Source organism: Dromiciops gliroides, chromosome 5, assembly GCF_019393635.1.
Source record: "Dromiciops gliroides isolate mDroGli1 chromosome 5, mDroGli1.pri, whole genome shotgun sequence".
Taxonomy (NCBI): domain Eukaryota; kingdom Metazoa; phylum Chordata; class Mammalia; order Microbiotheria; family Microbiotheriidae; genus Dromiciops; species Dromiciops gliroides.
In genome coordinates, this window is record NC_057865.1 from 123,781,200 (window position 1) to 123,925,378 (window position 144,179).

Sequence of the window (144,179 nt, forward strand, 5' to 3'; positions counted from 1 at the left end):
CCTGGGTGGGGGGAAGGGTGTCTAGGAGGCGGAGCGGGGGCGTGCTCCGTTTGCGAGCCCCCTGAACAAGCCCCTTTTCCCGGGGGCAAGGCCAAGGCCTGCCGGGAGGTTCGGGCACGGGGAGAGGTGAGTGGGTGCAGGAGGGAGATGGGATTCCCCGCCCCCCTCCACACCCCCCTGATCCTTTAGACCCCGAGAAGCTGCAACAATTGAGGCTGGACCCCAACCGGACACTGCTGCCCCTGCAGGCCAAGAGGTCGAACTCTCGAGGGAGGGGACCCCGACAGTACATGGTCACCTTCGCGCTCAGCGGGCGGGCAGCAGCACGCACCGGCCGCACTCCCACCTCGGGCGGAAGGGGAGGCGGGGCCCAGAGGCGAGGAGGCGGAGCCTGCGGAGCAGGACTGGGCGGGCCGACTGGGACGAGGGGCCGGGGGGGAGGAGGAGAAAGGTTGCTCTGACTCCAGCGGCCGCGAGTTTCCGGCGCGCACCCCCGCCTCCCGTGTCCTGTGGTCTCGCCCGCCCCCGCTGCCATGTTGGATTGTGCGGCCCCCACCGCAGCCGCCACCGCCGTTGCTGCTGCCGCGGAAGAGCCTGAGGAGTCAAGAGTTTGGCGTCGTTGCTAGTCGCAGAGGACGCGGACAGCGAAGCACCGGCAGTTGAGAACCTCTCTCCTCCACCAAGCCCGAAAGGAGGTCCTCCTCCTCTCCCCACCCCCGCCCGCGGCCGGCTCCTCCTCGTCCCCCCTCCGCCAGAAGCCTGCGAGATGCTGCGGCTCTGACTCTTTTCCTCCCCGCCCCTGTCACTGCGAGGGGAAGACCCACGCAGCCACCCGGCCGCCCCGCGGCGGAGGAGGAGGACGAGGAAGACACGGCCCCGGCTCCGGCTCCGGTCCCGGCCCCGCCGGTCCCCGCCACCATGAGCAACAGCCAGCCGCAGCAGCAGCAGCCGCCGCTTCCGAGGAGGGTCACCAACGTGGGCTCGCTGCTCCTCACTCCGCAAGAGAATGAGGCGCTCTTCAGTTTCCTCGGCAAGAAATGTGTGGTCAGTTTCCCGAAATGCGCCGCCCCCTCTGGAGAGAGTGGGAGAGGGGAGGGAAGGGAAGGGGTCGTCCCGGCAGCGCTGCCTCTGGCTGTTCCCCTCCGGGGCCCAGCCGGGGAGCCTGCAGGAGCGGGGGTCGAGGCAGTGTCACCTTTCCGGGCCGTGCCCCGCCAGCTCCGCTGTCCCCTCTCCTTTCACCTCTTCTGCTTCAAACTTTACTCTCAGGCCGCTGGGGGCGGGCGGGGGAGGGGTTCCTTCTCCCCGGGAGTCTCCCCATCCCCAGACACAGGGCTCCTCTTCTCCGGACTCTCACTTAACCCCATTGACCAGTCTAAAGCACCATCCAAAATGGGAAAGACTTGGGGAGAACGAAGCTTAGAAATGAATGAAGTGTGCCAGGAAGCACCCACCCCCACCCCCACCCCCACCCCCACCCCAGTCGTTCTCCCCCGCCTTCACCCGGCTTTGGGCTCTTTGGGAGAAATGCTTGGGTGCTTTGGGCTTGCAATGCAAGCAGTTCCCCGGGTCCTTCCGTTTCCAATCGAAAGGTCTGGTTAAAGCAGGAAATGCTGCGACTGCTCCGACAGGGATTGTTTCTCCTACATTTTCACCCGGGCCTGGTTCCTCCTTCCATCCCTCCCCTACCGGTGCTTGCCTTCCCCTGGAAGGCTGGGGGTGGGGGCGGGAATGGCTGGGGAGGCGGGGAATGGATGCTGTTTGCCTCTCCGCCATGCGCAGTGGAAACTCGCTCTTTTACTTCTCAGCTCCTGGGAAGCACAGAGGGGTGGGGGGAACGGGGAACGGCTGAGCCTTAAGTCTTGGGTTGTGGTGGTGCGGCGGCTAACTCCAACCCCAGATGGCCGGTTGGGAGCGAGGAGTTCTGCTGTGGGAAGGGGGAAATGTGTGTTGTTGACGGAAGCATTCGTTACATTGGCTGCTGGCAGTTCTGGGGGTGGGGAGGTTAGTGCACGGTGGTTGTGTAGGCCTTGTCAAGCTTGGGCTGCATCTCCCTGCGGGTGGCTTGGGGTAGGGCTGTGGTTGAGTTTGTTGGAGAGCTGGCTTAGTTCTTCCTCTCCCTGACGTGTTACCACCTGCAGAGTTTTATGTGACCCGGGACCAAGCAGTCACAGCATAAGGGAGAAAAATTTGACAGAGATGTAATCATGCAACTCCCTTCCTTGGTAATATAAAGTTATATTACACCAGGCTACACCTGTTTGTACAAGAAGTCAGGATTAGAAAATTTCAGGAATGTTATCAGATTGTTAACTTCCCAAGAGTCGACCCTTTGTATAGCGTGCAAGAGTTGCAGCTTATAGGTTGGATCCTTTGATTCAACTTCTTAATAATGTTTGGCCATGGTTTTGAGGCACAGCCTAGATTTTAACATGACATAATTTCAGTTTAGAGATTTTGACAGTGAGTTTCAACACAGGTAAAGAAAGAGTGGTTGGCCAAGACCATAGGGAGGAGGAGTTTATGAATTAAAATATTTAAGGGGGAGCAGCTAGATGACGCAGTAGATAAAGCACTGACCTTGGATTCAGGAGGACCTGAGTTCAAATCCAGCCTCAGACACTTGACACTAAACTAGCTGTGTGACCCTGGGCAAGTCACTTAACCCTCATTGCCCTGGGCAAAAAAAAGAAGGAAAAAAAATATTTAAGGGCCTTTTGTGATTTTTGCCTGTATCCTTATTTTCTGTTCTTGCAAGTGTGAAATGTTTATTTTTTAAAACTTTAGATTTTTGTCCCAGTGATTGTTAATTGGAAAAGTATTTATAAAATAGTCCCTTGAACATTAGAAATCAGAAGTAAAAATCTTAAGGGCAAGGAGTAAACATTTTTATAATGTGCCACGTGCTTTCTGTTTCCCTTTGCTTATTCATTTATATTTTGTTTTAGCTGTTTAGTCACTTCCATTAGTTTCCAAAAAAAAGAAATGACATTTAAAATGCAGAGTCACACCATTTCTGAGCAAGTGTCTTACAAGCAGTATCTCATCTGATTTCTTCAACAACCCAAAAGGCATGGTCCAACCTTTTCACTCCCTCCCTTCCTTCCTTACCACCTGTAGGACTGGGCAAATCACTTCGTGCCACCTGCCTCAGTTTCCTCAGCTGTAAAATGGAGATATAAATAACACCCATTTCCCAGGGTTGTTGTGAAGATCAAATGTGATATTTGTAAATATCTTGCCACCTATGTAAATGCTGTCTAGCCAGCTCTTCATAGTCTATGTTACCTTCTTACAAAACACTCTGTCTCCTGACTCTGTGAATTTTCCCCAAGCCTGGGCTTTCCTGGCTTCCTTCAACTGTCAGCTAAAATCACACTTTTTGCAAAAATATGCCAGGTGCTTTTTACAAAATGACCTTGCTGAGTAGGTGCTGTTATTATTATCCACCCCGTGTGGCCATTTGGGAAACTTCTCCCTTTATCCACCAACTGCCTCCCAGAGCTTCACTCTTATAAGGACCTCTATAAGTGTCCTAGAATAATACCACTGCTATGTGAAGATGTTTAGAATTTGAAAAAGATCATTCCCATCTATGTAGTGCATTACCTTATAGGTAAGATATGCTTTGAAATTTCATCACATTATTACACTTGTTATATTTTCTGAAGAGAAAGTACATTTCCATATCAGACGAATTTAGTTGAGACAGGAAGGGAAATAACATTTGTATACAAGTATACTAAGTGATTACTGTGAGATTGCCATTGCTGTTTACTGTTTGCTACCTCTTTCAATTTCAAAGAATGACTCCTTTGGAAGAACACTGAACAACTAACTAATACAGAAAGGCAGTGTGTTTCAGTGGTCGTAACTGTGGGCTGATAGATAAGCTGTTAAATTATTCTTTGTCCACCCTCTTTGTCTTGTCAGTTAGTATCAGACAAGACAAACATTTTGCTTTTCAGCTTTCCTTAATGACCCTATCTTATACCTGTCTGTTTTGGATAGAGTTCCTTTCAGTTCAAGAAGTATAAGGCATTATGATAGGTGCTGGAGATAAAGTGACAGAGGAAAGTCTTCACCTTCAAGGACCTCACATTCTGATATAGGTAGGGCGGAGGGTTATAAAGTGTGAATACAGATGAATAAAGTACAGAGTAACTCGAGAAGGTGGAAAACTATTGTGAAGAAGATAATCTTTGAGATTATGAGGATTCTGAGAGGTGATTCTAGCCACGGGGAAATGGCTTGTACATGTGACCAGTCAAAATATGGGATGATGAGTTCTCAGAACAACTAGCTAATAGTCTAGTTTATCAGGAACAGAGAGTCCTGGAAGGGGACAGTGATATGAGCTAAATTGATAGCCAGATTTTGGAGGTCTTTAAACATTAGATTAAGGAGCTTTTATTTTATTCTCATCTATGTCATAGTTATCATTGTCACCATTATTGAATTGAAAGGAAGACATCAGAGGCTTTGGAGCAGAGGAGTGAAGAACATAAGGGTGTTAGTAAGTGTTAAATTAAATGAAATATTTTTATTTTAGGGAAAATTTTATTTTAGACTTTTGCTGAATAATTACAGATGCTCTTTTTGTAGTCCGAATAATGACATTGCCCTAAGTGTAAGCAATATTAGCATTTAAGCATGTTGGAAATTCACTATAATATAAGGAACAGATAATGCTCCACATTGTTAAGGATGTTGCTGTATTGTCTGTGGTTGATTTGAGTTCAATGTATAAAGTTTTGTGGAGGAACTAAATCTTCATACCATATCTGAAATATGCTTTTAAGGATAATGATGTGTTTAGTGTTAATGGATTTTTTTCCTCCTAACAGTTGTTTTTACAATAAGTAAGCCTGTTTCTGATTAATTTTTATTAAACCACGGGTTAAATTTTCTTATAAGGAAAAAATCAAAATATGTTCTAAACTAAACTATCTGGACTTGTTTTAGAGTGAAAAATACTGCTTTCTCGTAGTTGAATTTAGTTTTAGTTTAGTTTTTTTTTAATTGGCTTTTTTCTGTTTGTTTTTACTGAACCTCTGTTGTTATTGATACAGGGAACTGCCAGTGAGAAAACTGTCTACTAATGTGATCGCCTACGGGATGATGTATAGCTTTAGAGTTGCCTGGGGATATTGAGTTACAATGTCTGTCCATGGTGATACAATCATGTTTCAGAGGTAGCACTTGAATCCAGATCTTCCTGACTCCTGATCCAGCTTTCTGTCCACTGCGTCTCTCTCTAAAAACAAATCAAAACAAACAAAAAACTTTATAGAAAAATAGTAAATGTAAATTTTCTCAGTGTAGGTGAATATATAAAACCAATTACTAAAGGAATAGGGCAAGCCTTGAATCGGAGCACTGCAGCTTCCTGTCTCATTTAAGAGGATGGAGTCCTATGTTTGCAAATGTTTGCCTCTGGTTTCTTTTTTTCAGTTGACTTAACTCATCTCTTGCAAGAAACCTTATTTAAGATTAATATGCACTGCTTCTATTCCTCAGCATTTGTGTATACTGGAAAGTCTACTTAAAAAAAACCTTATTTATTTTATGACTACTATGGAAATGTTTTACATAACTGCACATGTATAACCTATATCTGATTGCTTACTACCTCAGAGAGGATGGAGTGATAGAATTTGGAACTCAAAACTTTAAATAAAAATGTTTTAAAAATAAACTTATTTTTATCTAATTGTTTATTGAACCTACCCATTTAGACAGCAGAAAGCAGGTGTTCTCTGTGTTCCAGGATATCTTTAGCTTAATATTTAAAATCATAGAGTTTAGAGCTGGAAGAGACCTTAAAGATAATACAGTGTAAAATACTGTCTTTCTTAGATAAGACCCAGAGAGGTTAACTCACTTGCTCAAAATCACACAGGCTCTGACCAATTTCCTTTTCCACAACACCACAATATTAAGTGGTTAGTAAATGCTTGTTAATAGTGGGAATGAAAATTACTGCTCCTATTCCTGACTTTTTGTCTTTATCCTGTCTAGTCAATCCTTCTTACCTCTTTTAATCTTCTTTATACACAGATCTGATTATATCATTTCTGTGTTCAAAACCCCCTAAAGACTTCTAATGCCTTCCCACTAAAGTATATATGTTCCTTGATATCCCAAACCCCTCCAACCCAATCTGGTTTGCACCCATCTTCCCATTTACTTCACACTATTCTTCTAACTGAGCTACTGAACATGTCCAGAGCTTTCCAGCCTCTGTACAGAGGGGGAATGCATTTGACTAGGGCTCATAATTTAATGAGGGGACCTAACTAGTCTTCATCTTATTCCAATTCTCTGTCTCTCCTGCTAGGATAAAATGTAGTTACTTTTCCCCAAGTTCACCTTTGGTTTGATCAGAGCTGCCCCTTTCTTCAGAATCCCAAATTCCCATCTGGATGTCTTGTTATTGGCTCAAGACTCCATTCACCTGCCAAATGCTCCTTTAAAGTTTTTTGTATTGCCTCTTTGTGCTTCTATCCCACTTTCTGCTTTGGTGTTCTCCTAACACTTTTTTATCTCCCTATTGTATTTCATTTGATGTTATTCTATTTGTCTGTACTTCTTATCTCCCCTATAAATTCAACTCACAGACATTTCAGTATTTACCATGTACTATGTACTGTGTAGTCTTTTAGTATGCTAGAAGCTTGGGATACAAAGACAAAATGAAACAATCCTTGATTTCGAAGAGCTTATTGTGTTTAGTTGTATTCAGAGAAGTAGCAGAAACAGCTGGTAGGATCAGGAAAAGCTTTGGGGTGGAGGCAGCAACGGACTAAGCATAAAATATGATGGAGGGAAATTACAGTTAGTAAGGAGTGCATTCCAGGCATAGGGAGTCTGCTGAGTTTGCCATCGATTAGTCTGATTTAGCTGGAATGGAGAGTGCATGAAGGGGAACAGTATAAAATAATTGAAGAAAGGTAGTAGATTTGAATCAAAATACAGAATGTTTTAAATGCCAAGCTAAGGATTTTTTGCTTTTACTCTTGTTTGTCCTTTCTCAAAGAGGACCATGACATTGGGGAGGTGATGTCATGACTTGCAGTGAACTGGATTTAAGTGAGGGAGGGCTGTGCAAAGTTACCAGCTTCATTCTCTCCTCCAGAGCCATCTGGGTTCAGTAGCAAGATATATATCAGGACGACTGGAGATGGCCCCCCGTTTTACTCTACAGGCAGTAGGGAGCCACTGAATATGGTTTGACCAGGGGAGTGACATGGTCAGACCTGTTCCTTAGGGAAATTATTTCAGCAGCCATGTTGAAGGATATATTGAGAGAGGAGGAGAAACTGCTGAACAGTAGTAGTTCCTGGAAGGAGATAATGAGAGCCAGAATTCGTCTAATATTAGATGATAGATGAGAAGATAGTTCTGAGTGATGCAGGTTATTAGTAAATTACTGTATTTGAGACTAGGCTTTTCCAACCTATTTACTTTGTAGCCTCACCAGTGTCTAGCACAGTGAATTGTAAATTTAGGTGCTTAATAAATTATTGTGTGGAGAAAGGTTGTTAGAATTCGTCTCTGCTTGTTAAAATTGCTGAAACTTACACTGTTCAGATTCAGACTACAGTTGGACTTCACTCTTTATTTAAATAATAAATGTAATTTGATTGTTCTGATCTTGAAATAGTGAAGGTAACTGCAGTAGCTGCTGAAAGACTAGTACACAATAAAAGAAAGCCAGGCCCTTAGGGTTCTTCTGGTAGTCAATTAAGAATTTTTTGTTGCCCATGCAAACTTAACAAAAAGTCTTGAATTTTGTATTTAACATAATCTTGCATTCTTATTCTTGAAACTTTGGTAAATTAATCCTGTTATTTTTGATGAGTGGAATTAGTGCCTTAGGCTCTTGATAGGAAAGTACAGATTGCCTGTAGCCTGTTGATACTTGGAGAGGAAGGACTGTCATTTTTATTTTAGATAGCTGTAGTGCTCTTACTGACAGCAAGGAAAGTTCCTTGTTGTGGTGCTGTAGTACTCTTTGGCATATATGCTGGCGATTCATACAGTCATAGATAACCATACAGACACAATGAATCTAATAGCCCGATTATAAAGACGAGGAAACATGAGTTAAATAACTTGCCCAAATAGTGCGGGCAAGGTTTGAATCCAGGTCCTCTGACTCCACATGCAGGACCCGGAAACCACACTTTCTCCAAGTTGGACCTTAGCCCACCCATGCCAAATTATTTTTTCCTACCTCAAAAAAAAAAAAATTGACTAGCTCTAGGAAAGACTATAAAAGGCTTAACTAATACAAAGGGAGAATAATTAGCAAATAAGGGAGAATTATTAAGCAACTTGAGGTAGTAATATAGCATTGGACTGGATATCAGAAGATTCTAATCCTGACATTGTCACTAACTCAGTGCAAACCTTGGGTAAATCATTTAATTTCTCTTAACCTGTTTTCTCATCAGTAAAAGGAAGAAGTTATACTAGGTGGTCTTTTATTTCCCAGTTCTAATAGTCTATGTTTCAGTGTATGATTGTGATTATTAGAAAATTCATTTATTCAATAAGCATTTATTAAACTTTTTTTGTGTGTTAGATACTGTTAAAGTCCAGGGATACAAATAAAAATGAAACAATTCTTCCCCTCAAGGAACTTATTGGATAAAAACAATATATATGTAGAAAATTAAATACAAAATAATCTCATGGGGAGCACAGCAAGCAACCAAGAGGATGGGTTAGGATGGGCTTCCTGTAGAAGTTACCATTTGAGATGGACTTTGAGGGGAGCTAGGCTTTCTCTGAAGGGAGAGCAAGAAGAGAATGCATCCTAGGCATAGACCTAGAGAGTGAAGTGTGAATGTGTTGTAGAGGGGAAAGCAGGTGGGCCAGTTAAGGCTAGAACTGGCTGGATACTTATTGGGGTGATGGGGAGGGGGAGAGAAATGACTAAACCAATTTTGATATTGAATGTAATAGAGCACTGTTGTGCTGTAAGAAGTGATGTAGGGGGAAAGTTTCAGGGAAAGGGAATATTTTTATAAACTGATGTAAAGTAGAGCAGCAGCAGAATAATTTCTATAATAATAATAGCTAATATTTATATAGCTACGCACTGAGCCAAGTACTTTACAGTTACTATCTCATTTGATCGTAACAACCGTGAGAGATAGACGCTCTTCTAACCCTCTTTTCACAGATGAGGAAACAGAGGTTAAGTGACTTGCCTGTGGTCACACAGCTAGTAAATGTCAGAAGCTGGATTTGAACTCGTCTTCCTCACCGTAGGCCCAGCTCTTTACCTTGTACCACCCATCTGCCTCGCCACATTTTAACAACGGTGTAAAGAAAAACAGCTTTGAAAGACTTGAGAACTCCTATCAGTGCAGTGACCACTGAGGATGAAATATACTACCCTACCCCACCTTTGAGACAGTGGTGATAGATTCAGAAAGCAAAACAATTTTTTGGAACATAGCCAGTGTGGGAATTTGTTTTGCTTGACTTCTATGTTTGTTAAAAAGGACTTTTTTCTTTTTATTTGTTTTTTTCAGTGAGAGGAGAGTAAGAGGATCTGAGGAGATAGGAATAGAATAATAAAAAGAAAAAGGTCATTTAGGCATTATTTAAATATAGTGAAAAGAACAGAAGTCCAGAAAAAAACAATAAACAAGCCAAATGGCTGGAGAATATATAGAAAGAGATCCCAACACATAATCTTGGGGTAAACCCACTACAAGGGTTAGTTCAAAGATCAGGGTAAAAGAGATTGAGAAGAAGCCATTAGATGGAGAACTTAGTGGGAACAGTGATAGGAAAGTCAAGGAGGAGAGAGTGCCCGCGGCAGTGGTGTCAGAGGTCAAGAAGCTACAGAGAGGTAAATAAGGATAAGAACCGAGAAAAGACCATGCAATTTTGTAGTTATTTGATCATTGGTAATCTTAAGAGACAGCAGTTTCATTTGAATGATGAGATCTGAAGCCAAATTGCAAAGGGTTTAAGGTGAGAAAATGGAGGATTTTGGCTTTGAAAAGGAGAGATATTAAGCAATAGCTTGAAATAGTGGTGGGATCAAGTGGAGAGTTTTGAAGAATGAGAGTAGATCTGGACCTGTTTAAGCAACAGATAGGGAAGGAGCAGTGGGATAATGAAAAAATTGAAGTTAGGGGAAAAAAGATGAACTAAGGAGGCAAACTTCAAGAGGAAATGAGTTGGGACACAATGGGATGAAGAGCACAAGTAGAGAGGTTCAGGTTTACAAGGAGAAAGGCTATCTGTTTCTCAGAGTCTAAATCAGGAAGCAGGTGTTGAGGTGATTGGTAATACAGAGTTTAGAAAGGGGAGTTATCTCATGGATGGCCTCAGTTTTTACAGTGAAGTATTTGGTGAGGTTCCCTTACTTAGAGAACAGGGTATGGGGGTGACATAGGTGACATAATGAGAAGAAAAGAGAGATTGGAGAGGATACTTAGGGAGGTGGGATAATTAGATATTTATTTGCAAGAGCTATGATTGTTATCAGTTCATTTTATGAAATCTTGTTTTTATTTTAAATTGAGTTATTGTTTTGTTAGATGCTAGATATTGCATGGCTTTGCCGATTTTCCAGCTTTTAAAAAATAGATGCTTATTGATATCATTTGTTTTCATATTACCTGCAATTTTCCCCAACTCTCTCCCAAAGAGCCATCCTAAGAATTTTTTAAAGAGGAAAAAGATAAAATTGCAAAACCAGCCAACACATTGAAAAAAATCTTATGTTATATGTATTGTTTTACACCCATGAACACTACCTACCTCCGAGGAGTGGGAAAGATGCTTCTCATCTCTTTTTTTGGGCCAAACCTGTTCTTTATAATTTCATACCATTCAATGTCTATAATTTTATGGGTTTTTTTCCAATTTACATTGTTAATGGTTGTCGTATTGTTTTCCTGACTCTGTTTCATTCTGTATCAGTTCATATAAATCTTTACATGCTTCTCTGTTTGCATGATGCATTCATCATGTTTATTTCTTACTGAACAGTAGTAATATTCCATCATACTCATGTAACAGAATATGTTTAGCTGTTTCCAAATCAATGATTTTTGCTACCACAAGCAGGCACTATCATAAGACTTTTGGTATATGTGGAGTTTTTTTGTGAGTGGCCTGGGGGTATATGGCTAGCTTTAGAATCTCTGTTTCAAAAGGTACAGACATTTTTAGCCACTAATATTTGCATCATTTCAGACTGTTTCCCAGGGTGAGTGGTAGCTTTCACAGTTCCCCATTCACAGTGCATTAATGTCTTTGTTCTTCTCCAACTTTTCCAATATTGACCATTCTTTTCTTTGTCATCTTGGCCAGTTTGCTGGGTATGAGGAAGAACCTCGGGACTTTTTTGTACATTTCTAATTAATAGTGACGGGAGGCTTCTTTCATATGGTTGTTAGTGTTTTGCAATTTTTTTGAGAACTATTAGTTCTTACCCGTTGACCACATTTATTGAGGAATCCCCTTTGGCCTTATACATTTCTGTTATTTGTCAGTTTAGCTTGCATATAAAACTTATCAAAGATATTTGTTAGAAATATTTTTTGCTGCCATTTCCCTTCATATTCTAAATGAATTAATTTTATTTTTTCAATAGCTTTTCAGTTTTATGTAATCTAAATGATCCATTCCATCTTTTGCAGTTACCTTTTGGGAGGTTGAGTTAACCTACTACTTTTATGATATGACCTTTACTATTCAGGTCACATATCAATTTTAAATTAATTTACTATTTTCTGAAACCAAATAGGTTTCAAGAGACACAAAGAGACTTTTCTAGAAAATTGGTCAAACATTATCTGTGCCTACTGTGTACCAGCTATTATGCTAAGTGCTCCGATTACAAGGACTAAAATGAAACAATTCCTTGCCTAAAGGAGCTTACTTTAGGGAGTAAAGAAGGTTCAATATAATTTACATATATAAGTTTATAAGTGTATATACAAAATAAAGATAGTTTTGGTTGAGAGGATACTAGTAACTGGGGAGATCAGGAGAAGTTTGATATAGAGGGTAGTACTTGAGCTTAGTCTCTCCAAAGATGCATGTGATTCTTAGAAGTAGAAGTGAGGATGGAATGTATTCTAGGCATAAGGGACAGTAATGGCGAAGACATTGATGGGGCAGCTAGGTGGCGCAGTGGATAGAGCACCGGCCCTGGAGTCAGGAGTACCTGGGTTCAAATCTGGCCTCAGACACTTAACACTTACTAGCTGTGTGACCCTGGGCAAGTCACTTAACCCCAATTGCCTCACTAAAAAAAATTAAAAATTTAAAAAAAAAAGACATTGAAAGAGGAAACAGTGTCCTTTGAGGAACAGCAAGAAGGCCTGTTGGGAAGGACTGTGGGAATATTTTATAATTAGGTCAATAGGTAGGTTTTTCGTTCTTCAGTTTGTGGCGAGTGGTAGTGGGTGGTGGGGCCAAGGAAAGGCTATCCAAAAAAAAAGAAAGAAAGAAATTAGGGAAAGATAAGATCATTAAAGTATTTTTTTTAATGCATAAAGGAGACCAGCAGGAAGGCTAGAATCGTATATAAGTAGTACACATTTTAAATTTACATATTGATCTTTATATTTAAAAAGAAAAAAGCTTTACATAAAAGATTCATGGTTTCATATACAGTCCTCTTTTGTCCATTTTATTTGGTGTTTAAACTGAGAATTCTTTTTTGCTTTTGTTTATTATTATTATTATTATTTTGGTGAGGGAATTGGGGTTAAATGACCTGCCCAGGGTCACACAGCTAGTGTCAAGTGTCTGAGGCTGGATTTGAACTCAGGTCCTCCTGACTCCAGGGCCGGTGCTTTATCCACTGTGCCACCTGGCTGCCCCGAGAAGAATTATTTTTAAAAGGAAAATATACTGGGTCCTTTTATCTGCTAGTAACATGCAAGTTACCGTCAACCTTGTAAGATGGTGTTGTTGGGGATTTTAAGGAAAAAACATACATTTTTAAAAGTTACTATTTGGCTCTTAAATCTCAGTTTAATGATTGTGAATTATGTCAGATTTTCAGTCCTGGAGTGAATTGACTTGAAAGTCCACCACTTAGAAAAAAAGGTTTAATAAGGACAGCCAAGTTTCCCCATGTTGACTGCTTGAAATTACACTGTGGTTAAGTTCTGGCTGAAGAATACAAGCTCTGCTGTTGATACTGGATAACTCTAGCTGGGGGGTCCATCAGTTTTTCTAGTTACTTTGTCAGATTTTTATTTGTTAATATGATGATCATATAAAAGAAGGCATCATACCCACTATAAGGGGTTAATTGTATTCTGTTGTGTTTCAGTCCATCTCCTAATACTATACTTTGAGGAGGATATTAATAAAAGTTAGGGTATCGATCTTTTCCAGTTCTGTTCTAGTGAAAAAATACATTTTCTTTACAAATATAGCTGAGCTTCATTATAAATTATAATTCTCTCTAGGAATCATAGCTTTCTTTGCAGCAAGCAGTGTAGTTTCATGGAAATAACAAGGGCCTTGGAATCAAACTTGGATTCCAATCTTGGCCTTGCTGAACTTCTGGTTATGGGGCCTGGACAAGTCACTTTCCTTTTTTAAACCTCAGTGTTATTGGCTCAAAAAATGGGGGTAATAACACTGGCATTGCTGTAACCCTTATAGTCAAATGAGAAAATAGATGTTAAAGTACTTAACAAATATTAAAGAGGACATAATGTGAACTGTTATTAGCATTAATTCTCAGCTTATTAATACATTTTATTTAACTATGAAGATTCCCAGAGGGAAAACAGTATGCTATCTCTTTGCTCACTCTAATCATGGATCCTAGATATAGAAGTAATATTTTTTCAGATGTCAAGCTGAGCACTTACATTTTTTAAGTATTAAATGGTTTTATGAATCAGAAGTCTTTTAGTGCATAAAAGACATATATAGTTGTTCCTCTCCCAATCTGTCTTTTCTTTTGCAGCATCTTTGCTAGTATCTTTTTGTAGCATTAGGATCACAGGATAACAGATATTATACAATTGTAGCATTGGTATATAGAGTGAAACTGAGTAAGATACATGAATAGATTGGAGACGCAATATGACCCATGGAGACCAAAAATGAGAAATGAAAATCCCCTGTCTTGAAAGGATTTCAACTAAAGGCACATTGGTAACTTTACAACTCTTCAATGTATTGAACAAATCACAACTAGTTTAGTTTGGTTATATTTGAACATTGTAGTCTCCTTGAGTCTTTTTCTTTTTGTGTTTGTTTTAATGTTTTGTTATCCTGAACCTGACAGACACCAACCACATGTGTGAACATTTTCCATATACAAAGAACAGAAAAAGAGACTCATGTGAAACCAGGAATTTCATTACATGCTTCATCATTGGCTTTAAGATGTCATGATTGGGGGCGCTAGGTGGCACAGTGGATAGAGCACCGGCCCTGGAGTCAGGAGTACCTGAGTTCAAATCCCGGCCCTCAGACACTTAACACTTACTAGCTGTGTGACCCTAGGCAAGTCACTTAACCCCAATTGCCTCACCAAAAAAAAAAAAAAAAGATGTCATGATTGGTCATTTTGTTGATCCAGAATTCTTAAGTCTTTTCAAATTATTTTCTTTACAATATTGTAGTAATTATATAAAATTGTCCTTTTTCTAATTTTTTTACTTTTTGCCAGTTCTTACACATATTCCAGTTTTCTCTGAATCTGTAATTTTTGTGTTATTTCTTATGAAACAGTAATGTTCCATTATATTCATATACCATAATTTGGTTCATCCATTCCACCAATTGATGAAGACTCAATTTGTTTCCAGTTTTTTACTACAACAAAAAGTACTGCTAGCAAGATTTTTGTACACATGGACCCTTTCTCTTTTGGTCCCTTTGGAGTACAAACCTACTAGTGGTATTGCTGGGTCCAAAGGATATGCAGATTTAGTGACTTTCTTTTGTAACAAACTTGCAGACAAGCCTTCTAGGATTGTTATCAGTTGATAATTCCACAGATAGTGCATTATTTTACTTGTCTTCCCCTTCAGCAAAGCATAATAAAATCTCTATATGAATCTGTTCCAAGTTTTTCTTATGTACCACATCATGTTGAATTCTACTTTCTAATACATTCAGCTATCCTCTTCTATTCTTTCTGTGCTGTTCAATGTTATAATTGTTAATTAATTATGCATTTTCTTTTATCATACTCATACTTTTTCCTCTCTTTGCTCCTGAAATCCCTTTACAAGGAAAACAGTAGTAAAAGCAGAGTATTATTTTTAAGTGAAACATCTACATCCATTCCATTGCTTTTCCTCTATCCCTTTCCATACCCCATCACTGGCTTTCATACTTTCTTTCCCTTTTAATTCGGCCTTTACAATAAGTACAATCCTCTGAAGCTGAGTTTTAACCTGTGATTATTCTCTCCCTAACATTTCCTTCCCTTTTAAGCCCTTATCCCCACACCCCAACCCCTTTGCTTTTTCCTACCTAGGAGCAGATAAATGATATAGACCTGGAGTCAAAAAATACCTGAGTTCAAATCCAGCCTTACTTACTAATAACTATGTGACCCTGGGCAAATCACTTAACCTCTGTCTCCCTCAGTTTCCTCATCTGTAAAATGTGGATAATAATAGCATTCTACCTCCCAGGTTTGTTGTGAGAATCACATGAGAAAGAGTCCTTTGCATTCTGCTAGTTAGGTTTTAGTGATCTCTGTGTGCACCTTGGCTCCTGATCTCTACCAATCACTTTGGCTACAGACAAAAAGGCCTTGGTGTATGGCAGTAGAGGAAGCACACTGCCCCAAGCCCCTACCCCTATCAATATCTCAGGGTGTTCCCCACTTCTCCTTTGGAATTCAGAACATCCTTCCCATGGCTAGACAAAATGGTCCCTTGATCTTTTGCCAATGAAGCATTGCTTATTTTTAACTTGAGTAGTTTACTGTAGAAATCACTTTCCAAAAGGAGTCGAGAGTCTGAAAATAGGCAGAGTAGGTAGACAGGAAATAAGAAAGGTACAGAAGAACAATTTGAGATGTAGACTAGTATAGGAGGGGAGAGAAATTCAGCTGAATTGAAGGACACATATTTGGGGGTTAAATTTTTCTACATTTGGTCAAAAGCCAAACTTTTAAAGAAATTTTAGAAAAGTGGGAACATACATTTCAAATATGTTAAATATTATGAAATGTAATAAATGCCATATTAAAATGTTAAGCAGAAAATTGTTGTCATATTATTGCAGTGTTTCAGTGCATCAGTGATCTGCTCAATATTGGTATTCCCTTCAATAATACATTATGAACTCAGTCCATGACTCTTTGTCGTAAAATTCTCCACGGAATATCCACCCAGCATTATGGGGACCTTCTTATATGTCTCAGTATTGATTTTTTTTCCCTGTATTACTAGGTTGAACTCTTTAGAATGATTATGGTTTTCAGTCAGGATGCTTGCAGTCCAGGGCTTGATATATAGTCTGCATAAAGTCATCCATAAATAGAAACATTTGAAGGATCTCAGTATCTCAGGGCAGCTACGGTGGCACAGTGATAGAGTGGCCAGGCCTTTAGTCAGGAAGATTCATCTTCTTAGTTCAAATCCGGCCTCAGACACTTGACACTTACTAGCTTTGTGATCTTGGACAAATCACTCAATTCTTATTGCCTCAGTTTTTTCATCTGCAAAATAAGCTAGAGAAGGAAATGGCAAAGTGCTTCAGTATCTTTGCCAAGAAAATCCAAATGGGGTCACAAGAGTTGTATGTGACTGGAATGACTGAACAATAGCTTGAGTGAGATGATATTCTTACTCTACTCTCTAAATAATACCTGTATTTGTATGTTCAGTTCTGGTACTACTTTTTGGGAAATCTGGGAAGCAACTTCTGGAGGGGTAGCAAAATATAGAGGAAGGTGTCAGATATGAAGACTGGAAGGAATTAGGGCTTTTTCAAAGACATAACTGGGGGAGGGAACAGATATTATGATAACCTTCTATGATTTTCATCCTGTCAAGTAGAAGAAATGGTCTTATTGTGATTGTCCCTGGAGGGCAGAACTAGAAACATTGTTTGAAAGTTGCAGAGATAGAAATTTAGGCTTGAGGGGCGGCTAGGTGTCACAGTGGACAGAGCACTGGCCCTGGATTCAGGAGGTCCTGAGTTCAAATGCAGCCTCAGACACTTGACACTTACTAGCTGTGTGACCCTGGGCAAGTCACTTAACCTCAATTGCCCTCACCAAAATAAAAATAAATAAAAAGAAAATTAGGCTTTATATTGGGGGGGGGGGGCGGAGAGAGAAACCTTCCTAACAGTTAAAAATATCTAAAAGCAAATTTAATTGTTATGGGAAATAGTGGGTTCCCTATCATTGAGGTCTTCATTGAAGACTGAATGAATGATCACTTATTTGGAGTCTTGTAGAGGGATTTTTCAGTCAAGCATGGGTTCTTACTAGATAGTCTATGAAGTCCTTCGAATCTGAGATTCTGATTTGTAGGGAATCTGCCCTCCATTTGGACTTTGCACTGGTTGTCCTTCATATGACAATGTCAAACAATCTTGGTGAGTGTACCTGTTTTGATATTAAGGTACCTCATTTGATATTAAGAGGGTTAACAAAGTTATCTTTGTTTTTACATTTGTCAGATAATCTTGTATGACCTTAGTGTATGTATTGAAGATACTTTATTAAAACAAAGTCTTTAAAGCTTCATTTTACTCTACAAAGATCAAATGCTTTTTTTTTATGATTACCAAAGTAAGGTCTTGTATTCTCTGAACCCTCCAGTCAGTTGTGTGACTGCAAAGACCCAATGTGATATATCTTTCTCTCCTTTTTCCATTTTTATCGAGAATACCCTCAATACTCATGTAAATTAGTTACCTAAAGATGCTGTAGAGAAGAAAAAGTAGGGCCCTAGGTTGGGATATTCTTAGTCTCATTTTTTAAAAGAAAACAATAGAGGTCATTATTTTTCCCAGTCATTCAATATCTTCCCTTTTTTCTAGGTATCTTGGAAGGCTCTATTGGCCTTAAAACTATTACCTCCAGTACAGACATCTTTTGTATATATTTGGTCTATTATTCTGATTTCTTTAGTGCTGTTTGCATTTTCTCATGTAGCAGTTTTGGAACTCTTCTGTTAAGAGTCCAAATGCATGGCTCCATTGTCATTGTGGAGAATTTTGGCAAAAATATTATAAAAGCTCATTTACATAGATTTAAAATTTATAAAGCACTTTTTACATATCTTACTTCATGTGAGCCTCACTATAATCTTATGATGTAGACACTTTATTTTATCTCTATTTTACATGATGAAACTTAGGGTCAGAGAAATGATTTGCCTAGTTAGGCAGTATGTGTGTGAAGTAAAAATTCAAGTCCAAATCTTCCAGACTTCAAGCCTTGCTTGCATTCTTTCCACTATACACATGGGCTTCTGTAAAAAAGATTTACAGATCTTTTCTGTTTTTTGTCTATTTGTCATATTTCTTCTATGCCACTTTGAGTGCTTTCAAGGTTATCTGACTTAATTTGTCTCTCCCCAAATTTTATATAAACTGACTTTTCCTTCTAGCACTCAGGTTTATAATTTATAATAATAACTCATATTTACTTTACAATTTCCAGTCCTTTTTCCCGTAACAAAACTCTGAGGTATATTGTGTACATATTGTTCCTAACTTATATAGGAGAAACTTGAGACCAAAGACACTATACAAATTGTTATACATTTAGTGACGAAAATAAGAATCACTCCAGCTCTTTTAATTCCACATCTGTATTCTCAACACTATAACATGCTGCCTGATAAAGGCTTAATATTAGAGGAGGAAAAACACCTAGACAAGCTCAATAGAGCCTGGGTGCCCTGTTGCTATGGTGCGTAGACATTTTACTAGATAAGATTATGTGAAAAATGCTAGATGCATTTTGTTCTTTCTCCTGTGATGTGATAATGTTTCACTTTTAAAGTAGCTTACCATCTGGTACAGTAAACTTCTTTTTGCACTAGGTACGGTAAGCAATAGGGACCTATTAGAAAATTCCTAAATTTTGCACTGGCCTAGGACATGTTTGAATTGATCAAACTATGGATATGACACATTTTAGGAGGGAGGGAAGCTTAATTTATGCTTTTAACTTAGTTTTTAAAACAGCTTAAACATTTATTAAAGACACTATGTGTATAGGCCAACTCTGAGCACTGGGAATACAGAGACATAAGATCCAGTCTTTCAATGGGGAAACAGTATATATGTATCATACAGATACATAACAACGGTACATAATAAGATGAATAATATGATAGATGCCAAGTGAATAATATCAAGAAATGTTAGAAGAGCTCAGGAAAGAACTTATAGCAAGGGAAAGCTTCACATAGGACCTGAAACATGAAGGAAGAACTTAAGCAAGAGAGGAGAGGCATTATAGGCAAAATAATGGTATGACTAAAGGTTAGGAAGTAAGATTGTTCCAGGTGTATCTAGAGAAAAATGAATAGACAAGTTTGGCCAGAGTAGGGTGTTTATGGAAAGAGAACCTTGTTGAAGCATGAACTTTTATATTATAAGAAATAAGAAGGCCTTGTGTTGGTGCTTTCCTGTAATTACTGCTACTGTGGGCTGGTGTGTGGTGTGAGCTAATCAGGTGTTAACCCTTAGTCCCACGCCAGCTGTGGTGAGCCTCCTGGGAGTAGTGGTAAACTCGCCCAGGTCAGAAACAGAACAAGTCAAAGAACCTATATCAAAAAGAAGAAAAGGAAAGAAATAAAGAGCCAATGTATTAGGGCTGAGTGGCCAGAAATGAAAGGATGGACAAAAGAGACTTGACCTTATGCAGGAATAACCAGTAGTTCTTGTTGGATATAGGAAGAGAAGGAGTTGTCATGAATGGAACACTATTGACTTTTTAAGCCTGTATCTCAGTTCCTCCTTGAGAGAGAAAATTGGTAACAATAGATAGCATTGGGGCAGCTAGGTGGTGCACTGAAACTGAAGTCAGGAGGACCTGAGTTCAAATGTGTCCTCAGACACTCAGTAGTGATGTGATCCTGAGCAAGTCACTTTACCCTGTTTACCTCAGTTTCCTCATCTGTAAAATGAGCTGGAGAAGGAAGTGGTAAACTACTCCAATATCTTTGCCAAGAAAACCCCAAATGAGGTCATGAAGAGACATGACTGAAATGAACAACAACAACAACAGATAACATGAAAGACAAAAACATTTATTAGGTATTTACTATGTGCAAAACAAGACAGTACTCACTCTCACTGAACTCAAGTTCTAGGGAAGGAGACAGCATATGTAAGGTTACAACTCCAAATCATATAGAAAAGTCACCTGTTCCTTAAAGTACAGTGTCAGAGTAGATGGTAACGCTTCTTATTTAGTGTTATTTCCACTGATAAAATCATATAGGTTTCTGACGTTGAACCATTTGGTAATTGTGAAGGACTTTGGTGGCAAGAACTTTCTTTTTCTCGATGTAATACCTGCAGGATGTATTGCTAGGTTGACCTGCCTACCTTGAGGGAGAGCCAGAAGCAGCACATACCAGGTAAGTCAAACAAGCACCACATTGATCACCATCTCCCCTCAGACTCATATGGAGACAGCCCAAGATACAGAACCCAAGATCCTTGGGAATAGCAATAGTTCCATCCCAGTGCTTTCAGCCATCATCTTTGGAAGCAACCAGGTGCAGCCTGACAACAGCTGCTCCTGCAGGTGTTGATTGGATATTTTAGACAAATGACAGTGAGAAGTACATTCTAAATGTTTTCTGTATTCAAATCTCTATCTCCCTTTTTCCACTTCCATCCTTCTATTTAGACTGTACATCTTGCACAGTGTAACAGAAATGGTAAACACTTTTGGTAAGCATATGTTCTATACTCAACCACATACTTTTAGCAGAAGACTTTGTTTTGCATTCACTAAGACAGAAAAAAAATCCATCTCAATCTCCCACATCCATTTTCTTCATCCTAAATTATTTCTTGATATAATAAACACAGGAGTCCTGGGAATTCAGCTCCCTACCCTACCCCATCTCCCTTTACCACTGGTACAGCTAGGTTAGCTTTTCCAATATATGGGTGTGTGTTGTTTAAAATCTAAATTGTGGGTCCTAATCTGCTCCTGCCCCCCCCCCCCAGTCTTGGTGGGGGAAGCTGGCTAAAATCACTGCTAAATTCAGCAAGAGTTTAGGCTTTTAAAGATTTATTAAAGATTTATTAAAATATATATTATAAGTTAGTGAAGAGAGAGAGATTGAGAACAAATTCCTTATAGCATGGAAATTCTAGCTCAGATCTAATTTGGTATAGCCAGAGAGAAAGAAAGCAATTTCCTTTTCTAGCAGCCCACGTGGAATCTCTCACCACCAAGCCGGTGTCCAAATGACTAAGAGGGTCTCCCCCATCCTCCCCATTCTCCATCTGCTGCCAGGCTGGTTCCTCCTCACCAAAAAAAGACCTCTTCTGTGAGGGAGCATCCCCTTAGTTCCTCTCTCCCTCCCCCAAAGGGGAGGTCCTTCAAACTTATTGGTTGAGAGTAGTCTCTTGCTGATGTCAGCAATACACCAACATGTCACTCCGGGCCAGCTAGGTGTGGTCTCCATCCAATCATCCTTAAGTAGGTACTTAGTTTCTCATTCTCACCCAATTCACACAATACTAAATCAATCACGTGGGACCCCTGGGTATCTGCCAAATTCCATTATTTTATCACAGGTGGCACTGAATTAGCAGTTGGGGATAGCTAGTCCCTTCTCTACATGACCTTTCTCCAAGGGTTGAGATGTTGGTTATGAGACCTGGTCTGTTGCCAGATTTTGTTGTGTGTTTTTTAACAGTCTCCCTCATAATGTGTAAGACTCCTTTTCTTCACTCACATAACCACTACCTTGGTTCAGGCCCTCAGGCCCACACCAGCACTCACTGGAAATGTTACAGTAGCCTTCTCATCGTACTCCCTGGCTCATGTCTCTCCCTTCTTCAATCCATCTTCTAACTTATCTGCCAAATCAGTTTTCCTATAGATCAGACTATGTCACCTCTCCTACCCTGTTACCTCCAGGATCAAATATAAAATCCTCAGTTAGGCATTTAAAGTCCATGTCAGACTGACCCATTCCTATCTTTCCATCTTCTTATACTGCATCCTCATTCAAGGATTCTTTCCTATTATACTGGCCTACTTACTGTTCCTCTCACTTACTACTCCATCTTCCATGGCTATGCCTTTGTACTGGCTGTCTCCATATCTGCAATGTTTTTACTCTCTACTTCAGTCTCTTAGTTTGCTTGATTTCCTTCAAGATTCAGCTCATATCTCACCTTCTGTAGAAGGCTTTTCCTAACTTCCCTAGCTTCTGATGCATTTCTCATTTTAAGTAGTATATGTTGTTTGTGCCTAGTTACTTACATGTCTTCTGAATTAGAATGTGATCTCCTTGAAGGCAGAGGATGTTTTTTTTGTTTGTTTGTTTTGGTATCCTCAGTGTTTTGTATGGTAACTGGCATATCTGACTTATATTGAAAACTGTGATGGAGATGGAGTTTACATATTTTATATATATATACACATACATATACACATACAGAGAGAGAGAGAGAATGGATTTATAGTAGATCCACAATTATTCTCAGACTCATAGACAAGACTAGATGACCTCTAAGATCTTTCCAGAATTTTTATGAATGGAAAAACAGTTGACATGAGGCAGGGTTGGTGCTTGCCACAGTGAAAGGTGAGGGGACAAGAGAGTATATGATATTAATGAAAAAGTGTTAAAAGTGACTGACCATTTGTTTAGACTGGGTAAGGAATCAAATGATACTGGAATTAGATTGCGTGAGGGAGGAGGATGAGTGCTTGCAGATCATGATGGAGGGTAAAAATCAAGCTTAGTGTGATATATAAGTTGGAGAATTGATATAAGTTGTGATTGGAGGCAAGTCTAGCATTTGAGATCTTGAAGGTAGAGAGTTTTGAATGAAGAAAATGTTCTCAAATTAATGTCATGTCAGGTAGTGTAATGAAGTCATCAAGGATGATGATAGATGAATGGAGAGGAAAAATATAATCTAGAGGCTAAAATTATGAAAGAAGGTGGAAGCGATAAGGTTTCTAGGTTCATTGTTTGAGCCTTCAGGGGAGAATAGATTTGACCACAGACAAACTCTTCTGTTTGGCATATAAAGCCCTTCACAATCTGATACCAACTTATATTTCCAGACAGATCTTCATAAACTCTAAATTACAGCCATGTCAATTCCCTCTGCTTGAGATCCTATTTTCTGCTACTGTTCCTTTTCATTTCTTACAATTCCAGCTTCTTTCAAGGCACTCCAGTAATATATTGCGTGTGAGGCCTCTCTCTGTTTCTCTAAGTGTTAGTGATTTCCCTTAGATCTCTCTTTATATATATATATATATATATAAAACAATATTCGGTGTTGACTTGTTTTCACATGGTTTCTCTCCAGTAGAATGTAAGCTCCTTGGGGGGCTTATTTTTTGGTTTTGTCTTTCTATTCCCGTTGCTCAGCACAATGCTTGTTTAGTGAGTGGATTTGAAGGTATGAATAATGTGGCATTAAATGGATGATGTGGAGTTTAGATGATGAACCAGTAATAGTGCTGGAATAATTGTCTGGAAATAACACTGGATCAAGAATAGAATGATTCTTCTTCCTTTCCTATTCAAGTTGTCAGCAACAATTTATTAACAGCCAGTTATGTGTCAGGCACTATGATAAACACTAGGGATACAAAGTAAGACAAAAAAACTGTCCTCACTCACTAGTGAGATGAAGAAGTATGAAGAGGTACATGTTTTACTGGTCCTCTGTGAAGCAAGCCAAGTTCCAGTTAAGATAGAAGGAACAGCAGAAAAACCTGGATGCAAAATGAAATGATCAGAACCAGGAGAACATTCTCTACAGTAACAGCAATATTATATCATGATCAACTGTAAGTGACTTAGCTATTCCCAGCAATACAATGATCCAAGACAGTTGTGAAGGATTTATGATGAAAAATGCTCTCTCAGCTCTCCAATCTCCAGAAAAAGAAGTGATAAAGTCTGGATGCAGATCGAAGCATACTTTTTCTTTATTTTTCTATTTTTTTTCTTTTGGGTCTGTGTTTCCGTGTTTTCTTTCACAACATGACTAACATGGAATTATGTTTTGCATATCTGCACATGTATAACCGATATCAATTGCTTGCCTTCTCAATGAGAGGGTGAGGGGAGGAGGAAAGGAGAGAATTTGAAACATAAATTTTTAAAAAACTAATGTTAACAATTGTTTTTACATGTAATTGGGGAGAAAAATACTAAATTATTATTTTTTAAGAGTAAATGAAGAAAAGGTTGAGAGAAAAAGGGAACTTTGCCTCTAGTGGGACAGAATAAACCACATGTCATAAACTAGAAGGAGTTTAACAGAGGAGTAGACAGAAGAAATGAACAATTAGAGATGAGTTAGGTAGAAAGGAGAGGGAGTTGTTTGGGGGCGTAGTTATAAAGTATTTGTCAGTAAGGAAGCAGAATGATTTGGAGGTAGCTTAGAGGTACATCTTGTGGCAAATGAAAGAAGAAGGATGGGTAAGCAATTTATTGTTTAAAGGTTTTTAGGAGATAGATCTTCCTCAGTGTTGCATTTTTAAAAGACTAATGTGAGAAAGCTGTTGTATAGATTTTTCAATTTCTTACGCATATAGGATATCCTAAAAGTCTTAGTGCATTTTTATGTACTTTAAAGCTAAGCACTAATCACTTAAAAAGTAACTTAATTAAATTAATAAGATAAAGTTTAATTAAAACTTTAATCACTTAAGACTGCACTAAGACTTTTGGGACACCCTGTAGTTAAAAGGTTATAGTATTAATATTAAAACCTTAATAGCTTAGATCTGCACTAAGACTTTTGAGTAACCATGTTTATAAAATATTTTGCCACATAAAGTACTAAAATTAGGTACTTTCAGTACTTTCATCTCATTGATGTGGTTACTCTCTCCAGTGGTACAGGCTATAACCCATCTATACTTTCTCATCTTATGTGACTTTTTTCCATGACTTCTGGTAAATTTTTCAAAGGTCCACTCAACACAGTAGGGGCTTTCCACTAGATCTCTTGCTATTATTGCATGGGTTTCTGTGCTCCAATGCAGGCAATTCAGCAGTTATCTTCAACTCACCCGAATTTCTAATTGTATCTTTCCAAAGCAAGACTTTTTAACTTTGGTTCTGTGAACTGACTTTTTTAATGCTTTTGTAAGTACATTTCAGTATAATTGGTCTTATTTTTTAAAGTTCTATATATTTTATGCACCTAAAAACATTATTTTGGGGAGTCCATAGTCCTCAACAAATGACCAGAGTGGTTCATGACACAACAAACATTGAGAACCCTGGTCTAAAGCAATTTTACATGCTGCTTCTATGAATAGTTTTTTCTTGGTGATATATGTTGCAGCCTACTCATCTAAACCACACGCCTCTGTTTCATTTTGGATGACCCACAGCTTTTCCTCCTTTGGAACGGATATTCCATAAGAGCCTTTTTTTTCAGGGAGAAGCTTAGAATAATTAAAAAGCAATCCAGTTCACTTGCTTTTTCCTGTCTTGTTTTGGGCCGAGTTCATTGTTCTTTCACAGTGTCTGTTGAGATACCTGTTTTGGATTAAGTCCAACTGGTTTTTCTTTCCAAACTACATATCATAATCTGGATAGTTCAAATTCTTTTCAACTTGGTTTTCATGTTGAATAGTTAGGTTGGATTCTTTTGAATTGCTATGGTTTTCATTTGATAGGTAAAGCCGTGTTCCAGGGTCTGATGAAATTATCACAGTTGCAGTTGTCAATGGGAAAACTTCATCAGCAGGAAATCATACTTCCATTTGGACTTCTTTCATGACAGTTAAAATACTTGGTGAATTTGTTTCGTTTTGTTTTTTTAGTGTGAGATTTAAAATTGGATATTAGATCATAAATCTCCCCTCTTTAACCTTTCCCTTAATTTATCTCCCAGACTAGTAAATGGAAGAAGCTTCTGGTTTTCTAGTTAGAGCTTTTATTGTATGGTAGTCACAAGGTGATGTTGATTAGAAGGATAGGAAAGTAGAAATACAACAAATCGTCTTAAGTCTAAGCTTAGTCTATATTTCATATAAAACTCACCAAAAGCCGAAGGCCACCTTTGGGGAGAGAGAGAGAGAGACTGTGTCAAGCGCGTGCTGCTGCTAACCGCGAGCCGGGCCCAGTCGAACTCTCATCAGCATCAGCCTGTGCATCGCAGTCAGAAGACAGCAGAACAGAAAAAAAGTCCCAACTTCCGTTCTCTCCCTTGCCTATTAAGCTTGCACCCCGGAAGTCGAGTGCATAGCAGGCAGTCTGACGTGCACAGCAGGCAGACTGGCGTGTGTAGCTCATGCCGTTGGTCTCCTCCCCGAAAGGGTGGTCCTTAAAAAAACTGGCGTCTTTCAGTTATCCTAACCGACTTTTAAAAACTTTCATTTTTTTTTTTTACCACATTAGCCTGTGCTTCATAGTAATAATTACAATATTATTGAACACATTTTATCTTAAGAGAATTTGGTAATTTTGATGCATGTGAAGATGTTTTGTTAGGGGAGAGAACAGTATAAGAATAATGGGATTTTGTTTTCTCTATAACTTTCAAAGACTTGTATGACTGAAAACTTGTAGTCTTTTATGAATATAGTTTGTGAAAGGCTATCTGTACTCTTCTCAACCTTCATCAAATATGTCCTTGCCGGTGTGTATAGATTATTATAAAGACTTTGTAGAGATTGGAAAAGTTGAATATGAATCTGTTGTTAATGATATTTCCTCAATTGCCTTTTTATTGGGAATAATAAAGTATGAGCTCTTTCTGATTTTGAATGTCTTGGGAATTGATTCTTGAAACCCTCAAAATTATATTGCCTCCTGCACCAGCTACCTTTATGTATACTTGGTCTAGGTCACCTATTCTTTCTTGTGTATGCACATTCATTCATTCATTCATTCATTCATGTATTTGCCATTTCCACTTCCTCATAAAATACAATGGGAGCTAGGATGTTAGAATTTAAATATGATAACTCTGCTTTCCTTGATGGAGAAAAGATTTTTGTTCTGGAACTCTTCCTAGGTTTTTTTCCATTTTTCATCTCCTTTGTCTACCATCTTGTTTTATCCTTCAGGTGATTTTGCTTAGTTGGGAGCTTCCCAAGCTTTTAAAAAATATTTTTTCCCTTCCACTACTCTTTTATGAGGAGACTTTCCTCATTATCTTCTACCATCTTTTGTAAGATTTTACATATGAATTTCTTTTCTGAACTAGTGTTGTCTTTGGCTAGCCTTTCTGCTTAGAAAGTTGATGAAGTATTTGCTCACTAAAGCAGTTCTAGATTCTGATCTCATTGTGGTATTTGATTTATCTCAGTTAAACTTTCTTAGCAAATGATAGTTGTATTGTCTATTCTTTTATGCTTTCTGTTTTTCTGGAGTTGGTGCTGTTTGGACTAGATGCCATCTAGTCCAGCCTTTTTACAGATGAGGAAACAGGAAAACTAATCAAGATGTCTACAAGTATAACACTGTATGTAATATTCACACTGATAATTCACAAATTCTTCAAAGGAAGGATGGGGGATGTGCATTCTTTTCTTTACGGCCAAGTTTATAATTCACAGCATTTTGTTTTATTTTGTTGTTTCCATTTACATTGTTTTGCATATTTGACAGCTAGGTGGTACAATAGATAGTGAAGGTTTGGAATGAAGGAGGCCTGAGTTCAGATTTGGCCTGAGATTTAACTAGTTGTGTGACCTGGGAAAGTCACTTAATGCCTATTTGCCTCAGTGTCCTTATCTGTAATATGAGGATGATAATAGCACATGGCTCCCAGGGTTGTTTTGAGGATCAAATGAGATACCTCTAAAGTACTTAGAATAGAGCTTGCACATATTAAGTGCTATATAAATGTTAGCTATTATCATCATCGTTATATTTTTCTACTTCTACTTGCTTCACTTTGTATTAGTTAATATAATTATTTTCATACTTCTTTTTATCATATTCATTGTTTCTTTAAAAAAAATAAGACTTTATTGCTATCTTTTGTTTTTACATATCTACACTTTTCAGTCTTTTGCCAAGATCTTACTGAAAGCTTTTTTAGCAAGGTAGAATCTGACAGAGTTTACACCTCGCTGGCAGAGCCTTTGACAAATCTATGGCATGAGGAGGTTGATTGGAGTAGGGCTTTATGGAGTTTAGTAGTAGTAATAACTCATTATAATAATATTAGTAGTAATTGTAGTGACAACTGCCATTGTTATAGCACTTGAAAGTTTACAAATTGTTTTTGCATATGAAAGTATCTTAAGTCTTAGAACTACCCTCTAGGTAGAGACTGCAGGTATCCCATTTTACAGATGAGAAAAAGGAGGCTCAGTATTTAAGTGATTTGCCCATGATCACACAGAAGCAGGATTGGTACCTGGATCTTTCCTGATTGAGCTGTCACTGTAGCTTCTAGCAATCGAGTGGAGGGGCTAGAAACCAAGGATCAGGGACAGTGTGGTTCTGTAGCAAATATTCAAAGGTGCTACGACAGAGCACTTAACTTGTATGTAAAATACATAGAATTTCAGCATAATACATGTTAATTCCTTGTTTAAGACTTAAAAGTCTTCACACTTTGATATAACTTAAATTTATCTACCAGAGAGTAAGTAGTGATGTTTTTTCAAACAGTATCTTCCCAGGTGAACCACATATGTGTGCAGCATACTGTAGTGAAATGGATAGGAAAAGAATTCATGATTAAATAGGGACAGAGGAATAAAAGATCATTAAATTTGCAATAAGAGTTCCTAAGTTCCAAAGCTGGCTAATATTTTTACTGCTTGTGTCACTTGGGCAGTTCCCTTCCCTGGGCCTCAATGTCCCTATCTCTAGACTTAAAAGAATTGAATTAGGTAGATGATCTCTGATGTCCCTTGAAACTTTAAAGCTTTATGATTGTTCAGGACTGCTTCAGTAACATTTTGTAGAGGGAGAAAAAGGGAGTAGAAAGATGATAGGCAGGAAGGAGGAAAACCTGGGTCTAGTGCCAGCTGTTTCACTACCTGGTTTGTGACTTTCAGGCAAGTCACTTCACTTTTGGACCTTTGCTTCCTTATGCAGAAAAGGATTTAGTGCTGGGGAGGAATCTTGGAGACTATAGGGCCAGAGATTTAGAGGAGAAGGGGACCAAGGTTTACAGTCTAATATCACTCCTCACACACACACGCACACGCACACGCACACAGCACACGCACACACCCACCCCATCCCCGGCCTTTTTACTGAGGAGAAGAATTTGAGACACAGAAAGGTGAAGGATCTTGTCGAAGTCACACTGCAGGTCAGGAGCGGAGCCAAGGTTTGAACCCTGGTCCTTTGGCTCTGCTCTTAGAACTGCCAAGACCATTTGCGTTTCCCCAGGGCTTCCAGGGTCTGGTTACCAGTCTACCCTATGATTTTCTTTGGGAACCTTCTAATCTGCTGCCTCTGGACCCAAAGATCCCTAAGCTGCATGTTTTCTGGCTTGTCTCTGTACCTGCTAGGAGTCTCCTGACCTGAGTCAAGAAAGCTGTCCTATCACAAGTACTCTATCATTTTGCCACCCAACTTCCTAATTGCATTAACTTTGTATGGAAACATTTAAATTTTTATGTAATAAGAAGTGGTTATCTTTTAAATCACCTCTGTCCTTTTGTTAGTTAATCATTTACTCCCCAACCATAGCTATAAAAGGTACCCGTTATGTCTTTTTAAAATTTTTTTTATTTTTAGTGAGGCAATTGGGGTTAAGTGACTTGCCCAAGGTCACACAGGTAGTAAGTGTTAAGTGTCTGAGGCTGGATTTGAACTCAGGTACTCCCTGATTCCAGGGCCGGTGCTCTATCCACTGCGCCACCTAGCTGCCCCCGTTGTGTCTTTTTTAAATGATATGACCTTTAATATTGCATTCTGACCTTCAGTGCTGTATGGCATAAGATGATGGTAGGTTTATGCTTAGATTTTTAAGTTTTCCAAAAGTCCTTTTCATTTCTTCCAGCAATTTTGTCATAAGTACCAAACTTTTTTTTTTGATTACTGCTCTTTATAGTAGATGAATTTGGAAGTACTCTTCCTTCCTTTTTGCACCCTTTTCATTATATCCCTGGAGATTTTAGGCTTTTTTAATCTTGTAAATGAATTGTGTTATTTCACCTACCTCTATAAAGTGTTTGATTGAAATAGCCCTAAATCTGCCAATTAGTTTACTTGTGGCCTAGCCATGAGCACACCCTCTAGTTATATTAAGTTCTTTATTTCTTTTTTTTTTTTTTTTGCAGGGCAATGGGGTTAAGTGACTTGCCCAGGGTCACACAGCTAGTAAGTGTCAAGTGTCTGAGGCTGGATTTGAACCTCAGGTCCTCCTGAATCCAGGGCCAGTGCTATAGCCACTGCGCCACCTAGCTGCCCCCAGTTCTTTATTTCTTTAAGCTATCTTTTTGGGGATTGAGTGTGCTGAAGTATAGTGATTCCCAGAAATTTATTCATTTTGTAGTTATTTGGAATGGAATTTCTCTTTCTCCCTTTCTTCCTGGATTTTGTTGTTGCGATCTAGAAATGCTGCTGACATTTATGCCTTCTACTGTTCCCTGAAGCTATTAAGTGTCTCAATTTCTTAGCTAATTCTGTACCATGCTGTCAGCAAATAGGGATCGTTTTTTGTCTTTTGTCCTATCTCTTGAGTGTCTTTAATTTTTCCTTTGTCTTATTGCTATTTCTAGAAACCCAATGAAAAATTTATTATTACTGGGATTCAAAAATAATGCAATCTTTTGATGCTCTGCATCTGACCTTAGGGTCAGGAAGACCTGAATTCAAGTCCAGCCTTAGACACTTATAACTTGGCTGTTGGCCAAGTTATTAAACCTCTTGTTTGCCTTGGTTTTCCTCACCTGTAAAAGAGGATAATATAGCAACAACCTTTCCAGGGTTGTCAGAGGATCAAATGAGCTATGTATAAAGGGCCTGGCATATAGTCCAAGTGCCTATGTAAATTTTAGCCTCTCATTAATCCTCATCATTACAACAGTTCTCAGAGGTTGGTGGTTGATTTACCTGAAGACTAAATCATATTCTGATTATTTCTTTATATTTCTTCTGTTGCTCAGAGGCATTTTATTCATTTCTTAAAAGACAACAACTTCAGGAGATATGTCAGAAAAACCCAGAAAAAGTTGTAAGATTCATTTTTTTTTTTTTGGTGGGGCAGTGGAGGTTAAGTGAACCTTGCCCAGGGTCCGCACAGCTAGTAAGTGTGCAAGTTGGCTTAGCCGCGGATTTGAACTCAGGTCCTCCTGAATCCAGGGCTGGTGCTTTATCCACTGCGCCACCTAGCCGCCTGAAGATTCTTGTTCTATGGAATACTTTCAGAGAAGGTTGGTCGAAGGCAGATGTCTTATTAATAATGGCATCAATCCAATTTATTTAATCTGTCATGCCAAATGTAAATAAATCTCCTAGCTAGTTTCTGTTAGTATTGTTACTTTTGATAATTATACTAATTCTTGAACTATATGGTCCTTCTGTTATCCCTCACCCTTGCTTCATGAATTGCCTAATTCCTAGTCATATAAATTGTTAATCATGTTTTTTATTGTGTAAGTTGTCGATATATATTAGAGCTTACTTTCTAATTCTTGTATTTCTCAATTCAGTTCAATTGTTACCATTTATAAAGTAACTGCTATGTGCAAGGTAGTGTGCTGGACACGTGGTCTTTTAAAAGATTTTTAAAAATTGGTGGTATGTTTTCTCATTTAAGAAAAGGTGATTTTTTTCCCAAAGGTTTATTATATCTTCATTGTAATTGTATTATTGTGTGCCACCTTTAGATTTTTCCCCCCCAGATACATCTTTAAATTTATAACAAAGGTCAAAAGGAAATATGAGGAAATAAACAAATTCACTTCACTATCCTTAGGATCTGTCATATAAAATGAGGTTTTGAATTGTTGAGTTTTTAATAAAGCATATGTGTAAGGTATATCGATTTTATTAACTGTAAGATTTTCTCAGGAACCTTATGTAGTCCTTAACTTATACAAGTACTCAAAAAATATAGGATTATTTTAGGCATGAGCTATAACAATTACCATTTCATTTTGTAGTTTTAAAAAGGCCTCATTGCTTCAGAATGCCTTTAGAAAATGAAGGCTTAAAATCCTGTAACCAATGAGTTGTGAAGTGTAGTTGTAACATGAGCAACTTTTGTAACCTGATATGGTAGCTATGTAAAACACTCATCTTTTCTCTTCCTGTCCTGTTTCTAGAATTCAAGCAGTATTGATGCTTTCAGACCTTAAGTGTTCAGTTGAAATTATCATTTTGAATAGAAAATAATGCATTTTCTCTATATATTAAACCTTCTTAAACATTTAGAAGTAGGGCCTATGTGAAAATAATAGAGGATAAGTGAATATAGTTCTATGTGGAAAGACCTAGAACCATTGGGATTTAGATGTATTGGACTTAATTTAGTTCCTTTTTCTTGTAGTTGTTCAAACTTACTCTTATTTATCCAGAAGTCTAGCAACTGCTTTCATCCTTTTTTTTTTTTTTTTTGTGAGATCAGCCATTCTGGTCTGAGCACAAGGACCCTTAGCATACTGTTTTCTGTAATTCTCTTGGTACAATGTAGACACAGAATTTATATTTTATACATATTTACTGAAAAAACCAGTTTAATGTATCTTTACTACAGAGCTATATATTGTACACAGCATAACACAAAGAAGATAGCCACATTACCTATTTTTTTAGGCTGAAATTGGAAACCACAAGATTGTTTATTTAACATTGTCTCCTGAGTGTTCCTGCTTCCATACACATTTGAAATTTTCTTCAAGAAGTTCTGTTATAAAGAAGATTTTAAATGAATGGTAACACTCAAGTTCTTTTGTTTCTACTGCAGAAAAAAGTTTTATGTGGCTTATGGCATTTAGAATATTAAGAATATGTAAATACTATTGAAATTCCTTACCATGTATTTCTACTCCATTGCCCCATATCTTTTCATTCTACCTTGCCCTCAATCATGTGTTTATTCTTTCTTTCCTTCCTTTTAATTTCTCCTTCACTCATCCTTCTCAGATTTTGGTGTCTGTTTTATATACTGTGCACTTACCCTGCCCTTCATCTTAAACCTTCTCTCCACTTTCCTTATCACCACCTATCTCCTTATTGAATTAATATGTTCTTATGCCATGTTCCTTATGTGTTTATGGAAATTATACGTGTGTATGTGTATATGTGTAGGTTCTTCAATATTTTTTCAGGCCTTGTTCAATTCTCGGGTAAGGTTTACCAGTCATCATCCCTTTTTTTGGGGGGGTTTAATCACTTTTTTTTAAAAAATCATAAAAGTATTTTATTATTTTCTAGTTACATGGAGAGATAGTTTTTGACATTTGTTTTATAAGATTTCTGGTTCCAAATTTTTCTCCCTCCTTTCCCCTCCCCAAGACAGCAAGCAATCTGATATAGGTTTTATTTTTATACATACACACACACACACACACACACACACACACACACACACACACAAACACATTAAACATATTTCTGCATTAGTCATGCTGTGAAAGAAGAATCAGAACAAAAGGGAAAAAACCTCAAAAAAGAAAAACAAAAAAAGTAGAAATAGTATGGTTCAATCTGCATCTAGATTCCACAGTTCTTTTTTCTGGATTTGGAGAACATTCCCATCATGAGTCCTTTGGAACTATTTTGGACCATCGTATTGCTGAGAAGATCAAGTCTATCATAGTCATTATCTCTTTTGATGTAGTAATCTCCTTGCCATTCTTCCTCCCTAGCTATTCCATTTTGTATCTTGTTTCATTTCTTTAGGTACCTTTGTAGTCCCTCCCTGTGGCCAGGAAATTATTTTCTTTTGGGTGCTGTTTAGATTGGTTATGTAATAGCAACTCTGTTCTTCAGGGTTTACCTCTTGGTCTTTACTCAGTCCAAGATATTTCATCATCATATCTGGCGTTTTCTTCCCTTGACTCATATGATCAGCCTCAGTTTCTGGATTGGGATTTGCATTCTGCTCAAACTCAGATCCCATAATCCTGGATCTTGTAGTTAGGCATGACTTGATTCTGAGTTACATGGCTAAGACTAGGCCCCCCCCATTCTTGTGCAGGAATTGTGCTGTCTGATCAGCTCTCCTGCCTTTTCAGACCCAAGTTGTCTGTATGCTGATCTGACTCTCTTTGTCACAGCCCCTGGGTTCTCCTGGCACTGAGTGTAGCTCTGTTCATAATGTGTGTTTTGGGACCAGGCTGCTTCACACTTTGTCTTCTAAATAACTTAGCTTATCTCTACTTGAGGCTTGCACAGTATTCTAGGGGAAAGAGAGGGTGGGAGGAGGATGTGTGTGTGGGGGTGGTGTGTGGGGGGCGTTTTGTCCTCAACTGGACAGAGTAAGCCGATTCCATTTGGTTTTATCACTATTCCTTGTGTTGCATTTTTAGAGCTTTATTGAGTTGTCCTAATGCATTCTGCATCTAGGTGGCAAAGTGGATAGTGTTGAGCCTGGAGTCAGGAAGACCTGAATTCAAATCCAGCCCCAGATACTAGCACTGTGACCCTGGGCAAGTCACTTAATCCATTTGCCTCAGTTTCTTCAGTTGTAAAATGAGAATAATAATAGTTTATCTCCCAGAGTAGTTGCAAGAATCAAATAAGATATTTGTAAAGCTTTTAGCATAGTGCCTAGAACATAGTATGTTCTATATAAATGCTGCCTGATGCTGATGCTGATGTACACAGTGATCTTCCCATAATCCAGTCCTTTAACATGATTTTTAAAGTATTATGCATATGTTGTAGTTCCACAAAACCTGCTGTAAAAAGTAAAGTGAACATGAGATTTTTTTTTACCTTCATGAAAAGCATGGATTAAAATATAGTGTGGTTATTTTTACTAATAGTGGTTCTTACCTATTAATAGTATTATGGTGTTTAAGCATCTGTATTATTGAAGAGTAGCATCGGTGGGTTGTTTTTGTTTTTGACAATGGAGCTTAACAAAAGAAATCATGCCCTGATTTTTTGTTCTTAATTTATTGTTTTGTTTTTGTATCCCCTTCATTTTTTAATATATTCTTCTTATCTCCTATCCAATGATCCTTCTCTTACAGCAAAGAATAAAAAAAAAGAGAAAACCCAGTCATCAACCAAGTCCAGCAATATATTTAAAGTTCTACAGGCATTGTTTCTTATTAATTCCACTTTTCCATCTCCTCTTTGCGGTGAAGCTTGGTCATTATAATTAGATAGTGTTCATTTTTACCCTTTTTTTGTAGTGGTAGTTATTTTCTTCCATTTACCTCATTGTAGTCATTGTTATGTATTGTTTTTTTGACTATGTTTACTTCACTTTGCATTAGTTCATATAAGATTTCCCATGCTTATCTGAATTCTTCATAAATATTGTTTCTTATGGTACACTTATGTTGCTTCATGTTGATTGTACTACAGTTAAGTATTCAGCAGTTAGTGGTCATTTTTCCTAATTCTGATTTTTCAAAAGTTAAAGGAGTTATTACAGTAACCCCTTTTGTATTTGGAAATCTGGTGTTCCAGTTCCTTTTCTCCCTATAATCTTTGGTTTAGTGACTTAAAAACCAATTGGGTACACATTAAATTCTGAGCACTTAATTAGAACATTTGTGTGTTATTTGCCTAAGGAAGAAAAAGTCATTGAAGATGTTTTTACAAAGTAACTGATAATTAGAAGCCAACAAACCACTTGGAGGAAATTTTATAATAGGCTGATTGGTGACCTGTAAATCAGTGCATTAAGTAAATGCTTAAAATGAATATATTTATTAAATATCTAGAAATAGAAGTTCAAATTATTACCTTTATTAACTACTTTCTTTGTGTAGAACTTTATAATAAGGTGCTATGATAATTGCAAGCAAAAATATAGTCCCACTGTCTTGGAATTTATAGTCTGTTGGGATATATGTATGCAAATAATTATATTGTAAAATGGAATATAAGTACTTGAGACTGTTGAAGATTTATGCCTTTGTTTTGCACTTAATATATTTTTGTTATATGTAACTCTTTTATGTGTATGTATAGAAAAACTAAATAACATGCATATGTATAGTTTTCCGTATCACAGTCATTCTTATTCAAAAGGCATTTATTAATTACCTAATAGCATTTAGGATTGTGATAAGGCACTGAAGGAGATGGGGAGAAGGTATTCTTCAAATTTAGCCCTTTATGACCTTATGGTTTACAATATAATTAGATGATAAATGCCTTTAATTACTGTTTTTTGCTGTAGTATATTAAAAAAAAAAATTAAGTGTATTTTTAAAATCTAAGAACCATAGAACTAAGCTGACATTCAAAAATCCAGCTGATTTGCAAAGTTGTTGAATCCTCATTTGTTTCAGTAATTGCTTCCATGTTTACAGGGTGTGGATTTCTACCCTATTGCACCCTATAAAAAGAAGGCTTTTCTTTTAGGATTCTGAATTTGAGATGCTCTGCTTTAGCCAAGAATTATGACATAAGTGTTTAAGAAATTATGAGGAATCTTCACCTCTCTCCCTCCCTCTCTCTCTCTCTCTCTCTCTCTCTCTCTCTCTCGTCTCTCTCTCTCTCTCGTGCGCACGCGCTAAGCAAAAATTTTGGCAACAGTAAAAGGTTATGTATACCTATATACCCAGGGTTGTGTACAGAATTTCTCTGGTGAAAAGGGGTTGTGAATGGAAAAAGTTTCAGAAGCCCCGATCCTAGTTCATTCCCCTTATTTTTTTATACATGAGGAAACTGAGGCTCAGTTTCTTCTTCCAGATGATATAGTGACTGGGCAAGGAATCACATACAGTGTTTCACACAGTATCCAAAGTGGGATTTGTACCAAGTCTTCCTCAATCACTATGCTATGCTGCCTCTCATCTTTGGGAGACTTTAGAGGAAAGATCTGAGACCCTGTTACAAAAGACCACTCATGCAAGGAGAGACCCCAAGATACTGCTCTATCTATGGCAGGGAAACAAGTCCCTCAACCATCTTTGGAGGAGAGAATAGGTGATGGGCCAGCCGGGAGCTTACCTAGGGTGTAGTGGAAGGAAGCTCAGTATTTGGTATCTTCCAGAATATCTCAACGAAACATTTCTGCTGGCTGCTAAAACTCTCTTGAAGTCCTATTTAAAACAGATGTTTGTAACATCCTCTAAATTTCAAAGAAAAGCTCTTTTTGCTTACCCTAGTTACAACTCTGTTTGGTGACTGTGGTTATGTTAAGTGTAAGTTCATTTAAACAGTTTAATGGGGAAGAGTTTAAAAGAATGTTCTTATTTAGTGGTTGAAGTTGATTGCTCCTGGATTTTTTTCACTGACACGAGTTTATATGAATGTGAACTGGAATAGCACATACCAAAATGGAAACAATAATTTGTGAAACATTTCCAGAATGGGCAGTATATTCTTGGGATCTGGTAGTGTTCAACTTTTTTTGGGGAGAGTTATTTGATGATTTATTTGTTGAACAAAGAAAGGTGTGGTTGTTTTTATTGTTGTTGTTGAAACAATGATTAAAAAACCAACTTAGAGGGCTCAGGAATAAGAGAATAAACCTATGAAACATTGACTTAAGGCTTCAGTGCATTAACAGTTATGTCTATTAAGTTTAACCATAGACTATAAGTATAAAAAATTATTTTCTTAAAGTTGCCTTTGAACTGCAGTTATCACCAAGTAGAAAGCTCACTTAATAGGAAAAACTGGAAGCCTCCTATCCTTGTATAATATGTTATGAAGAAGATTGTTGTGGAAAAACTAAAAAAGTTCCTAAACCCTAGTAAGTTTTCATTATAATCAATAAGTAACAACTATTTAGATTAATCTGAATCTTAATACTTGAAGGAGACAGGGAGTGGGAGGGGGATTGACCTGTAGAATGATGATACATATTGTATTTTTATTTTTAGTTCTGCATCTCTTGTTGCATGACTAGTAGCATTTTTCCTTCTTTAACATTGCACTGTAAGCAGAATGCCTCAGTACTTGAGACAAATTGATGAACTGGTTAAGAATAATAATTGGCTTGAGTTCTAATTTTAATTCCTGCTTTTTAGGTGGCTTAATTTTGAAAATTATTTTTAAAATGGATTGTTATAGAATTTTCACTTTATTGTCACATGATTTTTATTATTTTAAAAGTTTTCTTCTTTTTGCCAGCAGTCCCATCCTTTCCTTTTTTTATTCTGAACTTAGCAAACATAAACTAAAATGAATGTTTCCCTATACACAGTAGAATGATGAAGATTATACGTGCAGTTGTGAATCTCGTGTATAATTTTCTTTTCCTTTTAACTATATAATAAATTTCCAACATGCTACTTTCAAAACTTACTTTTCTGCTTCCTTCCTTGTCTTCCTTCTGTTCTCTTCAGTGCATTTCAGAAATGTGTTTTCACTGATTGCCTTCCTATGTTTTTTCTTTTTTGGCAGCCTGCTCCCTATTTCCTGTCCTCCTTCTCATCTCCTTCCCACTCCTCTCCCCACAAAACATTGTAACAAAAAATGTATAGTCAAGCAAAACAAAGTCTCACAATGACTGTGCCTGAAAATGTATCTTATTCTGCACCTTGAGTCTATCACTTCTCCATTAGCTGCCAGCCCAGTCAAACTTTTTAAAAAGTTTTATAGTAGCTCTTTTAACATTGTTATTACTTCCCAACAACTCCCTCCCCATCCCACCATAATAGAGTCTTCACTTGTAACCAAAAAAGTAAAACAAAACAAACACACACACTGTCTGACAATGGAGTCCTCCTTTGAAACTTCAGTCTTCTATTTCTTTGCCAGAACACAGGAGTTGTGCTTATAGTGTCATTCTTTGGATTTGTTTGGTCACAGTTGTAGGGGTCAGATTTAATATGGGGGAGAGTTAATTGGGTGGCTCACTGTAATATTGGGGTTCAGAAAATAATGAGGGGACCTCTATCTAGGTCCAAAGCTTCTCCCCTCTGAACTGCCTTTTTAAGATATTTCTCCCAGGCCAATAAGAAAGGAGCTTAACGCCTCTTTTTCCACAAACGAATATCAGGTTTTTATTAAAAGTCAAGGACAAGGGAATAGAGAAAGAGGAAAATGGATAATCTCCCTGGCTCTAGCAAAGGCTGTCTCAAAACCCAAACTTGCTTTCAGCATAGCTAATTCAAAGAGCTGCATTTTATTAACTCACTACCAGGGGTCTGTAAATTCTATGGGAATCAGCTGTTCAGCCCACTATGACAGCTCCATCAAGGCCAGAGAAAGGGGGGGGGGAGGAGGGAGAGGGAGAGGAGTTAGAGAAGAGTCAGCTATTTGGGGTCCCCTTTTCTACTTTTTTCTCCCACCCCCAAAGGGGAGGTCCTTCAAGTTGTGTGGCTGAGACTGGTTCCCTGTTGATGACGCAGTCCACAGCCTCTGAGGACACTCCTTCTCAGGGTTGACCAAGTTAGACTAGGTTTAACAGGGCAGGCCAGGTGTGGCTCAAGATCTAATCACCTGAAGTGGGTACTTAGTAGTTTCTCATTCACACCCAATTAAACACTACTAAATCAATCAAGTCAGACCCCTGCCAAATTCCATTATTTACCACACTATGTTGTTCAGAGTTTTGAAGACTTTCAGTATTACTTTCATTACATTATTATCATTGTCCTTCACTTTACTTAATTCTGACAACCATATATTGAAGAATTTAAAAGGAGTAAGTTGGAATATGCATCCTGAAAGGGAAAATGGTCAGAAATGGAAAATCAAACGTGTCTCATTATTTCACCAAGAAGACCTTTAACTTCTAGTCAGACACATTCAGATTTAAGTACTAGTTACTCTTTTAGTATATTAAAACACAGTGCCAGGATGAAAAAAATGTCTTGGACCAGTGACATTTTTTTAAGACTTTTATTTTCCAAATTACATGTAAAAGCAAATTTTGACATAAGATTTTTTTTAACTTTGTGTTCCAACTTCTCTTCCTCCCCTCCAACCCCCACCTCAAGAACTCAGACAATTCAACATAAATTATACATGAGTAGTCATGGAAGACAATTCTACATTATTTAGGTTGTGAGAGAAAACAGATAAAAACAAAACTTCAGATTAAGAAATTGTCAAAAAAAAAATGTGTTTCAGTCTGTTTTCAGATACCATCAGTTCTTTCTCCGTAGATGGACTGCAATTTTCATAAGTTCTTCAGAGTTACATTAGATCATTGCCTTGCTGAAGATAACCACGTGCTTCCCAGCAGATCATCTTGCACTAATGCTGTTATTTTGTATGCATTACGTTTCTCTCTGCTTCAGTTGATGTTGGTCTTTCCAGGTTTTTCTGATAGCATCCTGTTCATCATATTTTTTTTTTTTTTTTTGGTGAGGCAATTGGGATTAAGTGACTTGCCCAGGGTCACACAGCTAGTAACTGTCAAGTGTCTGAGGCTGGATTTGAACTCAGGTCCTCCTGACTCCAGAGCCGGTACTCTATCCACTGCTCCATCTAGCAGCCCCCCATCATAATTTTTATATAGTACCTTGAACTTGACATAGAATTTTCTTCACAATGGCCTAGCAGAGTAGGTACCATACGTTTTGACATTGTAGTCAATCATCATAACTATTTCCCTCCATCTCATTCCCTTTAAATGATATTTACTCTGTTGTCTATCTTATTTTTCCCTAATCCTCCTCAAAAGTATTTTGCTACTGACTGTCCTCTCCCCCGCTCTACCCTCCCTTCATTCACCCTTCCCTCCTTATCCTCTTCCCCTCCTACTTTCCTGTAGGGTTAAATAGATTACCCTTCCAATTGGGTGTGTGTGTGTGTATTCCCTCCTTGAGCCACTCTGATGAGGTTAAGGCCTTTGAGCTAATTCTGTTTTCTAAATTTTTCTTCCTTCCTCCTCAACTGTCCCTATGAAATCAAGCAATGACAATATATGTCATACATGTGTTATGCCGAACATCTTCTCCCACTTTTCCTCAGGGCAAAAATATATTACTGTACCTGCTTCAGTATGTATGTTATTCCCTCTTTGAGCCAATTCTGATGATAGTGAGGTTCACTCCCTCCCCTACTCCTTCCCCCTTTTCCCCTCCCCTCCATAGGCTTTTTTCTTGTTTCCTTCATGTGAGCTACCTCTCCCTTCCCCCCTCCCCCTCCCCCAGGTCTATTCCTCCTACCCCTCACCCCTATTTTAAAGATGTCATCATGGATTAGCTAGGTGGCATGGTGGACAAAGCACCAGCCCTGGGTCCAGGAGGCCCAGACACCAGACAACCCACCCTGTTTGCTCCACAAAGGACAAGGATACACAAAAAATAAATGCTTTACAAATACCATCACCTTCATATTCAGTTCAAGACCTGTGTCCTTTGTGTATTCCTTACTGAAAAAGTTCTTATGAGTTGGAAGTATTATTTTCTCATTGTATGACTGTAAACAGTTTAACCTTTTAGTGTTCCTTGTGATTTCTTTTCCCTGTTTACATTTTATGATTCCTCCAGGGTCTTTTATTTGAAAGTCAAATTTTCTACTCAGTTCAGGTCTTTCATCACAAATGCCTGAAAGTCCTCTTTTTCCAATGAAGTCCCATTTTTCCTCTGATAGATTATACACAGTTTTGCTGGGTACATGATTTTTGGCTATAGTCCCAGTTCCTTTGCCCTCTGTAATATCATATTTATTCCATGCCCTCCAGTCCTTTAATGTAGTAGCTTCTAGATCTTGCTTTATCCTTATTGGAGCTCCACAGTATTTGAATTCCTCTTTTCTAGCTGCTTGTAATATTTTCTCGTTTGGGTATTTTCCCTTCTTTTTGGATTTCTTTACCTCTGATGCCTTCAACTGTAGAACTGACCTCCTCTAGAACTACTACTTCCAGTCTAGTTCTTTTCCCCATTTTTTTTTTTTAGGGCCATTTCATTTTCTGTAATCATCTGGAACTATAAAGTCCAAATGTAGTGACTACACTGTCTATAAAGGGGAAAAGAGGTTGTTGTTTTTCTTTGTTTCTTTGTTTCTTCATTAATCTTTATAGCTCTTTTCCTCTGTATGTGTATTTCATTAGTAGTATTGTTCTTAGCTCTCCACTTTCCTTCTCCAAAAGATTTTATGAAAAACTCATATTCAAGCTAGTTTTACCTTTGGCTGCCCGTCTCTCCATTTGACCAAGAAAAAAAAAATCCAGTGTTTGTTGACTGTGCCCGATTCTTGGTTCTTTTGATCTGTTAGGGCAATTGTATCACTTCAGTTTTGCATGAAATTGTTAAAAGCAGTGTGAGTTTCTTTTCCTCCATTTCTCATTTCCCAGAATCCAATAACTTGTTTAATATGGCAGTTACCATGTTTAATTTAATTATATGCTCCCCATGGGTTCAACTATCTCTGTGCGGATGATTTCCAGTTCTTTATATACACCCCCTAAGTTCTCTCCAGAACTCCAGTCTTTCATCACCAGTTGCCTTATTGAGCATATCTAACTGATTGTCCCTTAGGCATCCCAACTCAGCATGTCTAAAACAAATCCTGATCTTTGCCCCCAGTTCCTTTCTTCTTCCAAACTTCCATATTACTGTCAAGGGCTTTGCCATCTTCCCAGTTACCCAGGTTTACAGTTTTGGTGTTTTCTTCATTTCCTGTCTCACTCCACATATTCTATTCATTCTCTTACGAAGTCTTGTATTTTTATTTTTTTTTACCTTTACAACCTCTTTGATATATGTCCCCTTCTCTCCACTCATAGCCACTACCCTAGTTTAAGTTCTCATCAACTCACACCTATATTATTACAGTGGCCTTCATGGTTGGTCTCCGTGCCTCAAGTCTTTCCCCATTCTGCTTTGTCCTCCTCTTAGATGCCAAAGTGCTCTCCCTCAAATGCACATCTGACCATGTCACACTCACCCCTCCCCTAATAAAATCTAATCACTTTCTAGTTTCTCTAAGATCAAATATAACATTCTCTATTTTGACATTTTAAGCCCTTCATAACTGTACATGAACTCTATAATCTAACACCACCAGCCCTCTGGCCATGCCTTTAACAGGACCCTTCATCTCCTGTCTATATTTTCATTGGTTGTCCCCCATGATCTCACTCCTCACATCTGTCACTGGCTTCCTTGGCTTCCTTCAGGACTCAGCTCAAATCCTGTCATCTGCAGGAGTCCTTTCCTAAGCTCTCTTCTTTCTCTCTCTCCTCCTAATCCACTCCTCACCTTCTCTCTGAGATTCTCTTCTATCTCCTCTATATGTCTTATGTGTTTGCTTTTTCTGTATATTTGCTTTTCTTAGTATGCCAAGCATTTAGCACAGTGCTTGCCACTTAGCACAGTGCCTGGCACACAGGCGCATATTAAATGTTTGTTGACTAACTTTAATTTGACTGCAAATCAAGTAACACTGTAGTCTCAGAAGAATTGAAAAGATTATAGACAAGGAATTAGGAAGAAATGATGTTATCATGTAAAGGGTGTTATTAAAGAAATGTAGAATTGAATTTTTTTAAAAGAAGATGAACAGTGCCTGGGACAAGAGTGATGAATAACTAATAGCCCATAGTGGACTCCTTCATAATGTTCACTTATTCAAGAGGGTCTGAAGAAGGTGCTTCCCCTGCCATTTAATACCTGTAGTAAACTTCCCCCAATAGAATGTAAGTTCCTTGACATCAGGAATATTATACATTCCCTATACCTCATATACTGCCTGGCACATAATAAACTTTTAATAATTTTTTATTGAATGAAAGGCCATGGGCAAGAGTTGTACAGGATGGGTAGGTAGATAAAAATGTAATGCATTCAGCTTCATTGAAGGGAATATTCACATTGGTAAGAACTCAGATCCATTTTAGTATTTGAGTGTCATATTAGAGCTACACCATATAGCTCACATTAATTGCAGATTTAAGAGTTTTTCCTGAAAAGACTCTGAAATATAGATGCTTTCATTTAGCTATGTCTACAGCCTGACATGATTAATAGCTATAATTGACATACTCACAAAATTTGACCAATTGTCCTTTCTCTTCATTCTATTTTTTTACATTCTATTGGAAGGCTACCTTTATACAGATTTGTGAATACACCATAATTTGAGGAGAGAAAGAACACTAACTGAAAATTAGACTCATCGGAAATTTCCTAGGAATGTTAGCACCTGAATTAAGCCTTAAAGGAAATTATTCCCAGAAGCAGAGGAAGAAAGTACTACATTTCAGGCTTTGGGGACAGTTTGTTAAAAGGCAGAAAATGGAATGCTGAGTTGGAGTCAGACTGCAAAGGGCTTTAAAAATGCCAAGCTGAGGAATTTGTATTCCCTCTTGGAGGCAATAGGGTGCCAACATAGTCAGACGTTTGTTTTAGGAAGATCATTTTATAGGTGAGGTGGAGGATGTATTGGAGAGTGGAGAAACTAGAAATAGAGACATCAATTAGGAGGCTTTTGAAATAGGGCAAATGAGAAGTTATCACCTCTTAAGTAGGGTGGTATTGGTGTTAGTATTGGTGTTAGTGTAAGTGTAGGTTGCATGCAAGAATTATTGTAATGGTAAAATTGACAGTTAATTTGATATGGAGTGAAGGAGAAAAGTAAAAGATGAATTTGATATTTCTAACTTAGCTAATTGGCAGGATGGTGGTACCTTGAACAGAAATCGGGAACTTTAGAGGAGGGCAGAGATTGGTGGAAGATAGAGTTCCACTTTGAACATGTTGAGTTTGAGATTTATGCAGGAAAACAGGATGGAGATGTCTAGCAGATGGGAACTAGAGATCAAGAGATTTTAAGACTGCATTTATAGATTTGACAGTCAGTTATCTGCATAGAGATGATAATTCTAGTTACCAAGGTTTTCATCCTGTACTCCTCATTCTTCACACCATTATGAGTTGCCACGTCTTGTCAAATCTCTCTTCACAATATCAGGATACAAGTATCCATCTCCTTCTTTCTTCTCACATGACTGTCCCCCTGTTCATATCCTCATAACCTTTTATCTAGCTTATAGAAATAACTTTGTAGTTGCTTTGCCTGCCTCATATCTCTCCCTTTTCTAATCCAGCTGCCACAGTGATAGCTCTTACATACATAGCTGACCACATTGCTCTTCTTATGATCATTGAAGGTAAGCTTCAATGATTCCCCAATGCCTATAGTAAAGGGTTTTGTTTGGCCTTTAAAGTCCTTTACAATGTGGATGCCACCTTTCTTTCCAGTTTTGTTATGTATAGCTCTCATTTCTCTACTCTAGCCAAATTTGACCTTCCATCCATTCCTTTTACCACTCCTGTCTTTATTCATTTGCATTGACCATTCCTTATACCTGGAATGTACTCTCTCATTAGAGAATCCCTCATTTTCCCTAAGATTCAGCTTAAGTATCTCCTTCTACACAAAGCTTTTTCTTATTCCAAATGTTAGTGCAGTGTATAATCTGAATATAATTGTGGGCATAGATGTTGTTACTCTTGATAAAATTTGTTCCTTAAGAGCAGGGACCATTTCATTTTTATCTTCATGTTCCCTAGCTCTTAGCACAATATCTATCATAGAGTAGGCATTTAATAAATACTTATTAATTGGCTTTAGAAAATACAAATTTTAAAATGTGTTCATATTTGTAAAGAAAAGGATTTAATTCTGCATGATGTATTAATAAGTACTCATGGCTACCATCAGAGGTTGTTATAAGGGTAGTAATTTGCATATTGTAGGATTTGGACAATGCAAAGATAGGGATCTTTGAGTGTATGTTTTGGTCTTTCTGTTTGAACACAGTGTTTTTTTCTAAGTTTAAAAAAAGTTCCAATGTATTACTTAAGCTCTTTGGGCGTCGTCATTTAGAAAATGACAGTGTTGGATTACGTGGTCATTTCTAGCTCAAATACTACGAGATCCATTTATATGCTTTTGTGTTTTTATGTTTTAGAGATGCTAGAAAATAGCTTTGAAAGTCCTTACATAAATAGATGACAAATTCTTTGTTTTTGTAAGATAGGAGAGACGGTGTTGTATAATAGAGCATTTGACCTGAATTCAGTGGATTTGGTTTTAGTTCTGATTGTGCTATTGCCTAGGTAGAAATAAAGAGGGAGAGTTTATTCCACAGATGAGGACTAGCCTGGGCAAAGGCCCAGAGACTGAGCAGGGGGCAGCATTTTGAATTTTGAGAACAGGTAGGCAAATACAATGGCATATAGAGCTCATGAAGAAGAGTAATGTGAAATAATTCTAGAAAAGTATGTGGGAGCTAAAGTGGGAAGACCATTAAATGTTAGAATAAGGAGTTTGTATTTTATCTACAGATATGAAGAAACCACTTAAGATTTTTGAGTAGGGAAGTGATATATGGTCAGACCTATACTGAGCAAGCAACTTTAACATGGAAGCATTGTGGATGATGTATTAGAGAAGGGGGTGACTAGAAACTGAGAAACCAATTAGAAAACTATTGCAGTAGTCCAGGCGAAAGGTAACTAGGATGGTGACCTTGTGAATGGAGGGGATGGAAGTAAGAGATGGGCAGGGAGGATAGATAATACCTGGCATCTCACTGGATATAGTCAGATGAGGGAGAGGGAAGAGCCAGAGATGACTTCGAGGTTGGAAACCTGGGTGACTGGCAGGATCTTATCTTCAATTTTTTTTTTTAAAGGGGAGTGGTTTGGAAGAGAAATGACTTTGGAAGGATATACAAGTTTAACTTTTGATATGGTGAGTTTTAGATACTAATGAGACTTTCAAGTGGTGATATCTAGCAGACAGTTGATGAAATGGGACTAGAGTTCAGAAAAGAGATTAGGGCTGATTCTAGTTTTTGGAGAGTTAACTGAATAGAAATGATAATTGAACCCATGGAAACTGATGAGCTCTTTAGAAGAGATGCAAAAGATCCAGGACTGAGTCTTGCTTAATAGCTGTTAAGATAAACCATAATTTAGCAAAGGAGAGAAAGAAACAGTGTTAGGTATATAGAGAATGGGTTTTGGAGTCAGAAATACTGGAGCTGGAATCCTGATTCAGCCACTTAACTAGCTGCATGACCCTGGGCAAGTCGCTTGATGTTTCTCAGCCTCATTTTCTTCATCTATAAAATGGTGATAATTCAACCTACTTCAGGGGGTTCGTTGTTCTGCAGATCACATTAGTTAACTTACTTAAAGGGCTCTGTCAGCCTTAAAGCATTTATGTGCCCGCTGTTATGATTATGAAGTCTGAGGGAAGTGACTGTTTAGTCTCTAAAATGATCACATTGAATTAGAGCTGTGAAAGGTCTTGGGATTTAACAATTAAGAGATAATTGGTAATCATAGGAAAAGCAGTTTCATTTGTGACTGAGGTATGGGATGAATGGAAGATGAGAAAATGAAAATAATGAGTGTAGATCCTTTCTAGGAATTTGTCTGTAAAAAGATGTAAAAGTGATATAGGACTATGGGGAGATGGTAGGGTTAAGTGAAGGTCTTTTGAGGATGTGTGAACCCGGAGCAGGTTCACAGGCAACTGGGAAAGAGCCAGTGGATAGGGAATGATTAAAGATGAGAGAAGGAATGATTAAAGGGACAGTTTCCTAGAGAATATGAAATGTGATCAACAAAGTAAGTTGAGAAACAGGTCATACTAAGAAACTACTGCTTCCTTCAAAATTGAAACAGGAGTGAATGGGGCATGATGGAGTGTTTTAAGGTATAGAGCAGGTGAAGAGAGTTTCATGACATGGACAGATGACTTCTACATTTCTTAATAAATTAGCATGTAAGATTCTCTGCTAAGAGGAAGGTAGGGAACTTAGAAGAGAATTTTTGAAGTAGCAGCTCTGGAAAGTGTGCTGAATCAGTGGAGGAGAAACAAAAGGATTGCCATGCAACAGTAAAGACCTGTTTGAGATTAGAGAACACAAATTTACAGTGTAGTCATTTGGCATGGTTTGCCTTACTTCCTCTAGCAGCATTCAGCACAAGTAGGAGGAAAGAAAGCAGATAGAGGGTAGCAGTAGTTCATGTTTTAAATAATTTATTTTGGAGTTGAATTAGTTTCTTTCTCATGAAGTAGTTTTTTAAAAGTAAAAACAAGTAGTACAGTAAGCAGTTATAGAACTTGAAGGCTGGAAAGGGTCTGGGAAGTTCTGCACAGGCCTAAGGCAAAACAGGAATCTCCTTTGATTCTTAGAAGCTGGATGGCAGAAATAGATGATGCATGTAAATTATATTGCTTTGAATTAGTCTACTATCCCTTTTCATTCATTAACTGGTCCCGTGAACAACAGCAGCATTTACATTATTATCAGATATGCAAATTTTGTTTTGGCAATTTAATGAAAGCCATAGGTGATATTTTTCTATCTTGATCTGTAAGATCTGGCTTGAATACTTTTAAACTTAAGCATAGAAAAACTAGGCATCTTCTCTTTAGTACTGGAAAAGCAGCCATTAAAGCTTGAAATGTTTAAAGAGAAATGGCACTGTGTAATTTTAGGTAAGCTTTGATTAGTTTAGCCTTTGTGCTTTAAAATCCTGTTGTTGTTTTTTTTAATAACCAAGAAAGATGATAAAAGTTATATAGACACTTTATTATACTCAAAAATGTTTACTAGAATAGTTGACCCAATATTTCCTCTCATTCTGTGCTTTTAAAACTGTTATCCACTTTGAACTATATACTTAGTAGTATAAAAAAGAAATGAAAATTATGCATCATTGGTCCACATATGGGTAGATTATTATCAGACCTGCCTAATGGAGTCCAGGAAAAAAAAAAAAAGATAGTTTTGCTAAATCTGGTACTAGAATTGATATCTGAGAAATCAGCTAAGATGGTGGAATATCTGGAAAAGTCCAGCCAAACTTTCCCCTACAGTTCTACACAGATCTAAAAAGTGTACCAGACCAAATCTTGATCTGGAAGTCCAAGATAAAGTTCTAGTGAGTCATTTTACCGGGCTAGTTTGACAAAAGGAAGCATGTCTGTAAATCAGGGGAATGGAGTCTGGCTACCTAGAGTATCCCTGTGTGGGGAAAGGCACCAGGACAAGAAGAGGTCCCGTAACCAGCAGGGAGGTCTAAACCTATGTAGGGTGCAAAAACAGGTGCCATTTGTCAGCTCTATCACTCACTATCTAGCTCTGGTCCCAGATCCAGGGTAGACTAAGGGGAAGACCTGCACCTAAGGGTGGTATTCCAGGGTAAGGAGTGGTTGAGGGCCTTAGGCTGTGTGCTAAGCAAAGAACAAATTTAGAAGCAAGCAGCAGCTATGTGTCTCAGACCCCAGGAGTAGAACAGGGTTTCAGATCTAGCCCTCCAGACTAGTATGAAACCTGCAGAGAAATAACCAGAGCAGGAATTCCACACCAAAAGATTATAATTCTGTCACTCCTCAACCAACAGATCTTTCCAGCTGGCTGATAAAGCTTGAATGTAACAGAAGTTTACACTGGAAATCCATTAGGGACAAGCCCACAGACCTCTTTTAGACTAGGAGAGAGCAATCAAACTTTGCTCTAGATTAGACCAATGTGGGAGCCTGAAGAAAATAACACTGAAGAAAATATCCCCAAGACAGCAGTAGTAGGATCCAAGAGGACAAAAGCTCAGTCCAGACCATCCTTCAGTAGTACGCCACCTTAACATTTAAGTCCAAACTTTGGAAGGAATTTGATAGCATGAACAAACAAAAAAATAGAATCCCACCATAAGAGCTGTTAAAGTGACGGGGACACCCAAGGTACAAACCTAGAAGAAAAGAATGACTCTAGAACATTATGTGTAAAGCCTCAAAGATATATACAGCTTGGGTACAAGTTCCCTCAGAATTCCTGGAATAGGTGAAGAAAGTGTTTAAAAAAGGAAATGAGTGTATTAGAAGAAGAAAATGCAAAAGACATGAGAGCAATGCATGGAAAAATTGGAAAGGGAATTAATAGCTTTGTACAAGAATACCCCAAATACAGCTTCCCTGAAAGGGAATGAAGCAAATAGAAGTTAATAATGCCATGGAACATCCAGAAACATAAGAAACAGAGTTAAAAGATTGAAGAAGCAAAAGAAAATGAAAGGAATTTTGTAGCACAAGCAACTGACCCAGAAACAGAACCAGGTGAGATAATTTAAGAATCATTGGACTACCTGAAAGCCATGGCCAAAAAAAAGGGGGGGGAAAGAGCCACCTACACATTATGTTTTAAGAAATTGCAAAAGTAGACCACCCAGATCTCTGAGGAAAGGAGGACAAAGGGAAAATAGAAAAACTCTGTTGGTCACATCCTTTCAAACAAACCAAAAATCTCCAAATGAAAATTTCCAGTTATTCTAGCCAAAATCTAGAGTTTACAGATCAAAGAAGAATACCATAAGTGGTGAGAAAGAAAGAATTCAAGTATCAAGGAACCACATTCAGGATCACACAAGATTTTGCAGCCATCACATGATCAAGGAGTGGAGAATTTGTAGTATATTACTGAATATGGGCTTAGAAGAGAAGAATAACTTATCTAGCAAAAACTTACATAATCCCTCAGTGAGAAATAATGGATCTTTAATTAAATAGTGGGCTTGTCAGTATTCCTGACAAGACCAGAGCTGTATAAAAACTTGATATGATACACATGTGGGTCAAAAGAAACATGAAAAGGCAAACATGCAGAATCAATCCTAAGAGGTTATAAAAGGGTAAAATGTTTGCATTCACATATGGGGAGATGACACATGTGTCTCCTTAACACTGTCATAATTAGGTATCTCAAAGAGAGTCTTATAAGACACAGTGCCTGAGAGTAGTTTTGTCATATTTATAAAAATAGATAGGAGGGAGGCAGCTAGGTGGCGCAGTGGATAGAGCACCAGCCCTGGATTCAGGAGGACCTGAGTTCAAATCCAGCCTTAGCCACTTGACACTTACTAGCTGTGTGACCCTGGGCAAGTCACTTAACCCCAATTGCCTCCCCCCCCCCAAAAAAAAAAATAGACAGGAGGGAATAAAATGGAGGAAGGGTAGGGGAAATTATCTCCCGTAATTGAGGTACTCAAGTAGAAGACTATACAAACAAGGAGGAAGGGGTAGGGGAAATGTGGACAACATTTGAACCTCATTCTTACCTGAACTGGTCAATGGAGGAAAGAATACAAACACAGTTGGGTACAGAAATTATACGTTTCACTCAATAGGGAAACAGGAAGGGGGTAGGAGGGATAAGAGGGATAGTATATATTAAGTGTGAGATCAGTTTTAAGTAAAATAATCTAAGAATGTACACAAATATTTATAGCAACTCTCTTTGTGGCAATAAAGAATTGGAAACTAGAAGCTGATGAACTGCCCATCGACTGGGGAATGGTAGTTGTTGTTGTTGTTTTTGGTGGGGCAGTGAGGGTTAAGTGACTTGCCCAGGGTCATACAGCTAGTAAGTGTCAAGGGTCCGAGTCAGGTCCTCCTGAATCCAGGGCTGGTGCTCTATCTACTGCATCCTAGCTGCCCCCAACTGGGGAATGTTTGAATAAGTTATGATATGTAAATATGTTATACTATTGCTCTGTTAAAAATGATGAAAGGGGGGCAGCTAGGTGGTGCAGTGGATAGTACCGGCCCTGGAGTCAGGAGGACCTGAGTTCAAATCCGGCCTCAGACACTTAACACTTACTAGCTGTGTGACCCTGGGCAAGTCACTTAAGCCCAATTGCCTCACCAAAAAAAAAAAAAAATGATGATGAAAGGGATAATTTCTGAGAAACCTGGAAAGTCTTATATGAACTAATGCTGATTTAATTTAACTAGGAGAACAATTTACACATTAACAAGGATACTGTAAAGAAAAAAAATCTTTGAAGGTCCTACTTAGAACTCTGAGCAGTGCAGCAGTCAATAACAGTTCCAGAGAACTCATGATGACCTACGGACAGAGAGCTTATGGACTGGGAATGCAGATGGAGAATTTTTTTTAACATGGCCAAAGCACAATTTTTTTGTTTTTGGTTTTTTTGCTTGACTATACGTGTTTGTAATAAGGTTTTTGGTTTTTTCTCAATGGAGGTTGAAGGTGGGTGAGAGTGAAGATCGTATTTCCTCTTAAGGCACTTTGAAAATAAGACAGAATTTTTCTCTAGGCTATTGGTAGGCTGTTGTTTGGAATCTAATGACTTTAATTTCTTTTTTTTTCCCAGACTATGTCTTCAGCGGTGGTACAGTTATATGCAGCAGATCGGAATGGCATGTGGTCCAAAAAATGCTGTGGCGTAGCATGTCTTGTTAAGGACAATCCACAAAGATCTTATTTTATCAGAGTATTTGATATCAAGGTGAGCTTTCTTTTACTTTTATTTTGGGGTTGTTGGAGTTTGATCTGATTATGATCTAATACTTATAGTTTGTTAGATTAGTCTTTTAACATTATAATCACTGTGTCACTGAAGAGGTTTCTTTAGTCAAATGAGAAATATGATTGTTTTATTTGGCCATTGAATTAGTGGCTATAACTAAACTGAGTACTTAGCATATCAAGGCACTGGTAGCCCCTGTAAACAGATAGTGGCTGCCCCACATTATTTCCCTGCTTTGTGCATGTAATAATTCTCTGTTGTCACCAAGCTGGCTTTCTTTTACTTGAAGATTTACTACCTAGCAAGTTAGTCCATTCTACTTTTGGACCCTCATTGCTAAGAAGTTCCTCCTTCTGTTGAGATGAAATCTTTCTTCCTTATATTTTGTACTTGCTGCTTCCACAGAATTTTTTATGACTAAAGCTAGGATTCCATGAGTGATGGGAAATCCCAGTGAGGTACTTCCTCTCTCAATGCATGTTATCAATATCTTCTTTGTAATTTATAATCTTAGAGAGTTGCCTATTTAAACTCAGAGGCAGGTCTTGAGCTAAGGACACATCTTCCTGTCTCCAAGGTGAATTATTTATCTACTATACTATTTATTTACCCTTCAGAACTTTAAAGAAAGCAGTCATAGCCCCAACAAGTCTCTCACCAAAATGCCGTACTTGATCCTGTATTATATCTGTACTTGGTTCAGTCATATATGAATTATAGTATGGTTTCTAGTCATCCTGAATATTCTGTGAGTACTATAATTTGTCAGTGTCCTATATCCTAAAAATGTGGTGTTCAAATATCCCAAGATATTGCATTCACTTTTTAAAAAAACTACTATAGGATTAAAATTGATAGGTTTTGTGCATTTTGCCCAGAAAGGCCTTTCATCTGTCTCCATCCTTGCACACAGTGCCTAACATTAGTGCACCTAAAAATGTTTTTTTTTGTGTGTGTGTTTTTATAATTCTTTTATTGTATTAAATCTACCCTATGTTTTCCAGGTCTCTCAGTTTTGAGATTCTATAATTTGGAAATTACAAATAGGCCCAACTGTTGTGTACAATTTATGGCAGAGCACATTACATCTTTCTTATCCCACTTGCCCTGACTTCTTAGGGTCTTTATTTACCATTTGATTTCCATTTCCCTTCCCTTCTACCCACTTGTGAATCAACTGTCTTAAAGGCAGCAGTGGTTGTTTGACTCATTTCTCTCTGGCATCTCTCATCAGCTGCATCCCTAGCTATCACCAGTCATCTTAACTTATGTCCTGCCACTGGACTTCAATAACTGAAGTTGAGAGTGAGACTGATGACTGAGCAGCTCTGCCTCACTTAAATCCAGTTCACAAGGAAGTCAAAATATCACCTTCATGATGTCATTAGTTCTCTTTGAGACGAAGGATGAACAGCATTTTGCCCATCTTATACATTTGCATCCCACTTCTTTGAACCCAGTTACAGAAATTTTTATGTTCTTATTGAATCAACATGTTTTCTTAAAAGTCAGTAAACATTTATTAAGCACCTACTATGTGCCAGATACTGTGCTAAGTGCTAGAGTTACAAAGAAAGGAGCTCATGGTCTCATGGGGGAGAAAACATGCATATAACTATGTACAAACAAGCTGTATAAAATGGAAATAATCAACAGAAGCAAAGCACTAGAATTAAGGGGAATTGAGAAAGGTGTCATGTCTATTTCATCTGGCACTTGAAGGAAGTCAGGGAAGCCGGGAGTTAGAGATGAGAAAGGAGAAGGGGACAGCCAGAGAAAATGCCCAGAGCTGGGCATGAGCGTTGTATTGGAGGGATAGCAAGGGGGCCAGTGAAGGGGGTACTCATAGCAGCTCTTGTTCAGTAGCAAAGAACTGGGAACCAAGGGAAGTGCCTGAACAAGTAACCCAGCATAAGTGTGTGCTATAAGAAATGGAGGGAGGGGTTTTAGAGAAACTTGGCAAGACTCATATGAATTGATTTCTAAGGTAAAGTATAGGAAGTTTGGAAAAGGGGGGACAGGAGGACGGGCTATGAAGGGCTTTGAATGCCAGACAAAAGATTTTATGTTTGCTGTTCAAGGTGATAGGAAGTGGTGGGGGACGGGATTGGCATGGAGTGACATGATCAGAGTTGCACTTTAAGAAGATCACTTTAGGGGGTGCAGTGAATAAAGCACCGGCTCTGAATTCAGGAGGATCTGAGTTCAAATCTGGCCTCAGACACTTGAGACTTGCTAGCTGTGTTGTAACCCTCATTGCCTGCCTCTCTCCCCCCCCCCCCCTCCACCCCCCAATCACTTTGACAGCTGAATGGAGAATGAACTAGAGTGAGGAGAAATTCAAATCAGTGAGACCAGCCAGCAGGATATTGTTGCAGTAGTCTAGTCCTGCGGTGATAAGAGCCTATGCAAAAACTCTGGTATTGTCAGAGGAGAAAATGAGACATGCTAAAGGTGTTAAAAAGTTAAAATGGACTGCCCTTGGCAATGGATTATATATGGAGGGAAAGAGAGTGAAAAGTTGAGGATGACACCAAGGCTAGGAGCCTGGGGACTGGGATGATGCTGATGACACCCTCAGCGAGTTAAGAAGGAGGAAGGATTTTGGTGAAAAGTTAATGAGTTCAGTTTTGGATGTATTGAGTTTAAAATGTCTATTTGGACATTGAGTTTGAAATGCCTACTAGTTATTTGGAGATGGAAGAGTGGAGGTGAGCAGAGAAATAAAGGCTGCATAAGTGCATTGGAGAATCATAAGTATAGAGATGATCATTAAATCCATGGGAGATGATGAGATCAGCAAGTGAAATAGTATAAAGGGAAAAGAGAAGAGAACCTGTGATTGTGACTCGATGTGCTATAGACACAGATCCATTAAAGGAGACTGAGGAGTGGTCAGAGAAGGAAGAGAAAGTAATGCCACAGAAACCTAGAGAAAAGAGATCATCAAGGAGAAGATGATAAACATTGCCAAAGGCTACAAAAAGGTCAAAAAGAACAAGAATTGATAAAAGGCCATTAGATTTGTCAATTAAGAGATCATTAATAACTTTGGAGAGAGCAGTTTGGGTTGGAAGACAGCCTGTAGAGAGTTAAGAAAAAAAAGAGGAGAGGAAGCAGAGGCACCTATTGTAGATAGCCTTCTCAATGATTTTCGTCATGAAAGGGAAGAAAGCTTTGGAATGATAGCTATCAGATTTGGTTGGATCTAGTGAGGGATTTTTGAGAATAAGAGAGGCAGGAAGGAAGCAGCCAGCAGACAGGGAGAGATTAAAGGTAAGTGAGAGTAGGGATGATGGAGGGGAGGATGTTTGCTAGAAAAAATGGACTGAAATTGAATCACTTGTGCATATAGAGGGAGAAGGGCCTCTTCTAATGTGTAGTTGTGTGTGTGTGCATATATACACACATAATTATATCGATTTTTCATGCTTAGGAAACAACCAGCCAATTCAAATGATTTAGCTAAATTTGTTTTGTTATATAAAAATGCGCTGTTTACTGTTATTTTTATTAGATAAGTAATCTACTTTGCCTTAAGTCCTCAAGGTAATATTTCTGGTAACACTCATTTGTAACTTTTTTTCCCCCTTAGGATGGGAAACTAATGTGGGAACAGGAGCTGTACAATAACTTTGTATATAATGGTCCTAGAGGATATTTTCATACCTTTGCTGGTGATGTAAGTCATTGTTACCTTAATATGCTTGATTTAGACAGACATATTTTAAATCCCACTGTTTATGGTTATGTTCATGAAATTACTATGTTTCTAGATTTTTCATTTCTGGATTTTATGAAATATATAGAATGTTTTTCTGTTTTTAGTTCTAGAGTCTTTAACATGATTTTATTAAATACAAGTTGATAGTTAAAAAAATAAAAACATAAGCCAACATCATTGGAAAATAGCATTCTTTATTTCCCAGATAATCCATTTTAAAGTAGCATTCTTTATGGTCTTTAGATGGCATAAGAAACATTAAAAGTAAACATCACTTTGATATAATTTTCTTAAGTTTGGAGAAATATTTCTTTTTTTCTTTTTTTTTTTTCAGTTTTTATGATGTGTGAATTAAAATTCTAATTTAGGGGGCAGCTAGGTAGCACCATGGATAAATCACTGGCCCTGGATTCAGGAGGACTTGAGTTCAAATCCAGCCTCAGACACTTGACACTTACTAGCTGTGTGACCCTGGGCAAGTCACGTAACCCTCATTGCCACAAAAAATAAAATAAAATAAAAATTCTAATTTAGATCCCATTTGTAGTTCTTACAAAAAATGAAAATGCAGTCGGTCCTCAACTTTTGCAGGGATGACATCTAGAAAATGGTGCAAAAGTCAAACCCACAAATTTTGATGCATTGAACTGGTGGGAATTAGGAACCAACCAAAACCTGTAATCTTTTACTAAAGATTGCTGAAAATGCATTTTTATACTTAAAATTCTTTATAATAAAGCATCGTTTCTGATAATATGTAATTTTCCTAACATGGTAACCATGAAATAGCCCATAAAATACAGGACACAAAATAAAATTGGTAACTTGCAAACTATTTTTTTCTCACTAGTAATTCCCTAGTATTCTCTGACCTTTTGTGCTAATAGCTCAATTGGAAAAAAAAAACAAAAACATTGATTTCGGACAGTATTCACTTTTCCAAACACATGAAACCTACAGTATCATAAATACTGTAGAGCAAATAAAATTCTTAAAACTAAACCATTTTTTAGGGGGCAACTAGGTGGTGCAGTGGATAAAGCAGCAGCCCTGGATTCAGGAGGACCTGGGTTCAAATGTGGCCTCAGACACTTGACACGTACTAGCTGTGTGACCCTGGGCAAGTCACTTAACCCTCATTGCCCTGCAAAAAAACCAGACCAAACCAAAACACACAAAAAAAAACCCTAAACCATTTTTTAACCTGAAACTTCTTTTCCCCTCTGTCAGATGGCAGTGTGAGTATCTTATACTGTATTCTATACTGCTGTAAACTTATCTACCTTGGTTGCTCTCTGAAAACCAAGGGAGAGGTTGGTCAGAATTTAGTCACTACTCTTGTAAGATGCCAAGACTAGTAGTGTCTCAACATCACCTCCAAATTTTTGTCTTTCATGGCTGGTGGGTGGCATTAGACCAGCTTGAAATAATTCACTGTCAGCTTCCTGTATCATTTGAGATTCTTAAGGGTCTCAGAGTATAGGAGCATAGCAGACGCGAGTTGACATTTAGCTTTGAGGCTACCATTCATGATGGGATTGGCAGCCTTGATGTCTCTAGCCAGATGATTGATTAGGCTAACAGTGGCAGCAGACAGTCTTGCAAGAAGTTCATCTGACATCTTTATTTTCTTATTAAACTGCATCACTAACTTGGCACACTTGGGCTTAGAGCCCAAAGGACTTGCACTATGCTTTGGGGGACATCATTGCAACACAAAACTTGTGTTTTAAAGGCAAGTAATGAAAATATGGAACAAGTACAAGGGGAGCTCTTGGCAGTGGTTGGGTAAACAAGACCAGTGAAACTCCTAGAGGGATACCAGCCTCTTCGCAGACTTCTGAGTATCACATCTCTCATATTTTTCTCTACTTCATGTAGCCATGAATGTGCATGGTTGCTGATGTGAAAGGGAAAATGAGGTCACTGATAAAATCACAGGAATGCTTGAAGTTGCAAAAGTTAAATGTGCAATTGTTGAGAATTAACTGTATAAGATAATACATTAACTCCAAGTATATATTTTCAGTTGAAAGGCCAGAGTTATGTTCAGTACTCATCCTTTACCCTAGTTAAGACACAGTAATTTTATTTTATACATTACCATTCCTTCATGTACCTTTTGGGCTTGTTGCTTTTTTTTGGCCTATCTTAAGGCTTATCTAGTAATAATTTTTTTCCTCTGAATTTTAATTTCTCAACCAAAATATTTCAGACATGTCAAGTTGGTCTTAATTTTGCCAGTGAAGAAGAAGCAAAAAAATTCCGAAAAACAGTTACAGACCTTTTGGGGCGGCGACAAAGAAAATCTGGTAAGTATCCTTTGCCAAAAAATAAAGGAGATGAAGAAAATGTGGGCATCCATTTTCCCAAGAGTAAGATTTATGCAAGGGTCAGTCCAGCAAATCTTCCATATGGGTGTAGTTAATCAAATCCATATGCATGGTACTGCTTCTGTTACTGTGGGTGGTAAAAGAGAACAAATCCCTGTCCTCATAATGTACAAAAGATGGTTAGCAATACTGTTCAGGTGATTAGGGTTACAAATTTGGAAAGTGTCCACATAAAGGTGATTGTTGAAGTTCTGATAGTGGGTGAAATTCCTAAGAGAAATAGTGTTCAAAAAAAAAAAGATTGATAATAGAGGTCTGGGAAATGAACTCTCAAATTTAGAAGATGGAAGAAGAGGAGCCAGGAATTGACAGAGGAGAACTTGTCATAGAAATAGGAGTAGAATCTCAGTGTCAGGGAAGCCAAGGGAGGGCTGAATTTTAAGGAAATGGTGGTTGACAGTTATACAGCAAAGAAATTAAGAATCGTAAAGCCTGGGAAAAGATAACAAATAGGAAGCAATTAGGGAAAAGAACAAAGCTACATGAAAATATCTAGATTATATTGAATGGATTAAAAGTGCTATAGCAGGGGCAGCTAGGTGGCGCAGTGGATAGAGCACCGGCCCTGAAGTCAGGAGTACCTGAGTTCAAATCTGGCCTCAGACACTTAACACACACTTACTAGCTGTGTGACCTTGGGCAAGTCACTTAACCCCAATTGCCTCACTTAAAAAAAAAAAAGTGCTATAGCACTTCTGAATGAGGGAGAACTCTATTTGGCTATCATAGTTAGAAAGGCCTCATGAAGGAGACAGACCTTGAACCAGTCCATGAAGGATTTGATGAGGTAAAGAAGTAGAAATAGGTCTTTATCTGTTGGAGGAGCAGTATCATAGAATCTAAAATTTCAGAGATAGAAACCTTTGTGGTTGAACTAGATGAACACTAACGTCATCCCTTCTCGATTGGGGATTCTGTTTCTTAACTATGGGACAGTGAGTGAGAGGACCCTATTTAAGTGGAATGTTAGATTTGTTTTAAAGAATGATGTGATATAGATTGAATATGTGGACCAGCGAAGAGAGGCCTCATTATGTACTGGATTTGGAGTAAATAAATTTTATTTAAATCCTATATCTTCTACTTAATAGCTGTGTGACTGTAGACAAGTCGTCTAATGTCTCTAAACCTCCGTTTTTTCATCTGTAAGATGGGGAATAATATTTGCATAACTTGTTATTATAAGGGACATTGTAAACAATGTAAAGCACCAAGGAATTTGAGCAACAGCTACTGTCTTTTTTCTTTTCTTTTCTTTTTTCTTTTCTTTTCTTTTCTTTTCTTTTCTTTTCTTTTCTTTTCTTTTCTTTTCTTTTCTTTTCTTTTCTTTTCTTTTCTTTTCTTTTCTTTTCTTTTCTTTTCTTTTCTTTTTTTTGTGGGGCAATGGGCGTTAAGTGACTTGCCCAGGGTCACACAGCTAGTAAGTGTCAAGTGTCTGAGACCGGATTTGAACTCAGGTCCTCTTGAATCCAGGGCCAGTGCTTTATCCACTGCGCCACCTAGCTGTCCCAGCTGTCATCATTTTTAAAGAGTAGTTGCAGGGAATCACCATTAAGGAATGGATAAATATAAGATATGTTTCAAAGGAAGAAATTAGGACTTGGGATGAATGAGTTAAAGATTACTTTGAAAGTTTTGTCCTTTTATTAGTGGAAAAGACTGCTAGATAGGTATCTTTCCCTTTAATATATAGCAAGCACAAACCACCAATGTAGTTAGACCACTAATTTGATGTCTGTAATATTAAAAGAACCAAGTAGTATTTTAACCACAAGTATTGAGTCACGACTTTAGCACTGCAGTCATTACATTTTGCCAGCATCCCTTCTTCTGTCCTCTGAGGACGAAAAAATTCTACCACATTTTTACAGTACATCTCCTTTTAACTGCCAGATGGACTACAAGTGTCTCATTTTGTTCCAGTATCAAACATAATCTACCCAAGAACTGGGTACCAGTGGTCTCTGATTTAAAACAAGGACAAACATACTTCATGCAGGAAGCTTGGATCCCTCATGTTTAATTGTGACACAACACACTAGTTAATTCTTTGAGGCATATTGTTGGATACTGTTTTTCACTCACTGTACCCCATTTTCTACTGTTCATTTTAGTGCACATTATCTCATTTAACCATCGTAGCATCTCTGTGAGGAAAGTAAGACAGGTGCTAGCCGCATTTTATAGATGGGGCCTTAAAGTGACTTGCCCATGGTCACTTGACTAATAGTGAAATCAGAATAAGACACCAATCTCCTCATTTCTTGTCTGTGCTACCACGGTGGTGCCTCAGGCCAGTTCTTGGGTAGATTATGTTTGATACTGGAACAAAATGAGACACTTGTAGCCCATCTGGCAGTTAAAAGGAGATGTACTTTGCTGTAGGAGAAGGATATTCAACAAGGATAGTCCTTGAGGACACCTTGAGTTAGAGCAAAGCTGTCTTGTTCAAGTTACCCATCATGACACCTCCCCACCCCCACCCCCACCCCCACCCCACCCCCCACCAGCCAGGCATCAGAATGCTCCTGGCACTGCTTGTTACAACAGAAATTGATGTCAGCAGCCTGAGCCAACCAAGATTTGAGGGTGGTCTCAAGACCTTTTTAGGAAAAATTAGTCTAATTTGCCCAAGGATATTGCTTCTACCAAAATATTTTTCCAAATATAAACCATGTGTAGAAGTATTCTTCATAGAAATAGTCCTCACTTTTTTCCCTCTTATGATAATTTCTTTAGTTTGAATTCTTAAAGATAAGGCCAGATTATTTTTTAATTTATTTTTCTTCATATAAAGTTCATTATCTTATACACACATGCAAATGTAGTAAAACGTTTCATATCATGTTTTCATTCAGCAATTAATTTTGCGTGAAGAGCTACACCAAATTATGTGGGCAGTATTAGGAACAATGAGATAACAGATCCTTTTTAAACAATTTCAATCCAATAGAGAGATATCATATACATACAACAATATTGCATCGTTAGGATGTGTTGAATACCTTAAGTAGGGCCTCAGACACGTGTTAGCCATGTGACCCTGGGCACGTCACTTAACCCTGTATGCTTCAGTTGCACATCTGTAAAATTTGCTAGAGAAAGGTGTCATAAAGAGTTGTACATGACTGGATCGAACAGCAACAAATGTCTTAAGTGTCGTGGATGTTCAGAGTTTGGAGACAGCACTCTGGGTTGAGATGATCATTGAAAACTTCATAGAAGATACAGTGAGCCAGGCCTTCAAGAATTGATATTGTAAAGCCATTAGGAAAATTCCACTATACTAGAATTTATGGTGTTTGGGGGCATAGTGGGAGATAATGTTAGCAAAGGACCAGATTTTTAAGAGCCATGAATAGTAAAGCCAAGCAATTTAGATTTTCTTCAGTGTGTGATAGGGTACTTATTTTCTTGTGTAAGTAAATGATAAGATCAAAAGCATGCTTTTAATTTACTCATGAATCCATATGAAGAATAAAAGGTAGTAGAAGGAGGTAGGAATTTGGGAGACTATAATATCAATCTCAGAGAGAGGTAATAAAATCTTTGACTTGGACTATGACTATAGAAATAGAAATAAATACCTAAGCTTGTTCCCTGGTTGTGGGCAATGAAGAAGAGAGGGAGAGGTCCAGAATGACTGAAAGAATGTTGCTTCAGTAGAAATAAAAAAGACAGGAGGCACAGGTGGATTAGGATAATGTGCTACAAATTTGGTTTTTGTCACCAGGAACCTGTGATATCAGCAAGATTATGATTATATATGGGAAAAGGCATACATAGATTTAGAGTCAGAGGAACTAGATGTGATTCCTCCATTACCTTGTCAAAATTGCATAACTTCCTTAGAGTTAAGTTACCTGTTTTGTGATAAGGTAGTTGAATTAGAGATAATATCTTAAGGGTTCTGCTAACATTAAATCCTGTGATCCTAGGTACTTGATATGCACTGTTATTTATAGGGACTTATTTTGAATGAATTCAGTAAATTATCCTTCTAAACCACCAGGTGGAATAATACATTTATATTTCTCAATGCTGGGATTAAATTTTAACAATTACCCAGTGTAATTAGTTACCCACTAATTAGTTTGTAATCTTTTAGTTATCAATAAGTGTATTAGAATAATTCTGTGAGGTATATTTGCATGTTTAATTTTCGTGTCAAATTATATAGTGTGTGTACCATGACTGGTATTCTATAAATTGTGAAATTTATTAATCCCAGGTAACTGTATATTGAAACTTACTTTAATAAAACTTGAGATTTAAAAAAAAAAAAACCTAAACTTAAAAATTGATATATCAGCAATCAACATACAAAAACCCTGACTTTTATCACAGTTTGATAGTATGGTTGAATGTACAAAAATTAGATTTACTTAAGAGTTTGTAGAAACAGGGACAGCACAGTGGATAAAGCACCAGCCCTGGATTCAGGAGGACCTGAGTTCAAATCCAGCCTCAGACACTTGACACTTACTAGCTGTGTGACCCTGGGCAAGTCACTTAACCCTCATTGCCCTGCAAAAAACAAAACAAACAAACAAACCAAAAAAAAGAGTTTGTAGAAACATGACTTGCTTAAAGCAGTATACATCTGTAGAGTTCTGGCTTAGAATCACAAAGACAAATCATTATTAATAATAACCATATTGCTTATTCAAATGATCCTTTGGGGCTTGGTCTTTGCTGATATTTCCTTTTTATGTACAATTCTATCAGTTAACGGGAGCAGAAAACCCTAAGGACATGTTATCAAATAAAACCTTAAATATTTGCCAGAGTTTGGGGTAGAATTTTAGATATTTTCACTTTATAAAATATTCTTTTAATCTCTTTTTTTTTCCAAAACAGAGAAAAGACGAGACCCACCAAATGGTAAGTATTTTTCATTATTATTCCCAAAATAGGCTCTGAACATTTGTCTTTCTAATAATTATTGTAGAATTATGTACCATGTTATAACAAAACTCAAACTTGTGAGCACCACTTTTTTTAATGCATATAAAATACTTTGTAAACTTTAAAGTGCTACATCAATATGTGCTAATATTTTTGCTGTGTTCATTATTTCAGTTTACAAAAATTAAGTGCCCGAGGGCAGGTACCAACTTGGTGTTGACAGTGCAAAGTCAGAATGATGCAGTTTTTTGCCTTGATAGGATCCATACAAGTTTCGCCAGGTAGAGACCACCAGATTCACCAACTAATTAAGTATCTGGTGTGAGGGCCAAAATTTGATATATGGAGAATTAATTGGGTGACTCGCCAAAATATTGGGGTTCCAGAAATATGAGGGACCTTTAGGTTCAGCCTCCCCTCTGAACAGCCCATATTTCTCCCAGGCCAATAAGAAAGGAGCCTTACAGCTTTAATTCACAGAAGGATCAGATTTTATTACTTGGGTATTAATTAAACAACAAAGGTGAAACTAATAAAAATCAAAGGTAAGGAAATAGGAAAAAGAAATACAGATAAATACTCTTAACTCTAAACTTAGCCTATGCAATCCCCAGATCATTTCCAGTTAAGCTAATTCAAAGGAATTTAGGGTTTTCTGTGTTCACTCACCAAAACCTGGAAAGTCTATAGTTGCTCGCGCCACCAGAAGGGCAGGAAGCCAGAGAGAGAGAGAGAGAGCTTGCGTTCTGGAAGAGCCTCTGCCTCCCTTCAGGGAGCGTTCAATCTTCCTCCCCCAAAAGGGGAGGTCCTTCAAAAACTGCCTATGGAGAGTTCTCCTTCTAACCTCAGTAGCATATGTAACTTCAGGGTGGGCCAGGTGTGGCCCCTCCCAAATGGGTCAGCTAAAACTCCAATAATTTTTACCACACTGGGCTAAGCAACTGTGAGAAACTTGGGGAACTCTGGGGTTGCATACCTTGGTGATTATAGAAGAGGAAGTATTGCCATTGATGGATATGAGGAAATTCACAGAAAAAGGATGAGTTTAGGGTAAAAGAGATGAGTTATTTTCAACATGTTTGAGATATCTATAGGATATCAAGTTTGAGCTCAGGAGAGAGACTGGAGAGGTTGGTGAGTCAATGGCATAAACTTATAGAAGGTAATGAACTCAAGTGACCAGTGTCAAATTTTTCTTGAATATAACTGTGGCATCCACAGAACTATGTATAAAGGCCTCCTTTTTTCTTTTCTGCAATAAGGTCAGCTCTTAACCTCTCTGATTAGTGAGAAGGATGGATGACCTAGCTTCTTAGTTTGGAAGCTGGTAATAAACATCTAGAGCTGTTGGATCAAGGCCTTTTCCCTGTCTTTTAAAAGAGTGGATTTTAGAAAAGCTACAGTTTATTTTAGTTTATTTATTTAGAGAAGTAGAGTTTATTTTCCTATGAAGATAATCTTTGACTTTCTATTTAAGGACATATACCTAAATAAAATTTATTAGACTACTAGAACTTCATTACCACTATTGTGAATGGGATAATAAAGTTGGATGGTAGAGAATCGAGAAGTTCTACAATCAACTCTTGATTGTTCTTGTTTTTACCCCATAAAAACAATTTATGCTCAATGTAATGAGCATGTTTCTTTCACCAGATTTATTCTTTACCTTTATTTTTTAAATGCTTTCAGTCTTACAGCACTCTGAAAGTTATAAATATTTATCCTTTTAAAGTTATTCCAGATGAGCTGTTGACCATATGAATTTAGCAGCATCAAATATGACTTTATCATATTGATTCTGAATATAATGCACACTACTCAAACTTAGAGTTTTCACTTGAATAATGTACGTTATATTTCATATATTAAGAATCAAAATGTTTATTGAGGTCCCTTACATGTACCTAGCAAATTAAGAATTAAAACAGAAAAATCTAGTTTGTGATCTCAAGAAGCTTATGTTTTGTTAAAGACATCTATAGTCAAGTTCTGGGGATACAAGTAATGTATGACCTTGAAAGAAATATGTGTGTGCACATGTATACATATACACACACACACACACACACATATATATATATACACACATACATGTACATATATATTTGTATATGTATGTACATATATATCTATTTGGTTTTTTCCTAAAGCTATAACAACTCATATTAGCATAGGGCTTCTGAGTGTTTTCAAACAGGGTCCTCCTGTAAAATGACTAAATAAAGTAATCATAGTCTAATGTACCCCAAAATACTTTGTGTTTGACTCTGAAATGCATTTTTGTTTGTGTGCATGCAATAAATTTACAATTATGTTGTATTACTTGGGCATATTAAGTTGGCTTGTATTCCTTAGATGTACAGTAGCATTGGGAGAAAATACCATGAGAATATGTTGGGAAATGAGAGGAAATTAACTCAGAATTATAAAATATTCAGATGTGCACAGTGTACTAACAACAAGTGACTAAGGAGTTGATAGTAGACATTTTGCAGCAGTTAATGCTTATTCCTCTTTTAAACATTTAACCCTATTGTCAGATAGAAGTATATGAATAGTAGATACCCATTCAGTGAGTAGGTGCAATTTGTGAAGTGTCTGTGTGCACTCAGTTTCACAAATGAGAATTTTCCTGAATAAGCAGCTAGTCATAAGTAAATAAATTGAACTTCCATAACTGCATAACTTTGCCATACTTAGTTTTAGAGTTTTCATGGCTATACCTCCTCCCCCTTTCTGTTTCTAACCGTTGTAATACTGCCACCTGGTGGAAAAAAGTTGCCTCCATAGTCCACACTAGGTGCTTTCCATAGCTCTAGATTTTGTTCATGAATTTTCCTTAGTAATCAAAATAAATCTCTTTTATAAGCTAAAGATGATATTAATCACACATTATACTTTAAAAAATAATTTAGGGTTTTACAAAAACTTTTCAATAAATTAACATACTGTATGATTCAGCATTGTTCTTGATTCTTAATTTTTCTTGCCTCAATTTTCCCCGGAGTCCTAGCTTGTGGTCCAAAGCCTTCTACATAAGTTTATCTTATCTTTCATTATTCAGTACCAGAGAATATTTGGGCGATCTTTTTCTCCTTGAAAATCCTCTGGCTTCTTCTAGGTCAGTTATAGAGAAGGCTATAAGGCATACTTTGGACCCACAGGATGGGCTAGAAAGGGTTTTGCTGCTCCCTCTGACCTTGCTGTATCCTGAGCTGTTTAGGATATCTCTCCAATTTCCTTGTGATTTTTTTTTCCCCTAGGTAAAAAGAGAAGTAACTTTGCTACATTATGCTTTTCAGAGAAAAAAGTTTTAGTAGTACCATTCTTTTGCTCTTTGTTTCCTAAGCAAAAATTATTAACTAAAGTATCTTCATTTAAGCATGATACTTCTCTTTACCAAATTCCTAATAACAGGGCAGCTAAGTGATGCAGTAGATAGAGTGCCAGGGCTGGAGTCAGGAAGACTCATCTTCTTATAATCAAATCAGGCCTCAGACACTTACTAGCTGTGTGACCCTGGGCAAGTCACTTAATCCCCTCATCTGTAAAATGAGTTGGAGAAGGAAATGACAAGCCATTCTGGTATCTTTACCAAAAAACCCCCAGATGGGTCACAAAGAGTCAGACATGATCATAGCAACTGAAAAACAACAATTGCTTTCAGTGAAAAGAAAAAAAAGTTTGCTTAGTCCTAAACTGATTCAATTCCATTGCATTCCAGAAATTTCCCATATCTCTTATGTAGAACATTGCTTTTGAATGGAGTTTTTTCAGCAAAATTTTTGAATATTTAAACTGGTTTCTTTTACTCTTTAAACTCTGAAGTGAAAATTGTTTCCAGCAAATCTAATCTAGTACTTCCATCACATAAATATGTTAAAAAAAATCACATACTGTCTTCTAATGTTTCTAATCACATATGACATAACACAAATGCCATCAAATTCCAGGATGTTACAGGATCTCCTCAGTGAGATTCACATTAACTTAAAAATTAATTGTCATGGGCAGCTAGGTGACACAGTGGATAAAGCACCAGTCCTGGATTCAGGAGGACCTGAGTTCAAATCCAGCCTCAGACACTTGACACTTACTAGCTATGTGACGCCCTGGGCAAGTCACTTAACCCTCATTGCTCCATCAAAAAAAAAAAAAGTTAATTGTCCTAACAATCCTTATGGGGGTGGGGATACAAACAAATGGATGAAAAAAAATGCTTACTTCTCAGATTCTGGCCTACATGGTTAGTATAGAGTTAGTATATAAGTATGTTTATCTAACACAGGAACTGCAAATAGACAGTTTGTTGAGTCCAAAAATGAATGAGAGGGTGGTGTGGACAACAATTTGGGAAATTGTTCAGCACTTTTTTTTTTAAGTCATAAAAGCATTTTATTATTTTCCAGTTACATGCAGAGATAGTTCTCAACATTTGTTTCTATAAGATTTCTAGTTCCAAATTTTTCTCCCTCCCCTTTTCCCAAGACAGCAAGCAATCTGATATAGGTTTTATATGTACAATCCCATTAAACATATTTCTGCATTAGTCATGCTGTGAAAGAAGAATTGGAACAAAAGGGAAAAAACTCAAAAAACAAAAAAATGTAGAAACAGTATGATTCAATCTGCATCCAGACTCCACAGTTCCCTTTTCTGGATGTGGAGAGCATTTTCCATCATGAGTCCTTTGGAATTAATTGTCTTGAATCATTGTACAGCTGAGAAGAGTTAAGTCTATCATAGTTGATCATCCCACAATGTTGTTGATACTGTGTACAATGTTCTTCTGGTTCTCATTTCACTCAGCATCAGTTCATGTAAGTCTTTCCGGGTTTTCCTGAAATTCGCCTGCTTATTGTTCTTACAGCACAGTAGTCTTTCATTACATTCATATACCACAACTTGTTCAGCCATTCCCCAATTGATGGGCATCCCCTCAATTTCCAATTTTTTGCCACCACAAAAAGAGCAAGTATAAATATTTTTGTACATGTGGGTCCTTTTCCCTTTTTTATGATCTCTTTGGGATAAAGATCTCAATAGTGGTATTGCTGGGTCAAAGTACAATTTTATAGCCCTTTGAGCATAGTTCCAAATTGCTCTCCAGAATGGTTGGATCAGTTCACAGCTTGGAAATTGTTTAGTACTCTTAAACATCCCAAGCTTTTCCCTGATAGACACACCCATCTTTTTTTTTTTAACATCACAGTGTTCCTGTTAATATTGTACTGTTGTGAATCCTGGAACAACACTCTCTCCAAGGGATCAGAATTGTGGATTAACCAAAGGGCAATGAGTAGATATATTGTGGCTATAAATAGATGCAGCTTGTTTTCTGTCTTGGCATATGCAGAAGAAGTGATAAGTATGATTAGTTAAAATGGCACAGTCGAGGTCTAGTATTTTATGTGAGGAGTAATAAGGAGGACATTGTTTCTATCATAGACATTCTATCATAAACTCTGTCATAGAGTCAGTAAAGGAGAGTTAAGTATATTAAAACCAGAAAGACTGGAAGGGGCAAGGTTATAAAAGGCTTTAAAAGCCAACCAGGCTTTTATATTTGATCCTGAAGATAATAGGGACTCACTAGAGTTTATTGAATAGGAGAATGACATAGTCAGACCTGCACTTTGGGAAGATTGTTTTGATAGCTTAATAGAGGATGAACTGGAGTAAAAAGAGGCTTTATTTAGAGAGACTAACCAGCAGGCTTATAAGAGAGAGATTATAACGGTAACATTGACTGAACTTGGCAACCAATTTGATATGGGGTTGGGGAAGGCATAGTGATGAGAGAGAGTGAGGAGTTGAGGATGATTCTTAAGATTTTAAACCGTAGGTGATTGGGAGGATTGTGGTACCTTCCATAGTAACAGGGAAGTTAAGAAGAGGAGGTTTTTAGGAGAAAAGATAATGAGCTTAGTTTTGTGTACATATTGAGTTTAAGAATGGGCATTTTGAGATGTGAGGCTGGAGGCCAAGAAAAAGGTTAGGGCTAGATAAATAGATTTGAGAATCATCTGCATAACGAGGATAGTTGATTCCATGGGAGTTGATGAAATAACCAAGAAGAGAACCTACAACAGAGCATTGAGGAATATGCATGATTATTGGTTGTGATCTAAGTGAAGATTCTGAGGAGAAGGTTGAGAGTGAGCAGTCTGATAAGAGGGGAACCACAAGAGATCAGTGTCATGACATCCTGGGTATTCACTAGCACTTCATGAGACCTAGGCCAAGGAGACCTATAGGAAGGCTTTCTGAAAACATGTTCACCTTCTGTGAAGGGTTTATGGGAGAATGTGGACAAGAATTGCACAGGTGTGGATTATCTGTGACATAAACAAGTAGAAGAAGAAAACCCAAATTGATGAGATTATGGATCCAGTAAGAGATTTCTTATACTTTTTCCTTACTGCTAGAGTCCCTTTATGTATTCTAAAGTAGTATAGTTGATTTCTGGTTTTGTAGTACATGTTATAGAAAGTTATATGTAAATCAAATTGGGGTGAGGGAGAGTGGGAATTTAGTTCATTTGAAATGTGTTAGAAGAACTTAATAGTTAAAGGAATGTTATTCCTTTTGTAAAACTAGTGGTTATTATCAAATCAGCCTTGGTATAAATTCTGATTTTCCTATCTCTGATTTGCTTAAATTCATGGACCTCTCTTATTTTCTAAATGGATTCCTATTAACCTGAAGTGGATAACATTATGGTCCTCAATTTATAACCTGGAAATATTTTGGAACTTCAGTAGATTTTTAATATTATTGGTATGGATACTCTCCATCAGTACACAATGTCACCTGTCCATAGCACACCTGGCACACAGTAAGCAATTAATAAATATTTTATGTATCAATATATTTATCTTTCTGTACATACATTTTTATCATTACATACCTGTTTACTTCTAACCCTTGTTCTTCCAAAGAACCCCATAGATCATCTAAGGTTCTAGAGGCTTTCCTCTAAATCTTTTTATGTTTTATGTATACTGGTGGAGCACTCAGACTGTCCATCTGTTAGTCTTTGCTAATGCCATATGGCCATCCCATCTCTTTTTCCTCAGTGATATACTGAGTGGTATCAGTACCACTTCTTGAACGTAGGTCATAGTTAGAATTGTATTACAGCTTACTTGTGTTTAACATGAGTCTCTCTCTCTCTCCATTGGCTGAGTTTACTTTGGTTTCAGTTGCTCAGCAGTTTTGATATTCCAGGGATTTGGGTTTATGTTGAAGAGAAAGGCCTTTGTACCAAGGAGCACCTTAGCATCATTAAAATCACTGTACAACATCTCAATTGTAATCTTCCCCATTGTCTTTAACTTATATATTTCTGAACCTAATATAGCAGGATTTGAGAGAGAGAGAGAGAAAACAGAGCACAGACAGACATTCAAATTCAGTAGACTACCCATCCAACTACATGTCATAATCTCAGTTTAGTTTTTTCCGTATGGATTTTTAAATTGGTCGTTTTTTTGAATGGTCATTGAGCTTATTGTAGAGGCCTTATAAACTGGGACTTTGTGCGCATAGCACATTATCATTTGCAAACTGAGAATTCTATAAAGGGGAGAAGGAAGTTAGAAAAATTAGAGGTACTATTCATATCCAGAAATAAAAGGAACATCTATAACTATTGACCTTTGTCCCTACTTTTTATATTTTTAAAAATCTTTGAAAATGATATGTTTATTGAGGTTATTTATATTTGATGAAAATAAGAGATGGAAAAGGTATGCTTTCATAAATGATTTTCTATAATAAATCATATTTATATGGTTATGTAATTGACTAAAAGGTTCAGAGAATAAATTATCTCACTTTGTTTATTGGCATATTGATTATCCCCCATAAATGGACTTAACTTTTTCCTTAGCTCTTAACTTTCCAGTCAGATCTATTGGAATATGTTATTTTGAAGAATTTTCTTAAAAACACGGAAATAGGGGGCGGCTAGGTGGCGCAGTGGCTAAAGCACCGGCCCTGGATTCAGGAATGCCTGAGTTCAAATCCGGCCTCAGACACTTGACACTTACTAGCTGTGTGACCCTGGGCAAGTCACTTAACCCCCATTGCCCTGCAAAAAAACAAAAACAAAACAAAAAAAGACACAGAAATAATGTTTGTCATATAGTTTTACATTTAGGACAGTAATTGGGGTTTACTTTTTCCCATAGGGAACTATATTTACTCCTTGCAGGTATCATCTTAATACATTATAGGGAGGGTATCTTGTGTGAAGAAAGTGTTTAAGGGGATACTGATGGAATCTGTCTTAAGTTCATTTTTTTAATTATATTTTTAAATGAGTAAAAATCTATTTTCCCCCATAGCCCTTCCTGCTAATTGAGAAAGAAAAGCAAAACTCCTGTCACAAACTTCAGTTAGAAACATGTATAATCAAGCAAAATGAATTTACTTGCCAAATCCAATAATTTATATCTCAGTGCACCCTTGAGTCCATAATCTCTCATCAGGAGGTACGAGGACCTTGTTTCATTAATGAATCTTATGGAATTATGTCATTACACTGAACAGAGTTCTAAGTCTTTCAAAGTTGTTTGTTTTTACAGTATCATTATTATATGAATTGTTCTCTTGATTCTGTTCATTTCACTCTGCATCAGATCATACAAGACTTATTCCCAGGCTCCTCTGAAACTGTCACCTTCATTTCTTACAGCACAATAGTATTCCATCATATTTCCGTAGCATACTTATTCAGCCACTCCCCAGTTGATGGCCAGCTGGCAGCCTATCAGCTTCTGGTTTCTCATTCTTTGCTACCACAAAAAGAACTGCTGTAAAAATTTTTGTATCTCCTTAGAAGTTATTTTGCTTGAGATTGATCCTTCATTGATCCTTGAGATACTCTCCCTCTTACTCTACTTCCCCCTTCCTTTTCACCTTTCCTATTTCCCTTTTGAGTGAAATATATATATTTTTGTACTCAAACTGTGTATGTATTCTTTCTTCCTTTGATCAGTTTAGATGAGAGTGAAGTTCACATGTGGCTCATTCTCCTCTCATCCCTTCCCGCTTGTTTTTATAGTCTTCTATTTGAGTACCCAATTATGGGAGATGGTTTTCTCTAGCCTTCCTTTCCCTTTTTGCTTCCTAGTATATTCCTTTTCCCTTCCTTTTCCATTCTTCTTTTGAGATTATAAAAACGTAAAACTACCCCTAAACTATCTGTCTTATAAGTTACTTCGTGATACCTGATGATGACAGGATTCTAAGGGACATATGTATCAACTCCCCATATTAGAATGCAAGCATTCTATCCTTTTTAAATCCCTTATGATTGTTTTCTCATGTTTACCTTTTCGTGTTTCTCTTGAATCTCGTATCTGTATAATATATCTGGCCTTGCGCCTTCTATCTACTGCTGGACAGAGAGAATCCAGTGGTTCTCCTTCTACCTGACTATTCCCTTGACTCTCTCCTTTGCTAGATCTCCTTCCAGATCACACCATTTAATCATAGGTGTCCCACAGGGTTCTGTCCTCCTCCCTCTTTTCTTTTCCCTCTGTACAACTTTATTTGTTGTTCTGATCAGCTCCTATATATGGATTTAATTAGCATCTCTATGCTGATGACTCTCCAATGAAACCTATCCTGCCCCTATTCTGCTGACCTCCAGTCTTGAATCTCCAATTGCCTTTCAGACATCTCTAACTAGATGTCCAGTAGACATCTTATACTCTACATGTCAAAAACAGAACTTACATTTTCTCCCCTATATTCCTCTCTTCTTCCTATTCTTCCCATTACCATATAGGGCAGCAGCATCCTCACAGTTCCTTAGGCTCACAACTTAGCTTTCCTGGATTCCTCATAATATTTCACCTTCCATATCCAATCTGGCGGCAAAACCTATCATTTTCACCTTTGCAACATCTCATATATATGTCCCCTTCTCTCCTCTAATCCTGCTACCACTCTGGTGCAGGCCCTTATCACTTCATGTTTGGATTATTATAATAGCCTGTTGGTGGGTCTCTACAAGCCATCCTCCTTCAACCATTAAAGTGACTTTCCCTAAAGCACAGGTGCAACCATGTCACCTCCCTACATAATACATTCTTTGAGCTCTCTGTTTTTTCCAGGATCAAATAAAAATGCTATTTGACACTCATAGCACTTCATAACCTCGCCCTCTCCTACCTTTCTAGTCTTTTTGCACCTTACTCTCCAATACGTACCTTTTGACCCAGCGACACTGCCTGCATTTTCCTCAAACAAGACACTCCATATCTCTGCTCTGGATGTTTTCTCTGGCTGTCCCCCATGCCTGGAACATTCTCCCTTCTTTCTGATTACTTAACTCCCTGGATTCCCTTAAGCTCCAACTAAAATCTCATTTTTACAGGAAACCTTCCTCAACCTATATGTTAATTCCTATTTACCTTATATATTGCTTGCTTTGTATATATTTGCTTGTCTGTTGTCTCCCCCGTTAGATTGTAAGCACCTTGAGAGCAGGGGCTGTCTTTTGCTTCTTTTCATATCTCCAGTGCTTAGCATGGTACCGGGCCTATAGTAGGTGCTTAATAAATGTTCATTGATTGGTTGATAGTTCTACACAGCTTTAGTGGTATTCCAGATAATGTATTCTTGGGTTGTAAGCCTATATATAACCTTTGCCTTCAGTAATATCATACTCCAAGCTCTCCACTCCTTGATTATGTAATGGCCACTAAATCTTGTGTGATTCTGAATGTTTTCCCTTGATACTTGAATTCTTTCTTTCTTACTGCTTGTAGTATTTTTCTTTGATGTGTAAACTCTAGATTTTGACTGGAATGTTCCTGGAAGTTTTATTTTGAGGTTTTTGGTTGGTTTGTTTGAAAAGATGTAACCAGTGGTTTTTCTCTTTTTCTTTTGTCCTCAGTTTCTCAGGGATCTGGGTGGTCTACTTTTGCAGTTTCTTAAAACATGATGTGTAGGTGGCTCTTTTTTCTGGCCATGGCTTTCAGGTAGTCCAATAATTCTTAAATTCATCTCACCTGGTTTTGTTTCTGGGTCAGTTGCTTGTGCTACAAAATTACTTTGATTTTCTTTTGCTTCTTCAATCTTTTAACTCTGTTTCCTAAGTTTCTGGATGTTTCGTGGTATCATTAACTTCTGTTTGCTTCATTCCCTTTCAGGGAGGTTGTATTTGGGGTATTCTTGTACAAAACTCTTAATTCCCTTTCCAATTTTTCCTTACATTGCTCTCATGTCTTTTGCATTTTCTTCCTCTGATAATTTGGAAATTACAAATATGCCTAAATTTTGTGTACATCTTATGTCAGAGCACTTTGTATCCTTCATATCTCACTTGCCCTGACTTCTTAGGGTCTTTATTCTCTATTTGACTTCTGTCTCTCCCTCCTCTTCCTCCTATTCTCCCTCCCCCCTCCCCCCCGCAACACACACACACACACACACACACACACACACACACACACACACACACACACACACATCTACTTTCCTGAAGGTCAGGTTGTTTGACTCATTCCTTTCTGGCATCTGTCACCCACTGTATCCTAGACATGACTGCTCAACTTGATTTATGTCATGCCATTTGACTTAGATGACTCTGGAGGAGAGAGTGAGGCTGACAACTTTGAGCGTTTCTGACTCACTTAAATCCAATTCATAATCAAGTCAAAACATCACCTTCATGATATCATTGGTCCTATCCTAGAATGAAGGACAAAGAACAAAAGCCCCTCCTTGCACTGGGATGCTCTAGGCAGCATGCTTCTGAACAGACTCCATTCCCCCTGGTCCACAGATCTCTCTGTTTCCTTTTGTCAAGCTGGGATTTTTATCTTGGACTTCCAGATCAGTGTTTAATCTGCTACATTTCCTCTTTGTGGAGGAATTGTATGGGATGGAGGAGTGTTCACTCTACTTTTTCCTGCTACTCTACTATATTGGCTCCACCTCTCCTTCATTAAGTTCCATTAAAAATATGAAACAAATAGTAAACAGTAATTAGTAGTGTCTTAGTGTAGGAATTGTCGGGCACAGATAATTTATACAGAAGTTTCTGAAGGGCTTACCTTTCAGTAAATATATTCTTTAGTAAAAATATTCACATTACAAAAATGCAATATCATAAATCTGGAAAAAATCATCAAGTCAGTTTGGTGGGGAGGAAAGAATTTGATGACAAGTACCACACAAGGAACATAGTTAAGGAGCTCATTTTAATAAGACACCTTAGGAATTAGACTTTAGGAAATAAGAGTCTGATTAAAGCACCTGATTTTTTAAAAAATTAAATGAGATAATAGCACTACATTTTTTAAATCACATTTTATTATTTGTTTTTAAGCATTCTTTTCTTTTTAAATTGAGTTCCAAATCCTCCCCTACCCACAGAGAAGGCAAGCAATATCATATCAATTATACCTGTGAAATCATGCAAAACATATTTCCATATTGGCTATATAGTGCCCCCCCCAAAAAAAGTCAGAGTTCATCAGTTTCCTCTCTGGAGGTGCATAACAATTTTTTATCATGAGGCCTTTGGAAGTGTCTTGGATCATCATATTGATCAGAATAGCCAAGTCTTTCACAGTTGGTCATCGTTACAATGATCTGCTGGTTCTTCTCACTTCACTTTGCTTTGGGTCATAGGTTTTTCTGAAACCATCCTCTTTCTAATTTCCCACAGCACCATAGTATCCCATCACAATCATATACCACAACTTTTTCAGCCATTTCCCCCATTGATGAACACCCCGATTTCCAATTCTTTGCCAGCACAAAGAGTTACTATAAATATTTTTGTATATATAGGTCCTTTTTCTTTGATCCCTTTGGGATACTGACCTAGTAGTGGCATATTGCTTGGGTCAAAGGGTCTATGCACAGTTTTATAGTTCATTGGGCATAGTTCCTAATTGTTCTCTAGAATGGTTGGAACAGTTCACTACTCCACCAGCAGTTTACTAGTATATGTATTTTCTCTTATCTCCAGCATTTGTCATTTCTGATAGTTATTCGGTGGTACCTCAGAGTTGTTTTCATTTGAGTTTCTCTAATCAGTAGTGATTTAGAGCATTTTTTCATGACTATAAATAGGTTTGAAGTCTTCTGAGAATGGCCTGTTTATATCCTTTGACCATTTATCACTTGGGGAATGGCTCTTATTTTTATAAATTTGGCTCAGTTCTATACTCAGCATATATTTGAGAAATAAGGCCTTTATCAGAGAAATGCTATAAAATTTTTTGATTGGCTATGGTGCCTTTTACAAAATATAATTTCTCTGATTATCTTTGTCTGAGATCATGACCACTACCCCTGCTTTTTTTTTTTTTTTACTTCAGCTGAAGCATATTAGATTCTCTATCCCTTTATTTTAACTCTCTCTCTTTCTGTTCTAAGTGTATCTCTGTAAACAACATATTGTTGGATTCTGGTTTCTAATCCATTCTGTCTGCATCTTTTTTATAGTTGAGCTCATCCCCTTCACATTTATAATTATGATTCCCAATTCTGCATTTCCTTCCTTCCCATTATCTTCTGCTTCTTCCTTTTTATGCTGTCCCTCCTCAAAAAATCTGATTTTGCTTGTAATCACTGCTTCCCTTAATCTGCCCTTTCATTTATCATCTCCCCTCCCCTTTATCCTTGTTCCCTTCTTCTCTGATTTTTCCTGTTAGGTATTGTGTGACATTTCTCTACACAACTAAGTTACATTTCTATACACAATTCCCTCTTTGAACTGCTTCTGATGAGGCTGAGGTTCAAGTATTGCCTACTAAACTCCCCCCACCTCCTCCATTATAAAAGTTCTTCCTTGTGTTCCTTCTATATGAGATTTCCCCCGTTCTACCTTTCCTTTCCCCCTTCCCCCAGTGTGTCCCTCTTTCTCACCCCATCATTTTATTTGGAGAATGTTCCTATATAATTGACTTACACCCATGCCATCTGTCTATGTAAACACCTTTTAACTACCTTAAAAATGATAAAGTCCTTAGGAGTTACATATGTAATCTTCCTGTATAGGAGTATAAAGTTTTAACTTTATTGAGTCCCTTATGATTTCTCTTTCATGTTTACCTTTTTATTCTCAAGTCTTGGGTTTGAATGTCAAATTCTCTATTCAGCTCTGGTCTTTTAATTAGGAATGCTTAATAGTCCTCTGTTTCATTAATTTTCAGTTTATTACCCCTTAAGGATTACATTCACTTTTCCTGGGTAGGTTATTCTTTGTTGTAATATTAACTCCTTAACCTTCCATTATATCATATTCCAAGTAGAAGCCACTGAATCTTGTATGATCCTAAATGTGGCTCCATGATATTTGAATTATTTCTCACTGCTTGAAGTATTTTCTCTTTAATCTGGGAGTTCTGGAATTTAGCTATAATACTACTGGGAGTTTTCATTTTGGGATTTCTTTCAGGAGGTGATTAGTGGATTCTTTCCATTTCTATTTTAACCTCTAAGTCTAAAATATGAAGGCAGTTTTCTTGAAATTTGATACCTAGGTTCTTTTGATCATGGCTTTCAGGTAGCCCAATAATCCTTAAATTAGCTTTCCTCAATCTGTTTTCCAGGTCAGTTGTTTTTCCATTGAGATATTTCACATATTCTTCAACTTGTTTTCTATTCTTTTGACTTTTTAAAAATTGTTTCTTGATGTCTCATGGAGTCATTTTCTACTTGCTTAATTCTGATTTTTAAGGAATTGTTTTCTTCAGGGAATTTTTGTCCTTTTTCCTCCCTTTTGGCCAATTCAGCTTTTTAAGTAGTTCTCTTCAGTGAATTTTTGTGTCTCTTTTATCATTAGGCCAATAATGATGTTTTAAGGTGTTGTTTTCTTCACGTTTTGGGGTGTTTTGTTTTTTGCATCTCTATTACCAAACTGTTCTCTTTTCATAATTTTTCACATCATTCTCATTTCTTTTGCCAGTTATTCCTCTACCATGCTTATTTCTTTCTTTAAATCTTCAAGGAATTCTTGTTGGGCTTGGGTCCAGTTAGCTTTTTTTGCAGTTGTTTTCACATTGTTGTTGTTTTGTGAATTTATCTTGGTCTTCCCTGCCTCTATAGTAGCTTTTTATGGTCATTTTTCCAGTTTTTCAAGCAATTTTTTTACTTTGAACTTTTTGTTAAAGTTTGGTTCTTCTCATCTAGGAGTGGGGAATCACTTTTCCATACTATTTCTGGGGGGTCTATAAGTTTTTGGTGCTACCAAGGTAGTGTGATCCTGGGAGAGGTATGGTTACTGCTCTTCTGCTCTATGCTCGACGGTTTTTACCCAGGAAAGGACCTTGGTCTTCTCCATCCCTAGTACTTCTTTTTGCTTTGCAAATGTGACCAGGGCCACTGCCCCTTTGTGACTGACCACCAGTGCTCCTTTCCACCCTGGAACTGTAGCTCAGAACTTCTCTGGGCTGAGACCTCTCGAAGCTGCTGCCTCCTATGTGCCCTTTGCACAGGCCTCCACCCCAGTGATACAGATTTCTCCTGCTAGCTTCTTAGGCTGGAAAAATGTCTCCTTATGACCTTTTTTGACTCTACTGATCCAAAATTTTATTGGAGGTGTTATTTTAAAGGTTTTGGGGAGGCAGTGTTGGGAGAGTTCAACCGGCTGATTCTAATCTGCCACCTTGGCTCTGCTATCAGTAATAGCACCTAAAAACCTAATTTTTTAGATCTATTATTCAGAGCAACCTGCTTAAAATACTCAGAATTCTATAACCTGAATTTGAATTAGAGCAGCACTTTCTTTACATTCATCTTCTTTTGCATCTTTCCTTCATTTGCTCTTATCATAAAACTGCTTCAGAATTTAAATATTCCAATTTTTTAAAAAATTATTTTAGGTTGTCAAGTGATTTATACAATATTCTGTGCCAGGCACTCTCTTAAGCACTGAGAGTACAAATACAGATAGAACAATTATTCCCATCCTCAAGGATCTTAAATTATAATGGAGGAAGACAACACATAAAAGAGGGCTGAAAAATCGGGAGGAAGAGAATGAGGCTTGTGAGTAGTGGGGGAGAGGTATGATAGATGTCTAGAGAACCAGAAATGCAGATTTTGTTAGTATTACTTACTATCTTTGGGTGCTTGGAACCTTTGTACCGTCAGATACTTCTTAATGATGATTTGTATGAGCCTTCTGAACTATGTACTCACAATGCATGAGGGGCATGTATCATAATAGGAAAACTCTTGCTCCACATCAACATGGTGATTTGGGAAGAAAATAATAGGAATAGTTTTGTAAGTACTTTTATTCCTCATGGACTTATGAAGTCTAACTGAGAAAGTAAGCTTAATTTCCTCATGTTTAATTTCTAAAGAAAATAATTGCTGCCAATACTTTCTTATTCCTTAACATATAACATTTATTATCATGCTAAACGCAGTGTTATTACTACCAGTAATTACTACCTTTTCTTTTTTTCACATTGTTCATGGTTCAGACAAGTAAAGATAAAATATAACTTGAGAATTTGAGTTCTATATTGTTCCTAACAGTATACCTTTTCAAAAGATTACATAGAAATGTTTTAGGTTATCTTTGAAGTAGTTTTATTGATGAGGAAGTGTTTTTAGAAGTTGCTGAAGCTAATGTAAAAAGTGTTTTCATTAAACAATATTTGCTTTTTCCCAAGGCCTTTGATCTTCTTTAAATGGCATTAGGTATAGTGGATAGAGATCTGATCTTAAAGTCAGGAAAGACCTGGGTTCATTCTCTGCCTCTTGATAATACAGGGTAGACCGGAAGTCACAAAGGGGTCTGAGAACTTAATAACTTTTTGAAAATTATTTTTTTCTTTATCTCCCCTGCCTGTGTATACATACATACACACATACATACACACACATATATTTCCTATATATACTGTATATGATGCTATGGTATTGTAATTAAAACAAAAAATAAAGGAGTTACTAAATGTTGAAACCATTTCCTGACTTTGTGACCTTGAACAAGTCACTTACTCTAATAATAATAAGTTACAGAATAATTGCCATCTATAGTGTTGTGATAAAATAGAAAATCTCTACATCCATGAAATCACAGGGCTGAACAACTACATCAAAAACCTTATAAAATAGTATGAAAAATATATATGCAGCTATATATTTATATTTTATATTTACATACTTATAAAGATAGATAATTTATATGCAGCAATTTTCAGTTTAAGCATTTTAAAAATGACAAAATCCTGGGGGCAGCTAGGTGGCGCAGTGGATAAAGCACTGGCCTTGGATTCAGGAGGACCTGAGTTCAAATCCAGCCTCAGACATTTGACACAACTAGCTGTGTGACCTTGGGCAAGTCACTTAACCCTCATTGCCCTGCAAAAACAAAAACAAAAAAGACAAAATCCTAATTCAGATTTACTGATAATTTAGATAACCCAATCAAACGTATAACTACTTAGATCTATAGTAGTAGAGTAGTAGTATTATATACTACCTTAGCATTTGGGAAATATGCGGAAAGACCTAGGAATTTGGGTAAATTGCATCCTTGATATGATGAGGAAGCCAGAAAAGCTAATGTGATTCTAATCTATGTTCATAGAAGTTTAGTATAATAGAAGTATTGTGCCATCAATAACCTGCCTTCCACACTGTTCTGACTAGGGATTTGCTTTCCAAAAAACATTCTTTGGGACTTTTAGCAAATGTCCAGAAGTAGAGCACTGAGCCCCTTTGGGCCAAATCCAACAAGTAATCGGGTATAACTTTCCACTGAAGAACATGAGAGGAAATGATTGTTATTAATGAGAATTTGCAAGCCTGTGGGCTTGGGGGGAAATTTTAGCTAAATATATATCTGTAAACCTAGTTTTATAACAACCTCTATAAAATGAAATAGTAATTCAGTAACTATAAAGATATATGGTTACAAGCATTTTTACTCATAGGATAGATTACAAATCATCACCTCTCCAATAGCCCTGTTGAATATTGTTGATGTTGGATAGTAATGAGGTAGAAGAGGAAAGGATACAAGTTGTTGTCCAGGGTCATTATGTGCCTTTGCACTGACCTTCCTCCACACCTGGAATTCTCTGTGTCCCCATATTCTCTCCATAAATTCTGTCACTTCCTTCAAGGCTTAGCTTAAACACTGCATTTTACATGAAGCCCTCAGATCCCCACCAAATGCTAGTGTCCTTTCACCCTTATTAGTCTGCATTTAAATACTGTGTACTTGTAATTTATTTATTTGTATTTATTCTGTGTATATATTTTCATAATAAATTTCTAATGATCATTTTACATTGACCCACTTTCTGCCTGCATTTTCCCTTTCCCCCAAGTGAGCCATTCAAAAAAAAGTTTAATTTTTTAAAAACAGGTATTTTTTAAGGAAAAATAGAGGGAGAGGTAAAATCAGCAAAACTGAACAACAACCCTGAATTTTTTTTCCAATTTTAAAAATACACCATCTCCTTGAAAGCAGTGAATGTTGTATTTTTTTTGTCCTATATTGCTAATACTTAGCACAGTGCCATGCATATTAAGTGCATAATAAATGCTTGTTGTTTAATTGAAACTAATTGGAACCTGAGGAATCAGCTTTAACGAAATGTCTGGGTTTTTTTTTTTTAAGAACAATTTTGTTTAAAATCCATTTCATAACTATAGTTAATGTTTTAAAGAATATTTAAGTATAGTTAATACATAAGAGTAAGCTTAGCTTTCTGCCCATTAGGTATCTCCACTAATCAGCCTATCAAATTCAACATGGTCAAAACTGAATTTGTATTCTTTGCTCATCTTCACTCTCAAAATTTTCCTTCCTCCAGTTTCTCTATTTCTTTTGATGGTGACACTACCTTCCTAGTCATCCAGGTTCCAATTCCTGGTATCCAAACTATGAGCCAAGTCATATTGCTTTTACTTATGCAATTCATTTAATCTTTATCCTTTCCTCTCCACTCTTGCCACCTTATCTGTTGCCTCCTCACTTATTTGGACTGTTCTACTAGGCTGCTAGAGACTTTTTCTGACTCTTTTCAGATTCTTCATAGTACTATCCACATTTTTCCTATAATAGTATTCTGGGGCCAGCATTGGTGGCGCAGTGAAATCACTGGCCCTAGATTCAAGAGGACCTGAGTTCAAATCTGACCTCAAACACTTGACACTTACTGTGTGACCTTGGGCAGGTCACTTAACCCCCATTGCCCTGCCAAATAGTATTCTGATCATATCACTTGATTACTTAAAAACATTCAGTGACTAGGTAGAGGCACCAGAAACTTGAGGGATCAGGCAAGGCCTCCTATGAAAGGCACACTTAAGCAGAGCTTTGAAAAAAATCAAGGATTCTAAGAAATAGGAAGGAGAAAGGGATGCATTATAGGCAGTGGGGGGAGCATAGCCCTATACAAAGGCATGGAGATGGCAGATTTAGTGTCATGTATGAGGAACAGAAAGAAGGTCAATTTGATTGGACCAATGAGTGGGTGAATGTGGAGTGATAGAGAATGAAACTGAAAAAGGAAGATGGGTCCAGGCTATGAAGGCTTTAAATGTTAAACAGGAGTTTGTATTTGACCCTAAGACGTAATAGGGAACCACTAGAATTTGAATTGGAGAGAGTATATTGTAGAGAGGAGACGTAAAAAGGCCAATTTGAAAGGTGATGGAGCCTGTACTAAAGTGGTAAATGTGAAGAGAGAAGAAAGTACAGTCCTATAGAGGCAGAATGGATAAGACTTGGCAACTGATTAGATAAACTGGATTAGGGTTCCTTCACCAGAATAATGTGGGGACTCTACTTAGAACAATAGAATTAGGAAGTTCTTCCTTGTCTTAATCCAAAATTTGTTTTACTATAACTTTTTATTGCTTCTAGTTCTGCTTTCTGGTATCAAGCAGAATAAGCCCTTCAGATATTTAAAAGAAGCAATTTTATACCCCTTAAATCTTCTCTTCTCCCAACTAAACATTTCCATTTCCTTCACTTCTTTATTTGACATGATTATGACACATGTGAATGTCTTCCTCTAACCATGTTTTACAAACACAGTATTCCAAATTCAATTCATTTAAACAAGTATAGACCACCCCCCCCCCCAAAAAAAAAATAGAAAGTAATTTCAAGAGGGAGAGAGTATTAACTTGGCTGTTCAGGAAAAGCCTCCAGGTCATGAGATGGCACCAAGGGGTTCTTAAAGGTAGAAATGAGGGGGTAGTATGTTCCAGACATGAGAAAACCACCTGTGTAACACAAACAGGAGATGGAATGCCTTGTGTTTAGAAGTACACAAGGTTGACATAGTAGTCCAGTTAATCAGGAACATTGTACATTTAAGGAAAGTAATATAAGTAAGAGTTGGAGATAGGAGCTAGATTGAAAAAGACTTGGAATGCCAGGCTATGCATTTGGTGTTTTATCTTAGATGTAATTGGGAGCCACTGAAGATTCTTTTGAACCAGGGGAGTCACATGATCAGATCTGTGTTTTAAGAATATCACATTATCAGTTGTGTGGAGTATAGATTGGAGATTAGAGACCAAATGGGTTTTTAATAACATACATGAAAGACCATGAGGTTAGATTAGTAGAGGGTGTGTAAATGGAGAAAATCAAATAGATTAAAGAGACATAATTCACAAACAGCTTGATGATCTAATAAAGCAAACTGAAAAGGAGCCATCATCCAGGTAGGAGAAGAAAAAAGATAAAACAGTATCCCTTCACAAACCAAGAGAGGAAGAGTATCCAGGAGGAACAGGTCAACCCTGTCAGAAGTCTCTTGTCAGGTGGAATAACAACTGAGGAAAAGGCCATTGGACCAAGATGGTGAAGAGAAGCCAGGAAATTGAACTCTCCTGAGTTTCCCTCAAAAACAACATTAAATCAAGCCTCTAAACATATTCTGAATCTCCAGAACCTACAAAAAGAGAGACACAATCTTCTAACTTGAGATAAGTTAGAAGAATTCAGGAAAGGTCGGTCTCAATTGGGCAAAAGGGAAGCACAGCACAGAATGGAGGGGGGTCTGGGCAAGTCATCAGGAGGCGCTTGGCCACAGCATGCTGGTGACGCAGAAGGCCAGTTGTGAGACCTGCTAGCCTTGGCTGAAAGGGCAAACTGCCAGCTAGAGAATCACCCATAGGTGTGACTTGTGCGACTTGGCCAAGCCATCCCAGCACAGGGAGCAAGCCACATAGGTCTCAGAGCAGAAAGCCAGTGACAAGTCCCTATCCCCCAGCACAAGAAGCTTTCAACAGTGGTCCCTGTGCTCCAGGAGCAGACTTCAAATTTATAAGTTTAAAAATTGGCTACAGTATTATGAGTAGGAAACAATTGATAGAAGCTATTGATAGCTTCTATGGCGATAGGGAAGACCAAAACACAAAGTCAGATGAAGACAGGATTGTCAAAATGCCTACATGTGAAGCCTCAAGGGAGAAGATGAATTGATCTTGGAAGAGTTCAAAAAGACTTGTAAAAATCAAATAAGAGGGGCAGCTAGGTGGCGCAGTGGATAGAGCACAGGCCTTGAAGTCAGGAGTACCTGAGTTCAAATCCGGCCTCAGACACTTAACACTTACTAGCTGTGTGACCCTGGGCAAGTCACTTAACCCCAATTGCCTCACTAAAAAAAAAAAAAATCAAATAAGAGAGGTAGAAGAAAAAATGGGAAAAGAAATGAGAGAAATGGGAGTTACAGAAGAAAATTATGAAAAAAGTCAACAACTTGGAAAAGGAAGCAGAAAAAAAATTACTGAAGAAAATTCCTTAAAAAATACGATTGGCCAGATGGAAAAAGAGGTGCAAAAACTTACTGAGGAAAATAATGCCATAAAAATTATAATTGGGCAGATGGAAGCTAATAACTCCATAAGATACCAAGAATCCATCAAGCAGAATCAAAAGAATGAAAAAATAAGAAAAAACTGAAATACCTTGTAGGGGCCAAATTTAATATGGGGAGAGTTAATTGGGTGGCTTGCCATAATATTGGGGTTCAGAAAATAATGAGGGTCGTCTAGGTCCAAAGTTCCCTCTCCTCCGAACTGCCTTTTTTTAGTTATTTCTCCCAGGCCAATAAGAAAGGAGAAAAATCTAATTGTCTTAAGTGGGTACTTAGTAGTTTCGCATTCACACCCAAATCAAACACTACTAAATCAATCAAGTCAGACTCCTGGGCATAAGCCAAATTCCATTATTTTACCACAATCTCATTGGAAAGACAACTGACCTGGAAAATAGACCAGGAGAGATGATCTAAGAATTATTGGACTACCTGAAAGCCATGATCAAAAAAACAAAAGAGTCTAGACACCATATTCCAGGAGATTATCAAGAACTGCCCTGATATTGTGGAATCAGAGGACAAAATCATCATTCATTGAAAGAATTCAGTGATCACCTCCTGAAAGAGACCCCCGAAAGGAAAACTCCAAGGAATATTGTAGTAAAATTCCAGATTTATCAGGTAAAGGAGAAAATACTACACGCAGACAGAAAGAAACAATTTAAATATCATGGAGCCACAGTCAGCATTTCACAGGACCTGGCAACGTCAACATTAAAGGATCACAAGACTTGGAATATGTTATTCTGGAAGGCAAAGGCGATTGGATTACAATCAAGAATCAACTACCCAGCAATACTGATTATTCTCTTTCAGGGGAAAAGGTGAACATTCAATGAAATAGGGGGCTTCCAAGGTTTCCTGGTTTTGGGGCTGGGGGAGCAACACAGAACTGAACAGCAAATTGGATATTCAAATACAAGACTCAGAAGTATAAAAAGGTAACGGCAGGGGGGAGGGGGGGTATTAAATATGGTTAAACTGTTTACATCCCCATGAGGGAAGATGATACTTTAAACTCTTGAGGTCTGTATCTCTATCAGGGTATAGTTACTAAATAGACTTTGATGTGATGATATAAGGGGCAGAATAAAAGGAGAGTAGGTGAGGAGAAGGAATGGAGTTAATTACATCATATGAAGAGGCCAAAAAAGAACCTATTACAATAGAGAGAAAGAAGGGAGGGGTGAGCATTGTTTCAACCTTACTCTCATCAGATTTGGTTTAAAGAGGGAATAACATAAACCCATTTGGATAAAGAAATTTAGCTTACTCTTTAAGAAGGTAATGGGTAAGGGGGAAAGGGTGATATTGATCAAGGGAGGACAGAAGTAGGGGAGGAAAGGGGAAAAAGAAAAGGAAGGGCTGCTGATAAAAGGGAGGGCAGATTGAAGGAGGCAGTGGTCAGAAGCAAAACACTGATGAAGAGGAATAGGGTAAAAGAAGAAAAAAAGTACAAAGGGGAAAATGGATGGAGGGAAATAGTAATCATAACTGAATGTCAATGGGATGAACTATCCCATAAAATGGAAACAAATAGCAGTGAATCAAAAATCAGAATCCTACAATATGTTGTTTATAAGAAACACATTTGAAGCAGAGAGATACACAAAGTAAAGGTAAAAGTTTGGAGCAGACTATATTACGCTTCAGCTGAAGTAAAAAAAGTAGAAGTAGCAATATCTCAGACAAAGCAAAAGCAAAACCAGATCTATTTAAAAGAGATAAGGAAGGAAACCATCTTGCTAAAAGGTACCATAGATAATGAAGTAATATCAATACTAAACATATATGCATCAAGTAGTATTCTTAGAGAAGTTAAATGAGTTACAAGAGGAAATAGACAGCAAAACTATACTAGTGGGGGATCTTAATCTTCCCCTCTCAGAACTAGATAAATCTAACCACTAAATAAGAAAGAAGTTGAAGAGGTGAATAGAATTTTAGAAAAGTTAGATATAATAGACATTTAGAGAAAATTGAATGGAGATAGAAAGGAATATACCTTTTTCTCAATGGTACATGACAAGTACACAAAAATTGACCATGTATTAGGGCACAAAAACCTCAGAGTCAAATGTAGAAAGGCAGAAATAGTAAATGAATCCTTCTCAGATTATGATGCAATAGGAATTACATGTAATAAAGAGCCATGGAAAGATAGACTGAAAATTAATTGGAAACTAAATAATCTCATCCTAAAGAATGAGTGAGTCAAACATCAAATCATAGAAACAATCAATAACTTCATCTAAGAGAATGACGGTAATGAGACAACATACCAAAACTTATGGGATGTAGCCAAAGTAGTTCTTAGGGGAACTTTTATATCTCTAAAAGCTTACATGAATAAAAAAGAGAAAGAGGAGATCAATGAATTGGGCATGCAACTAAAAAACCTAGAAAAAGAGCAAATTAAAAATCCCCAACTAAATACTAAATTAGAAATCCTGAAAATGAAAGGAGAGATTAATAAAATTGAAAGTAAGAAAACTAGAATTAATTAATAAAACTGAGAGCTGGTTTTATGAAAAAAAATCAATAAAATAGATAAACCTTTGGTTAATTTGATTTTCTTTCTTTGTGTGTGTGTGTGTGTGTGTGTGTGTGTGTGTGTGTGTGTGTGTGTGTGTGTGTGGCAGTTAGGGTTAAGTGACTTGCCCAGGGTCACACAGCTAGTAATTGTTAAGTATCAGGCCAGATTTGAACTCAGGTCCTCCTGAATCCAGGGCCAGTGCTCTATGCACTACATCATCTAGCTGCCCCTGGTTAATTTGATTTTAAAAAAGGAAGGAAGAAAATCAAATTACCAGTATCAAAAATAAAAGGGATGGGCGGGCAGCTAGATGGCGCAGTGGTTAAAGCGCTGGCCCTGGATTCAGGAGTAACTGAGTTCAAACCCAGCCTCAGACACTTGACACTTACAAGCTGTGTGACCCTGGGCAAGTCACTTAACCCCCACTGCCCTGGCCCCCGCCAAAAAAATAAAAAATAAAATAAAAGGGGTGAATTCACCACCAAGGAAGTGGAAATTAAAGCAATAATTAGGAGCTATTGTACTCAGTCGTATGCCAGTAAATTTGATAATCTAAATGAAATGGATGAATATTTACAAAAATATCAACTGCCCAGATCAGCAGAAGAGGAAATAAAATCCTTAAATAAGCCCATTTTAGAAAAAGAAATGGAACAAGTCATCAATGAACTCCCTAAGAAAAATTCTCTAGGGCCAGATGGGTTTACAAGTGAATTCTACCAAACATTTAAAGAATAATTAATTCCAATACTATACAAATTGTTTGGAAAAATAGGTGGAGTTCTACCAAATTCCTTTTATGACACAAATATGGTGTTGATACTTAAACCAGGCAAAGCCAAAACAGAGAAAGAAAATTATAAACCAATTTCTTTAATGAATATCAGCGCAAAAATCTTAAAATATTAGCAAGGAGATTACAGCAATTCATCACTAGGATAATACATGTGACCATTTGAGATTTATACCAAGAATGCAGGGCTGGTTCAACATTAGGAAAACTATCAACATAATCAACCACATCAATAACAAAACTAACCAAAATCATATGATTATCTCAATAGATGGAGAGAAAGCTTTTGACAAAATCTAGTACTCATTCCTATTTAAAAAAAACAAAACACTAAAGAGCACAGGAATAAGTGGAGCTTTCCTTAAAATAATAAGCAGTATCTACCTAAAGCCATCAGCAGACAATATGTGTCATGGGGATAAGTTAGAGACATTCCCAGTAATGTGAGGGGTGAAACAGAGATGTCCATTATCACCTATTTTATTTAATATTGTACTAGAAATGTTAGCCTTAGCAATAAGAGAAGAAAAAGGAATTAAAGGAATTAGAATAGGCAAGGAGTAAACAAAACTTTCACTTTTTGCAGATGATATGATGGTATGCTTAGAGAATTTTAGAGAATCAGCTAAAAATCTACTTGAAATAATTAACAACTTTAACAAAGTTTCAGCATATAAAATAAATCTACATAAATCATCAGCATTTCTATACATGACCAACAAAGCTCAGCAGCAAGAGATAGAGAAATTCCATTTAAGGTAACTGTAGACAAAATACTTGAGAGTCTACATGCCAAGACAAACTCAGGAACTCTATGAACACAATTACAAACAGGTTTCACATAAATAAAATCAGATCTTAATAATTGGAAAAATATCAATTGCTCATGTATAGGCCGAGCTAATATAATAAAAATGGTAATTCTACCTAAATTAATTTACTTATTCAGTGCCGACTACCTAAAAATTATTTCATAGAGCTAGAAAAAATAACAGAATTCATCTGGAAGAAGAAAAGGTCAAGAATATCAAGGGAACTAATAAAATAAAATGCACAGGAAGGTAGGCTAGCTGTACCAAATTTGAAGCTATACTATAAAGTGGCAGTCATCAAAACTATTTGGTACGGGCTAAGAAATAGAGTGGTGGATCAGTGGAATAGGTTAGGCACAGGAGACATAGTAGTAAATTACTTTAGTAATCTACTGTTTGGTAAACCCAAAGACTCCAGCTTCTGGGATAGGAACTTGGTATTTCACAAAAATTGCTGGGAAAACTGGAAGATAGTATGGCAGAAACTAGGCATAGACCAACATCTTCCACTGTATACTAAAATAAGGTCAAAATGGGTAAATGATTTAGACATAAAAGGTAAATTAGGAGAGGAAGGAATAGTTTGCCTTTCAGATCTATGGAGAGGAGAAGAATTTAAGACCAAACAAGAGAGAGAATATTATGAAATGCAAAATGGATGATTTTGATTACATTAAATTAAAAAGGTTTTGTAGAAGTAGAAGCAATGCAGTCATAATTAGAAGGAAAGCAGAAAGCTGGGAAACAGTGTTCATAGCCAGTGTTTCTGATAAAGGCCTCATTTCTAAAATATATAGGGAACTAAATCAAATTTATAAGAATACAAGTCCCCAATTGAGAAGTGGTCAAGGATATGAACAGCCAGTTTTCAGATGAAGAAATCAAAGCTATCCATTGCCATATGAAAAAATGCTCTAAATCACTATTGATTAGAGAAATGCAAATTAAAGCAACTCTTGAGTTATAACCTCACACTTACCAGAATGGCTAATGTGATGAAAAAAGGAAAATAATAAATGTTAGAGAAGCTGTGGAAAAATTGGAACACTAATACGTTGTTGATGGAGTTGTGAACTGATCTAGCCATTCTGGAGAGCAATTTGGAACTATGCTCAAAGGGTTATGGCGCTATGCATACCCTTTGACCCAGTAATACCACTACTAGGGCTGTATCCCAAAGAGACCATGAAAAAGGGAAAAGGACAAACTTGTACAAAAATCTTTATAGCAGCTCTTTTTGTGGTGGCAAAGAATTGGAAATCAAGGGAATGCCCATAGATTGGGGAATGGCTCAAGTTGTGGTATATGAATGTGATGGAATAATATTGTGTTGTAAGAAATGATGAGCAGGCAGATTTCAGAAAAACCTGGAAAGACTTAAGTGGACTGATGCTGAGTGAAGTGAACTGAACCAAGAGAACATTGTACACAGTTAACAGCAACATTGTGTGATGATCAACTGTGATAGACTTGGTTCTTCTCAATAGTGCCATGATCCAAGACAGTTCCAAAGAACTCATGATAGAAAATGTTCTCCACATCCAGAAAAAAAAGAACTGTGGATTCTGAATGCAGATTGAACCATACTGTTTCTACTTTTGTTTTTGTTTTTACTTTTACTTTTTTGAGAATTTTCCCTTTTGTTCTGATTTTTTCACAATATGACTAATGTAGAAATATGTTTAACATGATTGTACATATATAACATTAAAAGGAAGGAGGGAGAAAAATTTGGAACTAGAAATCTTAGAAAAACAAACGTTGGAAACTGCCTCTGCATGTAACTAGAAAATAATAAAATACTTTTATGATTTAAAAGAAAAAGGCCATTGGATTGAGTACTTGTAGGGTCATTAGTCATCTTGGGGGATAGTAGGCAGAAGCCATGTTTCAAAGGCATTGAAGTAAGGAAATAGAGGCAATGGGGAATAGATGTTCATTTCTAAGAATTTAACTAAAGTGGGGGAGAAGTGTAGGAAAGAGATCTTGAGCCGGCAGATTCAAGTGAAAATATGGGAATGGGGAGAGCCATTGGCAGCATCAAAGGTACCAGTGAATAAGTAATGTTGGAAGATAAAAGGAGCATGATTGAGATGGCAGGCTCTCAAAGGAGAGACGGATGTATGGGTTCCTCTTATTAAATACTGGTTGGAGAGAAAGGGGAGTAATAGACAGAGTACTTGATTTATAGAGAAGGGGGAAAGAGGAGGTTTGTGATCAATGCCCTTTTGTCTCCAAGTAGGAAGAGGTCCTCTTCTGAGAAGGGAAGGGGCACCAAGTGTAAGAAGTAAGATTTGCAATGGCTGCTGTAGAGAATGTGATAGTGTCCAAGAATAAAAATACTGCCATAAAGAAATGAGGGCCTAGCTGAGTTTAGGTAACCAAATTTGTAGTGAGCTCTAACTTTTCTTCAGGAACATTCAAGCAGCATTTGAATAGGAACCAAGAAAGCAAATGGTGGTCGGTAACCCAGGGCTGGGGTTTGACAAGGTATCACTAGCATTAAGCCGAGAGAGTGAGATATTCAAGGGTAGAGGATCATGCATAGTTTAACTGGCCAATATGAAGGGATAGAGAAAAAGTAGGGTTAGAAAGAAAGATATGGTCAGAGGGGAAGGAAACAAGGATAACTAGTACATTGTGATTGGAGAAAGGCATTTCAGAGATGGGGGGGGGGGTGGGGGGGAGATGATGTTTTTGATGTTCTAGATTGGGTGCTCAGGAGTGCTTTCATTCCTTTAGTGATCTTCCCTGGATGTGATTACATTTTAAATCTCAGTGATTAGGGATAAAATTCTTTTTAGTTCTAACAATCTGTGATTCTATGTTTATACCCCCAAACAACAAGAACCAGGAAGCATTCTTTAAACTCCTGTAACATACAAAGTACTGGGGACTGTTCTCCCTGTACAGTGTAAGCTATGGGGTAATCCATTAACATAGAGAAGCACAAGGTAATTTAAGGAGGGAGAGTGCACTAATAATTAGGAGGATCAGGAAAGGTTTCCTTTAGGAATGGGTACCTGAGCTCAGTCTTAAACGGAAAGCTAAGCATTTAGAAGTAACAGTGAAGAGGGGAATATGTACAAGTACATAGAACAGCCTGTGCAAAGATGAAATGCTACATTTTGGGGGAAATGAGTGGTTCAGTTTGGCTGCACTGTACAGTGAGTAAAAGGGAATAATGTGAAATGAGTCTAGAACCATAAATGGAAACTAGCCTGTAAAGAACTTTGAGGTTTAAACCTAGCTGAGAGGTTTGTAATTTTGTCCTATAGAAATAGTCACCAAAGATTCTTGCACAGGAGAGTGACAGAGTCCGATCTGTGCTTCAGCCAACTTAACTTTGGCAGGTGTGTTGAGGGTGAATTGAAGAGGAGAAGCCGGAGAGCAATTGTGAGGCTATTAAAATAATCTAAATGATAGATAAGGGCCTGAACTAGAGTGGTGGCTTTGTGAGTAGAGGCAAGGTAACAGACTTGAGAGATTTTTGCAGAGGTAAAATTGATGAGACGACAACTAGGTGAATGCGGAAGTTGAAAAAGAATAATTTCAAAGTTGAAAATCTGAGTGACTGGAAGAATGGTGTAAATAGGTGTAAAAAAATAATTATTAACAACTATAACTAACCTAGAAAAAATATAATAACTGTACTTATGAAAAATTATTAGTATATAAAAATGATAAGTTTAGAGAAATTATAATTGGGCCATAAGTCCTGCCGAGGTCGCCATTCAAATGTGGAAATATTTTAAATTAACTGGCCTAATTTGGGGGGCTAATTTGATTGGGGTACTTAATCTGGGACTTTTGACTATTTGGCTATCTGGCTGTTATTAATTTAATGTGGGCCGTTTATAAAGCTCCACCACACTGCTCCACTCCCAAATTGATAAGCAAAATATTAAGAAGCCTCTTAACTAAATAATCAAAGCAGAGTTTATTTATGAGATACTATTGAAAATTAAGAATACAGGGAAATAAAATGTACGACCTGACTGCATTGCGGTGTGTCTCTTTCCACTGTGTCTCTTTCCCACCTGCTGCAGCCTGGAACTTTTTCAATACAATAAGGGCCTTAGCCGCCTCTTGCCTCAGGGCACTCAGGTTCTTTATTCTAACTCTGCCTGTACCCTTTCACTTTGTAAATCCCCTTGCTTCTAACTTTCCTCTCCTTACTTACTGCCACTGCTGAACCCCTGTGTTTCTCTCTCACCGACCTTCTGTCTGTCTGCTCCATCAGTCTGCCTTTCGGGCTCTCTTTTCTCTGCTCCTAGTCCTTAAGCCTTCTCCTGTGTCCTTGTAGCCCCATCTCTAGTCTGCCGCTCCAGTCTTTCTAATCTCATCAGCTGCCTCCAGTCCTCTTCTCAGTCCCCTAGTCCTTTAGTCTTCTCCTGCGTCCTCGTAGCCCCGTCTGTCTTCTCCAACCTTTCTAATCTCGTCCACTCTCCTCCCTGAGTCTAACTCCCAGGTCTATATATACCTTTTCTTCTCTCCACTCAAATCTCGGGGCTTCTTGCACCCACACACCAAGCTAATCCGCTAGCCAGGGCTATGGCCGGGGCTGCAGGCACGCTCGAGCATCACGTGCCTCAGCACAGGCTACACCAGAGCCCAGCATCAATCAGATACCTCTGCTCAGGGCGGAGGGAACTGGGGGCTTTTCCCCCCCAGCTGTTTGACCTGGCGTCTTGCCCACGGGGCTTTTAGGCTCAGCTGAAGCAAGGAGGAGGGGCACCAGCACCTCCCACACAGAAGAGACCCTGAGGGCCTAAGGCTTTTTAATCTCAGCCCAAAGGTAGGGTCCCCAAATCAAAATAAATTTCCACACAGGGAAGTTTGGAGGAGAGACAATTTTGTTTTGTTTTTTTAAATCACCTATATTCCCCAGTGTATCCTAGCTCAGCCATTTCCTACCTAGGTAGCCTTGGACAAGTCATTTAGCTTCTGTTGTCCCATCTATTCAATGATGGAGTTGGATTAGATGACCTCTAGTCCCTTTCCAATAATAAATCTGTGATATGGTTATGTGAAACATTATTAGAGGGAAACAACAGTGTCCTCTCCCTTGCCACTTCCTAGGACAGAACTTCAATTGTGTGTAAGGATCTCTGATTAAAAGGCATTAGGGCTAGTCAGTAACCGTTTTTAATATTTTAGTAAGTAATCATTAAATTCCCAATTCTTTTTTCTTTTTTCTTGTCAGTCCTTAGAAAAGTGCTTGTCACAAACCTTTTTAATAATGAGAAAAGCAATGTTTTATTTTTTTTAATTTGGCTAGCTTTTCTTTTGTATTTATGTCTATATATTTCCACACACACATATATATATACATATATACATATATATATAAAATGTGTGTAAAAATATGACATAAGCACATGTAAAATACGTTGTTGTGTGTGTGTGTGTGTGTGTGTGTGTGTGTGTGTGTATAAAAAATATGGCATATACAGTGCCCCAAAAGTTTTAAGTGCAGCTTTAAACTTGAATAGCTTAAAAACTGCACTAAAACTTTTGGGATACCTTTATATGTACATATGTACGTACGTGGGTGTGGGGGTGTGAAAGGAGTGTTATGTTTGTGTTAAGGAGAGATTTTTATTTTAAATCAAGAGAAATATTGTATAAAATTATTAAAGGCATAAGAAAAATATTCAAAAATTTGATTATAAATTAAGAACAATTCACTGATTGGATATAACTGGTGTTTCACTGTGGTTGAGTTATTTTCATATCCTTTTTTGTCTCCTCCTTTTTTCAGGTCCAAATTTACCAATGGCTACTGTTGATATAAAAAATCCAGAAATCACAACAAATAGATTTTATGGTCCACAAGTTAACAACATTTCTCACAACAAAGAAAAGAAAAAAGGAAAAACAAAAAAGAAGAGATTGACTAAAGCAGATATTGGAACTCCAAGCAATTTTCAGTAAGAAATTTAATATTCTAGTAGTTTGGACTAGTTTGATTATTTGGCTGTTGCTTATGTTGGTTTGTACTTTTAGGAGATTTGAATCATCTGAGAAACCTTCTGTTCTGTGATGGTTACATTTCAGCTTATGATTTTTTTTTTTAAGGATATTCAGCCCATTTAGAGATCCTCCATTTCTTGCATGTTATTCTCCAGAGGTTTCTTTCTTTTTTTTTTTCCTTTAATCTTATGAGAAGAAATATTTTAAGCAAAACTTACTTTTCCTATTAGGTTTAGGATGCTTGAAATTCTACTCTTCCTGCTCTCCCTAAGTAGTAATGTGTGGTTACAAGGTACAATAATAGATCTTAGAAGGTAGAGTGGGGTTATAAAATAATAATGTCTTACAATTTCTATAAATTATGTTACTGAAATGTAGAGCAACCCAGTAAGGTAGATAAGATAGGCATTATTATCACCATTTGATTAAGAAGAAGATTAAGAAGATTGTTGGGCCATCTATAATCCCCCTGCTCCTGCAAGGCTGAGGCAGATGGATCTCTAGAGTTCAGAGTTCAGGAATTCTGAGCTTCACTGGGCTAAACCATTCAAGTATCTGAGCTAAGTTTTGTATTAATGTTGTGAGCCCTGTGGAAATTTATTTTGATTTGGGGACCCTACCTTTAGACTGAGATTAGAAAGCCTTAGGCCTTCAGGGTCTCTTACCCTCCACCTCTGCTTCAGCTGAGCCAAAGAGCCCCATGGGCTGTACAAGACAGCTGGGGGGGAAAAGCCCCCAGCCCCCTCCGACCTGAGCGGCGCTATCCGAGAGATCCCGGATAGCCTGTGCTGAGACACGAGCTGCTCGAGCACAACCACACCCCCCCCACCAGCTGCAGCCCTGGATAGCAGATAACTTGGTCTGTGGGGGCGCAGGAAGCCCCGAGATTTGAGTGGAGAGAAGAAAAGGTATTTATAGACCTGGGAGTTAGACTGAGAGAGGACAAGGAGGGACCAGAGAAGAGAGGCTGAGAAGAGGATTGGACTAGAGACGGGGCTACAAGGACGCAGGAGAAGACGAGAAGGACTAGGAGCAGGGAAAAGAGAGGCCGAAGGGCAGACTGACGGAGCAGACAGACAGAAGGTCGGTGAGAGAGAAACACAGGGGTTCAGAGGTGGCAGTAAGGAGAGGAAAGTTAGAAGCAGGGGCATTTACAAAGTGAAAGGGGCTTGGCTAAGGCCCTTATTGTATTCAAAAAGTCAAGCAGGTGGGAAAGAGACAGGAAAGAGCAGCAGTGGAAAGAGACCACAGGAAAGCAGTCAGGTTGTACATTTTATTTCCCTGTATTCTTAATTTAAATAGTATCTCATAAATAAACTCTGCTTTGATTATTTAGTTAAGAGCCTTCTTAATCTATAGTTTATCAGTTTGGGAGCAGTGTGGTGGAACCCATGCTAAGTTAATAGCAGTCAGATAGCCAAACAGTCAAAAGTCCCCAGATTAGTCTTCCAATCAGTTTTAGCCCCCCAAAATTAGCCCTAGTCATTCAAAATATTTCTACATTTTAATGGCGACCGCAGCAGGACTTACAGCCCATTTATAATTTTCCTAAACTTATATTTTTTCATATAATCATAATTTTTCATAAATCCAATTATATAATTTTCTCAGGTTAGTTATAGTGAATAATTAATTTTTTTTACAGCCCCTAAAAGTAAGGTAGGGGTGGGGGGTGCAGTGCCATTGGATTGCCTGAGGAATGAATCAAGCTCAGGTGGGAAGTGGAACAGGTTAGAGTTCTCATGTCAGTCAGTTGTGGGATTGGATCTAAGAGTCGAGACTGAACTTGTAGACCTTGTGTTTTATAAGTGAGGGTACTGAAGCACAAAGAGCTCCTAACCTAAGGTGCTTGTCACTAGGTGATACTTCTTTCTATGCCATAAATGTTTGAGAGCCATTAGTATAGGACAAATCCAAAGTGTGTATTATCTAAACCATGCTTTTTAATGACCTTTTAATTTTTTTTTTCCATTTTCTACTTTCCTTTTCCCCTCATCCTTTTAGGCACATCGGACATGTTGGTTGGGATCCTAATACAGGTTTTGACGTAAGTGTCTTTTCAAGCTACAAAATTTTTCTTCTAAATATGTAGAACTAGTATGCCCTAAATTTAGATTTTTTATTTGGAAAAATGAGATTGGACTTTGTTTCCTCCTCCTCCTTTAAATAAGTTAAATTAAAGGGAAAGCTGCAGTTTTTGAATGTGATATAGAATATTGATTGACTGCCTCTATCTTAATGTGGTTTTCATGTCTCAAAAAAATAATACTATAATTCTTGGCCTAACACACAGCAAAATTCAAACTCTTAGTAAGCCAACAGAGGAATAATCTTTTATATATAAGAAAATTATTTCATATATATATATGTATGTATATATATATAGGCATGAATTGGTTATAATCTGCGACATTGAAGAATGCATCCATGTCTACAAGGTCACATCTATTTTAGTATATAAGCTATAATTTCCATGGAATGTGTACTTAATGACTAATATCCAAGCCCAATGTTTCTTTCTTCTGATGGCCGTGTGATTGCTGTTTGGCTGTTACCCATGATGATGAAATTATAGACTAGAAAGATTATGGTTTTTTTTATATTTCACTAAGGTGAACTTATCTATATTTCTCATTACCACAGATGATCATTAATTAAAGTTATGTTGGAGACTAGCAAGTCTGAAAATGGGAAATATAAATATTTAAATTGTTTTATAAAAAAAAAGTTTGAAGCCAGAATTTTTTTAATTGGTTATTTTTTCAAGGTAACAGTTTTGCTACATACTAATCTTAACTTAGGACATAACAGATTAGAATAATGGAGATTTCTGATCTACAAATTAATAACAGTAAAGTTCCATAAGCCCACAGTTGTCCATTATAAAAATAGAGATTTGGTAAGGCAGAGAACTCATTCTTTTTTAAAATTTAAAATTTTTTTTCCTATTGTAAAAACAATTTTTAACATTCATCTTAAAAAATTTTTGTGTTTCAAACTATCTTCCTCCTCCAGCAATTTGATATAGGTTAGACGTGTGTAGTCATGCAAAATATTTCCATATTACTCATATTGTGGAAGAAAACAGGCAAAAAATAAAATAAGAAAAAATTCTAAAAATAAAGAAAAATGTGTTTTGATCTGATTCAGACTCCATTAGTTCTATGGAGATAGCATTTTTTTCATCTTAAGGCCTTCAGAATTGTCTTGGCTCATTGTTTTGTTGAGAATAGCTAAGTCACTCACAGTTGAGCATCATACAGTATTGCTGTTACTGTATACAGTGTTCTCCTTGTTCTGCTTAATCCACTTAGCATCAGTTTCAGGTCAGTCTTTCCACATTTTTCTGAAAGTATCCTGCTTGTCATTTCTTATAACATAATAGCATTCCATCAGAATCATATATGACTTGTTCAGCTACTCCCCAATTGATGGACACCCTCCTAATTTCCAGGTTTTTGCCACTAAATGAGCTACTATAAATATTTTTGTACATATAGATCCTTTTTCTTTTTATAAAATCTTTTTGGGATACAGACCTAGTAGTGGTATTGTTTGGTCAAAAGGGATGCATGGTTTTATAGCCCTTGGGACATAGTTCTAAATTGCTTTATAGAAGTGTTGAATCAGTATACCACTTTATCAATAGTGCATTAGTGTTCCAATTTTCCCACATTCCCTCCAACATTTTTCATTTTCCTTTTCTGTCATATTAGCCAATCTGATAGATATGGGGTGGTAGCTCAGGGTTGTTTTAATTTGCATTTCTCTAATCAGTAGTGATTTAGAGCACTTTTACATGACTATAGATAACTTTGATTACTTCATCTGAAAACTGCCTTTCATATCCTTTGACCATTTATCAATTGAGAAATAATTCATTTCTATAAATTTGATTCAGTTCTCTATATATTTGAGAAATGAGAGTTTTATCAGAGAAATTTGGTATCTTTTCCCCACAATTAGGATTACTATGTATTTCCCTCTATCCTATTTTCTCTGTTTATCCTTCTCTGTCTCTGTCTTTGTCTCTCTCTCTCTGTCTCTCTGTGTCTCTCTCTCTCTCTCTCATTTTACCCTGTGCATTCTCAAAAGTGTATTGCTTCTGACTTTTTAACCTCTCCCAATTTGTTCTCCCTTCTGTCAGTGCCTCCAGCCCCTTTTATGATTCTCTTCCCTTCCTATTTTCCTGTATGGTAAGATAGATTTCTATACCCAACTGGGTATATATGTTATTCCCTCTTTGAGCCAGTTCTGATGAGAGTAAAGTTCACACACTCCCCCATCTTCCCCTCTACTATAAAAGCTTTTTTATGCCTCTTTTACTTATGTCATATAATTTACCTCATTCTACCTCTCCTTTTCCCCTTCTCTCCATGCATTCTTCTTTATAATTCCTTAATTTTATTTTTTTAGATAATCATCCTATCATATTCAACTCCCACCCATGCCCTCTGTCTGTGTTACTCCTTTTAACTGCCCAAATAATGGGAAAGTTTTTAGGAGTACAAGTATTATTTTCCCGTGCAGGAATGTAAACACTTGAACCTTATTGAATCCCTTATGATTTCTCTTTCCTGTTTACCTTTTTTATGCTTCTCTTGACTCTTGTATTTGAAGGTTATATTTTCTATTCAGCTCTGGTCTTTTCATCAGGAATGCTTGAAAGTCCTCTATTTCATTAAATATCCTTTTTTCTTCCCCCTCCCTGAAGACTTATTCTCAGTTTTGCTGGGTAGGTGATTCTTGGTTGTAAGCCTCACTCTTTTGCCCTCTGGAATACCATTTTCTAAGCCTTACAATTCTTTAATGTGGAACACTGTCATGTGTTATCTTCTTTCTGGCACCATGTTATTTGAATCGTTTCTTTTTGGCAGCTAACAATATTTTCTCCTTGACCTGTGATCTCTGGAATTTGGCTATAATATGCCTGGGAGTTTTCATTTTGGGATCTCTTTCAGGAGGTGAACAGTAAAATCTTTTAATTGCTGTTTTGCCCTCTGGTTCTAAAATATCAGGGCAGTTTTCCTTGAAATTTCTTGTCTAGGCCTTTTTTGATGATGGCTTTCAGGTAGTCCAATAATTCTGAAATTACTTCTCCTGGATCTGCCTTCCAGGTCAGTTGTTTTTCCAGTGAGATATTTCACATTTTCTTATTTTTTCAATCTTTTAATTTTGTTTTATTGTTTCTTGCTAACTCATGAAGTCATTATCTTCCACATGCCCAATTCTAATTTTTAAGGAATTATTTTTTCATTGAGCTTTTGTACCTTTTCTATTTGGCCAGTTCTGTTTTTAAGGAGTTCTTTCTTCAGTGAATTTTTGTACCTCTTTCCATTTGGCCAATTCTGCTTTTCAAGGCATTCTTCTCTTCATTGGATTTTTTAGCCTCTCTTACCATTTGGTCTATTGTTTTTTTAAGGTACTATTTTCTTCAATATTTTTGGTGCCTCCTTTTCCAAGCTATTGACTCTTTTTTCCCCATGATGTTCTTGTATCATGCTCATTTAATTTCCCAATTTTTTTTCTATTTCTCTTACTTGGTTTTTAAAACCTTTTTTGAGCTCTTCCATGGCCTAAGATCAATTCATATTTTTCTTTTGAGACTTTGTATGTAGCAGTTTTGACTTTGTTGTCTTCTGAGTTTGTGTCTTCCCTGACTCCATGGTAACTTTCTATAGTTTGGATCTTTTTCTGCTGTTTGCTCATTTTTTCAGCCTCCTTCTTGACTTTTAACTCTTTCTAAAGTGGGGTGCTGATTCAGGAGTGGAGGGGGCACTGTCACAAGTTTCAGGTTTTTTGTGCAGCTTTTTTCAGAGATAATTCTGGGAACCTATAAGTTTTCAGTTCTTCCAAAGTGGTTTGATCTAGGGAGAGGTGTGTTTACTACTCTCCTGGCCTGTGCTCTGGTCTTTGAGCAACCAACCACAAGCATTCTTGAAAGTATAATCAGGGTTCCAAGTGCCCCTGTGACTGCAAGCTCCGTTGTTACTTCTCTCTGTCCTGTTATTAAGACCCTGGACTGCAACCCAGATCGAAGTATGAGCAATGCAACAGAGTCCTGTTCCCCATGCCAGTAAAGGGGCTTCAGTAATCTCCTTCTGACAAATTGTCTGACTCCCGTACTGTCTGCAGTCTGAGAGGTCTGGAAACTGCCATTGCTGTCACTGATTCAGGAGCCCCCAAGGCCTATTGCTGGTTTGTTGGGTCATGGCCTTTATTGGACTGTGCTCTGTTCCCACCCAGGTGCAACAGATCTTTCCTGCCAACCTTCTAAGTTGTCTTGGGCTAGAAAATTGTATCACCCTGTCTTTTTGTGGGTTCTGCCCCAGAATTTATTTTGAGGTATTACTTAAAGTTGTTCAGAAAGGTTTTGGGGAGAGCTCAGGTGAGCCTTTGCCTCTTTCTCTGCCATCATGAATTCATTCTTTATCATATCTCATATTTATTTAGACCTTTAGCATGTATATAAATATTTTAACTTCTTTAAAATTATAAAAATTTGAAAGGAAAATTTTATGAAGAACACAAGTGAGATTGAAGTAAAATTAATTTCATCCTTCTTTTAAACACTAAATTTTGAATGTAGATATGAGAAATATTTTGTAATTGACATTTATTTTATCTTTTGCAGCTGAATAACTTAGATCCAGAGCTAAAGAATCTCTTTGACTTGTGTGGAATCTCAGAGGCACAACTTAAAGACAAAGAAACATCAAAAGTTATATATGATTTTATTGAAAAAACAGGAGGTGTGGAAGCTGTTAAGAATGAACTACGAAGGCAAGGTAGTTTTTTATTTCTAACTTGGCAGAATTTCTGTTTATTTTACTTTGTGTCAGGCACTATGCCTAGTGTTGGCACAAAGACATCTTATAGTAATGATGGTAGACTCCCATGCCTGGACATCCATTGAATCTTCCTCCTCTCTACTCCCTTCTACTCTTCCCTTTTCCTTCAACCTTGGGAGGAGAATTTAATTCCATCATGGAATCCTGGCATAGTTTGACATGTATCTTAAAGGTTTGGAGAATAAATTTCAGAAGGCTCAGAGAAACAATAGATAGGATTCTATGATCTCAAATTCTGTGAGAAAGTCAGCTCAAAAGAAATCAAGAATCGGATTGTGACCATACAAAGCAAAACAATTCTGGTGAGAAGGAAAAAGAAAAGTTTTCTAAGGATGTATGACTGCTACTTGGAGTGGGTAGAGTGATAACCAGAGATGGAGAAAAAGCTCTTACTTTGCTTTGGTTTTTTCCCAAACAGTGGTCCTTGGAAAGGAATAGATAAAGCCAAAATGGCTAATAGGGAATATTAAAGGGGTGCTTAGTGAACATCTGGAAAAGAAAGCAATTCCAGAGAACTGAAGACAAAATACATTATTCACCTCCTCCCAGAGAAGTGATGGAAAATGGGACATATATTTTTGGATATGGCCTATATAGGAAATTGTTTTACTATGTATATATATATATATATATATATATATATATATATATATTATGGAAGTTTTTCTTTTATTCTCTTGGGAGAGAAGAAGGGAGAAAGAAATGCTTGTTAATCAGAAAAATAAAGATAGAAGTAAAAAAAAGATTTTTTAACCGATTCAGGAAAGGATGGTCCCACACTGCCATTTCCTTATCCTCTTAACTGTACCAGGGGACACAACTCCTTGATGGAGATACATCTATCACTCCTCAGCCCCTTAGGATGAAACAACAGTGATCATCCTGGAGCATACTCTTTGTATGCTCCTCCCCCATGAAAGATCACAGCCTTGGGCTCTTCCTCCCACCTCCTTTATGTGATCTGATGATTGTATGGCCTGGTTATCAGTTTTGCACATGAAAAAGTGAGGTGGTACAATTAATGGATAACAGTGTCAAGGACCCAAAAGATCAGGTTAGAATATGAAGGAGAGACACTATTTATTAAGTATTTACTGTATCCCCTGCCAAATACTGGGATTCAAATAATGAAAAATAGTGCCCACCTTCAAGGAACTTTTATTCCATTGGGGATAACACATAAAGTGGGGGTGAGGGGACAAGATTGAAAAATTCAGACAGGAATGGTGCCAGGAGATGTGACAGTTTAATGGCCTTGAACTCTATGAACTAGTGGCTATGGGCAAAAACACATCAATCAAAGAAGAAACCACGGGAGCATCTTCAGAATGAGAAGGCTTTTAGTATAACAGTGAAAGACACTAGAGAGTTAGGAGCAGAGCTGGGAGAAGAGTGAGCTTGAATGACATGGACTCTTCATGAAATAGTGGTCCCAGGAAGAATTCACCAGAGGCCTGGGCTAGAACATTTTTTATGAGATAAAGTTCAATAGGGACAAATGTGAAGACACTTAAGGTTTTTTTTTTTTAATCCTTTATATGAATCCAAAATGGAGGACACAGTGATTAGGTAGCTGGTTTTTTTTCTTTTTTTTAAGTGAGGCAATTGGGGTTAAGTGACTTGCCCGGGGTCACACAGCTATTAAGGTAGCTGTTTTTCTAAAAGTGTTTGGGGGGTTTTATGGACCCCAAAATCAGAATGAGTCAACAGTGATATAGCAGTCAATAATAGAAGCTAGTATTTATATAGCACTTTCTTAGGTTTGCAAAATTAGCTTATTTTATATTCACAACACTCCTGGGAGATAGGTATTATTATCCCCATTTTATAGGTTAAGAACCTTAGAGTCATGGAGGATAAGTGACTTGCCCAGGGTCAGACAATTAGTGTCTGAGGCAAGATTTGAACTCAGGTCTTCTGGACTTCAAGTCTAGTGCTCTACCACCAGTGTCACTTCTCTGCCTTAGCCAAATCTATCTTGGGCTTTCTTAAAAGAGGCATAATGGGGGGCAGCTAAGTGATGCAGTGGATAAAGCACTGGCCCTGGATTCAGAAGGACCCGAGTTCAAATCTGGCCTCAGACACTTGACACTTGACACTAGCTGTGTGACCCTGGGCAAGTCACTTAGCCCTCATTTCCCTGCCAAAAAAACCAAACAACAACCAAAAAAAAAAGAGGCATAATGTCCAAGACCAGAGAGATGATAGTCCCGCTGTGTTCTTCCCTGTTGTCCCATGACGGTTCTAGGGTATTGTGTTCAGTTCTGTCTGGGCATCACAGTTTAAAAAGATAAAGTAGAGGCTATTTATGGCAGATTGGCCATAATGGTAAAGACCATCAAGATCATGCCATATTGAGAAGTATTTTGCAGAAACTGAGGATGTTTATTTGGTAGAAGAGAGGACTTTTGCAGCTGGGGGCAGAGAAAGATGTGGATGTTCCAGCCATCTGTAGGTATTTGAAGAGATGTGGAAGAGGGATTTCACTCCTAGGCAGATCTAGGAGCAATGGATGAAAGTTACAGAGGGGCAAGTTTAGGTTTGGTATAAGGAAAAACTTAGTAACAGTCATCTCAAAGCTGAATGGGCTTCTGAAGGGTATAAACCTTGCCCTCTCCTTCCCCCATTAAAGGCCCTAAAGCAAAAGTAGGAGGACTGCTTATTGGGGTTTAGGGCAGAGGCTTCTTGAGGTATATTTCTGACTAGGTGGTGCCTGAGTCCTTTCTGAATCTGTGACTTCATGGCAACATTATTGTCATCTCTAAGAGCATTTGCATGGAGCCTTTGATTATCAGTGTTTTCATTGGTGCTTTATAGATCATAAAGAGTTCTGGAATTGCTTATAAACCTAGGTCAATTTTGCTCTTCCCTTCCTTTTCTCCCCCAGTCACCTGAAACATACACCACCTCCCAGGCCTCATCCGCACACATGCACACCACCACCACTGAATTAGGCGAGGCATAGAGGGCACTAAGTGTGTGATCAACTCTGTCTGTAAGGGACTCAGTAAATTGTTTTTTAACTAGTGTTGCATTGCCATTACTACTCTTTGTTATGTTATCATTTACTGAGAGTTATGACTTTACTTTTATTATTGTTGCCACTTTATTATTAAACATTTACATATAAACATAGAGATATGTTCCAAAGACATAAACATGAAAGGTAGACACATTCTCTCTATTGAATTTCAAAAAGACAAAATGATATGTTTGAGGCATAGCTTTAAACCCAATACAGAGCCTTTAGAAATCACAGAAAGACCTTATGAAAGAAATGAGTCAGTGGCTTTTTTTGTTTGTTTTTTAAGGATTTGACAACAACCCACACCCCATATAGCCATATGTTCTGGTGGGGAACTGTTTCCTAGAACTAGAAGTAACATGGAACAAAGCTCGGGTATTTATTGAAGAAAGAGCAAATTAGTTTGTAACATTGTGGTCAATAATAATATAAAATTATTGAAGCAAGACCTATGGAAAAGTAGCTTGAATACTACTTTAATTTTAGGGTTTCAAAAAGCATTAAAATGGTTTCCAGCTTTTTTTTTTTTTTTAGTGTCCATGAATTTGTTTAGAGTTAAGTCACTCACAAAATAATCTGTTCTATAGGTCCACCACAGTGGAGTGGTATGTATATATGGGCTATTTATTTACTTAATGTCACTAAAATATGCATGCTCTGGTATGTTTGTCCTTCAAGAGACAGTATTCACCATCATTTTCCAAAATCTGGTTTTTAGTCAGTTATTTTTATTCTCTACATAAGCCAGTAGCTCCATGGATTTCAAGATTGAGACTATGTTTTGGAGGGGAGAAATTAGAATTCCCAATTAATCTGCTAATGGGAAAATAAAGTATTTACATATATAATTATATTTAAAGATAGCCCTTCACATTCAGCATTATTTATACAAGTTATATGAAGTATACTTACATTTATATAATATCTCTGAAATTTTAATGAAAGTAATTGTATTCTACAAATGCCAACCCTTATTTCAGTGTGCATGAAAATGAAGTTTTGCTTATGTGTTATCTATAATTCTAACAGTTTACCTCTCATAGCATGTGTTTTACTTTTGTTTACATGTTATTTTGAGTGTTTAAATAGTAATTCTTTAATAATTTCCCATTTCTACTATACCACATCTCTTTAAGTAAGGATTATATTTATAAGATGCATTAGTTCAAGATTCTTTGTACTTAAAATTGCATTATAATTCGAGTAACCATTTGGAGAATGAGCAAGTCTCCATCTTTGTATTGAATTTAAATGGACTTCACTTATTTTTTAATTTCCACTCTCCTGATTTCTTCCATGGGTAGTATCATTGGAAGGCATTTTTCCCAGTTGTCTTCAGTCTTGCATTTTATTAAGTCTTAATGATAAAAGCAATTTTTGTTTGTGATTTTAAAATTTGCTTTTCATTTAATATCTTCTTTGTATTAAAATCTGAGGTATACTTTTATTCATTTTCTGGTATACAAGCTGACTCTCTTTCTTTTAGTGGTACAGTTTTGAAAATCCATAAGGCAGTCAGCCTTTCTCTTGGTGGTATGTAATTTTTGTTTAGCAGACTTCTCTTGCATGCAGAAATGATTAACCTCGTGCCAGAAACTTTTTTAACATTGTTTATCATAGTGTATGGCATGTATGTTTTGGGATTTTGACTTCTTCTATAAATACTATGCAAACCCTATACAGTTTTTCTAGTCAACTTGTTTTCCCAGGTATAATTCAACTTTTGAGTAATAATCAAATATATTTTAAGAACATGGTTTTTATGATTGTTTGGGAATATCTATATATATATAAAAAAATTAGAAATAAAATTTCCTTCCAGAAGAAAGTATTTAGAAACCTTATTTTTAAAATGTATTTCATTGTCTTAGAAGACTTTTAAAAAATAATTTAAACTATCTGTTTATTTAAATATAACCAGGTATGCCCAATATATTTATGGGAAGTTTTGCCATTCGATTATTTCATGATTTTCATCATCTGTTGCTTCAGCGAGATAATTCAAGAGAGTAATTTAATGAACATAAGTTATATCTTTCATTTTACATATCTAAAGTAGTAGAATTATTTGTCAAATTACTTATTAAAAGTAATAATCTCTTTATAAATCCTAATTAAATAGCATATGTACCCTAATGTTAAGATCTGATACAAAGGTTGATGTGCCTTTTTGGTACCCCAAACTAAAGCTAATTAGAGAAATTTATTAGTATCATGAAATTGTATTCTGTCTATATGCTGAATGCTATTGATAGTTTCAATTAAATTTAATACAAAATTAAGACTCTTAAATTCTGATTCTCTTTGTTTGGATCAAAGTAATAGGAAGCTAAGCATCATAAAGAATTTTCTGTATTTCCTAACGTACATGAACCAGATTGTTTGTTTTAATAGAATAGGGGTCAGGGCAGCTAGGTGGTGCAGTGGATAAAGCACCGGACCTGGATTCAGGAGGACCTGAGTTCAAATCCAGCCTCAGACACTTGACACTTACTAGCTGTGTGACCCTGGGCAAGTCATTTAACCCCCATTGCCCCACCCCCACCCCCAAAATAGAATAGGGGTCAAAGGAAGACAGCTTCTCTCCAGCTTTGAAAGGCTGAAGCGAGCAAATTTTAAAACCTTATTCTTTTTTACTAAAGAAGCCAGCATCTAGCAAGTAGAGATTTTTTTATCTAAGGGGAAAATTGTTCAAATCTCAGGCAGCTGATCAGTTTGGACTGATTCCTAATGAAACAGGCCATCTTGAGACAAATTTAAAATAAAAACTTTTTAAAATATTTTAACACAAAATTGAATTAACTGATGTTTTTAGATATAAGATTAATTAGCTTAGTTCTACTCTTTGGGTCCAGGAAACATAGACTCTACCCTCTGCCTTTAGCAAGTCTTCCCCTTCAAATAGGGGCAGTAAGATGTGGCCTTTAAAATCTAATGTGTGGTTGCCTTGTTTCTACCCCCAGTGTGGGGGGAGAACTAGCTAAAGATTACTTATAAGCTAGAAATGTCAGTACCAGTTTTTGGTATTAAGCATTTATTAAAGAGTAAAGAGAACACATGAAGTACAGAGAGTGCAGAAAGAAAAAAACCTTATCTACCTTTGGGTTCAGACTGGCCCCCTTCTTCCCTTCTCTCTGCCACCAACCCCAGGTTCTGGAACAAAAAGAGGCCAGAGCTAGGGAACCAACCTCCCTTCCTACTTCCTGTCTCCCTCCTCGGAAGGGGCCGTCCTTCCAGCTGATTGGTTGAGGGTGCTCTCTAGTTGATGTCCACAGCCTCTGAGAACAACAACCCACTCAGGGCTGGCCAGGTGTGGTCTCAATTTAATCAACCTTAAGTAGGTTCTCAGTCAGTCTCTCAGACTCACCCAATTCAATCAATTCCAAATCAGTTTTCAGGTGGGGCCCCTGGGCATCTGCCAAATCCCATTATTTTCTCACAAAGGAAAAGTACCTTCATATCAGCATCCAAACTAACAACGTGGGGGGGGCGGCTAGGTGGCACAGTGGATAAAGTACCAGCCCAGGATTCAGGAGTACCTGAATTCAAATCTGGCCTCAGACATTTGACACTTACTAGCTGTGTGACCCTGGGCAAGTCACTTAACCCCCATTGCCCCTCAAAAAAAACAAAAACAAAAACAAACTAACAACATGGAACAACAAACTAATCCCTGGCCAGATTTGTACTTCTGCCCTCTACACCAGGGGATAGCTTAGTTCCCCTATCCACAGGTTTAATGTGTGTTCTTTTTACAATTTAGGTGAATTAAGAAAAACAATTTTCATATGTTGACAGTAACCTTTCATTCTATCTAAGGGTAACAAGCCCTGGCAACTTTTTATTTTGAATAATTTTATTTTTCTATTCAGCATTTCTGGTTATAAATTGTTTGTAATAAGTAATTGAAGAGAATAGACAGGGATGATTCAAAATGATAGTGTCATCCAAACCTACTTTACCAATATTAATGGGGTATAAACAAAGATTTTATGGTACATCAGTAATCTAAGATGAAACTACCTTATAGTAAATGTGCTCATTTATGAAGTAGTCTTTACTCTCCAGTTCCAATTGATCAACTGAAATAAACGTGGAAGAAATCTTTTTCTTTTTGAAATATATATTTCAGTAGCAATTGTTATCAGCATTTATCTGTGGTCCAGTAGCATCACTGTTTAAGCAAATTATATTCATATCATGATACAATGTGCCAGGTAAGATATGAGCTTTAATACCATTGGCAGTTTAGTGTCAATAAAAAAATAACAATATGGAATGACTACAGCTTTCATCATAAAACAAATACTATTTTTATGGTCTCATGCTCATTGAAATAGTAATTTTTCTAAAAGGTCTTTAAGCACATGAGTACATAATGGGGATTAGGGAAATAACTTCTATGTCATTTTGATATTGCTTAATTTCTCTCACAGATATTTGGATACTATGTGTTTCTGTTAAGCAACTTTTTTTTTCTTGTTAAGTACTGTAGAATCTTACAACATAGCTCATTAATACACGAATGTAGGTTTCCTATTAGTCAAATAATGTCCCATGAAACAGAAGAGCCTCATTTTATAGGCTCAATGGTGGTCCTACTCCTACCTCATAACACTTTCTAAAGGGATACCACTGCACTTGGTTTTCTATGTCCAGTTAGAGTCACTTTGTTTTTATTACATGATTTAATAGAATGGAAAGAATCATAGGGCAGTAGAAGAAAAGGTATGGCCTCTGGAACCAGAGGGCTTGGGTTCAAATCTTTAACCTGACTGCCTACTCCTGGTGTTGCCCCCTCTATAAAGTAAAGGGTTTGGACTGGATGGGCTCTGAGGTCCCTTAGAGCTCTAGATCTTTATCTTAGTGTCATAGATGGTTTTCGAATAGTTTTACACAAACCTCATTAGTCATCATACCCTTTGTTCACATGAAGAAGAGAAAACTGAGGGGGGAGGGTGCACAAACCTTTACATGTCCATTAGAATTATTGACCTTACGGGAATACAGAACAGTAGATATAAGGGAAAAACTAGGAATTTTAATGAAAATTGCGGGGGGGAGTAAACATAATGCATTTTAGCGTGTAGTTTGAATTTGTGTGTGTGAGAATAAATGCAAAGGTTTGATTTTTAATTCTGAATGCAAATTGACTCTTAAACCAAATGATTTTTGATGCTTTAAAGAAAGTGAGAGTAGATTACTTTCTATTAAAAGGGCAGATTTTTACCTATTGACCAAAATATTTAGTATAATTAAAACTTTTGTTTTAGGCTTGTCTATGAAAGTTTTTTTAAAAAGTTATTTCTGCCTAAAATTCCTGTGCTCTAGCTTCTTTAACATTATGGTCAAGAAAAAAGAAAATAGTCCTTAAAATTAGGCAAAATTCACACTTTTAAAAATTCTTCCTCAGGTTAGTAATATATATAAATAAGATGCAGAAGCCTTTTTTTTAAAGTGCATGTTAAATGAGATAACTTTTTCAGTGTGATGTTTATAAACATGTTTTCTTTTTTAATTAATTTTTTTTCTTTATTTTAGCACCGCCACCACCACCACCTCCATCAAGGGGCGGCCCCCCTCCTCCCCCCCCCACCACCTCCACATAGTTCAGGCCCTCCTCCTCCCCCTGCCAGAGGACGAGGAGCTCCACCCCCACCTCCTTCCAGAGCTCCCACAGCTGCTCCACCACCCCCACCTCCCTCTAGGCCAGGTGTCACAGTCCCCCCCCCACCTCCAAACAGGATGTACCCTCCCCCTCCTCCAGTCCATCCCTCCTCAGCTCCTTCAGGCCCACCCCCACCTCCTCCGCCCCTCTCCGTAGCTGGGTCAGCTGCGCCCCCACCCCCACCACCTCCACCCCCACCTCCTCCTGGTCCCCCCCCTCCTCCTGGCCCATCCTCCGATGGTGACCATCAGCTTGTGGCTCCTGCGGGAAACAAAGCAGCTCTCTTAGATCAAATAAGAGAGGGTGCGCAGCTCAAGAAAGTAGAACAGAACAGTCGTCCAGTGTCCTCCTCTGGAAGGGATGCACTTTTAGACCAGATACGACAAGGTATTCAGCTGAAGTCTGTGAGTATCATCTTATTTTCATTTTGAATTATTAATGATATGTCATTTTTTAAGTTAATTTACTGTTCTGAAATGCATTTCATAAAGTTATTTTCTCAAAAAACACTATAGGGAAATTTAATTGCTGATATCTGATGGAAATTTGGGGGCAATGACTTGATAGAAGTTGGGCTTTGGATTATAGTCACTTGGCTAAGAACGGCCACAACCCTTTTGAAAAAACAAATCGTAATAAGTACAAAAGAGACAGGATGGTATAATAGGAAGAGTGCTGGACTTGGGAGCCCAGAGATCTGAGTTCAAAATCTGGCAAATGACCACAGACAAACCCTTTAACAACATTATCAATTTACACAACTCTTTAAGGCCCACGAAGTGCTTTACATATATAGTATCTCATTTGTTTTCTTGGAGTTTTGGTTTCTAATAACTTCATTTGTGCCACCATCCTCATAGGGTATTGATTGTAAGGACCGCGTTTTGTGAACCCTGTGATATAATAGAGAAATGCAGGTATTGGCACCACTCAGAGCCTACCCTGCTCTTAAGTCTCTTGCCTTTTCAAATCAGCGCAGTCTCCCTAGTTCATGCCCTTTTCTCTACCCTCAGATCCTCTTAGTCATCCCTGTGCAGTTCGTTGTTCCCTATTCTAGCTGTAAAGCATACTTATGATTTATTGTATTTATTAGTCTCCCTTTCATAATTTTAAAGATTTGTGAGTGGTTTATATTTTTATCTCATAAAAAAATTCAGTTCAATTCAATTAACTGAACGTTTTTCAGTGCCAGAATACCAGGTACTATGTTAGGAACACAGAAAAAAAAGTACAGTTTCTGCCCCCTCCCCCCCAACTCTTCTTCTACTGAAAGAAAACAGTCTATACTTAGACAAATAACTTATTTTAGACAAAAAAACTTATGCAAAACAATTGGAGAGGGGGGGTAGTGGAAACTAACAGTGGAAAGAATCCAAGAAATTCCTTTTTGCTTCTGTATAACTGAGTAATTAAATTAATTACTGGGTTTTTTTCCCTGTGTGGCTAAGTGGATAAAATGGATACTTGGGCCTAGACTGATAGTGGCTTATTTTAACATTTATAGATGCAGATTGTATTTTAGTTATGTACAGAATGTTATCATATTGGTAGTAATCATTGATTTATTGGTATGTTCTAGATTAGATCTAATTATATGGCTTTACATCATTTTAAAGTTAACAGTTCCATACATTTCTCTAACCATGCTTCTCTGACTTTTCTCTCAATTTTAGAATTATGAATCTCTTGGGGAATGATCACATTCAACTTAAATTATGAATAACCTAAAACAACTAACTTAAAATGTGCAAAACCTTTTCTCACATTTATCTTTGAATTTACTTTGTGTAGTGCCCCCCAAATCCAATCCTATGCATATAGGTACTTAATAAATTAAGGAATATGTTTATGTGTAGCAGCTTATAAGTCTGTTGTTAAGCTATGAAAAGATAAAAACAAATATTCTCTTCCCAAATCTATCCTATTTTCTTAAAAATGTGGAATTGAAATTAATTGAAAAAAAATTTGCTTTATCTAAAAGTGATGATTTTATTGGACTCCAAGCTCAATGCAAGTCAAAAACATATAAGAAACCAGAAAAGCATTCAGAGAGGCATAGTGTTCAGAAAAAAGTAATAATTTTATACTGTACTCTGCATTAGTCAGACTCCATGTAGAATTTTGTTCTCAATTCCTAGTGCCACATTTTGATAAGAGCATTGATAAATTGGAGAATAATGAGAGAAAGATAGTCAGCCTGGTAAATTTTATGAAGATTATGTCATATAGTGATTGGCTGAAAAAAACTGGGAATGGATGTTTAGCTCATTGAAGAGGTGGTTTAAGATGATGTTCTAGCTTCAAGCATTTTAAAGGGCCATCATGGAGAAAAGGGAAGACTTACTCTGCCTGGCTTTGGAGGGCAAAACTGGAACCAGTAGGTAGAAATAGCAGTGGGGGCAGCTAGGTGGTGCAGTGGATAGAGCACTGACCCTGGATTCAGGAGGACCTGAGTTCAAATTCGGCCTCAGACACTTTACACTTACTAGCTGTGTGACCCTGGGCAAGTCACTTAACCCCAATTGCCTCACCAAAAAAAGAAAGAAAGAAAGAAAAAAGGGGAAAAAAGAAATAGCAGTGACCCATAGTGTTTATGTAAGGGTTGCAAACAATTAGAGGTGTCCAGAGGCATAATGGGCAGGAAGGAATGGTTTTACCTTGAATTGTCTTCATAGGTAACAACTAGTGTGCCTTGTGCTGTCACAGAGATTCATTTTCAGATATGGGCTAAGGGCCCTTCCAGTTCTTAAAATTCTTTGGTCAGAATCTGTATTTACTTGAGTTAAACTTTTGAAGTTATTTTTGGAGGAGAAGATAGAGTCAGGTATAATAACAGTATATTCAGATTTTTCACAAATTTTTTTTTCCCTTAAAAAAGACGGTACACTAAAACTGAAATAAATCTGTGACCTCACTGATGTGGTCATGCATTGATACAGATAGCAATACATCTGTGCCTTCCCAGTCTGTGCGACTTTTGTACGTCCCCTACTGAAAGATTGGCACATGAGGCCCACACAGTAAGACTGGGTTTGTTTTCTTCGAAAATCCCAAAGATGCTAGTGGAGCATAAGAGCCATTCACAATGCATATATTTCCTTATGACGTCCTTTACTTCATTTCTTCAAAGGTCTTTATTTGTTATGTTAAGTCTGCTTACACCTGTCATGCCTCTTCATTGCCGTCTGTGCAATATTAATTTTTGATTCTTCTATCAGTTTTTCTAAAAATCATATCCTTTAGATTTTCATGTTACATAGATATATGTTGCCATGTTAAATTAACACTTGATACATTCGACAATTGAATGTGTACATTTAACGTCTGAATTCATACCGTCTTAAGTAGAGCAGGTGTAGAATATTACCCTTGATATTTCCCCCTGAACTCTTAAAATTGATTTAACCTTAGGTATGCAAAACTCTTTGTCCTTCAAGTTTATCCATTTGAATATTTATTTTATGTAGAAATAATCTTCTGCATAGAACATATCTTTTTGATTGATCACAAGCATTTTGAGAACCTTTGTTGATGCATTTATTATTTATAGCTTTGTTTAAGTGTAGACTTTTCAGAAGATCAAAGTACTTTGCAAATAGTCAGAATTTCCCCATGAGGTAATATACACTTGGCAAGGCTCCTACCACAAAGTGATGATCTTGTTTGTTAAGGGGGCTTTTTCTACATTTATGGTGACTTATTAGTGAAACGTTAGATTTTTCCTTTATGAACAAAAGTTTCTATCATTGTTCTTTTAGGACATTAAGTGGAAGTGGAGTTGTAATTCCAAAATTCATTTTTTCATTTTCTGAGGGTTGAATTGTATTCATGTCTTTATAATTGTAAAGTTAGTATCCAGAGCTTTAAATGGTGTGGAGTCACCAGGTCTAAGTTCCTTAGCTAAAAGACTGAACATGATTCAAATAGCAATCATTACATTGCTGTGAACACCTATTAAATACAACCATGGGACAATAGAGTATGTTTTATAAAAAGAAGAAATGTTTAAGTTTGCATTGAGTGTGTTTTATAAAAAAAGAAGTAGAAATGTTTGTTAAACAAGAGTTAAAGAAAGAATACCCATGAAACATCTCTAAGATTTCTGTTCAACTTAGCACTATCTTTTTGTTTCCTTGTTAAAAAAAAGAAACAAACAAGAAAAAGTTTTATAAGACATTCTCAGAACATAAAGGATTTTTTGTTCTGCTTTATACATATCCCTTTATTTTATCTTACTTTTCCAAAGGTATCTGATGGCCAAGATTCTGTTCCTCCTACACCTGCCCCCACCTCAGGAATTGTAGGTGCATTGATGGAAGTGATGCAGAAAAGGAGCAAAGCCATTCATTCTTCAGGTATGATTTCTGTGAAGTTCATTATTTACAAAAAACATACTTCTGTTTCTTTGTGCTTAAAACGATCTCATAATGGGTCTGTGCCCCTTTTTGGTGATGTGGGCTCTAGGTCCTGTATGAACGACTTATTACACACATGACTGGAGTTAAAGCCTAATGCTGTGGTGGGTAAGGATGGTCTTAAGCTGTCATCACAGATGTTCATTGGAGAAGAGGGACTCAAGAATATGCCAGTCTGACCTTGTATCCCTATATCTGCATGTAGAGATCCTTACAGAATCAGCCCATAGATTCTTATGACTAATCCCCCATAAGAGATTACATGGAGTTTGTTTGCTATGTGAGCTGGGACAGTGATTTTTGGGGTTGGGCTGGAAAATCTCGATTTTTTTCCTGCTGATCATTTCCTAAATGTCGATATCTGGCCATGAATTTATTAGCATATGGGATAAAAAGTGGCATAAGTCTTCCATTTGTACTTTATAGTTATATATTTATGTATTTTATAGCTTATATGTTCTATGGGACAATTTTTTATGTGTTGACAATATCCCTCACACTGAGAAAACTGCTCAGAAACTAAATGTATCCTCATTTATATTATCCTACAGTATGTGAATCTCCTGTTTCTCTTTGAGAATGATTTTGGGATCTGATATGGAGAAAGAAAAGTCATACCAATTGATTTCCCCACTAGGTAGTTATTGATGTTGACCATACAACTACTATTTACTAAACCACTTTAGAATGTTTATATAGCATTTACTCACTATACTGAGGCATAATTGTCACTCCATTTTGTACATGTTTCATGCAAACAATTAGATGTTAAAATGAGGAAATGAAATAGAAAACTTGAACGTGCATCATAGATGGTTAATGAGATAAAAATTAGGAGGAGGCTTACTCTCCGAAGACTTGTAACATAGTTAAAGTTGCTGTGAAATAGATCTTCCACTGTCTAGACAGCAGCATGATATAATAGAATTTACACTGAATAGTCAAAAAAAACCCTGAATAAGTATTATGTACACACACTTACGTAGCTGAGTGCTATACAAAATAGAGGTAAAGGATTTAAAAATCAGATATAAATTTTATGATTTAATATTATATTTATTTGAGTTAATGATCACACACATCTATAGGAATCTGGATTTCTAGGTAGTTCTTGAGATTAGGATTATTAGCTACTTACCAGTGGTGGGGTTTTCTTTAATTCTTTCTCAAATATATGCTCTACCAGTTGGTTCTACTCTAGTTGGACACCCTCAACAACAACAAAAATCCAGATATGTTCCATGGTACGTGTCCACAAAGTAAAAGTTTCTAGGGGATAGCAGGCCATACCATACCTTCTTCCTATAGGAAAAGTATCAAAACCACAGGGTAGCTTGTTGGCTACTGGAAAATGCTAAATAATTTATGAAGTAGTTCAGTCCTGACTTCATATTTAATTATTCTGAGATACTTTTCATTAGAGTTCATCTTAAAAGATGAATGCAATTATAACATTCTAATTTCAGTTACCTGTTCATATTACTTAATAGATGCTGTATTGCATTGGATTCTGTGTATGGTTTAAAGTATAAATGTTTATTTAATAACTTTATATAGTAGTTTTTCAACCAGCCAGCTTTAAGAAGGAAATAGTGTTAGGAGTTCCTTGAAGACAAGAACTTTGGTCTGCTTTTATTCAGCATGTCTTTCCTGTAGTTCATATAAAAAGTACCATTCTCCCTCTCCCCCGCATCCCCATTTCCCACTGAGTTCTCATTAACTATTTCCTGAATCAGATCATTAGCAATGATTGTTCCATAAAAGGCCCCACATTATTGGTCTTTGCTAGATTGAATATATTTTCCCTAGAAAGTTTTCTAAAACTACAAACAGTATACACTCACAAAGAATTACAAATGTTTCCCATTTCATAGAAAAATCCTTAAGTCTGCATGGTGGCATGGTTACTATTCAAAGCATATTTTTAAATCTCTTATCAATTTTTTAAAATGATATTCCCTAATGTAACATTATCATTTAATTAATGCAGTGGTTTGTTTTAATCTTTCCTAAATTAAGTTAATTCAGTTACAAATACCTTTAAAAAGATATGATTGGGGGAAGCTAGGTGGTGCAGTGGATAAAGCACCAGCCCTGGATTCAGGAGGACCTGAGTTCAAATCTGGCCTCAGACACTTGACACTTACTAACTGTGTGACTCTGGGCAAGTCACTTAACCCTCATAGCTCCACAAAAAAAAAAAAAAAAAGATAAGATTACATGACAGATCCCCCTAGCACTAAAATTGAACATCAGTTAATAAACATTTATTAAACACTTAATTAGCTTCCAGATACTGATGAACACTGGCAATATAAAGACAAAAATGTGACAGTCCATGACATCAAGCAACTTACACTCTGTTGAGGAGACAACAGGTGTAGCCATAAATGTATACAAAATGAATACAAGGCAGTTTGAGGGGAGAGCTGAGGTAAAGGAGGGCTTTGGAGACATGTTTTTGTGGTTAGGGAATAGAGACAATGAATCCAGTAGAATGTCATTTAGACACTTGTAAATTAATTAGAATTTTCATGATTTTCTTCTAGATGAAGATGAGGATGAAGATGATGAAGAAGATTTTGAGGATGATGATGAATGGGATGATTGATCAATATATATTATATATATATTTTTTAAGGTGAAATACTAAACACTACTTTCTGTCTATGGATCCTGTAAAATCATGTAAATGTTTTACCAATTTGCTGTATATTTTTGTTGCCTTTTGCTTTTTTTTATTAATCTGTGCAATACCTCATTTAATCTGTAAAGGTTTGTCATAATCCTTTAAAGAGCTACTCCCTGTTACTGTGTGCAAGTTTACATCAGGATGCTCAGTTGACTTGTGAATATTGTTTATTCCATCCATAAGGGAGTTTAAAGTGTAATATGTGAGACTGACAAAAACCTTATTGTAATTTAGTTATAATGCAAGAAGGAAAAACACTATTTTCATACCCTACTTTTTCTGTATCTAAATTTTCTTATTAAAAATCTAGTATAGCACTACATTCCTTTTAAGTCATGCAGATGGTTTATTTAACCCCTTCATTTTGAATACAATGCTGTGTGAATGTTGAGGCTAATGCATTTGCATGGTTCTCAGAACATCACTACACTGATGCAGTTTCTCACACTTCAGCAATATGTTTTACATAAAATCACTACAAAAAGATAGTTGTGAAAAATCAGTACACCTCTTATGATATAGCAGTATTGTCTGCTATTAGCCAGCAGTGATCATTTAAAGCTCAGGTTCCTAGGAGAGCCCTTCTGCACCTGGAGTAAACTGTGGGGTGGTGTTTATGCTATGACACATTTAACAGTATCCACCTGGCCAGCCGGCAAGCTTAAGGCTTTAGCATGTCTCATGAACAAAGTCTCCAAGTTGCCGGAGCTTGACTTATTTTGGGGTCCGTTTTTATGTGTTTCTGAACTGAAGGGCTATGTTTGATGCTTGCTTCAATAATGTTGGGTTAAATTTACTTTAAAATTGGGACACGAGTATATTAATAAAGTGAAATGAAGTACTATCATTCTACAGTCTGGATGGATTTAAGGTGCTCGGGAAATTTCAAACACTAAAACAGCAATCCAGCAGAAGAAAAGATGAAAAATGTATAAATTAGAATTTTGACACATAGGTACTAAATTTTTTTGATATCTTCTCGAGGTATTTGTCAGATATGAAATTAGTAAATTTAAAAAACCCTAAGGCCTTAAAATATGAAACTGTTTGGAACACAAAATTGAAAAATGAAGTAGTTTTCTTTTTTTTATTGCAAACCTGCACATTTTATTTTATGCATACTCAATGGGGTTTTTTAAAATGAGGGTTCCCTATATCAACATGTACCCGAAAAGTGGGTGTTTAATAGCTACAGCACTAATTTACTGTACCTACAGTAAATTTTAGTTAGAAAACGATCAGATTTAAATAATACACAACTTTTCACAGATCTGAGTCATATGCAGAATGTAGTTAATAAAAAAAAGTATCTTAAGTATTTCAAGACTATAGTCACAATATCAAACTAAATTTTAAACTATCCAGAATCATACTGACCAAACCCTAGTATTGGCATGATCTTGACAGGCTGGTCCTGCAAGATGTGGCTTGAATTTCTAATCCAGTTATCACATAATCTCTAGTGATCATGCATCTAGTTATCATAAGAAATAATTTAAAAGGTTTTGTTGCCGAAAGCAGTAAGTGGGGCAGTAAAAGTTAAGTTATTCAAAGAATGTTAACTTCCTTGCAAGAGTCATTTAAGCACATGGGAAAAACTCCAAACTTTTTGTTTCTTGCAAATACTAACAGTGCCCTCTGCTGCTAGAAACCTTTGCTTGCTTTCATTTTTATTGTGGCTTGAGCTCAAGTGAGTCTAGTGTGGGTGAGGCTGAACAACCACTAACCAATGAAATCAGGAATTTGTGCACATGGAAAATGGAACCTTGTGGGGTGTTTTGTTTTGTTTTTTTAAATGATATTAGAATAGATTTTCCTTTTGGATATTTGTGAAAATAATTTTAAGTAATCAGAACCTCAAAATTTCTTTATAAATATGTTCCTTTAAGGATTATTCAGGTTTAATTTTTCTTTTATCCTTTTGTCAAGAAATTCAGGATTTCCGCAACTAGCATTGATACATAATGTTTATCAAGAAATCCTAAATTGTTAAAGAGCTCTGGAAAGAGAATATTAGGTTGCTTATCTTTTACATTGAAAATAGAATTTTAAAAATTATATGCCATTTGCCAAAGAAGGCATTTGACTTTAGTCTCTCTACCAAAAGGAAAAAAAAACAAAAAACAAACCCAAGGATGTTCTTTGTTGCACAGAATCTGAATTACAATTGGTTTAAAATAGGAGATCTATATAGTTCAGTCCAGGCATGAAGAATGAAACTGTGATTTGCAAAGATGTAGTGGCTGCATGTTTCAGCACTTCACCATTTGCACTGTGGGCAGAAAGATAGTGTTTTCACTATCCCTGCATATTGTCTGAAAGCCTCGCGTATATACTCCAATTAAATGATTGTCTAAATAGCCTTAGCATTTAACAAACTAGCATGAGGCTTTTTGTATCCAAACGCTATGTGATAGACAATATCAGCTAGCCACTTATTGTATGTATGAGATTCATAAGACTTTCAATCATTCAAGTTTCCATTTATCAACTGAAATTTTGTTTAGTATGTGAATTTTTGAAATGTACAGTGAATAGGATGTTGCACTGGTGGCAATTCATCATGGAGCATAATAAAATTAATTTGACCCAAATAGTATAAAATAGTGTGGTTTTTGATTCACTGAATGTTTAGAGATTAAAATAGTTGAATACCTGAGGAAAAGGGGGTCTGTAGAATTTGCACCAGCAAGGTTTGCAAAGCAATAAATAACCCCTCAGATTTTCAGTAGGCTTCATGTCCTAAAAAGTATACCACTTGGGGCAGCTAGGTGGTGCAGTGCATAGAGCACCGGCCCTGGAGTCAGGAGTGCCTGAGTTCAAATCCGACCTCAGACACTTTACACACTTACTAGCTGTGTGACCCTGGGCAAGTCACTTAACCCCAATTGCCTCTCTAAAAAAAAAAAAAGTATACCACTTAATAAACACAATGAGCAGGAGAATGTGACAGAGACACCCTGTTCTACTGGCGAATGTGGCATCTGCTCAGCAGCTCACCTGGAAGCAACTGCTCCAGTTGAGTCTATAGTACCCTCATACTTCAAGGTCAAATTCCTTGGTTTCCTTCAGCATACCCCAATGACTATGTTGAAATTTGCCAACTCAAAAGACCAGACTGATAGTAAGTTTTATTCATAGTTTGATTAAAAGCCAAGAATTCTGTGTTACCCTGGGCAAGTCACTTAACCCTCATTGCCCCACCCCACCCCCTAAAAAAGCCAAGAATTGTTACCGAATAATACTTAAGTATAATTTAATGAACAGTGTTGAGTATTGAGAGATAATAAGAGTGTTCATTTTAAGCAGGAAACTTAGTATTCATTTGTAAGTAGAATACTGTGTTCCATTGATCTAGACACAAATGGGCGTCTAAAAATCATTACCAAATTACAGAATCCTGCGTGGGAGTGCCTTCTGGAGCCTTAGCCAAGTTTAACAAAGTTTTCATGAACAACTTAATGTTGGGAAGGTTTTGCTTTTTAATATATCCCTATTCAAATGTGAACACTCAAAACAAAATCTGTCTCAAAACCAGAGTGATTCTCTCTTTTTTAAAAAAAAAAGATAATTTGAGAGAGAAGTGACTCACTTGCTTTTCTGTTGCATCAAGTTTTATCTTATCATTAGAGAAGTTTCTGAAATAGCCTTCTGCTCTCCTTAGTGAAATACCTACGGGCCAACTACAGAGATAAAGCTTATTTATAGTACCAGAGGAAATCACATATGTAGACACGATGCAAAAGGGTCACAGACACTGCCATCTCACCTCCAGAAGGCAGTCATTGCCATGTGTGCCTCTGCTTGCTGATTTGTGAGATTTCTTTTAAAAAGCCTTTGCTAGGGAAACGTTAGGAAAGCAGTTATGTCAAACTGACTATTTGTTAATGCAGTGAAATGTTTATTTCTTGCCACAACCTTTTTATTTTAAAATTTTGTTGGAAACAATATGTGTTGCACTAATTATTTCCCAGCCTGGGGTTCATAATCTTGATGGAGAGAAGAACAGATAATTTTAAAATTGTAAACGATAAATTTTTAAAAGGAAGAAATTTTTTTAAAAATTTTAACACTAGAAAAAAACAAAAACAAGATAGTCCTGCCCTTTTAGTGCTACTTGGGGAATACAACATCTACACAGTTCAACAACGTATGACAATTTGAAGAAGGGAAAAAACTAAAGACTTGGAGATCAGCACAGGTTTCACAAAGGAGGTGCCACTTGAGTCAATTTTTTTTTTTTTGTGAGGCAACTGGGGTTGTGACTTGCCCAGGGTCACACAGCTAGTAAGTGTTACGTGTCTGAGGCCAGATTTGAATTCAAGTCCTCCTGACTCCAGGGCCGGTGCTCTATCCACTGCGCCACCTAGCTTGAGCCAAATTTTAAAGGAAGATAATACTATTCACTGCTACATCTGAGCAGAATGCTTAAATGAAAAAAAGCAATAGTGCCTTAATGTTTTGGGGTGCCTTTCATTTTTACATCAGTTATTTCTGAATAGCCCCACCTTTTGGAACCCTTCATAATGAAAAGAGCAGAGCAAAAGTGATGACACAATATATGTCCCTTACCCATAATCCCCATCTTAGCTAAAAGGAGGGAGGTGTAAAAGAAAAATGTGAAACTTTTGTGTTGTATGTTTAGTCACAAGGACTGTGCATGTACAATAACAGGACAAATTGAGATTAACCAGAGAACCCATTAATTAGAGAACCCATGCATATATAGAAAACTAGTTAATTCAAAGAGGTATTGGGATAATGACCTTATTTGGGAAAGGAACTAGAGCAATAAGATGCAAATATGGAGAAAGTCTACCCTGGAAGCTGACCTATGGACAGGTCTCCAGCATGCAAAGTATTGTGAAGTGATAAGCATTCTGCTCAAATGTAACAGTGGATGATAATAAAAACTCACATTAACATATTCTGTATACACACACATGTTCCTTTTCTGATTATGAAGGTATTTGGATCATTTACTTTTCAGTCACCATTTCATTTTGCCTTCCTGTTAGTCAAAAAATTGTACGTTCATTCTGTTGAAAAATTTTAGAGATATATATATATATATATATAGACAGATGTTAATTTGTTACATAAAGTCTAAGCTGCTACCTAAAGAATCATCAGTTCTTGGGGGCAGCTAGGTGGCACAGTGGATATAGCACTGGCCCTGGATTCAGGAGGACCTGAGTTCAAAATCTGGCCTCAGACACTTGACACTTACTAGCTGTGTGACCCTGGGCAAGTCACTTAACCCTCATTGCCCTACAAAAACAACAACAAAAAAGCAAATAAATAAAAAAATAATCAGTTCTAGATTTATGTCCTATTTAAAAGATTCTACATTTTTGTTGAAGAACAGGTTTGCTTTATAACGTATCTTTTTTTTTTTTTTTTTTTGGTGGGGCGATGAGGGTTAAGTGACTTGCCCAGGGTCATGCAGCTAGTAAGTGTGTCTGAGTCTGGATTTGAACTCAGGTCCTCCTGAATCCAGGGCCAGTGCTTTATCCACTGCACCACCTAGCTGCCCCTATAACATCTTATCTTTTTTAAGGGATGACTAAACTAATTAATAAGTAAGGTCCTTTTCTTGAATTTCTCATGGCTCACCTTTTTCCTAAAGGTCAGAAAATGTATTTGCCTTTCAGATAGGCCTATAACATATTTGGAGTGTTGGTCCTTTTACTTTCTGGGAAGCACACAATTTTAAGGCATATGAATTAAACATTAAAATTTTAATTTACATTTACCTGTTGAAATCCTACCCAAACTTGAAAACCTAGCTCAAATGCCACTTCCCCAGAGAGCTTTCTCTGAGCCACCAATGTCCATCTCCCATGCCTCCCTACATAGCATTTAAGATTATCGTTTTAGAGCTGGAAGGGACCCCAGAAACCACCTAGTCTGACCTCATCTGATAGCTGAAGAAACAGAGGCCCAGGGCAATGATGTAACCTGACTGAGGTCACAGGTGGTCATCAGCAGGGATGAGAATTGCACCTGGGCCCCCACACTACTGTCCTGTCTTCTTGGTTTGCATCTCTCTGGCACTTAACTAATTTTCAGTTACAGATATTTGTGTGTCACATACATTGCTGGAGTATGAGCTGGGTTTTTTTTTTTGTTGTTGTTTTTAATGCATCCCAAGTTGTTATCCTTTATTAAGGCTACTTAAACATAACTCCATTTCCAAGTTCTATACAACAACAAAGGCGCGTGGGGGAGGGGGGGAGCAGCTAGGTGGCACAGTAGATAGAGCACTAGCCCTGGATTCAGGAGTACCTGAATTCAAATCCATCCTCAGACACTTGACACTTACTAGCTGTGTGACCTTGGGCAAGTCACTTAACCCTCATTGCCCAACCAAAAAAACCCAAAAACAAACAAACAAAAAATAAAGAGTGGGATGCCACTCTATTGTGATCTTGTATTTGAATACCTTTACTCTATAATTAGTGATCATGAGGTAGTCTGGACATTTGATTCCTAGCTCATTCATAATGCAACAGGGTGCTAAGGTAAAACTACCTCACGAAGGATCTCGTTACAGATTTATATACTTGAGACAGATGATAGCATGGGTTGTGTTTTAGGAAGGCATGTCACTGTGAGAAGTCAGTATGATGTGCTGGAGCACAAATCCTACCTCTGATAGGTACTTGACCAGGAATAAGTAATTTGACCACTTCAAGCCTCAGTTTCCTTATCAGCAAGGTGCCAGGCCTGGATTTGGGAAGATTCATCTTCCTGGGCTCAAATCTGACCTCAGACACCAGTTGTGTGACCGGGGGCAAGACATTTAACCCCAATTGCCTCAGTTTCCTCATCTGTAAAATGAGCAAGAGAAGGAAATGGCAAAGCCCTCCAGTGTCTTTACCAAGCAAACCCCGAATGGAGCCAGGAAGAGTCAGACATGATTGAAACAACTGAACAACTTCCTCATCAAAGATGGGTATAACAATACCTGTAGGTCCTTCTTCCCAAGCTTGTGAAATTCAAATGAAATAACATCTGTAAAGTACTTTATAAACTTAAAGGTGCTCTAAAATGTCAGTTGTTGGGGTTCCTGTCCCCTCCTACTAGTGCCTTTTTTAAAAATTGGAACAGTTGGGGCAGCTAGGTGGCGCAGTGGATAAAGCACAGGCCCTGGATTCAGGAGTACCTGAATTCAAATCTGGCCTCAGACACTTAACACTGACTAGCTGTGTGACCTTAGGCAAGTCACCTAACCCCAATTGGCTTGCTTAAAAAAAAAAAAAAGATACAAAAAATGGGAACACTTCTGTGTCAATCCTGTCCCTTGCATTCAGAAATGATGGAGTGATTCTGGAGGCTGTCTTGAAGAACAGATTGATGACCAACGTTGTCCTTTCTAAGCTGTGACTTGGAGGGGGCAAATAAATGGTGGCACCCCATACACATGAGTACATTATTACTTTCATCGAGGTCTCATCTCACTCAAAGTTCCTCAGAATGAGGAATTTGGAGCCAGAAAGAGATAGGTTTGAATCCTCATTCTGGTTGTGATGATGAACAAGTCACTCCTCATTTGTAAGATGGAGATGATAATAAACCTTACAGGGCTGTTGTGAGGCTCAAATTTTTATAAGCTTCACAAGGAACTATACAAATGTCAGCTATAGTTATTAACATTCTCAATTTGATCAAAACCTGTTTGGCTTTTTTTTTCTTAAAATTTCGGGCTCAAAATTGCAAATTTCATTTATTTCTATTTTGGTGTGTTCCTGATGCAAATTTATAGCAACAGATTTCACCTTGCCTCATTTCTTCACATATCATCTGGAATAGGAAAAAAGCCCACGATGTTCTCTCTGTGCTCATGAAAGCTGGCTTTATTTGAATAGACAGCCCCCGACTCCAAAGCATGTGATAATATTTTGGCAGGAGGATGCCAGGCAGTCTACATTATCGAAGGATTTCATCATCTCAGTGCACTTATGTGCTCATTCAAGACTGAGCAGAAGTGAGGTTGAACTTTATTCTGCAACTTAAATTATTTCTGGATGGGACAACCTTGTTGCTTCCACAGAATCTTTTGGTAAATCCAACTTAGCAGTCAGAGAAGAAGATACAGAATTTTTTTTTTTTTTGCATAATTTTCAGTGAACAGCTGCACAGTCGATTAAGAGCCTGGGAGTTCTTCCAAGAAACACAAGGACAAACTGAGCACTTCAAATCCAACCTCCTGTTTTTATTGTTGGTGAGTTGGAGGGGAGGCTCTGATTTCTCTGCATCAGAGAAAGAATGGGAAAATTCAGTTGAGCTCTAGTGTTAATGCTGTTGAAAGAAACAAATTGGGAGAGCAGGGTGGAGGTAAGAACCTTTTCCCTGTCTATGCAACTAGGCAGACAACACAAACTCATACAAAATGCTTCATTGAGGAATATCACAGTCACTGCTACACAGCCTAAAAGAAAGCCAGCAGCTTTTTCCTATTAAACATGTCTGTAGATGGTCTATAGTGCCCTCTGCTCTGTTCATTCTATTACCTCTTCTACCCCTGGGCTAGAAAGCCCCACACAGGGAGGACATGATTGAACTACCTCTGGAGGGCCTTGAAATTTAGTCTGTCTGGCAAGGCTAAACCTTCTAATACCAACCTAAGGGAAGGGGAAGAAGAGAAGGATGTGTATATGCATTTGTATCACATTAAGAGAATAAACTTGAATGTATGGACCACATAGCCCAGTTAACCTGGGTTCCATGAATTTGTTTAAAAATATTTTGATAAATATATTTCTATTTAATTAGTTTCATTTGTAATCCAATTGTTTTATTGTGTGCATTTAAAACCATTATTCTGAGTTCACCATAAGCTTTGTCAGATTGCCAGAAGAGTTCATTATACATGAAAAAAGTTAAGAAACCCTGTTTTAAGCTGTCTTCCTTAAAGCCTTTTTCAGTGACCAGAATATATCATTGGACTAAAAGGAAATGATATAGGTTCAATTTAGCAGGCATTTATTAAGGGCCTACCATGTACCAGGCAATAAAGCTGCAAAGACAAAAATGAAATATTCCTTACCTCCCCACTTAACTTCCACTGGAGAGATACAACCTGTATTCAACTATGTATATACCAAATAATTTCTGGAGGGGGAAAATGCTAATAAGGGAGATAAAGAAAGGCATTGTAGAGGAAGTGGCACTTCACTTTGAGTGAAGCTGGGGGCTCTGTGAATTGGGGGTCAAGTCAACAAGCATTTATTAAGAGCTTCATAGGGAAGGGAGGGAGGGAAAGATAATAAAAATGTTTATTATTTTTTTAAAAGAGCTTAATATGTGTCAGGCATTGTGCTAAGTGCTGGGGATGCAACAAAAAGGCAAAAATAGTCTCTGGCATCCAGGAACTTACAATCTAATGGGGGAGACAGCATGCAAAAATCTAGGTACTAGCTAGACGTATACAAGATAAATTGGAGATAATCAAAAGAGGAATGCCATTAGCATTAACCAGGTTTGGGTAAGGCCTCTGATAGAAGGTGGGATTTTAATTGAAACTTGAAAGAAGTCCGGGAAAGAAGAAGAGCAGAGATAAAGTAGGAGAGAATTCTAACCATGGGGGACAACATGGATTTGAGAGATAGAGTCTTGCTCAAGGAAAGATAGCAAGGAACCAAGTGTGACTGGATCTCAGTACATGACAGGGAGTAAGATGTAAGAAGACTGAAAAGAGGCAGCTAGGTGGTGCAGGGGATGAAGCACCAGCCCTGGATTCAGGAGGACCTGAGTTCAAATCCAGCCTCGGACAATTGACACTTACTAGCTGTGTGACCCTGGGCAAGTCACTTAACCCTCATTGCCCCACCAAAAAAAAAAAAAGAGAGAAGACTGGAAAGGTAGGGGAAAATCAGGTTATGAAGGACTTTCAAAACTATGCAGAGAATTTTATATTTTATCCTGGAGGTAATTGGGAGCCATTGGACTGTATTGAATAGTGGAGTGGCATGGCCAGATCTGACTTTGGGAAGATCACTTTTGACAGTTGAATGGAGGTTGGACTGCAGCAGGGAGAGACTTGAAGCAGGCTGACCCATCAACAGGCTATTGCAATAGTCCAGGTGTGAGATGATGAGGGCCTGCACCAGAGTCATGGCAGCATCAGGGGAGAGTAGTGGGGGTGCTATAGGAGAGATATGGAAGATAAAGAGACAAGGGCATTGCAAATAACTAGGACCACTTCTGTGTGTAGGCTGGGGTGAGAATTGGAATGTTGGGTAGAAGGAATCGCAGGAGTCAGGAAAACAATTGATTAGGTAATGTGAGGGAAGTATCTTTTCTAAGTAAGACCTTTCCTGCTGTATATCCACTTAGACCCAGTTTGCCAATTATTCTCCTATGGGAAATAGTTTTGTAGGTAAACTTAGTATGAAATCTCCCAACTTCTACTGGGCATTGCATGAGGTGAGTTCAAGCAGTCAATGAAAAAAGGGTGAGGAAACCTCTTGCAGTTGTAGGTGTCATTCGTGAATAGGGCTGGGAAGGTGGTAAGCTGGTAAAAAAAAAAAAAAGATGCTAGAAACTCAAGGGTCTGCTGATTGCCTGAAAGTCTAATTTCATTGAGAGATATTCATTTTAAATTCATGTATAAGCAACCTCCGCAATAAAGGTGCAAGAGACTCAAAGGGGCCAAGAGTAGATGAAGAAATAGAGACTTTCAGAAGTTTTGTCCAGGCCTTCGAGCAGCATATTTCCACAGCTGTTTCTCTTACAGCAGGGGAAAAAGAACATCAGACATGAAATACAGGACATGTGCAAATCTCAAGGCTTTTTCTGGGAATCAAACCATAGCCAACACAGTATTCAACAAAGGAATTCATGGGAAATGTTATTGCTGCTGGAGGGATTTGATGCCTCATTACCCACTCCTTCTGGAATGACGGGCCTGAATAAGTATGCACCTTGACTTGGCAATACAGCAGTGTAAATTTTCCTTCTGGGGCTACTTTGTCTTCTTTTCCTGGAAGAGCAGGTTCTCTGTGTGTTTTGGAGTAGTGAGATATTGGAGGAAGGGGAGGGGAGTGCTAATGGAAGGCAATGCAGATGGGGAGGGCACAGTAACTGTACCGTAAAACGTCCAAATAATTATGGAGAATCCCACCCCACCCCCCAACACACACAGACATACATAACTGCTGTAGTATTCCTCACAGCATCATTTTCTCCTGTAGTTTCCCCCTTGATATTTGCAGACTTTATGTATGTATGTATTTATTTATTTATTTTTGCAGGGCAATGGGGGTTAAGTGACTTGCCCAGGGTTACACAGCTAGTTAGTATCAAGTGTCTGAGGTCAAATTTGAACTCAGGTCCTCCTGAAATCCAGGGCCAGTGCTTTATCCACTGTGCCACCTAGCTGCCCCCTTATTTGTAGACTTTTAAAACCTGTTTTAGATTCATCTATACTCAGATTAATGCTCTGTGCCCTTATTCCTACTCTGAATTCTTCCTGGAAAAACCATTTATCTTTAAAATCAATTATACAATATCTGAATGAACTGGTAAAAAGGAACAATATATGTGAAGCAAGAGTAAAGAATAAAATCAGGAAAACACATTAGCAATACACTTCTCAACACCTATGGCCCAGACTGAACCACCTCCCAACCTCCAGGGATGGAAAGTTGTCTCTCCCCATCCCAGCTCCATGATGGTACTTTTAGCCAGTACCCACTCTAAAGGATTCAGATTTGGTGGGTTAGTAAGTTGTCTCTTGGATGACTATCTTGGTGTCAGTCATTGCTGATGCTTGTTATAGAAATGCTGAAAGATCAGAAATGTGTTGCCTGGGGGCAGCTAGGTGGCACACTGGATAAAAACACGGGCCCTGGATTCAGGAGGACCCGAGTTCAAATTCAGCCTCAGGACACTTGACACTTACTAGCTGTGTCACCCTGGGCAAGTCACTTAACCCTCATTACCCTGCCCCACCCCCCCAAAAAAAGTGCTGCCTTTGCTGCCTTCATGGATGGGAATGGACCCTGGGGGCCAGAGAGCACAATCATAATGAATCCCAAGACAGCCAGGCCTCTTGAAACTAGACCTCAGTACCTCATGCCCAACCTTAGCACAAGGCAGAGGCGGACACCCCAAAGTCCACAAAACTTTGGCAGGCAGAAACATGCTACACTATTGTTGGTAAAATTGAGGTATCCCTCCAATTCATGCATTCCTAGGACCACTGAGAATCTCTCGTGAGAACGTGGTGGACTAGAGAAGTTCTTTACACATAATTGTCCACAGGGTAGAGATGACTATAGGAGTGAGATTGTCAGCACGCCAAGACACCAGAAAAGATCCAAATAGTACAAAGGGAGCCAGTCATATCTCTACGGGCCTCTAGATTACTATTTCTATTATAAATATTGCCTCATGCACTTCACTATCATGAAAGCCTGAGGACTGGAGTCAGTTCTCCTTCTAGGGTGTCTCATCTTCCTCTTGACGCCTTTAGTCATCTTCATAGGGATCAGAATGGAGACCTGGACGCTGGATTCCAGCCCTTTGGACATGCCCTGCACTTCTTTACTTCCCTGCATTTGCTGGTGCTGTACCCTGTGGAATATCTGCTCTGTTCTTCTTCATGCCCTGATTTTTCTACCCATACCCCCAGAAAATCATACCACCCCCAGTGGCCCTTCTCTATTCCTTTCTATAGCTAACCTTACCTCTTGGAACTCGTGGAGCATTTAGTTTTGTAATTTTCTCCAGTGCTTACCATGTAATAGTATGAGTTATCTATGCTTGTATCATAACCCGTACTAAAACACAAGCCCCGTAAGGGTAGAGACTGATTTATCTAAACTTTGTGTTGCCCCTTGTACCCAGCATCTAACAAATGCGGATGAGATCATGCCTTTTCTTCGGGTCCCTTCTTCTTTCAAAAGTCCCACTTCCCACTTAGAAGCTGAGACAGCAGAACAAGAGAGAGCAGTAAGTGGCAGCCAGGGAGGAACAAGGAAAGGATACAGTATGAGATGGACGGTCAAAGGTGTGTTTGTGTGTCATTGTATCCATGTTCCTCTATAGGCTGGGTGTGATCTCTCTGCTTTTCAGTGGTCTGATGCTGGGTGGGTAGGATAGAAGGGACAGGTGAATATAGATGGTGAGGGTATGGTGAAAATTCAGGATAGTGCATGGAACTATTTGCAATGCTTCTTTTACATCACCTTTAAATATAGGCTGTTCCTTTATTTTTTAGGGAGTTGGGTTGTTACTTCTATTAATCACAGAGAGAGTCCATGGAATTGCCATGGCTAGTTAGGAAGACCTGGATTTGAATTCCACGTCACACTTAATCTCTCTGGCTCTCAGTTTCCACATGTGTAAAATAATAGTTTGGACTTGATCAGCTCTAAAGGCTCTTCCAGCTATTCATCTCTAATACTACTTTTTGCCCTTATCTTGCAGTCATGGATGGCCTTTGCTCCACCTAGCTATACTGGCCCTGGATTCAGGAGGACCTGAGTTCAAATCTGACCTCAAACACTTGACACTTACTAGCTGTGTGACTCTGGGCAAGTCACTTAATCCTCATAGCCCCGCCAAAAAATAAAATAAGATAAAATAAAAATAGGTCTTGCCCAATTTTCCCATTTTGGGTAGCTTGGTGGCACAGTGAATAAAGCACTGGCCCTGGATTCAGGAGGACCTGAGTTAAAATCTGGCCTCAGACACTTGACACTTACTTACTAGCCGTGTGACCCTGGGCAAGTCACTTAACCCTCATTGCCCCGCAAAAAAAAAAAAAAAAAAAGGATGAAAGAAACAGGATTCAAGTCCAGTTCCTCCTGACTCCAAGTCCAACACTATTTTCATTACAATGGGTGAACAGTATGACTTAAATTTTTAAAAACAAAACAAAGTTTATTTAAGTCAATCATCACAAGCTCATCTCACACCAGAATAATTAATATGGTAAAAGCACACAAAGGAAAAAAAGACTAAGCATTCCTTCTGGCCTACCTGTTTGGTGTATATGTAAAAATCAATAAAATGTCCAAGAATCAAGGGGAGGTAGGGGTGATGTCCTGTATATGCTTTACAAAATGGTATCAGCTTTTGACTATTAAATATTGACTCTAAAGACATTCATTAAAAGGAGCGAAGTGGTTGTTCTGGTACTACTGTAACCAGGTCTAATGCAGCTGCAAATAATGACCAGGCCAAAGAAAGGGGTACAGCTCCTTTGGGGGAGAAAAGGGACACCAGGAGAATGAGTGAATGAGATAACTTATGAAAGAATAACAGTTTGTCTTTATAGATAATGTTGGAACAGTTGCCTAGCTTCAGAAACAGACTATCTTTTTGGTTGTTTTTTTTTTTTGTTTTGTGGGGCAATGAGGGTTAAGTGACTTGCCTAGGATCACACAGCTAGTTAGTGTCAAGTGTCTGAGGTCGGATTTGAACTCAGGTCCTCCTGAATCCAGGGCCAGTGCTTTATCCACTGTGCCAAGTACTTGCCCTCCAGACTATCTTTTGGAAAGGAGGATGGAGACTTTTTTTTTTTTTAATTTTTGTTTTGTTTTGTTTTTGCTGGGCAGTGAGGGTTAAGTGACTTGCCCAGGGTCACACAGCTAGTTAGTGTCAAGTGTCTGAGGTCGGATTTGAACTCAGGTTCTCCTGAATCCAGGGCCAGTGCTTATCCACTGCGCCACCTAGCTGCCCCCAGGATAGAGACATTTTAAAAGAAGGAGCCTAGGAGTAACACTGTTATGCCATCCTTACCCTGCTCTAATATCTTTCCCTGAAGAGCCAATTTTCCACGAAAATAATCATTTGCAAAGTAGTCAGATGGACTTAAGACAGTAATCATAACTCTTCTTTGACTCAAGGAAGCACTGGTTTTTCTGAATAAATAGACCCAAAGGCTCAAAGGGAAATTCTGCCCATTCTCCTAGGTCTATGTTTTCAAAAACAGCAACAACCCAAATTTTTAAAAAATGAAGCATTACAGCAACAATGCTCAAGAGGCAGTCAGAAAGGAAGCTAAATGACTGGAATCTATTTTTTGAAGTCAAGTGATGGGGTCAGGACAGTGGGAGACATCAGAGCACTCAATCGATAGGTTGCCTGGGAAAAAGGTTACTTTCATTATTATCTTTCACCAAACAACAACAAAAACAATAAAAATCCAGAAGTATTTTCTTTGGAAAAATGTTAGGAAACTGACTGGTTAAAATGCTTAATAAATGTTCCAGAATGATTCCTCATGGGAATCATCCCATGAAATATACTTAGCCTTAAAGTAGCCTAAGTCTGAGTCTATAATTTCCTTCAAGACTGTGCAAGGATATTGAATTATCTCATACATTTGGCAAACTGAAGGTGACTTTTAACTCGTGCATTGGGAAAATGTTAAGGAACTGGCTTGTATATATAGTTATTAAATGCTCCCAAATGAGATAATTGTGTAAAGCTCTTTGTAAACCTTAACATGCTCAATAGAAATGCTAGCTATTGTTATTTTTAACTGCTCCCTAAACAGGAATCATTCCATGAAATGTAGTATAGTGCTTCGACTAAATCTATCATTAGCTCCAAAGTTGGCTAAAGCTAAGGAAATATAGGGTTGTTCAAAGCTCAGAAAGGTTGCTGCCAGCTGGCCACACACCCATAATAAAGGTGGGAATTCTGGATCAAAGGATTGAGGGGCAAGGCACCTCCATGACACCCCCAAGGCCCCTATGATGCTCCACATGGAAGTAGCTAACTGTTCTAAGTTCCAAAAGAGTCAACTGTTGGAAACTCAGACTCTCTGAGAGAGAAGCTATGCACAGTTAAGACTATGGGAAATAGATTCCTTTCATGATGGAGAGAAGGCAGCTAATGGTATCTTGCTAGCCTAAAGCCTGCGTGGGAAAGGGCTTCACTCCATTACTGACAGAGTTGCAGTTAAGTCCCTGAAGAATGATAACAGAGAGAAGCTTTGCCATCACCTGTTCAACAGAATCCTGCCCAATAAGCAAACAGCAATACTCTGCAACAACTGCACATTCTCTCTAATGGAAGTGGTGTTATGACCTCACCAGACTCTACTGACACCAGGATATAGTGATATTCACAGGCCTGCAATGTCAGAGTTATGAATTGCTCCTCAAATACCCATGGCCTATGTGTATGCTCTCTAAGTGTGTGCATTAGCCATACATTCCTTACATTCGTGTCTCTCCATATCTGTTCTCTTGGTGTGTTCAGTCTCCCCACTGATGGTATGTGTAAATATAAGAGTGTGCTGATGATTTGTGGGGGGCAGGGGAAAATAGTTTACTGCTACTTTTCTTGCCATGGGCCAGCAAGCTGGCTCAGTGGATGGAATGCCAGGCCTAGAGTCAAGAAGACTCATCTTATTGAGTTCAGACACTCACTAGTTGTGTGACCTTGAACTAGTCATTTAACCTTATTTGCCTCAGTTTCCTCATTTATAAAATGAAATGGAGAAGGAAATGGAAAACCACTCCAGTGTCTTTGTCAAGAAAGCCCAAAAAAGAGTCATGAAGAGTTAGACATGAGATTCTAGGGTGGAGCCAAGATGGTGGAGGAAAAAGGCAGTGAGCTCTTGAACCCACGACATGATCACTCCAAAAAAATCTAAATAATCCCATAGGACAATTCCTGGAACGTGCTCAGATCATTTTCCAACCAAAGATGGCTTAGAAGGAGGGAGCTGCTGTGCCAAGGCAGGACTGGAGCCCAACCCCACAGTCACACTAACATAGATCCAGTCCCAGGCAGGCCAAGCCTGGGAAGGAGACCCCCAGAGCCTCTGAATAAGATGCAGTACCAGTATCATCTGGAACTAAGTTCATGGTCTGGTGAAAGGGCTAGGCCCTTGGCAGTGGGGAGATTACAGGGGTTTCTGCTGGTACTAAGGGAGAACTTGGGTTTTTCACCCCTGCTGGGAACCAGGAGGTAGGCTTGAGTAGCAGTGGCCCAGGTAGGGGAGGGGCACAGGCTCATCGGAGCTGACAACCCAGCACACAAAGTTTTGCTGTCTGGTTAATTAGCAAGTTGGCCTGGGGTTATCTACAGACCAGGGAACAGGCCAGGTGAGTGAAGAACCTGACCCTCCTTAAATCATACCATCTGGGACCCCCTGAATCTTGGTACAGTACAGCCTGGAAACAGTGCCCCACTTTAAGGAGCTAAAAGTCAAGTAAAAGAAAGGCAAGATGAGCAGAGAAAGGTAAGAACCATAGAAAGTTTCTTTAGTGACAAGGAAGATCAAGGTTCACCCTCAGAAGAGGATAGCAACATCAAGGCTTTTACATCCAAAGCTTCCAAGAAAAATATGAATTGGTCTCAGGCCATAGTGGTGCTCAAAAAGGACTTTGAAGATAAAGTCAGAGAGGTAGAGGAAAAAACGGAAAGAGAAAGGAGGGTGACACAGGAAACACATGAGAAAAAAATCAACAGCTTGAAAAGCCAAATGGAAAAGCTCTCTGATGAAAATAATTGCCTAAGAATTAGGATTGAGCAAATGGAAGCTAGTGATTTTATGAGAAGCCAAGACACAATAAAGCAAATCCAAATGGAAAAAAGAAGGCAATGTAAAATGTCTTCTTGGAAATAGTGCTGACCTGGAAAACAGATCCAGGAGAGATAATTTGAAAATTATTGGACTACACAAAAACCATGATCAAGGAAAGATCTTAGACACCATCTTCCAAGAAATTGTCAGGGAAAATTGTCCTGATATTATAGAAGCAAAAAGTAAAATAGAAATTGAAAGAATCCACTGATCACCTCCTGAAAGAGATCCCAAAAGGAAAATTCCCAGGAATATTATAGCCATATTCCAGAGCTCCCATGTCAAGGAGAAAATATTGGAAGCTGCCAAAAAGAAAGAAATCGACTACTGTGGAGCCCCAGTCAGGATATCACAAGATCTAGCAGCTTCTATATTAAAGGATCAGAGGGCATGGAATATGATATTCCAGAGGGCAAAGGAATTGGGATTACAACCAAGAATCACCTATCCAGCAAAACTGACTATAATCTTTCAGAAGAAAAAATGGGACTTCAATGAAAAAGAGGACTTTCAGGTATTCATGATGAAAAGACCTGGACTGAATGGAAAATTTGACTTTCAAATACAAGACCCTGTAGAAACATAAAAAGGTAAACAGGAAAAATAAATTAAGAGGGATATTAAAAGGTTAAACTGGGGGGCAGCTAGGTAGCACAGTGGATAGAGCACCAGCCCTGGATTCAGGAGGACCTAGGTTCAAATCCGGCCTCAGACACTTGACACTTACTAGCTGTGTGACCCTAGGCAAGTCACTTAACCCTCATTGCCCCACCCCCCACCAAAAAAGGTTAAACTGTTTACATTCCTACATGGGAAGATGATACATCTTACTCATAAGAACTTTCTCAGTATTAGGGCAGATGATAGAAATAAATTTAGACAGAGGGCACAGGTGGGAATTGATTTTTAAGGGATGATATCTATAAAGTATTTATTTTTTCTCTTTTTTTGTGGGGTGATTGGAGTTGGACAACATGCCTGGGTTCATGCAGTGGGTGAATGTCTTATGTCTGAGGCTGAATTCGGGCTAGGGTCCTCCTGGGTTCAGGGTGCATGCTTTGTCCACTGTGTCACCTAGCTGCCCCATGATGACATCTTTAGGGTAAAATTGAGGGGTGAGAGGAATGCACTGGGGGACGGGGAAGGGGATAGGTAGCATGGGGTGAAATCCAACATGAAAGAAACAGGAAAGGGCATATGGAGTAAGGGGAGAGATGGAGGAGGAGCAGGGCAGTAAATGAACTTTACACTCATCAGAATAGGCTCAAAGACCTTAATCTCATCAGAGTTGGCTCAAGGAGGGATTAACATACCACCCAATTGGGTGGAGTAATCTATTTAAGATGGGCAGTAAATGAGCCTAATACTTATCAGAATTGGCTCAAAGGCCTTCATCTCATGAGAATTGGCTCAAGGAGGGAATAACATACACACTCAATTGGGTGGAGTAATCTATATAACCCTGCAGGAAACTAGGAGGGGAAGGGGATAAAGAGGGAGGAGCAAAAGAAGGGAGGGCAGATTGGGGGAGGGGACAGTCAGAAGCAAAACTCTTTTGAGTAGTGATAGGATGAAAGAAGATAGATAATATAATAAATACCATGGGGAACGGAAAAGGATGGAGGGAAACAGTTAACAATAGTAATTGTAAAAAAAAGGAAAAGGAAAAAAATTGTACAAGAAATATTTATATCAACTCTTTGTGGTGACTAAGAATTGGAAATCAAAGGAATGTCCATCAATTGGGGAACGACTGAAGAAGCTGTGGTTTATGATTGTAATTGAATATTATTGTGCTATAAGAAATGATGAGCAAGATGATTTCAGAAAAACCTAGAAAGACTCAGATGAACTGATGTATAGTGAAGTGAGCAGAACCGGGAGAACATTGTGCATGGTGACTACAGTATTATTCTATGGGCAATTGTGAATGACTTGCCTACTCTCAGCAATACAATGATCTAAGACAATCCCAAAGGGCTAATGATGAAAGTATACTATCCACCTCCAGAGAAAGAACTGATATTGATGAAACACAGACAAAAAAAAAAAGAGTATTTATGGATCGTACATGTATAACCTATATCAGATTGGTTGCTGTCTTGTGGAGGGAGAAAAATTTGGACCTCTAAATCTTATGAAAATGAATGTTGAAAACTACCTTTACATGTAACTGGAAAAAATAAAATAAATGGTTGTTACAAAAAAAATCATATAAAACATAGGAGTTCAAAGGAAACAAATTATATTGGAATAAGATAGAATTTTTCCCATCCAAGTTCACAAACACTCTGAAATAAAGCCTGGTGAGTTTGCCCCAAGTAAAAAAAAAAAAAAGAGTTGGACATGACAGAAAAACAACTGAATGAAAGTAACAACTTTTCTTGCCATGCAATTTCATCAAATGCCTTTATTTTGAATTATCTGTGTCCTCTGGCTGAATACTAAAAAGAAACACATTCATGAAGGCTCATGAACCATGGTTTTGAGAGTACTGTGTACCTGGGATAGGTTGTCTGAGGAAGTCATATAGGCATTTGGAGACCTTAAGATAACTTTTAATTCATGCATTTCATTCATAAGAGAGAAAATGAGATCATAATTTTAAGCTTCATGCCTAGGGGAAAAATGCATGCATATTGGTTTCTTGAATTGGTTTGTGCTAGTCGCTGCTTCTAGGCTTTAGGCTTATTTTCTGCCTTGATGAGCTCAGGCAGTGCAAGGTTCTCTTTCAAAAGTATAGGTGTCTTCATGGAGAATTCATTGGAAACTGTTGGCAGCAGCTACAGAAAAGCAAATAGGGTGTCAGCTAGTGATACCTCCCTTCTCACTTAAGTGTCACATTCTCAGTTGCCACCTGGCTTTCTTACAGTCTCTTCCGTTCACCCATATAAACTCACCTGCTGACACTGATAGAGAGCTATCGTAAGATTGGAGTTTAACTTCTAGAAACATATTAACAATCAAGTATAAATAAATGTCATTATCTTCTCTCCATGACTTTCCCAGTTTAGTATGAAAAAGAAAATATTTCATCCTCCTAATTCTTATTTGCAACCTGGAGTGTTCTCCTGGGATAACACTTTCTGGAAAATTGCTTTTATGTGTTTAGGTGAACTGCCTGGTTTCTTACCTGGGCTGTTTATCTGGTTCTACTTTGGTGCAAGGAAAAATTATTACATATAATTAATTCTACTTGGTTGATAGAAACCATTGGAAAGCAGTCAATTCCAGATCTTGCTTAAAAATTGTAACCTGACAGGAGGACCTGAGTTCAAATCCGGCCTCAGACACTTGATACTTACTAGCTGAGTGACCCTGGGCAAGTCACTTAACCCCCATTGCCCCACAAAAAAAAATTATAACCTGAGGGTTTCTCACAATCACTTATTACTGTCCTTATGCGACAAACAGTTGTCCATGTAATATATCTGACCGGGATGGATTGTTACCAATGAAGAGGGAAAAAAAGTTAGTTTGTGTAGCTGATATAAACTTTGACAAGGAGCAAGGAATCTTTCTGATTGCTACCTGTAAGCAAACTAAATGATTAAAAATCTAAATAATTTTGGGTATTCTTAGCATTCTTGCTTTGTGATACTCTGAGTTATAGCTCCTCTGCCCTCATTAAAGACCTTATTTCTCCTAAAAAATATAATAATAATTTGAGCCAAAGCACAGAATGATGGAAATATATTCTTGAGGTCTTTTCCTAAGACCTATAAGGTGAGCTTCTCGGAAGAATCAGGTGAATAAGTGTAAGCACAAGGCAACATTCCCTTTTATTTGGTGTGTTTACAGGTAGGTCATATGGCTTAAATGGAGACATGCCTGGGAACATTGTGGGGAGGAAAAGACATCAAAGGAAGGATCCTAGAGAAGAATCCACCACCACCTCAAGCTGAGATAGTAGCCAATACCTCCAAAAGAGTGGCAAAGTGAACTGTGACCAGGACTGGTACTTACAGAATGGGGTGGAGAAGGGCAAGAGGGAAGAGATGTAATCTGAGGGGGAGAGGGAGAGGAAGAGGGAGGGAAGGAGGGAGGGAGAGAGAGAGGGAGGGAGTGGAGGGAGGGGAGGGAGAGAGGGAGAGAGAGAGAGAGAGGGAGAGAGAGAGAGAGAGAGAGAGAGGGAGAGAGAGGGAGAGAGAGAGGGAGAGAGGGAGAGAGAGAGGGAGGGAGAGAGAGAGAGAGAGAGAGAGAGGGAGAGAGAGAGGGAGGGAGGGGAGGGAGGAGAGAGAGAGAGAGAGAGAGAGGGAAAGAGAGAGAGAGAGGAGGGAGAGAGAGAGGGGGAGAGAGGGGGGAGGGAGAGAGAGAGAGAGGAAGAGAGAGAGTTGGGCATGAAGGTCTTTAGATCGTGGCAATAAGAGAGTATTGCTCTAGGACTTGGCACATAATAGCAAACTCTCACAATTCCGTATGATTCCCAGGTCTATAATCACTCCATATATCAGGGAAGCTGAAGAGGAACTAGGTGGTTTATAGGAAGGGGTGTGCTTTCATGGTTGGAACAAGGAGCAAGGCAGAGAAGAGAAGGTACCAAGCAGGAAGAAGGGCATAGTGAGGAGTAGTCTGTTGGAAGTAGAACAGTGAAAAGAAAATTGTTTTGGAGTCAGAGGAGCTGGGTTCAAATCCAGCCTCTGATATTTATTACCCGTATGACCTTGTGCAAAACACTTCTGGGCCTCAGTCTACTCATATAGAAAATGAAGACGTTGGACTAGGTGGCCTATAAGGACCCTTACATTTCTAGATCTATGATATTGTTGTAAGGTGTGTGCATATGTGTTGTGTCAGTGTAGTTTTTGTGTCCACAAAGGTCTGTTTAGATGTGGCTCAAAGGGAAGAATGAATAGGTATCTCTAGAGTCTCCTCCACCCACTCTTCTCCAAGGGAGACTTTGATTCTCACCAAGAGGACCGTAGGAGACTGGGGCCATGAGTCTGGACTCTTCACACTCTTCAGGGAGGGTTTGCCAGACTGGAATAATTTCTATTCACCTCCATAAACACTGTTAGTCTAAGAGAGGTCATTTTTAGGTTCAAGACATTCTTAATTGCTATCCCTTGAATAGGAAATGAGTGCGTCAACCTATACATCCAAAGGTTTGACTCTCTTCCCACCAAGTGCCAGTTACACAAAAACCATCAGACATATCAAAAAAGGAAACAAAACCATTTATCCAGGGTCATAGCAAACAGAAATCAGAGGAGTTATATAGATTAGAATATACCAAACAATTCATAAAACGAATGAACTCTCCCACTGGAAGCAAATTATCTCAGCTCAACCATAGACAAGGTAGAGTCACATATCTCACTTGAGAGTGAATTCTCCATTCTCCAATGCAGAAAACCAGGGATAGGAACACGATTGAAGTGCTGGCTCTTCTTCCCAAAATCTTTCTCTCCCTTCAATGGCCTTTCCCTGAAGAGAATCTGAAACTGGGCATCTCCTCCCCTGAAGTTGGAAGCCCAAAGCACCGGGATCTCTCTTTTCTCAAGCTGGTACCAATCCCACCACTCCTAACGTTCATGCATGAAACACTGAGTAATTATTTATTTTCCACCAATAGGGAGACAGTCTTATGGAAATAGGCCTGAACCCGGGTTACACCATCATATGACTAGCCCTCCCAATGCAGAGGTTTTTCCAGACTATTATATGTACTTTGGATATCACTAACAAGATTGCTTTTCCTCTCCTGAGCATTATCTGTGCTTTAAAAAAAAATGCAGTTGAATATACATTGATTGATGTTTTCCTTTCCAAGTATATCAGACATGGAATCTGATGAAAACAGCAGAGTTCAAATAAAGGTTCAAATAAATTCAACAGAGTTCAAATGAATTCATACTAAATTTTTATTTAAATCATTCAAGGGAGAGTTTTTAGGGAACTGGTTTCAAAAAGCTTCCCTTGAGGCTCAAAACATTCAAAGGTTTTACCAGATTTCCAAAGAGGTCCATGACACACAAAAAGGATAAGACATCTGAGCCTAGGCAGAGAAACATAAAGAATCTTACAGATAGATAGATAGATAGATAGATAGATAGATAGATGATAGATAGATAGATAGATAGATAGATAGATAGATAGATAGATAGATAGATAGATAGATAGATAGATAGATAGATAATCTTATGTGATCTTCAACAAAGCAGCCTTGATACTGGTTCCATTATGACCTTGTACGTCAGTTCCAAGAACTAGGCTCTATCCTTTTTCCGTCTGTGACCAAGCTACCATCCCAGTAATCAGAATCTCTGTCCTATTTCCCTTTCTTCCCAAGCCCAAGTCCCTGCCTTGGTTCCTTCTTCTGGAAATGGAGATCTGTTTTTCACCTCTCCCCTAAATCCTGCCCCTGAATCCTAGTACCTATAATTGGGTTCCTGCTACCTCCCTTATACTGCCTACCCGAGAACCTCTTTGCATATTGCCTTCTGCTTCCCCCATCCTTACAACAGGGAACTTTATACTCTGGCTACCTGTCAAGACCCCAGTATGTTGCCTCTACTCATACTTCTCCTGGAGGCCTTTTCCATCCCTGTGTGGATCTACCTGGTCTCTGAGTACTGGCCCTCCATAATCCAGTCCATCTCATGGAAGATCTAGCCTCAACAATAACAGGAAATCATAGTAACTGGAAGGAATCTCCAGTCCTCTAGGAAGAGAGGAAATCTATTGTGTCATAATAGAAACCCACTATTTTAAAGCAAATATTAGTTGAGATTGGTGATAAACCCAGGGAAAGGAAAATTATTTGGATTGTAATAAAATGTCAAGTACTTAACAGCCGTTCTCTCTCTTTGACTTGAGAAAAATTGTTTCCTATAGATTCATGTCTAAATATGTAGCGTCCTTTATCATTGGCTCTAAGAATGGCTAGGGTTTCTTTCTTATCTAAGTTAATTTACAGTATAATGCCTCACTGAGGCATCTTCACAGGGAAGAGAACTCCCTACCAATACACTTAAACTTTTAGGAAGATATATTTTCTAATAATTTACAGTCAGAGATACAGCTTGTGGAATTCCATATTCCATACCTAGTAAGGAAGAAAACAACCATTTATTAAGCACCTACCAGGAGCTGTGATGAATGCTTTACAAATAACTCATTTAATCCTCACAACAGCCCTGGGAGGTAGGTCTTATTATGATTCTCATTTTACAGTTGAAGAAAACAAGGCAGACAAAAGATTAAATAAGTTGACTTGGGTCCCATAACTAGTGAGCATCTGAGACTGGATTTGAACTCTGGTCTTTCTGACTCCAGGCTTACTGCTATATCCACTGCACCACCTCAATGCCTCTTCTAAGAGGTACGGCATAAATATGTTAGCAAGGAAGTGAAAGAACACTATCATGGCACTCATATACCTCTCTTAATTCAATCTAAAATGGATTAAGATGGGGCAGGTAGGTGGCTCAGTGGATAAAGCACCAGCCCTGGATTCAGGAGGACCTGAGTTCAAATCCAGTCTCAGACACTTCACACTTACTAGCTGTGTGACCCTGGGCAAGTCACTTAACCCTTATTGCCCCGCAAAAAATAAATGAATGAATGAATGAATAGATAAATAAATAAAATGGATTAAGTTTTATTAGGAGTCATATTGTACTATTACCACCTATTAAGTATGCTGCCCACTAAAACCTCCAAGACTCTTGCAAAGGGACTCCTGCAAAGGGACTCCTGTCTAGCAGAAGAAAGCATGGTTGCAAACCTATCCATTTTTTGACGGGGAGCTCTTTTAAAATTTTGGATAAATACAAACTCCTCCATTTGGCATTTAAAACCTACTTTTCCAAACATTTCACATTTCTGCTCTTCATAGATACTCTGTTCCAGCCAAACTGGCCTATTAACTGTTTCCTGAATGCTGCATTCCATTTTCAGTTTCCATGACTTTTTGTTCTACCTTCCCCGCTAGCCAACACCAGTGTCTGAAATGCACTCCCTCCTTGCTTCAACATATTAGTATCCTCAACTCTCTTTAGAACACAGTCCTTAACTCTCTTTAGAACACAGAAGTTCAGGGCCAGCTCCAATCAGAAACGTTCCTCTTCCCTCTAAAGTCATTGGTGGTCTCTCTGGCCTCAAATTATCTTGTTCTTAATTTTCTGTATGAATACTGAATCCCCTCACTCACTTGAAAGTAGTCTCCTTGAGGGAAGGACGGCTTTGAGTTTTGTCTCTGTGTCCCAGGACCTATTAGAGAGTCTAACACATTGTGGACTCTTCACAAATTCTTGTTGAATCTGTGAATAAATTATAGACTCTCAAATAATGCTAAATAGCTTTCTCTATTAAACAAATATATGTTTTAAGTTGTACGGCAGCCTTCTGCTATCATTAATTTTCCAAATTGTACTTTCCCCAAATTAGAGTGTCCCCCTCTTAATAACGATTCCATTACATAAATATGTATTGAGTGTCTTCTGTGTGCATGATACCATGGGGACTACAAAAAATGAGTGAGACACTCACTGCTC

The 144,179-nt window shown here is 37.8% G+C and overlaps 1 protein-coding gene across 1 annotated transcript; it reads left to right on the top strand.

Annotated features, from left to right (window-relative positions):
- Positions 1 to 663: 663 nt before the first annotated feature.
- On the top strand, positions 664 to 120,718 carry WASL (WASP like actin nucleation promoting factor). Its single transcript, XM_043966282.1, is given in 12 exon segments — positions 664 to 1,044; positions 52,331 to 52,465; positions 56,082 to 56,168; positions 58,426 to 58,522; positions 63,464 to 63,487; positions 95,262 to 95,430; positions 97,478 to 97,520; positions 102,108 to 102,261; positions 110,891 to 110,931; positions 110,933 to 111,421; positions 115,264 to 115,372; positions 117,982 to 120,718. Coding segments are annotated over 12 exon segments (1,536 nt in total). The 5' UTR covers positions 664 to 918; the 3' UTR covers positions 118,044 to 120,718.
- The last annotated feature ends 23,461 nt before the right edge of the window (positions 120,719 to 144,179 follow it).